The sequence below is a fragment of the Pteronotus mesoamericanus genome, unplaced genomic scaffold, assembly GCF_021234165.1.
Source record: "Pteronotus mesoamericanus isolate MK-2021 breed Mesoamerican mustached bat unplaced genomic scaffold, CSHL_Meso_final contig_164, whole genome shotgun sequence".
Lineage (NCBI taxonomy): Eukaryota > Metazoa > Chordata > Mammalia > Chiroptera > Mormoopidae > Pteronotus > Pteronotus mesoamericanus.
The window spans coordinates 16,048,929-16,193,107 of NW_026555065.1; the positions used below are offsets into that span (position 1 = coordinate 16,048,929).

General features: G+C 39.6%; 3 protein-coding genes and 1 pseudogene across 6 annotated transcripts in view; 3 read left to right on the plus strand and 1 right to left on the minus strand.

Annotated features, from left to right (window-relative positions):
- The first annotated feature begins 859 nt into the window (after positions 1-859).
- Positions 860-62,266, plus strand: GABPB1 (GA binding protein transcription factor subunit beta 1). 3 transcript variants are annotated; one of them, XM_054565439.1, is made up of 9 exons: positions 860-973; positions 32,516-32,623; positions 36,887-37,054; positions 38,663-38,857; positions 39,901-40,012; positions 40,388-40,501; positions 49,528-49,713; positions 52,498-52,613; positions 60,768-62,266. In XM_054565439.1, exons 2-9 carry the CDS (start codon positions 32,516-32,518, stop codon positions 60,918-60,920), a joined length of 1,152 nt encoding a protein of 383 aa, XP_054421414.1. In that variant the 5' UTR covers positions 860-973; the 3' UTR covers positions 60,921-62,266. The 3 variants fall into 3 exon arrangements, with proteins under 3 accessions (XP_054421414.1, XP_054421413.1, XP_054421416.1); XM_054565438.1 differs by lacking the exon at positions 860-973 and adding an exon at positions 994-1,034; XM_054565441.1 differs by lacking the exon at positions 860-973 and adding an exon at positions 1,610-1,903.
- On the plus strand, positions 6,165-21,197 carry LOC129064420 (neutral amino acid transporter 9-like; annotated as a pseudogene).
- A 6,968-nt stretch (positions 62,267-69,234) lies between the features above and the next one.
- Positions 69,235-87,156, plus strand: HDC (histidine decarboxylase). 2 transcript variants are annotated; one of them, XM_054564808.1, is made up of 12 exons: positions 69,235-69,265; positions 71,347-71,519; positions 75,159-75,272; positions 76,203-76,325; positions 79,158-79,292; positions 79,546-79,689; positions 80,160-80,226; positions 81,047-81,209; positions 81,301-81,391; positions 84,430-84,528; positions 85,886-85,987; positions 86,110-87,156. In XM_054564808.1, the coding sequence occupies exons 1-12, from the start codon at positions 69,235-69,237 to the stop codon at positions 86,851-86,853; spliced, it is 1,986 nt and encodes a 661-aa protein (XP_054420783.1). In that variant the 3' UTR covers positions 86,854-87,156. The 2 variants fall into 2 exon arrangements, with proteins under 2 accessions (XP_054420783.1, XP_054420789.1); XM_054564814.1 differs by lacking the exon at positions 84,430-84,528.
- Positions 87,157-92,245: 5,089 nt separating this feature from the next.
- SLC27A2 (solute carrier family 27 member 2) overlaps positions 92,246-144,179 on the minus strand; it is a 61,692-nt gene continuing 9,758 nt past the window's right edge. Inside the window, exons 2-10 of the mRNA XM_054565442.1 lie at positions 139,028-139,237; positions 135,446-135,604; positions 131,202-131,326; positions 119,374-119,568; positions 99,807-99,897; positions 99,040-99,238; positions 97,302-97,399; positions 93,411-93,541; positions 92,246-92,528 (exon numbers count right to left, since the gene is read on the minus strand). Coding sequence (XP_054421417.1) covers positions 92,352-92,528; positions 93,411-93,541; positions 97,302-97,399; positions 99,040-99,238; positions 99,807-99,897; positions 119,374-119,568; positions 131,202-131,326; positions 135,446-135,604; positions 139,028-139,237 — 1,385 coding nt within the window. The 3' untranslated portion in view covers positions 92,246-92,351. The remainder of the gene's footprint in view (positions 92,529-93,410; positions 93,542-97,301; positions 97,400-99,039; positions 99,239-99,806; positions 99,898-119,373; positions 119,569-131,201; positions 131,327-135,445; positions 135,605-139,027; positions 139,238-144,179) is intronic.

Here is a 144,179-nt window from a genome sequence, read left to right on the forward strand (position 1 = left end):
TATTACTTTGTTACTAAAAACAACACAACAAAAACCTTGAAATTTCAGCCACGAAAAGCACATCTCTACCCCGTGTCAGTAGTCCAAGGGAATTCAGAGCGCAGTTACTAGGATCTACGAAATATTAGACAGCATGGAAATGTTTAAAAAGCTACAGGAATATATACGTCGCCATAAACCTGACCATCCCTCGTTCTTCCCCACCTATCTCAACAGCGACTCCTGTCCCAGCCTGCTGAGCTGAATCTAGGGACACTTTTAAGTTAAATCCTGACTGCCCTTCCATCTCCGAGCACTCCGCTAGGTGCCTCAGCTTAATCTCGGACCCCGGATTCCCTGTTTCTCAGCGTTGATGCCAGAGACAGGAACGTTAGCACGGGAATTTTAGTTTCCCAACCCCTTGCCGCCGAAGGAAGAGGCGGGAAAGCTCAGCGGCCGCCCGGACTGCTACCCAGCGCACATGGCCGGCCGCAGCTCCCACCCCTGTGCCGCGCAGGCGCCGGGCGAGCCGGGACTTGCGGTCGCCGAAAGCGGATCATTCCGCCGCTGTCTTTGTGTAGCTAAAGCTGTAGAAATGGCCTATTTCCTTCCCCTCCATTAAATTCAAAAATCAGACCCTCTCGTCCCTTTCTTCCCTCCGGATGGGGTCGGGCGGTGGGTGGGAGTGGGATCTGCTAACTAGGTCCGGGGCGGAAAGGCTCAGGCGCGGGGTTGCCGAGGGCCGGGTCCGGGAGGGATGCTGGGAGCTTTGACTCACTCGCACACCATGTGTCCCTCCGCGCGCAGCACGGGGGACTTTTCGGTGGGGATTTTGGGCGCCGACCAGACGCGGCATTTTCAGAAAATAGCGCCCTGTGCAGCTGAAGCGCTTTGTGTGTAGCGGGGCCGCGTCAGCCCGGCCGGGTACGAAGCGCCTCGGGTCCCCACACCACCTCCTGCTGCTCCCCCGTCGCCGCTCCCGAAGCTTTTCCAGGTCAGTGCGGGTCTGTGTAGGGCCCTGTTACCACCGGATGTGGAAGTTGATCTCTTCGCTGGTAAAAAATAATTCCACTTCCCCCGGAACCCAGATCATCCCCGCGATTTCCTGTTTATTGCATTAAGGCGCCGGGTTTCCGGGGCTCCTGGCCCCGCTTATTCCGCGGGGGTCGGCGGGGTCGGCGGGGTCGGCCTGGGCGCCCTCGCCGCCCGCGCCGCCGACGCGCATTGTCCACTGAGCACCCCGCTTCTGGGAGGGGCGGGCAGACATGGTGGCGACAGCCGCCCCCTCCTCGGCCCCGGAGCGCCGCGGCCTTCCCGCCGATACTTGCCGAGCCTGTCCCGAACGGCGGCCCCGGGGTGGGGATGGTGTCGGGCCGGGGCGGTGGGGCCTTTGCGGGCGTCGGGAGGCGGGAGGGGGAGAGAGGCAGGCGCGGCCCGGCCTTGCCGCCCGCCGCCTCAGGAGCTGCGGATCTCTTTGTCTGGGTGGCGTGACGGCTCCGCCGAGCTCGCTGGAGCGAGAAAAGGGCGGCGGGGACGACTGGCCCCGGGTGCGCTGTGCCGCGGAGTCCCCGAGGGTGGGGGGCGCTCGGGCCGCGGCGGGAGCGGACAGTCCAGACAGGGTTAACCGGAGAGCCGGTCCCGTCCCCGGCGAGGTTGCCGCGGCGACTCTCGGCCTCGGGGACTGGAGTCCTGTGGGGACGAAGCCTGCCAGTCTGGATGCTGAGACCTGCGTTTGGGACTTGGCCACCGGGACCTGCGGGTGCTTGGCTTCGGGAAAGAAGTTGAGAATTTTGCCAGTTCATTTCTGCCTGGCCACTGTTAATCGTGGGTCTTTAAGTGTGTTTCGTTGAAGCTCTCTTATCACATTGAATTGGCATGCCTCCCCTCAGGGATGCAACGTGAAAACTGAAACCAAAGGAATGATGTAGGCCCGCTTTGTGTGTTTTCCCACTTTAAGCTTGTTTGCAGTACACGTACTCTTGCTTTAAACGTGATTGGACTGTGGCAAGCAGACATCTGCTCAAAGGAGAGGCAGAGACCACAGTGCTTCTGAAGGGGCCTTGGTAATGTGGAAATATTTTAAGTGCTCTCTTTGGACACTGATTTGCTTTCTGGATTCAGGCAAGTTACTTGGGAAGTACAGTTTTGATCTGCAAAAGACTTAATGTAGTCAGTAAAGGATCCTTATAATTTGCCATATCTGAATTAAAGATGTACTGTAATTTATTATGTACAAGTTGCTGGTCAAAAATTCTATTTGCAGATTACTTTATCTCACATAGAGACGCACAGGGCTTAATTTAAATTTCTCGGTGACATATAACCATCAGCCTTGACACTTCTACTTCCAGGCTCAGTCTTTGAATTTAAGGAAAGTAAAGATAGCTAGCTATTTTTCTTAATTTTCCTCTTTAAGTATTTAATATAACAAAAATAAATTCATTACATTTAACATAAGTGAGACAGACGTTGGGCAGAGTGACATTGTTTTGCATTTCTACAAGTCTTTTGAAACGTTTTGGTTGGGAGATAGCTAGATTCTTAAACCTTCTGTATTCAGTTTGTTATGTTGTCTCACCATATAACCTCTGGAACAATCCATTGTATACTTGTGTTGCTCCCCCCCTCCCCTTTTTTTAAACTGAGAACTGTCATTTCTAACCTGTTTTCTCCCTAAAAGTCAAATAAGGATATTACACCAGACACATTTATAAAATAGGGATAAAAAAGCTGATTTCTATACTTTATTCTTAGTCTTTAACGTTTTTCAATTTCGGATTTAGATGCATGAAGAACATCATGAACAAAGATTGCATAATCTGCATATGGTCCTGGAGATTTAGGAACATTTAAGGAGATTTTAAGTAATTAAACTATTTTTAATTCCACAAATTATTTTTAATGAACTACACAAATAAAACATGAGTTCCATATTAAATGTATTTGTGAAACCTTGTATGTAAATGTAGTTTTTGAAGATAGGACACTTTTCAAAGCACTGTAGGAGCTCTAGATTTAAAAGGAACCTTGCAGTGAAAGCTTTGAAACAATACTTTTGTAATGCATATATTTACCCTTCAAGTTAACAGTTACTTAAGAGTTCTGTTACAATGTTTGTGTTCTCTATCGCTGAGTCAATTTGGGTTTTCAATGTTGGGGGGCAATTAAACACTAAATATGTGAAAATTTAAGGCCATATTTTGATTTAATGATTTTGAAATGAAGCTAAACTCATTTCCAGTTTTTGTGAACTCTAGTCTGATTCTGTCAGTCTGTAGTTCTCTTCTGTTCCATCAACAGGAAGCATCTGGTCATTCTTCATGTAATTGTTAGAAAGTGCCAGGTATATTTTTGATGTTTGCTGTTCAAATGAAAATAAGTATCAGATTGGATCCTGGTTTGCCCGTACCCTCCTCATCTCTGAGATGTATGCCCTCGAGTATCTCTTGAGTTAGAAATAGTAACAGGTAAAACAAATAGATTATAAGGAATCCAGAAATTATTACATGAGATTCTGAATCACTTCATTTTGAGCATGCAATTTTAGTGGTGCCATGTCCGTTTGCAAGTAGCCTGAGCAGGGATGAACTCACGGATGGATTCCATTGCTTCTCTCTCTCCGCAAACATTAAAAAACAAACCAAACAAAACAGAGTTGAGGGAAACTTAGTTTTCTAATGAGTATCATTTCTTTGGCTCTACAGCTTTCCAACTAGTAATTGTATATTTTTATAACACTAATGTATCTATAGCTAAAATTAGCATTATGCTTAAGTTTTCTGAAGATGTTTGTTCCATCATGCTTTCTAGAAGGTAAATCTATAAAATCTGTTACTATTAGGGCTTGTGTATCCTCACAGTGTTGACAGTAGTACTCTGGACAGAAGATGCTTTGATGTAATCAGCCGCCAGTTCAGTCTTTGGTGGGCCAGTATGCCTTCATTTGAACTAAGTATGCCCATGATATAAGTGCAGAGGCTTAACATAAAGTGATTTTTCCCCTGAAAGTAAATCCGTATTCAGAGCCTTTGATACATACTTAGAGAAATCTAACTCTTAGCTGTAGTTCTCATACCTTTTAATGGGAATAATTGTAAAGGTTAGCAGTTCGGGCCCAAGGTGCTGGTGTACAAATAGAGAATGGAAAAGACTCAATTACTTTAACTGATTGTGGAATCAACATTAGTATATTTTAGGAGGCCAATGCCTTATCCAAAGATTTTATTTTTTGAGAGGGGAAAGGAGGGAGAGAGGGAGAGAAATATCAATGTGTGGTTTGCCTCTGCCCCGCCCCACCCCGGGCACCGCCGACTGGGGACCTGGCCTGCAACCCAGGCATGTGCCCTGACTGGGAATTGAACTGGCAACCCTTTGGTTTGCCTGTCAGTGCTCAATCCACTGAGCCACACCAGCCAGAACATTAGTACAGTATTTTAAAGAAAGTATCTTCAAGTTGGTAGGGCATCATATATAAAGAACATGGTGTTAACTCCAGTTTACTTTGTGCTGGTTGTATTATACTTGGGTATAATTTAGGTAGCATACTATCATAAGTGGGACCTTGTATCAGTTCTCAAACATGATACCAGAATCACCTGGTGAGCTAGTTAAAAAAATCTACACAGGCCCAAGCTTAAGTAGGAAAGAATGTGGGCCACTGTGGTTTTTTCAAGTTCCCCAGGTGGTGGACACTCAAGTTTAAAAAACCAGAGGACATTGATCATGGGGGAAATGAAAAGGAGGAAAAGTTGAAAAACCATGATGTTTGGCCCCAAGGAAGAGAAACTTATCCAAGAAATGATAGCTGTCTATAAATATTTGGAGTTCTGTCACACAGATAAGGTTTGATCTGACCAGCAAACTAGGATCAATATGTAGAAGCTAGAAGAGACAGATTTCAACTCTTTCAAGAAAATATTCTTCAAATCAGTATATATAGCCCTGACAGGTATGGCTCATTGAGTTGGGCGTCATCCCACAAGGTGAAGGGTGGCTGGTTTGATTCCCGATCAGGACATATGTTGGGTTGCAGGGCACATGGTAATTGGGAGGATTAAATGAGTTACTGCATGTAAAGTGATCAGAACAGTGTCTGAGACATAGTTGATAACCCAGTAAGTAGATTTAGCAATTATTACAGGGTCATAGCCCACTAAAACCTGTAGGGTCTAATAGGTTTTGGAATTAAGAATTTTTTTGAATATAGGCAATGTAATAATGTTACATAACTTTTCAACAGAGTCCCTCTTAAACATGTTAATATTTCTGCAGGAAAATATATGAATGTTTACACTAAAGAGGGTAAATAGGACGATAAATAGCCTCATGTCAGTTCAGGTACAGTTTTTACTGCTAAATAAGGTATTTTGGGTTTCAGAGCATTTTTTGATTTTGGAATTGCAGTTAAGGAACCTGTAGACTATTCAATTTTGAGTCCTATTTTAATATTAAAACACATTTTCATGTTACATAATCCATAATTTAAAAATTAAAAAACTAAAACGAATAGCAGAAAATGTTCACTTCCATTTCCCTGATTAAAAAATAATGCTAAGCCTACTGATAACTGTTATTCTATTGCATAGGGTGAATCTTTTCCAGAAGAGAAGTTCCTCTAATCCAGTTAGCTTTTTTTCTGTTTCATTACACGTGAGGGATAAGATTTTTTTTAATTGTTAATTTTTTTAATTGAAATTTATTAGGGTGACATTGGTTAATAAAATTATACAGGTTTTAGGTATACAATTCTGCAATGCATCATCTGCATATTGTATTGTGTGTTTACCACCCGAAGTCAGATCTCCTTCCATCACTATTTATTACCCTCCTTTACTCTCTCCTCCCTTCCCCCTCTTTCTGGAGAAGACATTTCTACTATGGTGGTTTGCTACAGCAGTGATTCTTTAAAGGAGGTGAGTGGAGGCCACCATGGTACCTCTCTTTAATAATACCCTTCTATTCTGTAAATCTGGAAACTGAGGTGGGTATTTATCCTAAGTCATAATGCTACAGAACTAGACATTGGAATTAAGTCACTTCCTCTCAGGATAGAGTTATTGGTGACACATGTTGAACAGGAGCTTCTTAGGAGAGTGGACTGACTTCAGTGCTTAGAGTCTGAGAAAAATGGCAAATATAAATAGTGATTCTAGGCATTTTCTCATCCCTGAGGTAGACCATGAAATACATCTGGACCTATGAATATTCAGTTTGATTCATCAGCTCTAAGTCCAAAAGGCCTTTTTCTATACAGAGCCCACCAACATTGTCAGTGCGAATGATGTCATTCAGAGGGTTAGCGAGACCATGCCTCTGCCATGAACAAGAGGATTCATTACCACAGCTGGCTCGCTGCTCCTGCAGACTTGGCACTGGTTGCCCCAGACCCTGAAGTCCCATCTCAAGAAGAGTGCTATGTGTACAGTCCACTGGGTTCTGAAGGATTCTGCTTGTAGACAGTGTTATACTGAAGGGTATGGGAAAAACACCAGTTTAGTATCCAGTTTTATGATTAGGGATATGGTGGGAACATCTATACAAAGTATTCCTTGGGATGTAAAACAGGCTTGATTTACTAGTGGAATCAAGCTGATGGGACTTTTAACGCTTTTTTGCTACAGAGTAGTGAACTCATTAGTACTCTGTACTATGATCCTGTGATATCATCAGTGGATTCTACTACCTGGGAATATCACAGATACTATTTTGCCTCTTTTGGGGAGTGGCTGAATCTCCTTTTCTCCTTGGTGTCTCTCACTGGAGCCATGATAGTTTACTAAGTGCTTTTGTCTTAATTTTTAGTGCTAGGGAGTTTATTTTTTATTCGTCACATTAATGACACATGCTGGACTGAGTACCAATAATAGCAACTCTGTGACTTGTCTAAGTGCAGGGAGTGGCTGCCCTGACAATGGCCCTGTCATCCTCTACGCCTGTGACTTGGGACTGCAGTAGTTTGAAAAGCGGTGGAATAAGCCTAAGTGCCCTTTTACCTCACAGGACTACTGCCACTGCTTGATGTCAAATTACCCTCCCTTTTTTCAGATTTTAATATCCTAGACACAGTGTCCATTCTGTGTTTGATTTTTCTTGTCACCTTGAAGGCTATTTGCTTGGGATTTCATTTGGAATTTCATTGGCTTCCAGGGGCGTCCAACCTTTTGGCATCTCTGGACCACACTGGAAGAAGAGTTGTGTCTTGGGCCACACATTAAATACATTGAGACGTGTAATCACAAAAATATCTCATAATATTTTAAGTAAATTTATGATTTTGTGTTGGGCTGCATTCATAGCCATCCCGAGCTGCATGGGCCGCAGGTTGGACACCCCTGGTACACCAACAGAATTTTTTGTTCCAGAGATAAGATTTCTGTTTCTACAGTTGACTGGAGTGCTTATCCTTGCATTCTTGATTTGTAATTGTATTATCACAGTCTTAAAGAATAACAAGAACCAAGAAAACAATGTGAGGCACTTGTCTATTGCCTATATGCTGGTGACATGAACTTCTCTCTATACTGGAGTCTTGGTTTCTGTTTCATTTCCTTCACTGCTGTTATCCAAAGTTGTATAGAACAGATGATGACTGTGTGCCCACTCCTAGGCTACTTGGCTCTACTGAGCCACATCTTTGGTGACATTTATCCTAGCATTTTCCATGTGCTAATTCCTAATCTAATTATTGTGGGAGCTGGAGTGATCATGGCCTGTTTATACCCAAACATGGAGGAATCATAAGATCTTTGGGAGAAGCCTGTGGCCTGGCCTTTGTGTTCATGTGTCCATCTCTGATCTATATAATTAACCTCCACCAAGAAGTCTGACATGGCCCAGATTAATCTTTCACATTTTCATCATTTTGGGTGTGAAATGATCACGATCATTCAGTTTTTTATGTGAAATACACTGTCTTCTCAAGATTTTTTCATGGTATTTTGAACTTTGACAACAGTTCCACATAAATTCACTTGTAAATGCTGTTTTTGCTGTAACTTTAAATGTTTTCCTAAGATTTGAAAAAAGGGAAATAGTGATCCACTCATAAGTCATTTTGATTAGAGTGGGGAAAGGGGAAAATAAGAATGACTTTTACCTTTTTCATGTTCACTTAGCCGTTTATTCTCATTTTTTGTTTTGAGTAGAATGTATGCCCTTAGGAAAAATCATGTGGTATTTTGCCTTTATATATAAGGTGGATGGTTATATTTTGGCTACAATAAAGATCCTCAGGATGTCACAAAAATAAAACAATAGCAAAAAACCTGATGCCTGGGCTCCTTTGTGTCTACAACACTTACCATGTAGCTAAATAGGTAGATTTTTAAATTAAAATATAGTTGACATACAATATTATGAGTTTCAGATACAAGACATTCAACACGTTTATATGATGTGATCACCATGATAAATCTAATAACCATCTGCCATCCTACACAGTTATGACACTATTGACTATATTCCCTATGCTGTACATTACATCCCCATGACTTATCTATTTATAAGTTTGTACCTTTTGTTCTTCATTTTTTTTCACTCATCCCCTCAACCCTCTTCCCTATGTCAATCATCAATTTGTTTTTAATAGCTATGAGTCTTTTGTTTTTTCATTTGAAATCATATAGCATTTGCCCTTTTCTGGCTGACATTTCACTTAGCATAATACCCTCTAGGTCCATCCATGTTGCAAATGACAAGATTTTGTTCTTATGGCTGAGTAATATTCCATTGTGTATATATCCATTCACTGATCAACAGTTACTTCAGTTGCTTCCATATATTAGTTATTGTGAATAATACTGTTTTAGTCTGAACTACCAGATACTGAGTGGCTTATAGACAACAGAAATTTATCTCTCACAGTTCTGGAAGCTGTTAGGTCCAAGATCAGAACACCAGCATGGTTGGGTTGTGATGAAAATCCTCTTTCAGGTTTCAGATTTCTCTGTTGTACAGGCTCATAATGGAAGGAGTAAGGGAGCTATTTCAGGTCTCCTTTCATAGGGGCATTAATCTCATTCATGAGCTGTCTGCCTTCATGACCTAATCACTTCCTAAAAAGGCCCTACGTTAGAAGGTATTAGAGTGCCATCACTATGGGTATTTAAGAGTTCAACAAACAAATTTGGGAGATACACAATCAGATCATAGTGAAACATTAGGTGTGTAAGTGAATAATCTAAAATATTTCTCTTATATCCTAACTGGCTTGTGAGAACTCGGACCTTTGCCCACATGATTGTTCCATCTGTGTTCCTTTATCTATTCCATTATTAGGAACCCTCAATTCTCATTCTTAGCTTATCCCTATATGTACTAAATGATAGCCTGAACTTGACATGAGTCACCTCTTTCATGTTTTACTAGGCTGCTGTGGTAAAATCTTGTTACTGTCTGTTTTCTCTGTTTTTCTCATAGATTGCAGGGTATTTGTGGAGGAAGGTGGATAACTTTGAAAATATTTTGGCCATGCTACATATAGGCTTAACAATTCCAATGGGCCCTTGCTACTTCTTGGGAATTATTTTGTAAATCTCTTATTTTTCTGTTGTCTCATGTCTTCTTCCTTTCCCTCAAAGGATGTCATTGACTTCTACTTAATTGAAAAAGAAGACAGAGTACAAATTTGGACATTTTTAAAAATTGTCACTAGGAAAATCTCTATTTTTTCCATCTTACTTTGAAACTAAATGGAAGTATTAATAGAATCTTTTGCTTTTGTAAGAATCTTGCTGTGCCACACCTTTCCTCTCTGGTCATTTTGATCATTATTTGCAATGGTTAGTCCTCTCTGCCTTCAAGTATTAGGAGGAACCCCCCCCCCCAAAAAAAAACCCCGGAATTTATTTATTTAAAAAAGTATATTAATTCTTACATGTTTAAACTTCAGTCACCTTCAAAGTATTAATATTCCCCATTTGATGCAATATACCTATCAAGATGTTTTATCCACTGCTCAAAACAGTTTTTGAATTTGTTGATTTTGATACGTTTTATTTACTTATTTTTTAAATTATATTTTATGGATTATGCTATTACAGTTCTGATATTTCCCCCTTTGCCCCACTCCACCCAGCACCTCCCACTCCCTCAGAAAATCCCCACACCATTGTTCATGTCCATGGGCCTCCTATAAGTTCTTTGGCTACTCCATTTCCTATACTGTACTTTACATCCCCATGGCTCTTTTGTAACTACCTATTTGTATTTCTTAATCCCCTCACCTCTTCACCAATTTCCACACATCTACCTTCCATCAGGCAACCATTAAAATGCTCTCCGTATCTATGATTCTGTCTCTGTTCTTGTTTGCTTAGTTTCTTTTTTAGATTAAAATGTTGATAGATAAGCATTCTTGCCAGTTTATTGTTCATAGTTTTGATCTTTTATTAAATAAGTTCCTTTAATATTTCACATAATAATGGTTTGGTGATGGTGAACTCCTGTAGTTTTTTTTTTTTTGTTGTTGTTTTTTTGTCTGGAATGTTCTTTATTTGCCCTTCGATTGTAAAAGATAGCTTTGCTGGGTAGAGCAATCTTGGCTCTAGGTCCCTGCTTTTCATGACTTTGACTATTTCTTGCCAGTCTCTTCTAGCCTGCAAAGTTTCTTTTAAGAAATCAGCTGACAGCCCTGGCTGGTATGTGGCTCAGTGGATTGAGCACTGGCCTGTGAACCAATAGGTTGTCCATTCTGTTCCTGGTCAGGGTACATGCCTGGGTTGCAGGCCAGGTCCCCGGGTGGGGATGTGCGAGAGGTAACCAATTGATGTTTCTCTCTCACATCAATATTTCTCTCCCTTTCTCTTTCTCCATTCACCTTCCTCGGAAAATAAATAAAATATTTCAAAAAAGGGAAATCAACTGACAGTCTTATGGGAACTCTGCTGGAGGTAACTAATTTCTCTTGGTGCTTTTAAGATTCTCTTTATCTTTAATCTTTGGTATTTTAATTATGATGTGTGTTGGAGTAGGTCTCTTTGCATTCGTCTTACCTGGGACTTTGTGCTTCCTAGACTTGCCCATCTATTTCCTTCACCAAATTAGGGACGTTTTCTTCCACTATTTTGTCAAATAGAGTTCTAAATTCTTGCTCTTTCTCTTCTACTTTTGGCACCCCTATGATGCGAATGTTAGACCTCTTGAAGCTGTCCCAGAGCCTCCTTATACTATCCTCATTTTTTTGGATCCTTTTTTCTTCTTCTTGTTCTAATTGGTTGTTTTTTTTTGCTTCCTTGGGTTCCAAATCATTGATTTGATTCTCAGCTTCATCCACTCCACTATTGTTTCCCTGAAAGTTGTTATTTATTTCAACTAGTGTATCCTATGTTTCTGACTGGATCTTTTTTATGCTGTTGAGGTCTTCACTAAGTTCCTTCAATGTCTTTATAATGAATGTTTTGAATTCTACATCTGATAGATTGCTTTATCTCCATTTCATTTAGCTTTTTTTCTGGAGTTTTGATCTGTTCTTTCATTTGGGCCGTAGTTCTTTGTCTCCTCTTTTTGGCAGCCTCCTTGTGTTTGTTTCTATGTATTGGGTAGAGCTGTTTTGACTCTGTGTCTTGGTAGTGTGGCCTGATGTAGTAGGTATCCTGTAGGGTCCAGTGGCACAGCCTCCCGTGTCACCCAAGCTGGGTGCTTGAGGTGCACCCTTAATGTGGGCTGAGTACACCCTTCTCTTGTAGTTGAGCCTTAGTTGGTGTTGGCAAATCAAGGGGAGGGATTTACCCAGGCCAGTCAGCTACAAAGACTGACTGTGACCTCTGACCACTGCCCCCCGCCCTCTGAGGAGGATCATCTGTGCAGGGGCAGGTTGGTGGTGCCCCGATGTGGTCTATAGCTCTCCACTGGGTGCACTGGCCCTGGGGTTTTCCAGGTAATGCAGGGCAAGGTCAACCCCAACCTGCGTTGTCAGGGTACTCTGCCTGAGTTATAAAGCAATCTGAGGTGGCTGTTGCATGTGCTGGGCTCGGAGATTCCCAGGCGAAGCCAGGTTGTGAATCTAGGCTGGCTGCTGCTAGTGCTGGGCCTGGGGCTCACTGAAGCCAGCTGTTGCTTGAGAGGACTTAGGAAGGTGTGCAGCATGAGCCAAGACCAGCCAATCAGATGTGGCTGTAAGTTGGGTGGGGCAGGGTCTCTGGGTATCTCCATGATGGGTCAAACAGTGTTAGCCAGGTTGATGGAGGCTCAGTTATGGCATCAGCTTCCAGCTTAGTCTGGATGGATGTGGTTTCTTTAATTCTGTAGTTGTCAGACTTCCATTCAGCTCTATTTTGTAGTTATCAGACTTTATTCAACTTGATTCCTGATGGTTCTGAGTGATGGCTGTTCTTTATTTTAGTTGTAATTTGATGTGGTTGTGCGAAGAGGTGAACCATGTTTGCCTACATTGCCATCTTTGATATTTATGCTATTTAGTGCTTCTGCCATTTTTGTTTCACCTCTTCCACGTTGGAAAAGTTTCCCTTTGAAGACTTCTTTTATCAGGCAAAACAAGGAAGAGTTGATGGGGCAAAATTGGGTGAATAGGGAGGGTGGGGCATGGGGGTCTTGTGATTTTTGATCAAAACCAGCTAAGCACTCAGCTCTGCATGGGCAGTTGTGCTTGTAAATAAGCTCATGAAATGGGAAAATGCATTGAAACAGTCTTCAAAAAAAATTCATTGAAGCTGAACGCAGACTCTCATAACAATGCCATCTGGTACACTGATGCATATGGGTTCCTAGAACACTCACCTAGTGGAGGACGCCTGTACTACAAGGGGCCCACCCTCCAGAAGATAATCCCATTTTTTTTGCGGGGGCTGGGGGGGGGGTAGGTCCACCCTCCTATGTATAGACTTACTTATTTGGGGAGGGGAAAAAATCAACTTTGATTAACTGTCACTACTGTCCTCTCCATCTTTCTCCCTTGTTTCTCTTCCAAAAATTTTTTTAATATCCTAAAAAGTTACAGTCGCTACCCTCAGCTTTTTGACTACTTCTTCCCTAACTTGCCGCAATTATGTAATGTCATATCTAGACTATTACTTTAAGAAACACCTTCTTGCCAGTGGTACTGTCTTCATCCTGATTTTACTCAACCAGTCATGTGCCATTTAATGGAGGGGATATGTTCGTTGGGCAATTTTATCATTGTGCAAACATCATATAATGCACTTACATAAACCTAGGGGGTCTAGCCTACTACACACCTACACTATAAGGTACAGCATATTGCCTCTAGGCTACAAGCCTGTACACGCCTCTGTACAAAACAACTTGAGATTGAATCAGTGACAAGAAGAAATGATGCAATCAAGAAATACAGTAAACATGAGATGTATGAGGCTGCTGCGGCATAATACAGTTTGCTGTTTTGTGTGCGTGTGATGAAGAAGGATACTTTATTCTGTGCAAGACAGCTCAATTGTGATACTGCGCGGCTGTGAAAACAGCATGGCTGTAGAATGCCCCGGGGGCCAGGCCCCCTCAGGCCAGACAGTTCTGCTGTGCTCCATGTCAGCCTGCTTTGCGCTGTACTCGCCTGCTCCCCTCTGCATTGGTGAGACATCTTCTGTGTTTCAGCTCAGCCAGGGAGGCACGGGTAGAAAGGGAAAGTGTGCGCCATAAACTTTTTTTTTTAATAAGTAGAAAGAGTGCACTCTAACATAATGCTAAAAAATATATTGTAGTAAGTACATAAACCAGTAACATAGTTGATTACTATTATCAAGTATTATGCACTATACATGATTGTATGTGCTACACCTTTATACGACTGGTAGTGCGGTAGGTTTGTTTATGTCAGCATCGCCACAAACTTGTGACATTAGGACTACTATACCAGCACTAGGTGATAGGAATTTCAGCTCCATTATAATTTTAGGAGACTACTATTGTGTATGCTGCCTGTTGTCGACCGAAATGTCATGACACAGTGCATGAATGAATATATTGATTTTCACCTAGGCTTCTTAACATTCTTTCTTTACTTGCCCGTCATGTTTGTGTGCCATCCTGGTTTTCCCTTTCTGACTACTACTTTCTGCTTTCATTGTTTCATGACCCTCTTACTACTGTCATTATTTCCTTCAGTAATTGGTCCTTTCTTCACCTCTTTGTTTTCTGTCAGGTGGATGTTTTTCATGTTGATGCCTCCGACATGTATATCCTCCAGGTTTGTATCTCCCAGTGGTTTTACTGAATATATCTAATGGGAGGCTCAAGGAATTTCCATCACTTTTAGATTTATTATTGCCCAACTTCCAATCTGTTCCATTTTCTTTGTTAGTTTTATCATCATCATGCTTAAGTCTTAAAGTTTTCTGTGATACATGTTTCTCTTTTATTCCTTATATCCAGCAGTCAGCACAGTTCTTTAGGCTATTATTTACTGGTTTTCAGTTTGTCCTGGGATCCTGCATTGCCTATTATTTGACCTTTACACTTGAGTCTCCTTCCTCCAAATCCATCCTGCATATGTCTGCCAGAATAATTTTCCTAAAACTTTTTTTAAACCGAGTGATACTAAACCTAAGCAGTCTGAGGAGAAAATATGTGGTATTGACCTCTGCACTCAGCATTGTGCCAGAGTGAATTGAACTTGTGCTAAATAAATGTTTGAATGGATTACCATTTGCTCAAAATGTTGAATGCCTCCCAGTGGTCTGCAGGATAAAGTCCAAATTCTACGTGCTGGTTTTCAAACCTTTTCTTACTATATTTTTCTTCAACCTTACTTTTTTACTCCTTAACAGTTTTATCAAGCTAGTAGTTCCTCTGTAATATACCATGTTCAGGCACAGCTCCATAGCTCCATGTGTTCTTCCTTTTCCTTTTCCTTTTCCTTGTCTGTCAAAGCCTGTTCAGAAATGTTTGCCCTGTGCCAGGCACTGTTCTGATCTCTGGTGTTATAGTAATGAACAAAACAGAAGACAAAGTCTCTGTTTTCTTGGAGCTGACTTTGGGGATGGGGTGGGGGAGGGGCACTGTAAACACTTGTCAGGTGGTAATGAGTGCAATGAAAAGGAGTAAAACTGGATAAGGGCATAGAAGGGTGGGAGATGGCTGCTTTTTTAGGTGGTTGGGGCAAGCTGCTCTCTTTGGGTGTCTGGAATGAAGGAGTAAAAGATACATTTATCTAAGTGAAGAGCTTTCTAGTGAAAGGAAACATGTCCATCCAAGACCCTGAGGTGGCAACATGTTTGGTTTGGCTACAGCAGAAAAATAATAGGGAGTTATAGATGAGACTAGAGAGGCAGTGCACACTTCAAATGGGTAAGCCTTTCATTGAAGAAGTCTTCCTTAATTACATCATTTTGCTTGGTAATTTAAAGCTTTTCTGCACTCATAGCAACTATGGAAGTAGCTTTCAAATTATTTTTTATTGTGATCTATAGAAAGAAATGTATTTTACATTGTTAGTGTATATACACATTGTATGCATGTATTGTGTGTGTGCATGTATATGATACAATTTTCTTTTGTATATAGGTTTTTAGTGTTTACTATAGTGCTGAATAGAGAGAACTTGTTTAATTTAGCAGATAACTATTGAGTGGGTGCTAGAGATTGCTAGATATTGGAATATGCATACGACTAAGATAAACCCTGCCTGACTTCTTGAAGCTTAATGGGAGAGGAGAGCTTGTAAACAAATTGTTCATAATATGGTGGGATTTATGTATTAGTGGAAGTATGCTCAGAGCACAAAGAGAGCAGAGAAATGATTTTTGCTGAGAAGGTGAAGGGGAGCTTGTTCAGGAAGTAATGTATGAACTGGATTTTGGAGGAAGAATATGAATATTTGGTCAGGTAAACTGGAATAAGGAAAAGACTTCTCAGGCAGAATAACATATAAAGGAATAGTATCGTGAGAATCCAAGAGGGGAAGCGGTGAGTTCATGAGGCTGCAGTGTGGCATGGGCCAGATCCTTAATGATCTGAAATGCAATGGAGTCATCACTTATTCAATGATTTTGCAATTAGGTGAAAATTATGTATAGTCAAAATTACTTGTAGGAAGTTGCCACATGGGAAATAAAAATATCCTCTCTCAGTAAGTCCAGTGTAGCTAGTTTTTCCTCTAGTGGTGAAATATAGCACTATTTTCTCAGTTGTGCCCTAGAAGAAGTTGGCCTACATTTATGGGCAAAGTTGTACCAAAAAAAAAAAAAAAATCTTTTTTAAACATTAAACTGTCACCCATTATAATGTGAAATTCATTCTAAAGAAACATTGAAACATTTGAGAACTGAGACCTACTTAAGGAATGGGAGATTCACATTTCAGGCTTATTCTGGGACTTATGTTTATGAAGTAGAATGGTAGATGGCCAACTCCTTAATTATTTTTCACTTTAAGTTAAATCCTGCTGTATTCTATGGATGATTGGATTATGTGATTACACATATGTTTTTATACTTATAACTATATAGTTTTATAATTGTATATATAATTTATATGTTTTAGAAACCTATTTTGATAAATTTGACCACAGTTTAAGACTTTGACTATGTTCAAAATATAGAAATTTTAAAGAGACTGAGAGGAATTTTTGCAACATATATAATAAACCAGAAATACACATAATGCATTCCTACAAAGAAAGTGACATAGAAAAATAAAGAATATGAGATGGAAGTTTCAGGAAAGGAAACATGAGTGGCCAACAAACATTTGATAAGATATGCAATCTCATAAGTAATTTGAAAGATACATATTAAAACAGAAAGATAATTTTTTATACCCATAACAGGCAAAACTTTAAAAAGCTTGGTAATACAAAGATTGGCTATGTTGTAAGGTAATAATAAATACTATAAATTATTCTTGGGAATATAAACTATATAGCCAGCTTGGGGGTATAAGTTGGTGTGAGTAGTTTGGTAGTATCTATTAATTTAAAATGCTATTTCCAACAAGTCTGTCCCTCTTCTATACTAAGAAATAATTCCATATGTGCATAAGGAGGTATGTGTAGGTATATTCATTGCAGCATAATAGTAAAAAATGGGGAAAATAAGCAAAACTGGTCATAAGTAGGACAATGAGAAAGTAAATTGGTATATTTATACTATGGAATAATATAACAATTAAAAAATGAGTAATTACATAACATATGGTCTGGTAAGATAAATTCTAAACTGATAATAGTGGCTAACTCACAGGTAGTGTGATACAGGTTTGGGTTTTGGGTGTAGATATAAGGAGGGATGATCAGAGGAACCTTAAGCCTTTCCAGTAATTTTTAACATTCTAAAATTAGGATATTATAGTGTATTTTTAAAACTTAATTAAAAATAATGATCAGTTTGGCAACAGGATGGACAATAGCTGGGGAACTATGGGAGATCACTTAAGGGGTACTTCATTAATACAGGCAGGAGAATGCAGTGCAAAGAGAATGGTGAGAAAAGGACTGACTAATTTAAAAATGACATGAGGGCAGTTTGGCAGTATCTGTCGAAACTATGTTTGTATTTATCTTTGTTCCAATAATTCTGTTTCAGGGGGTTTATCTTACATTTATATGAAGTGAAATGATACATCTATGAAGTTATTAATTGTAGCATTGTTTACAGTAGCAGCGGTATCCATCTATAATAAAATAAGGCTTATGCACACAATAGCATACTAAGCAGCTGCACAAAAACTGAGGAAGCTCTCTATGGGCTAATGGGAAAAAAAGATCTCCAGGTGTGTGAAGTAAAAGTAAGGGCAGAACAGTATGTTGTAATGCTGTCTTTTGGTAGTTACGGAAATATTGGAAGGATGCCCATGAAACTAGTGAAGGTGGTTACTTATTGTGGCTAGAAGGAGGATGGGAAGTAGTATAAATGCTTTCACTGAGACTTTTCAATATATACATTGTTTGGGTTTTTGAGCTTTCCAAAAGTACTCGAATTGTCTATCAAAAAAAGAAATTAAGAGAAAAAAAAGAGATGTGCAGTAGACCCTAAAGGACTTGATGACCAACAAACTGTATGTAGAGACACGAGGGAAAAGAAGGAGTTGAGGATAGCTCCTAGATTTCTGATTTATGGGATGGAGAATGTGGTAGCGTTGTCAGGGAGTACAGAAGAAAGGTTAGGTTTTGGCATATGCATGGAAGTTCTGGACACTAAAGTTGAAAAATTCTTACTCCTTTTTAGTTTAGTAAATAATGTGCTTTAGATATGGAATTTGACCTTATCTTACATGTGAATATTAGTCATCAATAAATATTTCTTATCCTTAGGTTACAGACATATTCTAGGTTTTATGGAGAATAGCTTTGTAATGATGTCCTAATTTTACAGTCAGACAGGGACATTGGTATGCACAGATTGAATGTAGGTAGAGAAATAGAGACTATATGGTAAGTACATAGCTCCTGTGGGATGTAGGGACTTGATATATCAGCATAGTTCCAATTTAATTATATCTTTTGGTAACTGAAATTTGAAGAAATAAGTGAAATTTGAAGAGTGAGGAAGTGATCTTTGGGGTGGATGAGATTTTACTGTAATTTTTAAAATTATATGCCTTTAAAACTGATTCAGGGGAAGTTTACAGTAGAGGATAAAGTATTTTTTACAGTACATTTGGGAGTGACTATGTATGAAAGGTTTACCCTAATGGAGGAAAGGAATCACAACACTGTGGGTGCTACCTAAAAGAAGCTCTTGAAATGGAATTTGGATTTTAAAGTTTATTTGAATGAGGTATATTACAGAGTCTGATTTTTGAGGTTTTGATTTCATACGACTTTTGCCTGATTATATTTGGCTAGAGTCAAAAGAGTAAAAGGAGAACATAAGTAAAACACATGCATGTCAGGACTTGTAAATGAATTTAGTAGTTTTTTCTGAGTTTATGTTAATAAGGATTTGGGTGTGGAATAGCAATAAAAAAGAGTATTAAGTAATTCTTGCTTGAGATTTAAAATTTAACCATTTTATATCTGAAGAGATGTTTTACTGGAAATAGTTTTTTTTTTTAATGCTTTAAAGATTACAAATAATGTTATATATAGAGTCCTGTTATAACAGTTGGAGGTAACCTTGCCTAAGTGTGGGTGAAACTGTTGTGCCACCTCTGACCTGTGCTTACCTCTTTACCCACTGTCTTTCTCAGTACTGCTTTCTTCTGGATCTTTGGGAAACACAGCTTGAGAAATGTTGAATTGGTTTGGACTATAGTTTGGGCTTGGATGGACTTTTACCTCTTAAATATCTTTAATGTGTCTGATTGAGTGAAATGATGGTAATAGCATAGTGGATAGAAGTTAACTTTAATTCAGGTAACATTTAACTAATGGTTCTCAATTAGGGGTAGTTTTGTCCCCCAGGGAACATTCAACAATATCTAGAGACTTTTTTTTTTTAATATTATAAAATGGGTGAGAGGATAGAGTTATCTGCATCTAATGGGTAGAGACCAGGGGTGCTGCTAAGCATCCCATGCTGCTAAATATCTTACAATGCATAGGACAGTCTTCCACAACAAAGAACTATCAGGCCCAAAATGTTAGTAGTGCTGAGATAGAGAAATTCTTGGTTACTTGAATGCCAGCTGTGTGTGCAACACTGTTCTGGAGTACTTAAGGATACAAATGAAACTAGAAAAAGTCTTGTTTCTACCTACAAGAAATTTTTAACCTAGCTAAAAGCATCTCAAACTTTTAACAAGTCAGTGGCCAAATTCTTAACACCTGATCTACCCTATTTTACTTTGCAATCTTTATTTCAGTAAGTAATCCTACTTTTCACCACATTGTGAAAAAAACCTAGATGTCATCATTGACTCCTCTTTTTCTTGTACACTGGCATGTAATACATCAGAAAGTGTTGTTAGCTCTACTTCAAACTGTACCTTGCATCAGGGTAATGGTGGGCTAGATTATTCAGGCCAGTGCTCTTTGAAAACAACTGAAAATGCTGGGTAAAATATGTTACCTTTCAAGCTTTGAAAAACTAAGAAGATAAGGGAGTCTGGTAAGTCAAATCCTGGAAGAAAGCCTAAACCAAGAGAGGCTAGCAGAATACCTGGAGAACTGAAGCCACTTTGGCCCTGAATATGTTTGCCGATATCAAGAAATTTAGGTAATTTAGATTTCTGATCATCAGTTCTGTGGGGTAAGGCAGACTAATACCCAATATATAGACATGTAAGGTCTTAAAAGATATATTTCCTTACAGGGGTTAGACTCCATATGTTTACACCTGAGAGGTAACGATGAACCAGAACTAACCCCTGCTCCTCTTTCATTGCCTACCTCCCAGCCAAATATCAAGGGAATTCAAGGCAGGTTGCCTTGGCACTGAGCAGAGCAGGAGACAAAATGAGAAAGGAAACAAAAATATTCTTTATAAAGTTGTGGCCATAGCCTAGCAAGGTACGAGAACCTTAAGTCATCCCTCCTAGATTGTTCCCTGACTGGTAGTGTCCCTTAGGAGCCTGGCAGAAACAAATGCAAGTGTTCCCTGGAAAATGCTCCTTCCCACAAATAATTTTTTCAAAGACACTGACCACACACAAAGATAACCGAGTATACAAGGAAACAAGGAAACATAGGCAAAAACAAGCAGAAATAACAGTGAAAAATATTTTCATAGGTATTATATATTAGAAGATACACAGTAAAACAACCATGCTTACTGTTTTTACAGAAATAAATGACACACTTGACAGGAACTAGGAAACTACAAAAAATAGGGGCACTGTAGATTTGGAAAAAAAACCCAAATGCAACTGCTGGAAATAAAAAATACAGTGACTGGTCCTGGCTGGTGTGGCTCAGTGGATTGAGTGCCAGCCTATGAAACGTTGCTGGTTCGATTCCAGTCGGGGCACACACCTGGGTTGCAGGCCAGGTCCCCAGTTGGAGGTGTGCGAAAGGCAACCTATCAATGTATGTCTGGCATATCAGTGTTTCTCCCCCTCTCTTTCTCCCTCCCTTCCCCTCTCTCTAAAAATAAATAAATAAAATCTTTAAAAAAAATACAGTAACTGAATTAAAACTTAACGGTGTAGTTTACAGCAGATTGGATACATCAGAAAAATTATTGATCTAGAATATAGACCTAGACAAAATTTCTGGGATGTAGCTGAGAGACAAAAAGATTGAAAATGTAGAAGACAGTAAGAGATATGGAGCATGGAGTAAGAAGGTCTTCATTGGAATTTCAGAAGAAGAGGAGGGAGAAAATGGGGCATTTAAAGAGATGATGGCTGATATTTTCCAGAACCAATGAAAGATACCAAATCAGGATTCAAGATTTCCAACATAGCCTAATCAACATAAAAATAAATCTACATCTAGATATATCATAATGAAATTTCAAATAGCCAGTGACAGAGAAAAAATCTTAAAAGCTGCTGCAGAAAAGAAGATAAAACGATCAAAAGAACAAGAATTAGATTAACAGATGACTTCTCAACACCAATAGTGGAAGTCAGAAAATAGTGAAATGATATGTGCAATATGAAACCAAAACAGTTTGCTGCCCTGACTGGTGTGGCTGAGTCAATTGAGCACTGGCCTGTCAACCAAAAGGTCACTGGTTTGATTACTGGTCAGGGCACATGCCTGTGTTGCAGGCCAGGCTCCCCGGCTAGGGGCACACGAGAGGCATCCAATGGATGTTTCTTTCACTCATCGAGTTTCTTTACCTCTTTCTCCCTCCCTTCCCCTCTCTCTAAAAATGAATAAAATTTTAAAAAAATTTAAAAAAGAAAAAAACTTGCCAACGTAGAATTTTATACTCAGTGAAAATATCTTTATAGAATGATAATGAAATAAAGATAGTTTAGACAAGACCATGTTATCAACCTCTCACTCATTAAAGATAATATAAACCAGCACTGTTCAGTAGAAATTTCTGTGATGATGGAAATATTATTTATCTGTGCTGTCCAGTATTGTAGCCATAAACTACATAGGGCTGGCTATTGAGCACTTGAAATGTAGCAAGTGTGACTGAGGAACTGAATTTTTAATTAAGATTAAATAGCCACATGAGGAATAAAATGTATGAAGGGCTAAAAGGTAAAGAAAATGATACATATTTTGAAAATGAAAGTTGATTACATAAAACTAAAAATATCTAATGGATTAAAAGGCGGTAAAGAAGGGGATAAGTGGAGGTTTTAAGGTCTAAGGTCCTTCTATTATCTAGAAGGAGGATAAATTTTGTAAAAACTCTTTGTATAGATAACTTTAAATATATAAGAGGAAAGAGGAGTATAATGACCCCCTATGTATTTATTACCCAAAAATGATCAACTCGTGACTAATCTAATTTCATATATATCCCCAAATTATTTGAAAATTTCAAGCATTATTTAATCCATAAATGTATTGTTTTTATCTCTAAAAATATAGAAGCTTAAACTATAATACCATTATCATATCTGGAAAAATCAACATAATTCCGTAATCATTACATGTTAAGGCAGTGTACACATTTCCCCAGTTAACTCCAAAATGATGTTTTAAGACAATATTTTTAGGGTAGTTTTAGGTTCACAGCAAAATTGAGGGGAAAGCACAGAGATTTCCCATATACCATCTGCCCCCAAACATGCATAACCTCCCCACGAGCAGTATTTCCCACCAGTGGTACATTTGATTTTTGAATTGTAGAAATATTTTACACATTTAAAAATAACAATTCAAAATAAAAACAATTCCTAAAATTGAGAACATGCTTGAACAAATGAATCTTAAAAAGTTATTTATATACCTGAGAAAAATACAATTTCTAGTGACTTTTGAGCTCAACAATAAATGGCATATATGCTAAGGACAAAAAGAATCCTTAAATTTCCTTAAAACTGTAGGATAAAGCCAGTGTTTTTATGCTTTTATATTAGAAGCCAATAGAGATATAAAATAAAAGAAGTGAAGTAAAAAACCTGATAATATTTAATTTGAATTACATCAGTATGAATTTATGATTTAAAATGTATTTCTTAATTCTATTCAAATATATATATATATGTCTTTCTTAGCTGTGTTTGCTGAAAGTATGTAAAAGCAAATGTTTCACTTTGGTAGATGTGAATACTTCTCTTACCCTAGTGTTGGTCTTTAAATACTTCTACTTAGACTCCAGGGCTTCTCAAAGCAATGTCTGATTTCAGGACTGGGGTAGGGAAAATACACAGTGAGCCTGGAACACGTTGTGCCAGAAGTGGGAAAGCTTTTAAAGACAGAAGAAAGCCAACCTGAAGAGTCTCTGATTGGCCAAAATTGGAACAGTTTGAACATAAGAAAGGAATAAGAGTAATTTATTGAAACAACATTAACAATAAATTTTTTTTAATGGAGGTGATTGTTATACCTATTCTTTCTCTTAAAATTGGTGAATAAGCATTTGAAGTACCTTTTTAGTAGAAACTGTATACAGTTAATGAGGAATGTCAGTTAATAAATATAGGAGGAATCATAGAATTAGAAAGTCACAATTTGTTACAACCTGTTATAAAATAGTTGATTTGGGCCAGAATCATTAATGGATGTTAAAACTGTTAAGCAAAAGGTTCATTGGGAATTGGATATTCACATGGTGCCAAAGCAACACTCCACAGAGTACTATTTGGTCTCAAAGTAAAACAATATAACTTTGCAGTGGAAGGATCAGGCTAATTATTAACTGCCAACCTAGTTATTAATCTTAGTATCACTAAAAAGGAACAAAAAAAATGTGCTTTCTGATATGATTCAATATCAAGTATATAGCATAAACTATGAAATATTTTTGTCCAGAATTTAAAATCTGAATTTAGTCAACTGTAGACTAACTTTCAGTTTTTAAGCTTTTGGGAAATGAAAGAATGGAAAAGAAATGAAACAATCAAAAAAATCCGGAACATGACATACCAATGAACTAGTCATTTAAAGTCATAGGGGATTAAAATAGAGATGACGTAGAAGGGGGGAAGGAAACTTGTCCTAGACTAAAATTGATTTAGGGATATAACATCCACATGCCATGTATTAGCTTTAAAGTACTTTTTATTTTTTGAAAGGAGTAGGATGAAGCAAGATAGCCAACTTTTAAATTAGAATGTGGGTTATGGGTGTAAATTAGAATATGGGAGTGTGTGTATACATACATATATACATACATATACCTATATATACTTTTTTTATTTGGAAAGATAATAACATTTTTTGTTGATGGATACTTAAATTGTTTTGTAGTTTCTTTTTTTTTCTATTACAAATAATGTTTCTGCAAACATTCTTATACATGTTTCCTGTCCTGTGTACAAGTTTTAGAGTACACAAGGAAATAGGTTAGCTTCCCAGCAATGGAATCCCTGGGTCAAAGTGTAGGTGCATCTTTAACTCTATTAACTACTAATCAATTTTTCTTCAAATGGTTGAGCTGATAAGAATTTTAGACAAGAGAATCATGAGAGGTACAGTGTGGGGGCAAAAGTGGGAAAATAATACAATAATTAGTAAACAATAATACAAGAATAAACTCTTGCCCTGGCCAGGTGGCTAGGGTCATTAGAACATCATCTCATGCACTAAAAGATTATAGGTTAGATTTCTGGCAGGGGTGTGTACAGGAGGCAATCTATGATATCTTTCTCTCACATAGATGTTTCCCTCCCTTTGTCCCAAAATCAATAAAGATATCCTCGGGTGAGGACTAAAAAAAGAATAAACATTCACTACTCACAACTGTAAACCTACTTTTGCCCAACCCTGTGTGTCTTTTCTACTAGATGGTGAGTACTTCGAGAGCAGGTATTGTGTAGAGATTAACTGACAGAAATGTTTGAATTGAATGAAATTTTATTTTAAGGGAATTGCCTCACAGCAGGATGAAGAAACTAGATTAGGTCAGCTAAGAGGCTATTGTAATATTTAAGGTATGAGGCAAAGAGGTAGTGGAAGGAAGGAATTGATGGTTTACTGATGTGACTTCTCACATCCTTCAGTTTCTTGGCTTCACTTTATTGTAAGCAGGTAAGTTATGCTTCTCTGATTAATTTGAAACCATCTACTGGTCTGGTTCTAGTAGAGTTGTAGCCTTATTTTCACCCTCTGTTTGTACTCTTTTCAGGCCTCAGTCTCTTTCTTTGCATAAACACGTGTGATTTAAAAAGAGACTGGTAGTTGAATGGTGTAAACGGACAGTGGGTTGCAAAAACGAGAATTTAGTAGAATCTGTGGGTGCCTTTATCACCTAATGAATTTGTGAAGCCGTACAAGGCTAAAGGCCATACATATCTCCTTTAGTTTTTTAAAATTATATTTTATTGATTATGCTATTACAGTTGTCTCAATTTTTTCCCCTTTGCCCCCCTCCACCCAGCACTCCCCAACTCCCTCAGGCACTCCCCACACCAGTGTTCATTCCATGGGTCATGCGTGTAGGTTCTTTGGCTGCTCTATTTCCTGTACTGTACTTTACATCCCCATGGTTGTTCTGTTACTACATATTTGTACTTCTTAATCCCCTCGCCTCGTCACCCATTCCCTGACAGCTCCTCCCATCTCACAACCATCAAAATGCTCTCTGTTTCCATGATTCTGTCTCTGTTCTTCTTGTTTCCTTAGTTTGTCATTTAGATTTAATTGTTGATAGATATATATTTATTGCCATTTTATTGTTCATAGTTTTAATCATCTTCTTTTTCTTAAATAAGTCCCTTTAACATTTCACATAATAATGGTTTGGTGATAATGAACTCCTTTAGTTTTTTCTTGTGTGGGAAAATCTTTATCTGCCCTTCAATTCTAAATTATAGCTTTACTGGATAGAGTAATCTTGGCTGTAGGTCCCTCCTTTTCATGATTTTGAATATTTTTTGCCAATCCCTTCTAGCTAGCAAAATTTCTTTTGAGAAATCAGCTGACAGTCTTATGGTAACTCCACTATAGGTCGCTAATTTCTCTCTTACTGCTTTTAAGATTCTCTCTTTATCTTTAACCTTTGGCATTTTAGTTATGATGTGTTTTGGAGTGTGCCTCTTTGCATTGATCTTATTTCAGACTCTTTATGCTTCCTGGACTTGCATATCTATTTCCTTAACCAAATTAGGGAAATTTTCTTTCATTATTTTTTCAAATAGATTTTCACTCTTTCTCTTCTCCTGGCACTCCTATGATGTGAATGTTGGAACCCTTGAAATTGTCCCAGAGGCCACTTCCATTATTCTCGTTTTTTGGATTCTTTTTTCTTCTTCTTCTGGTTGGTTGTTTTTGCTTCCTTATGTTCCAAATCATTGATTTGATTCTAAGCTTCAGTAGAATTTTGGAATTGTTTCCCTGTAAATTGTTCTTTATTTCGATTAGCGTATCTTTCGTTTCTGACTGGATCTTTTTTATGCTGTTGAGGTCCTCACTAAGTTCCTTGAGCATCCTTATAACCAGTGTTTTGAACTCTGCATCTGATAGATTGCTTATCTCCATTTTGTTTAGCTGTTTTTCTGGAGTTTTGATCTGTTCTTTCATTTGGGCCATGTTTCTTTGTCTCTTCCTTTTGGCAGCCTCCTTGTGTTTGTTTTTGCACATTACATAGAACTGCTTTGACTCTGTGTCTTTGTGATGTGTCCTAATGTAATAGGTGTCCCTTAGGGTCTGGTGGCACAACATCCCCTATCACCCAAGCTGGGTACTTGAGGTGTACCCTTTGTGTTGGGCTGAGTGCACCCTTCTCTTGTAGCTGAGCCGTGATTGCTGTTGGCAGGTCAATGGAGGGATTTACCCAGGCCATTCAGGTGCCACTGATCACCAGCCTCCGCTGACTGTGGAGTATCAGCTGTGCAGGGGCAGGGTGTTGGGGCTCTGATGGGGTCTATAGGTGCCCACTGGGTGCACAGGCTCTGGGGTTTCCCAGGTGGTGCAGGCCATGGTCAGCCCCAACCTGTGTTCTGCCTGGGACCACCCTGCTGGAGTTATAAAGCAGTCTGAGGTGGCTACTGCTTGTGCTGGGCTTGGAGATTTCCAGGTGGAGCCAAGCTGTGCATCTAGCCTGGCTGCTGCTAATGCTGGGCCTGGACCACTTAGCAAGCAGAACTGGGGCTAAGGGCTCACTGGCACTGGCTTTCTTGTTTGATAGGATTTAGGAAGTTGTGAAGCATTAGCCAAGACCAGCCATTCACATGGAAAAATCATGGTTAACAGTTTGGATGGGCCCAAAAGTTGGGTGGGATGGAGTCTCAGGGGATCTCCAGGGAAGGGGAAACAGTGTTAGCCAGCTTGAGGGAGTCTCAGATACGGCACCCACCTATTGAGTCTGTGGCTCTGTTTGGGTAGGGCTCTGTAAGGGACAATGGCCTTGGAACTTCAGTCAAGATGGCGGCATAGGTAAACATGGCTTGCCTGCTCACACAACCACATCAAAATTACAGCTAAAATATAGGACAACCATCACTCAGAGCCATCAGAAATCGAGTTGAATGGAAGTTTGACAACTACAGAATTAAAGAAACCACATCCATCCAGACTGGTAGGAGGGGCTGAGACCTGGAATGGGCTGGTCCCACATCCATATGTGGTGGATAAAAATTTGGGAGGAACACATCAGGAGTGAGGAGTCCCAGCCCCACACCAGGACCCCCAGCCCAGGGTACCAGTGCCAGGAAAATAAGTCCCCAGAACTTCTGGCTGCAAAAACCAGTAGGGAATGAGTCAGTAGAAGATACTTCTGGAATTCCAAGCAGTTCCCCTTAATAAACCCACACATGGACTTACTCAGACTCACTCCCTCTGAGCTTCAGCACAAGTATAGCAGTTTGAAATGTACCAGGAGCATACAGGGAGGAACTGAAATGTTTGGCATCAAGGTGGGAGCTGGAGAACAGCTTTCTCCTATTGTTTTTAGAAGAAAATCTATCCAGTGTTGTAATGGATAATTCATCTAATGCAGTTTTTCTAAAAGAATGCCTTGTATTTCATTTTTTAAATTATATTTTATTGTTTATGACATTACAGTTATCCCCATTTTTTCCCCCTTTGGCCACTTCTACTCAGCGCCCGCCCCCCGCCCCCCCCGCCCCCCCGCCCCTCTTTCAGGCAATCCCCACACCTGAAGATTGCAAAAAAAAAAAAAAAAAAAGTCTCTGTACATGGGTCATGCATATATGTTCTCTGGAATACCGTATATCTTATTTTAAAATGTTGCAAATTTTTGCACTTCAAGTTGGTGCCTTCAAGATATTTCAAGAACAGCTCTGTTCAATAGAAATATAATGCAAGCCACATATTTAATTTAAAGTTTTCTAGTAGCCACATTAAAAAAAAGTCTGAAAGAAATAGGCAAAATTAACTTTTATAATGTGTTTTATTTAACCCCATATATCCAAAATATTACCATTTCAACATGTAAGCAATATAAAAACTATTAATGAGCTTTTCACATTCTTTTTGGTACTAAATCTTTAAAATATGCATTATACTTACACCTCATTTTGGACTAGCTACGTTTCAATAGTCAGTAGATTCTTTTGGCTAAGTGACTACTGTATTGGACAGCTCAATTCTAGGACATACTATTTTGAAACCTTTGAATTCAGTTTTATATCTTTATTTTCTAGAGATAGATACTGAAATACTGACAGATAAAGTGATATTTGCTTCAAAATAATATGTGTGCATGGGTAACGGGTTGGCCATAAATTGATAATATTGAAGCTTGGTGGTACCTCTCTGACAGTTCATTATACCATTACGTCTATTCTTGTATTTGCTCAACATTTTTCATAATAAAAAGTAAAAAACAGAGAGAGACTACAATATTCCATTATGATATATTTTAAATTTTTTTGTTTGCACTAGGGCATTGCAATTTTTCCTGATTTTACAACCTTACTGTTATAATATTTATGTTTCATATAGTTTCTTTGTGATAAATTATATAAGCGAAGTCACTAGGTCAAAGGTTATGAATATCTTAAAGGATTTTGGTTCACACATATGAGGAGGACCCCCAAAAATGAAATTATCTTCTGGAGAGCAGGCCCCTTGTATTCCCCTACTAGGTGAGTGTTCTAGGAACTCCTCGGTTTCGGTGTTAATATGCCAGGTTAGCTGGTGGTGTTGTGAGAGGCTGCCTCGATTTCAGTGAATTTTTTTTGAAGACTCATCATGTTTGTCCATTTCTTGATGGGTGATTTACGAGCCCATCTGCTCACACCACGGAGTGTTCTGCAGTTTTTGATCAAAAACAGCATGACCCGCATGTCCCACCCTTCCTATTCACCGGACCTCTCCCCTCTTCCCAAGCGACACTTTCTTTGTTTCTCTGGATGAAAAAAAGTCTTCAAAGGGAAATGTTTTGCGGATATGGAAGAGGTGAAACAAAAATTACAAAAGCACTTTTCAAAGGCATCAACATTGATGAGTTCAAAAACTGTTTTGAGCAGTGGAAAGAATATCTCAATAGGTGTATTGCATCAAAGGGAGTGTATTTTGAAAATGACTGAAGTTTAAACATGAAAGAATAAGTACCCAATTTTTTATAAATAAATTCCAGGGTTTTTTTGGGTCCCCCCTTGTAGTGCCAAATTGCTTGATGAAGAATTTTAGAAGAATTTTATTGAATTTATAATTGTATACTAGGAGTGATATTCAAAAGTTTCAATGAGACAATCAAGATTTACTATTAAGGATGTTATTATTGGATTACATTTTCTAAGTGTTTTTATCTATATTCATTTTTAAGAGTGTTAGTAGCAGTTCAAATGGAACTAGTTATGCTTTACAGTTTGATAGGGAGTTTTCATGTCCAGGAGATGCTATAACCTCACAACAGGTCTATGAGCTATGAATTACAGAAATTAAAAGCAAAATAGACTTTAAGCTTTAAAAATTTAATTATTTGTAATTCTTATCACCACTAGATGGCCCTCCCAGCATGTAATTTTGAGCAAACAGATTGTAGACATTTTGAAGTTCCACTGTAGCTCTTATTAAAATACATTTTAATTGGAGTTAAAAAATAATGCTTTGTGTCAGAACCCAATAAACTTCTTTAGGAGTAGTAAAGGAATTAAAAATGGAATTTATTACTGTGGATTTTTTGGTTGGTTTTCTCAAGATGAAAGGTAAACTATGTGACACTCAGTGCCATTACACATACTACATTTTCAGTAAGTATTTTTAACATTCATTAAAATGTACCGAATTGAATTATGTTGTTTATATGGTTTTCTTTAAATCTAATATTACTTTATCTATGAGGATTTAATGTGTAAACAGTGAACCAAGTAAATTGAGGGTTCTATCTGGAATGATTGTGCCCTTGGTCAATTTTGTTGTCTTAATGCAATTGAATTCCTCTAAGGGTAAGAGTTATTCTATGATGTATGTGGTTCCCCTCAGATGAGAAGTAGAAGTGAAATTGCTACATTTCGATATTTTCATTATTTTAAATTTTACTAATTACCACAGCAAGAAAATTAGAATACCTTTGATTTTGATCTTACTTGCTCTCATGTGTATTTTATTTTTAAGTAACTTTCAATCTTATTAGATCCATTGCTGCCTTTTTATAATAAATATTTTATATTGTGCCGTTTGCTAACTGCAAGTGAAAATCATAGTTAATATTACCAGTCAGCCTAATTTCAAAAATTATTATAATATCCTAATTTTAGTATACAGGAGAAATAGAAGGAAAGCAACGTATAATCAAGTGTGTATTTTACTGTATAAATATTCAAGTGGACTACACTAGGCCCAAGAGGTAGTCAAGTGGTTGCCACCTATGCATAGAATCATTCTGAATGTAATAGCTGTGAAAGCATGATTGATATGGTGTCTTTTTTTTTTTTTTAATATTGCTGATTCACATACCCAAATAGCATTGAGATTGCTGACATGATTTTCAGATTGGCGAACAACTCTTAGTAAATTTCTGAACAAAACAAACAGATTTATAGTATGGTTGTATTTCAGAAATTTTGAGATACATTAATAACTGTGGAAAATACATTTTATTTACATATTAAATTCCGGTCTTAGATATATTCAGTGGGATGTTTGAAATTTGTACCGAATATGTGGCAATTCTTTGCCTTAGCGGATTCTTCCTTGCATTGCTGGACCTCTGGTGTCCCTGGCACTTGCCCGTTAAAAGCTAGTAGAACTTTCACCCCACTGCTCCCTCCCTCCGTCAATCCCCAGAACACCTCTATATACAAAATGCCCTCTACCATTGAGAGCTACTGATTTAAAAGTATTCAGCTTCCTAATCTATTACACAGCTGTATTGCTCATGGAATTTTAAAACTACAGTAACTTAAGTATCCTAGGTACTTAAATATATGTTTTGAATAATTAAGATTATTGCAGAATTATGGGAGAAATGGATTTGTTCAAATTCATCATTGTTTCCTTGCAGTTCCTATAGGCAGATCAGTACATTTGCTATTTTAAGTCCTCGATATCCTGCATTTTCTTTATTTTTTTCCACTCTTTGTGTTTAGTAAGTCAGTAATATATAATTTTCCTTAATGTCAGCATTTCATTATTTAACTGTCTTACAATATAATTTGTCTCTTAAAAATCCACTTTTTAAATTAAGAAAATAAGATAGTAACATTGCAGAAACTTTGTAAACTGAAGGCAAAATTTCCCAAAACCATACCACCATTGTGCATAATTTGACATTCAAAAAATTAATTTTGTATCTTATCTTTTCACTTAAGAAGACAAAGCTTTTTATTCTTACTATTATAGAACTTCAAAGCAATTATTTTAAATTACTACATCTTATTCTACTAAATTTCACAATTTAACCATTTTCTTATCTTTAGATTGTTCACATTATAAAAATGGTTATATATAATATACAAGGGGGGGGTCCAAAAAAACTGGAATTATCCTCCAGAGGTTGGGCCTCTTGTAGTACAGGCGTTCCCCACTAGGCAAGTGTTCTACGAACCCATCTGTATCCGTGTACCAGCTGGCATTGTTTTGAGAGGCTGCACTCAGCTTCATTGAATTTCTTTTTGAAGACTGTTTCAAAGTGTTTTCCCATTTCATGATGGGTGATTTACCAGCGTACCTGCCCATACTGAGCTGAGTGGTCAGCAGTTTTTGACCAAAAAAACGGCATGACTCCCATGCCCCGCCCTCCCTATACACCCGATCTTGCTCCAAGTGACCCTTTTTTATTTCCCTTGATGAAAAACAGTCCTCAGAGGGAAATGTTTTGCCGTTGTGGAAAGAAGTGAAATAAAAACGGCAGAAGCACTCAAAGGCAGCAAAATTGATGAGTTCAAAAACTGTTTTTGAGCAGTAGAAAAAAATGTCTCTAAGTTTATTGGATCAATTGGAGAGTACTCCGAAGGTGACTGAAGTTTAAACATGGAAGAATAAATACACAATTTTTTATAAATACCAGATTTTTGGGTCCTCCCCCCTCGTGTGTAGATATATTTACATACATATTTACATTTAAAATGTATCGATAGATCTGTTTCTGTATATTTTTCTTTTTCATTCAGGATAGATATCAGAAGTGGGGTCATTTATTGGCTCAGTAGGCTCAGACATTTTTGTAACTTTTGGAGATTTTAAATTCATCTATGTTTTGTTTAGATGTCCCTGGTAGATTTGGGAAAGAAGCTTTTAGAAGCGGCACGAGCAGGTCAAGATGATGAAGTTCGTATTTTGATGGCAAATGGAGCTCCTTTTACTACAGACTGGGTAAAGAATGATTCTAATGTTGTGGGGGGTTTTTTTCCTTCTCATTTTTGAGTTTTTTCCAGATAAAAATTTAGTCAGTATTATGTTTATAAGTGGTAAAAATGTTCTTTTGCAGATTTGTTTGCAGCTTTAGAATTATAGCTGTTCTCTTAATGAAATGGTTTATATCATTTTTTTGATACTTAATAACCCTATCCAGATACTCTGCTCACAAAAGGGTTTTTCTTTTAAACTATGGAGTTCAGTAATGGAGGATGAATGTAAAATGTAGCTGCTTGTGATTTAATTTAAAGGTTTTATAAGTAGCCCAAGTACAATTTATAATTCAGGAAATAACATAAAGATTGGGATTAATGTTATAATTGCTTCTAAGAAGGAAAAAAAATGTTTGCATTTCAATTGATACTTGTAAGACTATTGAAAACATGTCTAAAGAGGAAGAAAGGAATGGGAGGTTCTTAGTAACTATAGAAGACAGTTGGGAGGAAGGCAAAAACTGTATTTAATTCTGGGGTTAAATCAAAAGGAATGATCTTGGGAATTCTAGGGACTAGCCATCTGGATTAACCCTTCTGTTGGTAACAACTAAAAATTCCAGATTTTTAATTTTGTTGGTTTTGGCTTACTTGTCTGGGGTTCTTTTTTACTTATTACCAAAAATTTCAAACATGTATCGACCCCTACATACTCTTTACTCAACTTCAAAAATTATCAAATCATGACGAAAGTTGTTTTTTTCTATGACCCCATTTACTTAATTTTGTTATACAATATTTTAAAGCAAATTCCAGGAATCATTTAATTTTCATCCAGAAATATTTTAACATCTGTCTTTAAAGATAAAGATTTTTTGATGAAACATTTTTAAAAATCTTAAGTATACTCTTGAGTTAGAAAATAGAGTATCAACCTGAAAAACTAAGTGAAAGCCAGAACCCAGAGAAATTTTACCCTAAGAACATTTGTTGGTTTTTCCACCTCACTGGCATGACTTACTGAAGGCAAAGAACTGAGGCTGCTCAGAGAGAGAAGTCTTCTAGGAGAGTCCCTCCCCATAATTCTGGAATCCCAAAGAGATGCACCTTCATTGCAAGGATAAACCAGAAACACCCCCTTCTTCTCTTACCTACTTCTGCCCCTGCCATTGTTGTTAGTTACTGCAAGGGAAATGAACTGACTTGAACCAAGGAACCAAATGGAGAAAGGAAAAACATTGGAGTAACAAGCTATTCCTTGCATACATTTGTGTCCTGAACTCATACTTGTGCATTCTGCAAAACCATAATCTGAAAAATGAATTTGAGGTGATATTTGGACTAGAGATTACCCTAGATTACTGGCAGAAGCAAATGAATATTTTTTTCTGAAGGAACCTACTCTCTATCCAGGCTTTATATTCACAAATGAAATTCTGAGGAAAATGAACAGTCAAAAGTAATTAAAGGGAACAAGGTGTTTTGAGCAGTAACCCACTGAACAACTGACAACAGAAGCAGACTTATAAGGTTTTGAGATAAGATTTTAATGAATTCGGAACAGCTGAAGACAAAATTAGGAAGCTGAAAGATATGAAAGAAACCCCATCCAGAATGCAACACAGAAAGCTGTCAGGAGTCATGAAAACTGGTGTGAGAAAGTCTAACATATATCTAATCATAAGTCCACAAGGAGAGTGAGAATAGGGATAAAATAATTTTAAGACCTGATGTCTTAAGATTTTTCCAGGACTGATGAAAGATGGCAGCTCATAGATTGTAGTGGCCCATCAAATCTTCACAAGATCAATAAAAAATCCAGATCTAGATACATCATAGTGGTAGCATATAGTACATCAAGACAGTAACATATAAGGAATTCCCATGGCAGTAACAAAAAGACAAGACAAAGAAGAATGGGCAAATGATTTGAGGTACTGCTTTACCAAAGAGAAAGTTCAAATTGCCAATAAACATGAAGAGATGCTCAACTATATTAGTAATTGGGTAAATGCAAAGTAAAATCATGAAATACCATTGTATGTCCACCAGATTAGCCAGTAAAAAAAAGTCTAGCAGTATCAAGCAGTGGTGAAGAGATGCGTGAAATGATATAAACATTTTGGAGGATAGTTTGGTAGTATCTAGTAAATTGGAACACGTGCATACCTATGATGTTGAACTTCTAAAAATATTCCCAAGAGAAACTCTTGTTCATGTACTTGAGACATGTATAAGATTGTTTTTAGCAGCCGCATTATTCATAGTAACAAAAAAATGGAAACAATCCAAATGTTCATCAGTAGATTGGTTAAATTAATTATGGCTTATTCATTCAGTAGAATATTAGAGAGCAAGGAAAATTAGTGAACCGCACATAAATTCACCCGTGTTGGTGAATCTCATGAACATACTGTTAAGCAAAAGAAGGTAAGTCAGAGAAATACATGCAGTATGATTCTATTTAAACAATGTTCAAAATAGGCTAAACCAAAGTTGTTATTTAGGGCTATATAAGTGATTTTTTAAAAAAACAAAGCAATGTTTATTACAAAATTCAAAATAGTAATTACCTCTGGGGAGGGGAGTGGCACATGGGAAGATTTTTGAATTGCTGGCAATGTTTTATTTCTGGACTATGATGGTTGTTTCACGAGATCTGTTGTTTGTTTTTTTTTAATTTCTTTAAACTACGTTATTGTGTGTGTGTGTTTGTGTGTGTGTGTGTGTGTGTGTGTGTGTGTGTATTCTTTATAATATTAACCAAAAAGATAAGTTCTCAAGAAGAAAAATATGCAAAGTAAACCCTATTAGATTGAGCAGAATCCATGGTTGGTAAATGAGCCATTGAGATACCTGATTAAAGATTAGAATTTATGAGTATAGAAAGAGCCAGTTATAAAAAATTATGCTAATGTATGGAGAGAGAAAGACTGTTAAAGAATCTTTTTTTTTTATCTTTTAGATCTTCTGTGAAAAATACAAGGCTTTTATTGATAACAAAATAATTATTCTCATGGTAAATGACTTGCATTTTTACCATATACTGAGAGCACATGCCTATCTTTGTATTATGACTTTTACTTGTAGTGTGACTTGAGGCAAATTGGTAACCTCTTTGTGCCTTAAGTTCTTTTTTCTTTTTCTTTTTAAGATTTTACTTATTTCTAGAGAGAGAGGAAGGGAGGGAGAGAAATATCAATGTGTGGTTGCCTCTCACATACCCCCAGCTGGAGACCAGGCCCATGACGCAGGCAGGTGCCCTGACTGGGAATTGAACTGGCAACCTTTTGGTTCGCAGGCCGGCAGTCAATCCACTCAGCCACATCAGCCAGGGCTAAGTTCTTTTACTGCCAAATGAGGATAGTAATAGTGCCTGTGTTATCAGATTAAATGATAATATGTATAAAGTTCTTAGAATAGTGCTTGCCATGGAAAGTGCTTAAACAAAGGCCTTAGCAGGTATTACTACCATAGAGGTCTCAGCAAATTTCATGTTCTAGTGAACTATCTTTGTTCTTTGGGACATCAGTGCCTTGGTAATTAGACTTTCTATGCCTCTAGATGCAGGTGATATAATAATTCTAGTTTTCATTTATTAAAGATTATGCCTCTGATAAGGCTCTTCTTCACTCACATTTTAGTGCTTCCTCTATATTTTGGGTTTAGTGTTAATCTAGTGGTTAGACCACATGGAATCAATTTTAGGAGAACTGAGCTCTGTTTTGTTTCTATCCTCTCGACACCTCAGATCAGATTTTTCTCTTGAAAAATGATTATGCGAACCCCTTTAAAAATATTGCTGAGGTATTTAATTAACCTATTTTTAAGTCCCTATTTTTAAGTTAACAGTTTAATATAAAAATGTACATGATTACATTTACTTGATAAATGAACTATATAGATGGAAAGAAGTTTTATGTGGTTGATAATGAGGAAAAGATTTCAATATATACTTTGAAAATTTTCTCAAACCCTAATTATCTCTAATTCCTGATGAAATTAATTTTGTTTAGGCTATTTTATCTAATTAAAAAATTGGTGAAGAAAGCAAGTTTGAGGTGAATGAATGACTGACTCTTCCTCTTCACTGAGAAATGTGTGGGAATTCTTGAAGGCCTCTATGAAGAGAGTGTCATTAAGCATAAATTATTTCTTTTGAGTTTTCAGTTACTGTGTAAACAGATAATATCTGTTTGCTGTATAAACAGAAAATATAAAACAGAAGGTAGTAATAGAGGTATGTTAAATGTGACTATAAATGTGGATTTCTTTTCTTGTGGTGTAGCTGGGAACTTCTCCACTTCACCTGGCAGCACAGTACGGGCATTACTCCACCACAGAAGTGCTACTTCGAGCTGGCGTAAGTAGGGATGCCAGGACCAAAGTGGATCGAACGCCCTTGCACATGGCAGCTTCTGAGGGCCATGCCAGCATAGTAGAGGTTTTGCTTAAGGTATGTGTTCTCTATTTTTGTACTCCTCTTTTGAAAGTAAATCCCCAGAGCCTTTATGGTTTTATAAGAGGTAGAAGGAAACTAGTTTTATTGAATGTCTACTTTTATTCCCTCCTGTTATCTTGTTTTTTGTGTGTAAGAATATCAAATGGAAATTACCTTAAAGTTTTCCTTTGCTGAGATAAAAACACTTGTTCTTGGTATATTCTTAGTTAAGCCAAACAGTTGATTTCTTTCTGCCATGGTGAGGAACTAGTTTTGTCTTACTTAAGAAACAGTTAAAATGCTCATGGGAAGGGATTATTAGGCTTGGATAATTAACAAATAAATAATGCAAATGGGAATTTTTCTTTAATTATTTAAATGCCAAAGAGAAAATTCTGAAACTGAGAATAATAAATTTAGATATTCTTAATCCTTTTTATTCCATCTTTTAGATCAGTGATTTCATCCAGCTGCAAGAATTTTTAAAACATGCAATACCTGACTATGTAGTCAGGAGCACTGACCTCTTTTCCCTTAGGTTGTCAAATTTAAAAATGAAAACAGCCAACACAACAATAGCCATCTGGTGTGAATGCCCTGTCTTGAACCATAGATATATAGGTCATATAATTGAGTTTTATCTTATTGGTCATGTTGTATAATAAGATTGCATCTGATTGGTTAGTTCTTGGTACCAAAATCCTTATATACAAACATTGGCACCTGATTTTTTAAAAAGTCATGTTGGTGTAAAAAGGGTAGATAATTACTGCTTTTTGTAAATCAATCAAAATTATACCATTTTTTTGTCAGATTGGCAAAAAATATATGTTATTTGGTGTGCCACAGAATTTTAGTAAAGTATGCCATAAGATGAAAAAGGTTGAAAATTTTTACTCTATATTAACCTGTCCAAAAGAAATATGATGTAAGCCACAAATGTGAATCACATGTAATTCTAGATTTTCTATTTGCTATCTTAAAAAAAGTAAAAAGTAATTTTAATAATATATTTTATTTAACCCAATAATACAAAAATATTATTCCACATGAAATTAATATAAAAATTACTAATGAGACATTTTGCATCCTTATTTTGGTGTTAAGTCTTCGAATTCCAGTGTGTTTTTAATCTAGAGCACATCTCTATTTGGACTAGCTGTATTTCAGGTGGTTAGCCACATGTGTCTAGTGGCTACCATATTGGACACTGTACCTCTAGATGGCTCCCTTTACATTCTTTATATTGCACTGGTTTTGAAAGCAAAGGATATTTTTGTGTAAATAAGGAACTAAAATTCAGAAGGATTTGGAAGGAATGCTCATAGTTTTCCTTCACTTCTTAATCTGTTCTAGCCCTTCATGCTCATAGCTGCGTGATTGTAAAAGTAACTGCTACACTCCTAAGAAATTAGAAGGAAAGCATTTGGGAAAGTCATCATGATAGAAAATTGGTTAAGTGACAGATGTGTGGTGATCCTGGAGCATATAGATTATTCAACGCGCAAAAAATTGTCAATTATGTTAGTAGCAAATTTCAAAAAGTGTAATGTTTAGTATTTTCATTTCAGGAATTTTTAATATTTCATATTTTTGAGATCTTATTTTGAAATATTTTTGTAGCATGGTGCTGATGTCAATGCAAAGGACATGTTAAAGATGACAGCTCTACATTGGGCCACAGAACACAATCATCAAGAGGTGGTGGAGCTTTTAATCAAATATGGTGCTGATGTACACACGCAAAGTAAATTTTGTAAAACTGCATTTGATATTTCAATAGACAATGGGAATGAAGATTTAGCAGAGATATTACAGGTAACTTTTGCTTTTAATTTAAGAACATAAATGAAAGGATCTCTGTCTAGTGGATGATTTGAACTATTTAGTTTGTAGCCTTTGTTATTTTGGACAGGCCATTTCCTCTTTTAGTTTATTCATCACTGTTCATTTTCCTGATTGTAAGATTATAGTGTTAGCATGTAACATTAGAATAAATAAGGTGATTACTTTCTTTGTTAGGTTCCTGAATTCTCCCTGTAGACATTTTATTCAATTAATTATTTTTGTTGCATACCATATGGTTTGGGATACCATATGGTGTTTCAAAGTCTGTTATACTTTTACCAGAAAACATGTTTTAGCAACCATAATAATGTCCCCTGAGTAATACAGTCTTTCTTATTCTGATCGTTTTTTTTTATTTCTCACCATCCTCAGAAAAATCTGTTTGTGAGCATGGTTTTATTTATGGCTTTGGGGCAAATTTTTCTAATAGCCAACATTACTTCTCTTTTTCTCCAGCTAGTCAACATTCATGGAAATTATCTTCTTTACTTACTACCTCTTCTCGCACATCTTATTCTTCCCAATAAAACTCTTCTCTAAGACCATCTGACTCCATTGAATTTCAGCTAGTTACTTAAAAGATACATTCAGAAAAATGAATTTTTCCAGGCCTCTTCTAACTCTTTTATTCTTAAGAGTACAGTTTGGAGGTTAGGGTGCAGATGTAGAACAATTAAATGGGAAAGGCAAGCTTTATATATGTAGTGTTATAGATGATTGAATATAGTAGAGGAAATAACTTGATTTAACTAATTTAATTTGTAGTCACAAGGCAGCAGCATATCTTTCAGCTGTGTGCTATAAGAGCCTTTGAGACCCGTTTCTCCTCTCTTGGGATTTTGCTGGAACTTAGGATATAAATTTATACCTCTGGTTTACCCCTCTGCTCTCAGTAGACCATAAATAAAGATATCCATTTATACTATATGATTCTTCTTAAATTACAGAATGTTATTTTATACATTGAAAGCCTGTGCTATATGTTCCTGAAAACGTGGTGATTTGTCCCCCAGATTGCTATGCAGAACCAAATCAACACAAACCCAGAGAGCCCTGACACTGTGACGATACATGCCGCCACACCGCAGTTCATCATCGGACCTGGCGGGGTGGTGAACCTAACAGGTCTGGTATCTTCAGAAAATTCATCCAAGTCAGCAGGTATTGAGATGCACATAGGATAGCTGTTGGGATTTTAAGCTTTAGTACATATTCATCCTTTTAAGAAAGGACAGTTGAAGAATGAGGGTAAGAATATTTCAGCTACCTTGGTTTCCTTTGGTATAATTGGCAAGAAACACAGATTTTTATGAGAAAATAATCTAAAGAGAGGTGATATTGCAAAACACTGCAATATTATCTTTCAAAACCGACTGCTATCCAAACTTGTTTTTCGCAAAACTGCTATTATCCAGGCTTCACTCAAGAGTCGAATAAAGCAAAACCGGGTATCAGATGAAGCTTTTTAAAAATTCACGTCTATTTTCTCTTTTCTCGTAGATGAAACAGGTGTGTCTGCTGTTCAGTTTGGAAACTCCTCCACATCAGTATTGGCTACATTAGCTGCCTTAGCTGAAGCATCTGCTCCCTTGTCCAATTCTTCAGAAACTCCAGGTGAGAAAAACAAGTCAAATGTATACATTAAGGAGATTTGGGAGGTAATATAAACGGCTGCAGTGGGCAGGGCTGAGATTATGGCCTTCTGAGGAGAATGCCACAGTGCAGCAAGGCATCAACTGCTCAGCTCTAACTGAGTAGAGTCATATGCTCAGCGTTACCAGATTCTGCTTTTTCATGGGAAGCTGAAAATTCAGATAAAAAGAATATTAAATCTTACCAATTAATTAAAATTTAATTAAAATTTAAAAACAAACTTGTGTGGTTCACAGAAAACATGTCTGTGTACCTGGTTGGCCTTTGTTTTACTAGTCTGTGACTTTTTGTATAAATAAAGTATGTAGGTAAAATACACAATATATGAATTTGTCTTTCTTACCTTTTTATTCTTGTCAATTTTATTAGAATGACATAAAATCTTAACGACTGACAGAACCAGGAATTAGCATTCTAAACCCACTATTAGGGGATGACAAATAGTATTAATAGCTGGTTTAGATAAAGTTTCCTTTTATACTTAACCAAAATAATTATTGCTATAATTATTGTGTAAATATTTTTTTGACTGGGAAATTAAAAATGAACTCCACAAAATTATTCTTATTACTGTACTTTAAACTGTTATGTTTGGACCAATGTTTATAAAATTAAAAATAGTTTGATGTCATTCATTATTTAAATTAGTGATTTTTCAAAGTGTGATGAACAATAAGAACAGCATGAACAACAAGAACAATTCATTGAATCCTATCTGTGTGTGCTATGCACTCTTGTAAATTTTTTACCTAATGATCTCATTTAATCCTCACTAAAAAGCTTGAAGGTAGATATTACTGGATATGATTCTTTAAGGTGCTGTTGTATTTTTTTCAGGGGGAGAAAACTTAACCTATCTCCTTCTTTATCTTTCTTTCACCCTTTTTCTACAAGCTAGTGATAATAAACGTTTATCCATTCTGCAGCTTCTTTAGCATCATGATGCTTGAATGTAAGCCTTTTATATTTGTCTTCAAATTTTCTGGATCACATTTGTCAGTTAGCAATTATGTGTGTCATCATATTGACATCCTGCTTTTATAACCTATGCCTAGATCTCTTTAGCATCTTTGGAATTACATAAGGATATCAAAGAAAATTAATTTCATTGGTGGTTTCTCTTTGGTTAAACTTGCAAATTTCTTGTCTTTATTTAAAGTATATATATATCTGAAAATTAAGTAACTTTTCCTGAAAGTCAGCTGAAAGTTTTGACATTTAGATCTTTGGTCCATGTATCATTCAGATCAACTTCTCTAATTTCTGCCTTTGAAAATGTTATGTGTGATCTAGTCTGAGAGAATTAGTAATTTCACTAGACTTTTACTGCATGTGGCTTACAATAATCAATGAGCACAGTAATTTTTTGTTTCAATGCTATATCATAGTGGAATCTTTTTGAAGATAACTTTAAGAACTTGAATTCAAGTTCAGGTGAGTACATTGCCACCAGTGTAAACACCTCAGCCAAGGTGCATAGTCAAATAACTTTGCATGTGCTCAGGCAAATTATTTATCTGCCTCTTGCTTCTCCAGTTTTTTTTTTAACATCAGTTGCCAGATTCATTCTCATTTTAGCAATATTTATATATTTTTTTCCAAGGACATCATAAGATAAGGAAATTAAAGTAGTACTCCCACTTTATATATGATGAAACTGAGGATTGTGAAGGTTAAATAATTTTGCCCAAAGTACCGTAGCTATTGAGAGGTAAAAAAGAGGTTTGTGCTCAACATCTGATTCCCAAGTTGTGTATCTGTGACCACTATGATATGCTGTCTTCTCTATGCAGTTTACCTTCTGGTGATCAGTGGACTGGTCTCTTCTGGAATATTTATAGATTAGTTTGTGATAGAAATATATACTTGTGTAATTACCATGTTGCCTTATATCACTGTTTTAACTTTTAGTTCTGAGGTGTGTTTGTTGAGGCAGTCTGTTGAAATAAATGTTCTCCTCTTTTGTCCTTTTTATTTTTTAAAAAGATTTTATTCAAGGAAGGGAGGGATAAAGGGAGAGAAACATCAATGTGTGGTTGCATCTCGCGTGTCCCCTACTGGGGACCTGGCCTGCAACCTAGGCATGTGCCCGGACTGGGAATTGAACCAGCAACTCTTTGGTTCACAAGCTGGTGCTCAGTCCACTGAGCCATCCCATCTAGGGCTGTCCTTTTTATTTTTTATTTTTATTTAAAAAATTTTTATTATATTTTGTTTTATTACCATTTAGCCCCCTTATATCTCCCTCCCCACTGCAATCACCGCACTGTGGTCCATGTCCATGAGTCCTCTTTTGCCCTTTTTCAGCAATCGAAGACCAAAATATAAGAACTATCAGTACACTAATTGGTACTGCTCATATTCTTTACTTTTACCAGCTAAGTAGTACACTAAACACATCTTCTGGATACCAAATAGCCAGAATGTAGCAGCAGATAGACAGCATTTGAAATGGAGGCTGGCTGGCTGACTGACTTGCCCTACCTATATAGAGAGGGAAGGTACTTGTAATAGTCTAGGATACCACCCACTTCACTTGGGGACTATAGCTTTAAATATCACCTTCATGATTACATTAGGGCCATCTTTCACATATAAAACAAATATTTTTTGTTTTGTTTGGCCTAGTCCCATTTTATTTTTATTTTTTTAATTTAATCTTTATTGTATTTTTTTTCAATTACCATGTTAGTCTGATGGGGACCTCATAAAGGACAGCAGTCTGTTACAATGCTTTCATTGTGAAACCAAATGATATCGCTGTCTTTTCTTGATACTACAAGCGAATGTAACTGCAGATTACTAAATACTTGATGATTAGAGAGTAGCATTGAATTGCATTTTTACTAGTGATTTTTTATGTAAATATTTTCAGTTTTATTCTTTCCTCATAAACCTTTATTTTCAAGTATTTAACTTATTTGATTAAATTTTTGTCTCCATGCATAGTTCTTTCATGATTCTTTATATAAGTATAGAAAAATAACTTGGTAAATCTCAATATACTCTAAAGAATTTGTTGCTAATGTTCATTTTTAATAAATGGTTTTGTTGGGAATTATATATTTCAGTTTCTGAGCCCCATAGGCCAATGCTAATGTGCATAGTTGTATTAAATAATCATTCACTCTACCTGTCTCTCGGCCAAGCCAAAAAAAGGTGATGAAATGATTTATAATAGCCATAAATTTAATTTGACATGCAATATAGAAAAATAATGATTAATACTTATTGGGTTCTTGCTATATGCTTGTTGCTGTGCCAAGTGCTTTACATGCATTATCTCATTTTGTTCTCCCAATAGTCATCTGAATTAAAATACTATCATTAATCTTGGACCAAGGTTTAATTTTCAGCTTTTAAGTTTCAGAAGTATTTTATTAGTATATCCTGAGGGACTGACTCACAAGCAGCAAACTTATATGAAGGTGATACATAAATCAGAATGCTGTTATTTATTTTTAAGGGAAGATACAACTGTTTTTTGATACATTAAAGTAACTTACTCATTTTGGAAATAAATCAGTGAAAAATATTTTAGCATTTAAAGGTATAAACACATAAGTTTTAAAAACCTTGTTTAAACCATCCTTCAGAATTTTGGAGTGGAGTAATTCAACAGAAATATCAGGCAGCTCATCATTAATAAAATAATTGTTACTCTCTTTTACATTATTAAAACAAACCAGAAGAATTTCTTCTTGGGACTAGTTGGGAATTAGCTTGTTAATTTATGTACCCAGTGATTAGAAGCCTGTATTCCTTTAGATGTTCTCTAATTCAGGTTTTCTCCTAATTTGAACTCCTTTCAGTTAATTTGAATTACTATGATAATGGCAACAAGAGCAGGGTTCTTAAGTTTTGTGTGTATTAAAATCATCTTAACAATACATTTGCACCAGTTTTACCACAGTAGGTTCTAATTGAGTAGATCTGGGATGGGACTTTCATGTCTGTATTTTTAACAGGTGATTGTGATGGCACACCAAAGTTTAAGAATTTGACCTAAATTTTTTCACTTTTGTATAGCACTTAGTATTTATTCAGTTATTTCTGAGTTGCATGGCTGAATCTCTTATAAGGAAAAGATATGGGAAAGAGGAATGGCTTTCTTAATAGCTTTAGTAGTTAAATATATCTAGGTGCTTGCTACCTAATGTTTTCAGGAGTGGAATAATTAAGGAGCAGATTTCAGGTAATTAGGATATAATTAAAACAAAAATGTGATGCTGATTATCAAGACCAAATTTCTCATTTTGAGATGAGAAGGATGTTATGCTCAGCACTTTAAAAATAAAACAGGGAAGTTATTCACTGCCAGCAATCTATAGACATACTAAGGGTTTGCCTATCTTTAAATTTGCCCTTATTATATATACTATTATCTAACACGCTGATTTCTGTTCAAAAAGATTAGAAAAATGTTTTAAATATATTTTTAAATATTTATTTGCTTTTAGAGAGAGGAGAAGGGAGAGAGAAAAAGAGAGGAACATCAATGTGTGAGAGATACATGGATCTGTTGCCTCTTGTCTGCCCCCTACTGGGGACCTCACTGGCAACTCAGGTTGAACCAGCGACCTTTTGGTATACAGGCCGGCACTCAGTCCACTGAGCCACACCAGCCAGGACTAGAAAAATGTTTTAGATTATGGGAATTCCTATGAAATTGTGTATCTAACTGATGCTGATCAGTGAGCATTGATAAAATTGTATTAAAGAAAATTAATACTACCTCTTTATTAAAAAAAATGAATTCTTTCAGAGTACTAAGTGTAGTTACCTACTTAAACTAAGGGAATGTATGTCTTTTAGTTACCTCTAAGTTAAATAGTTATCTACTATATTTGCTGGAAGCTCCCATTGTTAAGCTTGATAATTTTAGAAATTATACTTACTTTTGACTGATACTTCATCTTCTTGTACCATATTAGCAGTCTAATTTGCAGTCTAGTTTTGGCTCCTTTTTTTTCTTTAGTATTTTGATTCTTTTGCTTTATTTGATTTGTTGTGGTAGGTACCTAGCCAGTTAAGAGAGTTAGCATCTGAAAATAATGCTCTATGTGTTTAGGCGCAATTGAAAATTTCTTCTGATTGGCAAGATTTGCTGTGGTTCTGTTATACTTTTTTCCCCCCATTATGCTTTCATTTCACTAATTTTGGAAAAAACAAGTGATTCCTGAAACATTTGAAGTGTTCTCGTAGCATATTTTCCTGTATATGAAATTAAAGGAATTAAATTTCTGATTTCCCGATTTCTTTATTTTTGGCCAGCTCATATTTTAAGGTGCCTGAGCATGTATTCTTTGCGAAGTTCTAAGCCTGCCACTTGCAGAAACACAGTTTTGACCTACTTGTGATTCACTGCTGTTCTCTGCCTTATCTTACTGTATTTCTTCCAGAGCCATCAGAACTTATAAATGCCTACAAGTACTATACATCAAGGAGGTTTTTATTTTCTTACAAGGTTTTATGCTTGGAACTCAGATGTCTCTGCCTCAGAAATGGATAGAGTGACCAGGCACCTCTTTTGGAGCCAGGTCTTAGCTACTATTTTTCCAAAGAATTGTCAACAAATTTAAAGTTCAACATATTCTAATCTAGGAATGTGGGAACGATACTGAAGCTAGGGAAAAGGTGAAGGGAGAGTTATCATTAGCAGGAACGAATAATCTTGTTGGAGTAATGAGAAAAAATGTGAAACGTCAAAGACTAGGTTAAAATGGTTAAACACTGTTGTATAAGAGATTGTAAATAAATCATTTAGACAATTACTGTTGTTGTTTTTCAGAGCAAACAGATTACTTTTAGCTGGAGTTGGGGGCCCAGAGTGGGTGGAGTGGGGTGATGTCCTATAAGAATGGATGGGATTCCATTTTGGAAGTTATTCCAAAGTGAAGATAACAGAAAAGTAGAAGTTTTCTTTCCAGTGTTACAAGAGGAAACCATCACCATGTAGTACACTATTTATTAATAAGCAGAAGCAATCCTGTCTTTCTACCAAAGCTAACAGGCCAGTCTGTTAAAGGTATTTCATATTTGAAAAATCAAAATGCCAGGAAACTCACAACCTTACTCCCTCTTTTCTGCCTCAAAGCAAAAGTTTTTAAAACAAAAAATTTTTAAAGTTTTAAAAGTTTTTTACATAGCACAACAAAGAAAGCCTTTTAGATGAAAGGCAAGAACTTTATCATTTTAATGACTGTCATTGCAAATAGTGCAAAGATGAAAGTTCTTGAGTGCCTTGATTGTGTGTGATCTCAGAAATTTCTTACATAGGATTATGCTTTAAAATATCCACTACTTGTAGTTAGCATTCAATCAGAGTGAACATTCCTTTTTCATATGGATATTTTTTAAAAAATCAAAGCAATAGTTCGTGTGTTTGAAAACCTTAGTAGTTGTTCTATTGAATATATTCCTGTTTTATGCCTTACATGTTATTTTATAATTATCTTCCTGAAATTTTCTTAAGTGCTTGGTGATAAAGCCTAATTATAGTTTAAGACAAACAAAAATGAGAGAGCTGAAAACATAAAGGTTGTTTGCATTTTGAGTATTATCTTCTGCTGTTTGTATTGTGATCCATGATTATCAAATAAAACAGTAACAGAGTTGTAGCCAGGCCTGTTGCTGTGAATGCATCCTTGGAAACTAGGGTCCCAGTGCTCACCTTGCTTTTAAGAAAAAAAAAAAAAAGGTGATAATATATAGGGCCTCTCTCAGCCTTTAGTAAATCCTGTGGTCATTGATATCCGTGATGTTCTGCTGGAAGTTGGTAGCAACTTAGCATGTTTCAGAGCAATTGTGTATCTGAATAGCAGCACCTGAGAGAATGATTTTTAAAAAAATTATACTTTTGGTAAAGAACTGCCTCATATAACACTTTAAAAAACATATTTAGAAATAGCTTTTATGTCTTTTTTCAGAACTAATTATATTAAAACATTTTTTGTTGACAGTTTTCACACTCATAGGAAAATTGGAGGATGAATTTTATACCCCTCACCTGTATTCACCAGCTGTTAACATCTTGCCTCACTTGTATGTTCACACATACTTTTATTTTGCCAAATTATCTGAAAGTAGGCTGCAGACCTCCTGACACCTCATCCTTTAATATTTCAGCATGTATCTCTCAAGAATAAGGACAGCCTTTTACATACTCACATCTCCATTATATTTCCTAAAAGCATCAACATTAATTTAGTAACATTATTGACATACGGTCCATAGTTCAGGTTTACCCAGTTAACCCCAATGTGTCCTCTAAACTGTTCTCTTTTTTGAAATTCAGGATCCAATCAAAGTTCACACAGTGTATTTGGTTATTGTGTTTCTTTAGTCTCCCCCAATCTAGGACAGTCCTGTTGCCTCCGTTGTTCTTTATGACATTGAAATCTTTGTATAGGCTAAGCCAGTAGTCTGCAGGATCACCCACATTCTGGATTGATTTGTTTTTTTAATAATTAGATGCAAGCCAACATTTCCAGGAAGAACTCAGTGATACTTTGTAACCTCTCATTGCATCACATCAGCAGGCACATAATGTCAGGCTACCTTGTAATGACTCCTTAGGGACAGTGGGGCTGCCAAGTCTCTAGGGGCACTTTTCCCCCTTTTTAACCAGTGCTAATTTTCAGTGTGATACTTTGAGAACATTTAAATATCTTGTTTCTTCAAAAGATTTCACCAATGGTTTTAACATCCACTAGAATGATAAATGATGATTTTGGGGGGTTACAATAATAATTGTTCTTATTTTGTTAATTAGATGTTATTCTTCTATCAAGAAGATCTTTCCTTTTCCCCTTCCTCTCCTTTTTCATTGGGTATTATCATAGATAAATGGATTTTTAAAACTCAGGGTGTTGTTATTGATTACTGTCTTTCCTTTGATGCTGTTTTATTGAAGTGTAACATGTATACAGAAAAGGCATAGACCACTGGGCGTACAGTGTAATTAATTATCACAAGGTAATCACCCCTGTGTGTATAATCATTGTTCAGTTCACAAGTGGAAAGTGCATGGTATGTATTTTGTGTGTACGATTTACATGGCTCAGCCTGGTTTTTTCAGATCTATCCATGTTTTATATTTGGTCACATAAATTGCTGTGTCATATTCCAGTGTATGACTCTACCACAGCTTATTTGTTCATTGTACTTTTGATGGATATCTGGTTTGTTTCAAGTTTTTTACTGTTTTAAGTAAAGCTGCAATGAATGCTCCTGTGTCTGTCCTTTGGGATCAGTAGTTGGTCATAGGATTGCTTGTAGGAAAGGATTTTGGCAGACAAATCCAGGGGGACTGTTTTCAGGTGATAGAATACTCTTTGAGTCTCTCATAAAATATTAAAAGCATCACTTTGGATTTTACTAATGTAAATGTTAATATACTATATCATATTATATTACTATAACATCATAGTACATTATATATTACATAAGTATTATGTTATTCGTGTGATACCAGATCCGCATGCCACTTATTATCAATGCAACACTTGCTCACATAATCCAAAAAGGGAATACTGTTTGTTGTGGCTACTTGAAAAATGCAAAATTTCATGATTCATTGGGTATAGAAATGCTGATCAACCCATATGTAAATGTAAATGGAGTATAACCACATATAAAATTATCTTTAGGACTGTGGAATTTTATTTAAGCACATATAACCTTTGTCATATTTGTGACCTTAGGAGATCTTACACATTTTATACCTCATATAACTAAATTAAGAGAAATTGTTTATTTAAACATGCACATGCATACTTAGTTGGAACTCACTGTAAATTGTGGGACTTGTAGTCAATAATGTTTACACAGGTATGTACAGTACTGCTGGAGTCTAAAGTTTAAAACCCGGTAAAAGCTTTTCTGTGAAGGAAAGTAGCAGGAAAAGCAAAAGTACTAAAACAATAAAATTCTGTTAATACTTTAATTTATACTCACTGATTTTCACATATATATTTTTTTTCCAGTAGTGGCTACGGAGGAAGTAGTTACTGCAGAATCTGTGGATGGTGCAATTCAACAAGTAGTTAGTTCAGGGGGTCAGCAAGTCATCACAATAGTTACAGATGGAATTCAGCTTGGGAATTTGCACTCCATTCCAACCAGTGGAATAGGTCAGCCCATCATTGTGACCATGCCAGATGGACAACAAGGTTGGTAGTAGGCACTTACATAAAGTTTGTATTTATTCTCAATTTGTAGGATATTGTGATATGTTTTTCAGAGCATTTATTTTTGTCTTAAATTATATTTTTGTAACTGTTTGCAACAGACAATTAAAATTAGCTTGTTTTCTCTGCATATATACCAGGTGGAAAGAAGAATTGACCCCAAAACATTCTGGTTGGAAAATGAGCTGAAATAAATAATTCAAAGTCAGCATTGGACAATGATTTCCTAGGCCATTTAATGCAATGCAGATATGATGTGAGCTTTTCAAAATACCATGGAAGAAAAGGCTACTTTTAAAAAATTGGACTTAAGACTTGTAGTAGGAATGTGGTGGCAACTTTTAGCAGCTTTGTTGATAATTTTCCTGTATTTCCCCCTCTTGGAAACCACAAAGAGCAACATGATGGATGAAACAGAAGCCCCAACTACATTTTAAACAAATCTAAAAGGCTGAGAAAAACCACAAAATTTCATATTTAAGTGCTGCCAAAGACATCTAAGACCATTATAACCAGAGCAAGAGAACTTTCACAAAAACCCACAATGGTGTATCAAGAAAAGAAAAAAGTTGAGCTCAGAAATCAGCAGTAAATATACGTTCCCAGCAAGACAGGGCCCACGCTGAATAGAAAGCGTGGCAAACAGGGCGAAGACAGAATGGGGCAGCATTTGTGGAGGGAGCAGAAAGAGAAGGTGCGGAAAGTTCCTAGCTGAGCAAGCATCACCCTGCATCCAGTCCCTGAAAATAAAAGTATGTGCACACATACAATCTTTTAGAAAATGACTAGAATAGCAGAGGCTATGCGTCTTCATGGCCAGTGAAGGAATTACCGAAAGGAAGGGCTGGAGGTAGAAGATCTTTTAAAGTATGTTTGGTTGAGTGACAGAGGAAGTATGACATGATAGGAAAGGGTTTGTCCATGTAGCAGGAGAGGAGGAAGTCCTTGCCTTGTGAAGCTGGAGAGGCCTTTCTCCTGTTCTGCAGAAATCATCTGCTGATAACTGGTCTAAGATTTGGATCAGACCCAAATCCTTCCTATGCAAAGCTTTGAAGAACTAATTAAAATTATACAGAAAAGAAAATTTTCAAAGTATTTATATCAGGCAGATGTAACATTACCCAAAACCTGACATTTATACAAATGAACCTCACTGATGAACAAATGGAAAGAAACTCACAGTTTTCGATGGGAAGACTATCCTAAAGCTCTCAGTTCTTCCTGAGTTAATGTATAAGTCTAATGTGATATTTTTAAAAGACCATATTAATTTGCCAGGGTTGTCAGAACAAAGTACCACAGACTGGGTGACTTGAGCAACAGAAATTTATCTTCTCAAGATCAGGGTGTTGACAGTTTTGGTTTCTTCTGAGACCTCTCTGTGGCTTGAGGATGGCTGCCTTCTTGTTGTGTCTTTACATGGTTGTCCATTGTCTGTGTCCTGGTCATCTCTTCATATAAGAACACCAGTCCTATTGGATTAGGGCCTACCTAAATGACCCCATTACCCTATTCATTTCTTTAAAGTTCCTATCTCCAAATACAGTCACATTCTGAAGTACTGGGGGTAAAGACTTAAACATTTGAACTTTGAGGGGACAAAGTTCAGCCCATAACAAAGACTAGTAGGTCTTTTTCTGGAAGCCAAACAGATTCTAAGTTTATATTGATGGGGGAGGAGGGAAGGTGAAAAAGAAAGAAAACTCTGGAAAAGAAGAGCAATAAGAGGAACCTTCTGAATATTAAACTTTTAAAGACTTCATAATTTAAAAATGTATAATTAACATATGAACATACACACTATGTAGACAGTTAAATGAAACAGGTTCAACGTTTTCAAATTCTTGAGTTAATTTATAAGTGTAACATAATATAAGTTAAAAGAAATAAAACACTTTTATTCTCATTTCTAATGTTTTAAATTACACTATGTAAATATTAGTTTTTTTTCATTTATGTTCACATTTATAAATTATATTTGTTAATGTTTTGACAAAAACCATTAAAGGCTATGGAACAATTGTAATTCTCTCCATTGTTTATTAAGATTGTTTTGCATGGTTTCAGTTTGCACAGTCATTTATATGGTCCCATACTGCTCTGTAAAGCAAGGACAGCCTCTCTCTATATAATTTACATTTATATAAAAAGATACTAAAAATTGAGACAAAGTCAAACAACCCAGTAGAGAAACAAGCAAAATTTATAAACAGACAGCATTCATAATGGGGCACCCACACCACCACAGCTAAATCAAAGAAAGCTCTCTATGTACTGATGAAAGATGCCTTAGGTATATGGAGAAAAAAAAAAGGCAATTGCAGGATGATGTATCATTTGAATGTATGTTTTATATGTATGCTGCATTTTGTGTAAGAGAAAAATGAGAATGTATGTTCATATTTATTTTTACATAGATTAACAAAAGAACGTACACAAGAATCCAATACAAGCGATTATTTGTGTTAGCAGGAGTGGAGTGAGATGTCTCAAAATATGCTTGTTAAATATTGTTTTGATTTTGTGCTATGTGAATGAATATATTAGATATAAATTTTTAAAAAATAAGTAGGTATTTAAACAGCAACTAGTTTGTAGTGAAAAAGGAAGGTGAAGACAAATATGGACATCCTCAAAAAACAAATCAATGTTTTGAAATTATTGTTTTGGAATCTATTTTAGATGAGTTGCATCAACAATGTCAACTAGTTTTATTTCTACTAAACCTTTCTGAAAATGAAATAATGTATACATTTTTCATTTTAGTACTAACAGTACCAGCGACGGACATTGCTGAAGAAACTGTTATAAGTGAAGAGCCACCACCTAAGAGACAATGTATCGAAATAATTGAAAACCGGGTGGAATCTGCAGAAATAGAAGTAAGGAGTCTTTTACCCGGTGTGTTTTGCTGCAGTCATCCAAAATAAATTCAATTTTCTTTATTTTTTTTTTGTCTTTTATATTTATTACTAACAGTGTTGTTTTGATACAGAAAGTACATAGTACTATTTTGTTTAATTTTTGCCTTATACATATAGCAAGCCCTCAATAAATAAATATTGAATGAATGAATGAGTGAGTGAAGAATTTGTTTGTCACAAACTCTGCCATCCTGGTAACATTGGAATGTCTTTGGTTCTTGCATCCGAGCCTTTATTTTCTATAAGTTTACACACATCATCCTCACAAGTCACTAAAGGAAGTATCACTAAGTACTGACTAAAAGTTTTTTTCTTTCAAAATAAAAATGCAAGTGCCTATTTGGTCTGGAGGAACCTCTTAAACAAGTTTGATATTTGTCAACTGGGTTATTTATTATAAAGCTATAGATATCTGAGTATTACTAAGTGTTTTGAGGAATTAAACTTAGATTAGTTTGATAAGATTCACCTTTTTTCTCTCTCCCAAACTAGATTATAACTGTAAATCAGTATGTAAGTATAACCAAACTGTAGTTACCTCACAAGTTTTTTTCCTCACGTGACTAAATTATGTCCCCCAAAATTTGATAGAAGCTTATATTGAATGAAAATAAAGTTATTCAAAAAGTTATTTTGGAGTTTTTATGAGAACTGAAAAATTTACATACTCATACACAAATTCATAAGATCTGGTATGTGAACAGTAAATGTTGAATACGTTAAGGTTCTTGTTATAGAAAAGGGAGGAATTAAAGAATTATTTTTTTAAGTATATTTTATTGATTATGCTATTACAATTGTCCCATTTTTTTCCCTCCCCTTTATCCCTGTCCACCTGCAACCTCTGTCCCTCCAACATTGCCCCACCCCCTTAGTTCATGTCCATGGGTTGTGCTTACAAGTTCTTTGGCTTCTCCATTTCCTATATTATTCTTAAACTCCCCCTGTCTCTTTTGTTCCTACCATTTATGCTGCTTCTTCCCTGACCGTTTTCCCCCCATTCTTCCCTCCTCACACATTGATAACCCTACATGTGATCTCCATTTCTGTGATCCTGTTCTGTTCTAGTTGTTTTTCTTCTTTTTATTTTTAATTATTTAGCTTCAGTTGTTGATAGTTATGGGATTGCTGTCATTTTATTGTTCATAGTTTTGATTTTCTTTTTCTTAGATAAGTCTTAGATAACATTTCGTATAATAAGGGTGTGGTGATGATGAACTCCTTTAATTTGACCTTATCTCGGAAGCGCTAATCCGCCCTTCCATTCTAAATGATAGCTTTGCTGGATAGAGTAATCTAGGTTGTAGGTCCTTGCTCTTCATGACTTTGAATATTTATTTCTAGCCCCATCATGCCTGTAAGATTTCTTTTGAGAAATAAGCTGTGAGTCCTTTGTAGACAACTCTCTCCTCTTCTCATGCTGCTTTTAAGATTCTCTCCTTATCTTTATCTTGGGTACTTTAATTATAATGTGTCTCGATGTGGTCCTCTTTGGGTCCAACTTCTTTGCGACTCTGGGAGCCTCCTCGACTTGCATGTCTAGTTCCTTCGCCAGACTGAGCAAGTTTTCCTTCATTATTTTTTCAAATAAGTTTTCAATTTCTTGATCTTCCTCTTCTCCTTCCTGTACCCCTGTGATTCAGATGTTGGAACGTTTCAAAGTTGTCCCGGAGGTTTCTAAGCCTCTCCTCATTTTTTGAATCCTTGTTTCTTCATTCTGTTCCAGTTGATTATTTCTTCCTCTGCTCCACATCGTTGATTTGAATCCCAGTTCCTTCCCCTCACTGTTGGTTCCCTGTATATTTTTCTTTATTTCACTTTGTATAGCCTTCACTTCTTTTATATTGCAACGTACGTCATCATTTCTCTGAACATCTTGATTGCCAGCGTCTTGAACTCTGCATCTGATAGGTTGGCTATCTCCTTGTTGCTCAGTTCTTTTTCTGGAATTCTGATCTGTTCTTTCATTTGGGCCGTATCTCTTTGTCTCCGCATACCTGTTTGTTGTAAGGGGTGGAGCCCTACCTACTCGCCAGGGTGGGACAACCTGCTCCACTACTTCTTGGCTCTGTGTGGTGAGAGGGGTGAGAGAGGGAACAATGCAGCTTGCTTGCTCGGCTCTCACCCGCTTTCAGTCACTTCCCACACGCGGATTGGGCCTTTTCAGGTGCTGATTCCCGGTGGGTGGGCTTGTATACGTTCTGGGATCCTGTGGGCCCCTCCAATGGACTGTCCTGTGAGACTGGGAGTTTCTTCCGCCACGGCAATCCCCACAAGATTTTACAGCCACAGGTTTTGAGGCTTTAGTTTCCCCGCGCTGGAACCCTGGGTTGTGTGGTCTGTCTCGCTCCCCAGTAGTTCCTCACCGTTTATATCTGCACGTAAATGTGGGACCAGCTGGTCCGCCAGCCAGCCGCAGCCTCACCAGGCATCTTCTCCGCCCCCACTGTGCATCCCGACCCCTCCTACCAGTCTGGATGAATGTCTCTTCTTTAACTCCTTGGTTATGTTACATACAGTTTGATATTCTGGAGGTTCTGGTTGTTTTTTGTTTTTAAATTGGTGGTTGTCCTCCTTTTGGTTGTGCAAGGAAGGGAAGTGTATCTACCTACCCTCCATCTTGGCTGGACAGGATAATTTTTTTAAAGTCACTAAAAGACCACATAATTCTGACTGAGGACTAATAGAAAATATCCTAGCCCAAATTCATTTAACTGAAAGACTAGTATATGTTTGGGCACAATCACAAAGAATTTTTGAGTTGAAAAGGTGACCTGTTTCATGGTATAACCACAATATTTGGTAAAATTATCACTTTAATTTTTAAGTGTGGGTTGTTTCATGTTTTCAGATTTTAAAGTGATATTTTAGTACATTGAAGTTCTTTTAAAAAAAATTTTTTTTTGTTGATTTGAGGGGGAGAGGGAGAAAGTCATGGACTCTTTACTCCACCCATTCATACACCCCTTGGTTGACTCTTTATGTGCCCTGACTGGCGATTGAACCTCAGTCTTGGAGAGGCTATTGGGATGATGCTCTAACTGAGACACCCAGCCAGGGCAGTACTTTGCAGATCCTGCTCACAAACTAACAATTTATTTCATCAAACAGTATTATATACTTATTATTCAATCATTTTTAAAATATCTTTTTCCTGATATGTCAGATGATATTTCTGGCATATCTGGTGAAAAGTAGTTTGTCATGTACTTTGCTTTAACTATTTAATAAGGCATTTTAAAGTTACTGGAATTTTTAGTAAACATAAACTTGCTAAATTTTATCAGTTATATTTTTAAAACATTGAATATGCATCCTGTACCTTAATTTACCTAACGTGAGAGTTACTGTTTTCTTCAAAGTTCCACCTGATTCCTCTCTTACAGTCTTTTCAGAAACCAGAGAAAATAGTTGCAAATAACAGGAAAATATAGATTGAGGTATATAAATTAACTAGAACCATGGAAATAAAATTTTAGGGGGACAGAGTTTTAACTCAGTATAAAGAAGAATGTTTTTGGTTCGTTTTGTTTTTAGTAATTGGAGTTTTCTGGTGATGGAAATTTTAGTCTCCATCAGCAGAAATGTTCAGGCTAGGGTTGCACAACCTCTTAGAGCTATTAGATCTTTAAGCACACAGTGAGTGAGTGGTTACAGGTGGGCTGGGGTTATAGAATAAGGAGAGACCTCTGATGTTTTCATCAAATCAGGTGATCATTTCCTTACAACATGAAGTGGTTCTTTCGAATTTATTTTCTTGAGGGCAGATTTTTATACTTCTCTCTGGAAGTGACAGTTTGGCCATTCACCTAAAAAAGTCTCTCTCAGACAGTGGTTCTCAACTGGGATAATTTTGACCCTAGGAGACATTGGCAATGTCTGGGGATATTTTGGGTTACCACAGCCAAGGGCATGCCGCTGACATTTGGGCAGAGATCAGGGAAGCTGCTAAATAAACGTCCTCAATGATGCACAAGACAGCCCCCCACAATAAGGAATTATCTGCTCCAAAAATACCAGTACCGAGATTAAGAAACTGCTTTAAAGGAAGTAAAAAAGGACTTATTATATAGAATCTAATATGTTTCAGTTTCTCTGAGTGTATCTGCAACTGCCAGAGTGACTGTCCATAAAGAGAGTGTTAAGAATATATATTTACAGTTTCCCAGCTAACATTGGATCTCTTGAAAAATTAGTTTAAATTGTAGAAAAGTTATTGTCCATGTGGCTTTTATGTCTGCATTGTAGCAATATAGGAAATGAAATTGGCTTGTTATTTCAGAGGGGAGGTATGAGTAAGACCAGATTGCAATAATGTATGTCATTTTATCACCCCTTGATATTACTCTCCTATGTATGTATTTCGAAGAGCTGTATTTTTTATGATTTTTTTATTTGAGAGAGAGAAAGGAAGCGAAAGGGAGGGAAGGTGAGGGAGGGTGAGAAAGATGAAGAAAAATTTATTTGTTGTTCCACATATTTATGCATTCATTGGTTGATTCTTGTAGGTGCCCTGACCAATGATCTGGGGATTGAACCCACAACCTTGGCGTATTGGGATGATTCTTTAGCCAGCTGATATACCCGGCCAGGGCTGTACAATATATTTTTGGAAGAAGTGTGCTGTTTTTGGATTTCTTCCACAAATAAACAGTAGCCTAGTAAATTGAAGTTAAAACTGTTCTTTGTACATGTGGGAGAGGGAAAAATGTAATTGGTACATTAGAAATAACATTTTTTCTATTATTGTGTGAATTCAGGAAATACTTTTACCTTTTCTTTATCATGGAGATTAAAGATGAATATGTTCATTAGCAAATTGTTTACTTTTAATGAACAATTTGTGTCTTTTAATCTAATAGATTTTGATCCTTAGTGTTCTTCTAAAAATTAATTTCTATAAACTTTATATAATGTTTAATTTGATAAAAAGTTTTTTCAACCTGCTTTCCTTTTATTAATGAATAACCTTTTGATGTATCAAAGTTTAAAAATTTTTTATAGTCACCTCTTTTTGATAATTTTTTTTCTCTAGGGCTAGAGTAGACAAAGTTTTTCTGTAAAGGGCCAGATAACTAGTATTTTTGGCCTTATGGGCTATATAATCTGTTTTGCTACTCAGTTCTGCCATTGCGGCAGGTAAGCAACCATAGACAATCTGGAAATGAGTAGGTATGGCTGTATTTTGATAAAACTTTATTTATAAAAACAGCATCTTATTTGGCCTATGGCAGTTAGGAAGTTGATGCTTTTACACAGCAAATGGACCACTCACACACCCTGCCCAGTTTCTGTCTGTAAAAAAAAAAAAGAAAGTTTAATAGTTAAGAATATGGGTCTGGAATCAGATTCAGATTTGAATTATATTTTATAATTTTCTGATTGTGTGATTTTGGTCAAGTTAATTTAACCCTTCAAGACGTGGTTTCCCCATCAGTAAAAAGGGCGAAGTAACAGTACCTACATTATTAGATTGTTGTAAGGTTTAAAGAATAGATGTGAAGGACTAGTACAATGGTAAGCATATAGTAAGTGCTCAGTAAAAGTTGCCATAATTATTATCTTCTAAAATTTATATTGAGATAGGGTAGAAGATAAATCACTATCATGATTTTTTGCTTTATTATAGCTGAAATAAAATAAATTTGAATGTTGGAAAATTATATAATAAAAATGATAAAACTGTTGAGATAATTGCTACTAGCTGAAGCAGAATTCAAGAATCTTGTTTGAAAATGAAAAACTGAACTCAAGCTTTTCCTTGCCCCATTATTCCATTGCCTAAAGTAATAGTAATATATTTCTTGGATTTGGAGTTGTTGTGTAAGACAAATGTTTTCCTTTATTGCTACCAAATCTTCAGAATCTGTTTTTGTTGAAATTCTTCAGTGTTAGACTATTAAAGGAAAAATACCTTAGTATTACATATTAGTAGGCTTAAGTATGTTTATTTAAAAATGTCAAAATTTTATTGTGGTTTTATTGCGAAAGGTCAAAGCCATCAGATTGGCATTGCTACTTACCTGTAAATACAAACGTCAAGTGTCAGTCTGTTGTACTCTTTATCTATGAAACAACCAAATTACTGTTTTCATTAAGGAAGTGTCTTGCTTGTAACACATTTTCAGTAAATATTTGACAAAAGAATTTGGAAACAGGATCTTTTAAGAAGTTAATTAAGAAGTAATCTTTTCCACTGTTTAGAGATTTTTATTTGGTTTGAAAAAGTGATATGCCAAAAAGATTCCCCAGATACCTATATATTTGAGAAATAAAAAATGAGAACATGGACTTTAACAATGTTAACTATGCTTTCAATTTATATTGATATATTCTAATTGACATAAAAATATACAGTAAGCAAAATAGGATTGGACTGTGTTCACGGTATACTATTTACCTCACTCAGTTTGTTCTTTTGAAATAATTGTGAATCCCTTGCTCTTTCTAAATCTTAGTAAATAGGTGATACTAGAAGGTATCTTAAGATTATCCATTCCAATATTTCCTATCAAATCAGGGCAAGGTTTTTTTTTTTTTTTAATCTATATTCAAAACTTCAGCTACCAAAGGATCTTAGTTCTTAACATGTACGAATTTGAAACATTTATGAATGGCTATAAGTACTCTTGTTAGTGGGGATCTAGCTTCTGGGAAGCAGCACCCATTTCCCACCCTACCCATTGGGTGCTCAAAGTCCTCCATAGTTCCCTGCCAGGGGACTGGCATTGGTTGCTTACATGAGGCTCACCTTTTGGGTGTCTTTCCTGACTTGTTTTTACTCTTTCACCTTGCCTGGGATGTAAGGGCAAGAAGTAGGTAGGGAAAATGTAGCAGGAGAATGGGCATTTCTTAAATTGCAGATGAAAGACACACCTTTCTTGTACATTTTGTGTAATTGGAAGATGTGAAGACTACTTGTATAATCAATCTCTCCCACATTTGATGAACCCCAGGGAAAAACAAATGTTAGATGTAGCTTTATCCCCAGTGTAGGGAAGGGAATGGGATTACAGGAAGGCAGGAGTATTAGATGTGCTCCCCCTTGTAGACCATATAAGTAGTGAAGAGGGAATTTTTGGTGTTCACAGTGGACAAGGATCAAGGGGTCAGTGAAGAGACTCTCATACTGTCCACTTCCCTGGCAAGACGCTGACCTCTGGTCAAGTGTCTTGTCCAGTGTGAGCCTGGCCTTTCTTGTAATTAGTAGTCTTACCCTCAGCTCCCACCACACTAATTGGTCCTGGCCTCTGTAATTTCAGCTTGTGTGTGTGCAGGTTCATCTTTTGTCCATACGCTTACTAGAGGTATGGGAAAAGAACCTTTGCAATGTTTTTCCTTAGGCAACTGAATAGACGCAGAATGCGGATGAAGACCAGATTTGTATCAGCTCTCAATTTATTGAGGAATTTAATACATACATTTTATACCTGTATAATGAGTCACGATATAGACATTAGTATTTTATTGATTTGTAAAATGGTATCATTTAGGAAACACTAATTTAGACCAGCAGTTGGCATTTTAAAGATGAGGAATCTTGCTATCAGAGAAAGATAGTTTTAAAAGCAGTAATATTAGAATCTCATAAATATGATTCTTTCCTCTGTTACCATGGGAAAGCTACATCATCTCTGAGCATCATTTTCCTCATCTGTAAAATGGGCATAATATCTATCTTAGAGGCTTGTCATTGGAAATCACCTTGCTTTGTCATATAATGCATGCATAATAAATATTGTTTGTAAGTATTACCTTCAGATAAAAATGCAGATAAAGATGTGAACAGATATGATTGTATATATTTCCTTCTTAAAGTTCTTCACTAGTTTTTGTTGTACATATAAAAGTACAAGGTACCCAATTTGTGTTTATTATCTTAGTCTTATTTTTAATTATGAAATGTTTTCTTTGGGATCAGAAACTAATCCATATCTCACAGTGTGGAACACAAAATTGGGTTCTTTAATTAGTGAATTGGTTGAAAAGGCAAGATGTCTAGGAAATATCAGTAAGTGACTACTTTGAGCTACAAATTTTTTGTGAAAGGATGCATGCTTGTAGATGTTAATAATTGTGCAAAAACTGAAAACAACTTTTTTTCTTAATTAGGAGAGAGAAGCTCTTCAGAAACAGCTGGATGAAGCAAATCGAGAAGCACAAAAATATCGACAGCAGCTTCTAAAGAAAGAACAGGAAGCAGAGGCCTACAGACAGAAATTAGAAGCTATGACTCGTCTTCAGACTAATAAAGAAGCTGTTTAATTGAAATGAACGTATGGTGTGAGTTTACTCCTGGTCAAGAAAGAATACAATCTTGAACTGTACACAATAAGGTGCAGTCGCGGGAAGACGGGATGATTGAAGAGACTACAGATTGATAACTGGACTTAAGCCATGCTGTCTGAATTCTTGTAACATAAAACTTTAGAAGTTGTCAGATGTATTTAAACTGAATTCTGTAAATAGTTTTTGTTTTTTCTTTTTTTACCGTTCTAAATGAGTTGGTAAAGATTGTTGAAGAGATCCAAAAACACAATAAGCCACTGTTTTTGTGAGTTCTTTTTGATTTTAGTATGAACCTTAATTTCTCAGAAACAGAACAGTTTTAAGGGTGATCGGTGTTGATTAGACCAAATGTTGTGTAATTATGTGGTGGACTGATGCTGGAATTACTCCTGTAGGTATAAACTTCTATATGAAGAGAAGATTTCTCCCAGGAAATCTTTGTACAGCTTTAAGTTGTCTCAGATTCTCTGAAAACATTTTTTAGAAAATAAATTTTTATATTTGTTCAACTTCGGCTATACCCAAGTAGATTTACATGTATATGAAGCAAATATTTTTAAAACTTTGTGTTTGTACATATTCTGCATGTTTTATAATTTCAGATTGCATCACTTGCATAGGTATTTTTCCCACGAAGATTATAAAAGTTGGTAGGGAGGGAAAACCCTTTTATTCTGTAGGGTCATCTTAACTAAGTAAGCTAGCAGCTGGTTTTATTGGAATGATAGTGTACTTGGAAGGAGCAGCTTACAAGATAACTTGAATTAGCAAACTACAAAATCTATGCTTTTTTGAAAATTTAGTAGTGGGGACGTGAAACTGTATTCTGTGCCTTCCATCATGATTTCCACGTGAAAGCACTTTAAGGCAGTACATTTTAAGATAATGTTTTTGGAAAACTCAAAGCATATGGGTTTCTGAAATATTTCATGGATTCATTCCCCTCCCTTCTCCAGGAAATTATTCTTATGGAAAAAAAATGATTTTGTATGTAGGACAAGAACTTTTTATACTATAGTGATGCTATAGATATGTCTACCATAACTTTTATTTTTCCCTCTAAAAGCTGTTTGTGCTGTGACTTGCTGTCATCACAATATTGTTGAATTCCACAATGTATGAACATTAAGCTCTGACACTGTTCATTCTTTTGTGTAAAATGTAACTTCAAACTTCTTCATGCTTCATTTCTTGCATTAATGTTTTATTGCTTTATGAAAATGTTTAACCCTAAGGCCCTTCTAGATTACCTATACTGTATAAAAAAGCAATTACCCTTAAAACTGTACTCTGGCCTACTTTTCTATTTTACAATTAAATATCTTTTCCACATATATTCAGTGTAGACTTATGTTTAACCACATTTTTTCACAAATTAAAAATTTTATTCTGTGTATTAAAGCCATATTCCTCCATATGAAAATATATATGCTCCACATGGTGTCTTGTAGGTCCTTGAGGTAACTCCTTGGGAATTAATTCTTTCATTGCAGTTATCAGTCCAGTTAATAGTGAAAAGATCTGTGAACTATCAGCCTGATGGTTGCTATTTGGAAACTTCTAGAAAAGCTTTAAGGAATATTTAAGAACTCTATAAGGAAACGGGCGGAAAGTCGTTTTCAGTTTTCTGCAAAATTTGACATAAATTACATCATCTAAAACTGGACTTTGGCCAAGATGGAGGCCTAGGTAGATAGATTTTCCCTCCTTGCACAACTAAAAGGAGGACAACCACCAATTTAAAAACAAAAAACAACCAGAACCTCCAGAATATCAAACTGTATGTAACATAACCAAGGAGTTAAAGAAGAGACATTCATCCAGACTGGTAGGAGTCTGTGTGGCCAGGACACACAGTGGGGGCGGAGAAGATGCCTGGTGAGGCTGCGGCTGGCTGGCGGACCAGCTGGTCCCACATTTACGTGCAGATATAAACGGTGAGGAACTACTGGGGAGCGAGACAGACCACACAACCCAGGGTTCCAGCGCGGGGAAACTAAAGCCTCAAAACCTGTGGCTGTAAAATCTTGTGGGGATTGCCGTGGCGGAAGAAACTCCCAGTCTCACAGGACAGTCCATTGGAGGGGCCCACAGGATCCCAGAACGTATACAAGCCCACCCACCGGGAATCAGCACCTGAAAAGGCCCAATCCGCGTGTGGGAAGTGACTGAAAGCGGGTGAGAGCCGAGCAAGCAAGCTGCATTGTTCCCTCTCTGACCCCTCTCACCACACAGAGCCAAGAAGTAGTGGAGCGGGTTGTCCCACCCTGGCGAGTAGGTAGGGCTCCACCCCTTACAACAAACAGGTATGCGGAGACAAAGAGATACGGCCCAAATGAAAGAACAGATCAGAATTCCAGAAAAAGAACTGAGCAACAAGGAGATAGCCAACCTATCAGATGCAGAGTTCAAGACGCTGGCAATCAAGATGTTCAGAGAAATGATGACGTACGTTGCAATATAAAAGAAGTGAAGGCTATACAAAGTGAAATAAAGAAAAATATACAGGGAACCAACAATGAGGGGAAGGAACTGGGATTCAAATCAACGATGTGGAGCAGAGGAAGAAATAATCAACTGGAACAGAATGAAGAAACAAGGATTCAAAAAATGAGGAGAGGCTTAGAAACCTCCGGGACAACTTTGAAACGTTCCAACATCTGAATCACAGGGGTACAGGAAGGAGAAGAGGAAGATCAAGAAATTGAAAACTTATTTGAAAAAATAATGAAGGAAAACTTGCTCAGTCTGGCGAAGGAACTAGACATGCAAGTCGAGGAGGCTCCCAGAGTCGCAAAGAAGTTGGACCCAAAGAGGACCACATCGAGACACATTATAATTAAAATACCCAAGATAAGGAGGGAATCTTTTTTAAAGAAATATTTATTTTAGAGGGGAAGGGAAGGAGAAAGGGAGAGAAACGTCAATGTGTGGTTGCCTCTCATGTGCCCCCTATTGGAGACCTGGCCTGCAACTTTGGCACGTGCCCTGACTGGGAATTGAACTGGTGATTCTTTGGTTCACAGGCCAGCATTCAATTCACTGATCCAATCCAGTCAGGGCTGGAGAGAATCTTAAAGCAGCAAGAGAAAAGGAGACAGTTACCTACAAAGAAGTTCCCATAAGACCATCAGCTGACTTCTCAAAAGAAACCTACAGGTAAGAAGGGGCTGGAAATAAATATTCGAAGCCATGAAGATCAAGGACCCACAACCTAGATCACTCTATCCAGCAAAGCTATCATTTAGAATGGAAGGACAGATAAAGTGTTTCCCAGATAAGGTCAAGTTAAAGGAGTTCATCATCACCAAGCCATTATTATATGAAATGTTAAAGGGACTTATCTAAGAAAATGAAGATCAAAGCTATGAACAGTAAAATGACAATGAACCCACAACTCTCAACAACTGAACTTACAAAAAAAACCCCAGAAAACAAAAACATAGTAAGCAAACAACTAGAACAGGAACAGATTCACAGAAATGGAGATCACAGGGAGGGTTATCAGTGGGGAGGGGGAAGGGGAAGAGTAGGAGAAAAATGTACAGGGAATCAGAAGCATAATTGGTAGGTACAAGATAGGGGGAAGATAAGAATAGTGCAGGAAATGGAGAAGCCAAACAACTTGTGTGTATGGCTCATCGACAGGAACTATGGGGGTGGGGAATACTGGAGGAAGGTGAGATGCATGGCGGAAGGGAATAAAGGGGAGAAAAAAACGGGACAACTGTAGTAACATAATCAATAAAATATACTTAAAAATCATCTAAAACTGTATATTTTACAAATGCTAGGTCATATTTTCAGTAGCATGAAACCTACTTTTTCTGTCTGTTATTCATTACTTTAGTGCATTTATGGGCTTACATTAGGCAGGTGCCCAGACCTGCAGTCTCGAAGTGTTGAGGTGGAGAAAGGCCAACGTGCCCATCCCACAGGCAGCAGTCTTACCTCCAGACTAGCATGGCCCTGAAGAGCCTTGAGACAGTGCTGGAAACAAGCTTCTGAAAAGCAATGTAATGTCTTTGATTTCTAGTTTCTCGTTCTTCTAGGGAAAGAATTTAGATCCATAATGTGGCATAGATGGCAGAAAATAACGGATACTTAAATGGAGTAAGTCTATGATTGTATCAGATGGATATTCACTTTTATGAGACCTTATTTTTGTTATTTTGGCCTGTGTAAATCACCTTCTACCTGATTCACTGTCCGATGAAATTATTGTTTATAACTAAAGCAATGAGTTGCCTTTTTCTGTTTTTGTTTTTTAAGCTTCTGTTTTCAGTTGGGCTAGAAAAGCTTTACATTCTAATCAGTCTCTAGTGTTCTGAGCAAAGGATTAAAAGGCCTCACAGAATAAAATAATATAAGTTTTCAGAAATCTACACTTAATGTGTTTCCATTATGTCGTGATGGATTTGCCACATTGATGGTTGATTATGTCCTTTTATGTGTGAACAATACTTCCCAGAGCAGCCTTTCTCAATGAGGGTCTGTGAGAGAATCAAAACCTAATGCCCTGTGTGTTAGGGCCTAATGAATTTATTTCTTGTAATGAGTTAGTCTCTCTTTTTTTTTTAAGATTTTATTTATTTTCAGAGAGAGGGGAACGGAGGGAGAAAGGGGGAGAAACATCATGTGTGAGAGAGACATTGATCAGTTGTTTCTTGCACGCCCCCATCTGGGGACGCAGCCTGCAACCCAGGCATGTGCCCCTATTGGGAACCAAACAGGTGACCCCTCGGTTTGCAGGCCAGCACCCAATCCACTAAGCCACACCAGCCAGGCTTAGTTTCTTTTCTATATATCTAGAATAGTATTGATTATGTAGTGTCTTAGACACAGAGCTCAGTAGATGTCTTGATTGTTTAATTTCTTGGTTCAGATTTAACACTTCCCTAATGTATAGTCGCTGGAACTCTAGGATTACAAATTCTAAGTTGAATCTGTGATGCTTTGGGAACGCCCCATCTGATGAATTGTATCTGTAGGGACTGTGTTTCTCCAAAGGTCTTGTGATGCCATTTTCTTCATTGGCTTCTAGGAATGATTTTCTTATGGTGTAAATGTCAAAGAGTATTCTATTCTTTTACTCTGCCACTGGATTGCTCTCTTTGTTCATGGTAGTGGAGTGCTGGCAGTTGGAGAGCTGTCTTCTGTGATGTTCAAAAAAGCAAAGTTAAAGAGATAGGGAATAAATGTAAAATCCCATATAATTTGGACTATGCTTGTTTATAACAAAAATATTTGTGTACAGATATATTTATCCAAAACATTGCTTGTGAAGATGTATGCCAGCCTGTATTTCTTGAACATGATCATTCATGACATTATTTATTAAAAATTAGAAGAAGTCTTTGCCCATAACAGGAGTTGATTAGTTGATAGACATACTCATGGATGCTTTATGCTGATGTGACTGATTTTTTTCTGCATTATTCTATACAAAGTTTCTTCCAGATAAAATCTATAGTTTCTTTATGCTTTAATACCAGGAAGACTTTGAGAACTGACTCAAAATACATCAAGAAGAAAAATCTTTTCAGGTAAAAGCAACCTGATTGTTGGAACCTTTATTTCCATACGGATGGGTTCCCAAGCCATTAGCACTCAGGCTTATATAGCAAACAGGAAAAAAAAATCCGTTCCATTCATCTTGTTTCTGTTGAATAAATAACTCTTTCCATCATGTCAGATCAACTTAGGAATGAACAAATTAAATATCTGTTAAGTAATATTTACTGTACTTGGATTTCATTATGGATAACTCGTCTCTTGTAGTTTTAAATGATGTTTGCTATTTGCTTTCTCTATGTTATGAGAACATCTCAATGCACATGGATTTAGTTTGACGTAAGCTCTCTGATTCATTATCAGATTACTCTGTGTAACCTGATAGAAAACACAGTATCATCACTGGAAATATACTTCTGGTTCCAAGTCAAAATTTTGGTATCAATATTTTTGTGACTTACTCATAGTATTTTTCAAATATGTAGGTATACAGATAGTCTTACAATTTTTGATCATTTGATAGCCTGAGCTCCTTCAAAAATATTTTGCTTCATGATGCAGTTTCTGGGGCTCTTCGTTTTTAGATATACACTGTAAGTCCCCAAAAACTACCTTATGCTTCCTGAAAAAATTTTGACCTGATCTCTACGATTTTGTCCACTACACTTTATTAATTGCTTACTTGGTTTTTCATTTGAATAGCTTATATCTCATGTACACATTTGGCATGTAATATGTTTCTGCCACATATAAAAACATACTACTATATACTACAGTGACTTTCAATCTTTCTCATCTCATGGCACACATAAACTAATTACTAAAATTCTGTGGCACACCAAAATATATATTTTCTGCCAATCTGACAAAAAAAAATAGGTGTATGTACAATTTTGATTGATTGATTGATTTTTTAAAATTTTATTTTAATTTATTTTTTCAAATACATTTGTCTCTGCCTCCCCCTGATTGATTTATAAAAAAATAATAGTAATTACCTACCCATTTTGTTCCAAAGTGACTTAAAAAAATCAGGTGCCTATACTTGTAAATAAGGATGTTTGGTACCAAGAATTAACCAATCAGACAGCTGTATTCTGAGACATGACCAACAAGATGCAACTGTATTATATGACCTATATATTTATGGTTCAAGATAGGGCATTCACACCAGGCCACTATTATGTTGGCTGTTGTCATTTTTTGATTGACAACCTAAGGGACAAGATGTCAGTGCCCCTGACTAAATAGTCAGGTATTTCATATTTTAAAAACTCTTGCAGGACAGTGGATGAAAATCCCTGATATCATCAATTCCAGTCTTACTAGTGATTGATTATATGAATTATAACTTTGAATTTTATGGGTTATTTTAATGTTTTCTTGATTTTTTGTAGGAACTTTTTTAATATGCCAGGTAACAGTGCTTAGTACTTTCTTTGGGCTCAATAAATGTCAGCTATTATCACTGTCAACCTTATTTTTCCCACTCCCACTTTTATGAACGATTTATACTATTGGCAGTGTTACTCGAGTCCGCATCCACCAGGCCATTTTTTCACCAAAGGTCTTATGTTTCTAGGGCATTTTTTTCTTTTTCTTTAGCTTTCTTTTTCTTCTTCTTTTCCTTTGTAAATTAAAGTTTTATTGACATATAATTCTAAATTATAAAATCCCCCAATTTAAAGTGTACGATTCAGTACTTTTAGGATATTCACAGTTATACAACCATCACAATAATCAATTTGAAAACACTTCCAGAAAGTCCCTACAAACTGCCTCCCAAACCCTGTTCCCTGAGGCGTCAACCTCTTACTCCCCACCCTCCAAGCCCCTAGTAATGAGCAATCTACTTTCTGTCTCTACAGATTTGACTCTTCTGGACATTTCAAATAAATGGAGTCATATAATATGTGATCCTTTGTGACTGGTTCTTTTCACTTAGCATAATGTTTTCAAGGTTCATCCATATTATAGCATGTGTCGGTACTTCCTTTTTACTGTGGAATGATATTCTGTTGTATGGATATATCATATTTTATTTATCCATTTATCTGTTGATGGACATTTAGGCTGTTTCCACTTTTTGGCTATTATGAATAACGCCTTTATGAGCATTTGTGTTTCTGTGTGTGTATTTATACATATACTAACAAACACACCCCCTTAGGTGCTTAAAGCAATTAGGCTTGGTGATTGTTATTCTTTTTCCTTCTCTGTGTTTTCTCATCTCTTTACAATAAGTATTATGTAGTAATAAAAACATTCATTGTGCAAGATGGTAACATCTACCTCTCCCTGAGCCCAGCGCGTCAGCATCATTCTAAGTGCCTGCTCCTTCCTCCCTGCCGCTGATCAGAAAGCAGTAGCAGGAATAATACTAATAATTTGTGCTACTTATGCTGCGTACCCTTGACTTTGTTCTGGGCTACGGAGCTGTGAGCTATGTCTGAGGCTGGGGCTTGTCTGAAACCAGGAGCAGAAATTACTGAGCGCTCTTCACCTTGTTTACCTGGAGGCTGCCTGCAGGCTTGGGTTTCTAAGTGCATGGTTTTATCCTCCATTTCTTGACCAAAGTGGTGGTCACTGTTTCTCACGAGGGCTGGGGGAAGGAGGAGTGGATTCATTCAGCCCAGGGGAAGGGCTTTTGAAGGGTGGAGCTAAGGTTGAAGAAAAGAGAACCCTTTAAATACAGGGGCCCCTCTGGCTGCCCAGCAGTGCCCCTCCGACCTTGACCTCGAACGTGTCTGTGAGAAGGAGCCGGAGACTGAGGGAGATGATGGAGCCAGAGGAGTACAGGGAGAGAGGTGAGCGATGGGCATCCTTCCCTCTTCCTCGCCGCCAGCTGCAGGAACTGCTGTGTGTTGTGGGTCCTGAGATTCTGTGGTGTCATTTGACTGGGAGTTAGAATTATCTTCTGAGAGTTGGCTGCTTCAAATTTTTTCCTGAGAAAGGAATGTGGGATCAGAGTTTAAAACTTGCCTCCCCCTCTCTTTCGTTTCCCTCTCATATACTCACTCTCATATATGTCTGCTCTACCATGTCGTGCTTTTTCTTTCTACTTTCCCACAAAATAGAGGATTTGAATTCCTGATCAAATGGCAACAGTGGGATTAATTATTCATATACTGAAATAGAAAAAAAATCTAAGTATTCTGTGGTTACTGCAAAATTTTTTTCTTAACATTCATTTTTCTAAGTGTGATCTTATCAGTAGTATTTTTTCTTTTTAGTTATATATCCCATAACTATTTAGTGAGCATTTGCTATGTATCCAGCCTTGTGTTCTGAGCAAAACCAAATGGTTATCCTGTGTTCAGGCAGAGCTCTCCTAAGAGGGAAAGTAGGTAGTTGCTTATAGTTTCTCTCCCTCTAAAGTTTTTATATCCTCCTCCACTACCACGTTATAGTGCCTGAAATTCCTTTGCTGTAAGGTGTTGTCCTGTGTTAAAAATCCAAGTTTCTCTCTCTCCCCCACCCAGGCATAACTCACTAAGTGTCTGTCAGCCTTTAAACTGCAGTATGCATTGGCTGCTATCATTGCTTTCCGAAGACACTGTTAGCTCAGAACAGGTTCCTGCAGATATTTATCCTGTGAGTGGAACACAATTACATTTCATACTGTCCCTTAAAAGTGGAGGGCTAGGTCCAGGGTCTCAGACACCTGGTGTGGTCCAGCTTAGGCATGAGAAGCACCGGGCTGTGGGAAGGTTGAAGGAGAGCAAAGTGAGAGAAGGGCGTGAAATCTTCTCTCATTCACATTTTTGTCTGAGGCTGGTCCTGCTCCTAAGAATATTGCATGAGGTGGTACAGAGGAAAGAGTCAGCTTCCCTCCCCTCTTCTCTATTTTCTTTCTTTTGCATGGGGAAAAGGACGCTAAGGAGCACCGAGGAGGAGTTACAGATATTGGGAGAGATGGAGAGGTGAACACAGACAGAGATAGGGAGATGAGAGCTAGAGAGAGAGAAGAGGCCCAGACACAGGCCTGGGAGACTGATAACTCTCTCATGGAGGAAAGAAAGGAAAGAGATAATAAATGGTTGGCAGTGGCCTCAGAGTGTTTGATTTGGCTACCTTTCTTCCTTATTCATTTGTTCATTCATTTGGCAAAAATTTTTTTAAGCCTCCGAAAAGTGTTCTGAACACTGGTATTGGTGGAGGCATAGGGAGGGAGAGGAAGTGACTGAGCCAAGGTTTCAGGCTGTCACGGGGTGCTTAGTTGAGGCCAATGGTCATGCTTTAGGGATTCTGTGAACCTCATAAATTATAGGAAAAAATTTGTGTGTGTGTCTCAGCCTATAGTTTTAATCCTATTCCTAAAGAAATTTATGTGTCTAAAAAACGTGAGGAATTACTGGTCCAATGGGAATGGTGAACAAATAGATTTTTCACCTTTAATCAGAACCTCCCATGGGAACTTGCCACCTGTGCTAACAAAGAGTATAGTGTGTGTGCATGAGTGCATGTGTGAGTGTGTATATGTAACAATTTTTGGATAGAAAAAGCCACAGAATTTCTACTGAACCTATAAGGTAATGAGTTAACAGATGTTCTGTTTTTTGAGAAGAAAAAGAAAGTGCAAGAGATGATCAAGGCTGATATGGATAAGGGAAGGAGATGAAAAAGAAATGTTTTATGCTTTGGAGATTTTCCCTCTTGTTCATTTGTTCACTCATACATTCCCTCTATCATTCATTCACTCCTTCACTCTTTTTTGTTTTTTTTTTAAATTCTGAAGATAAGGCCTATGCTGGGGGTCAGACCCCCACCCACCCATGATCCCATCTTCTTCTTCAGCAAGTTTCTTAGCTCAGACGCGAGAGGGACAGGCACACATGGCCAGGCCCAGTCAGGGGACATGAGGCTGGTTTCTTTGCCTCCCTTGTAGGAAAAGAGATGGTCGATTACATCTGCCAGTACCTGAGCACTGTGCGGGAGCGACGGGTGACTCCAGCTGTGCAGCCTGGCTACCTGCGGGCCCAGCTGCCCGAGAGTGCTCCTGAGGAACCTGAAAGCTGGGACAACATCTTTGGGGACATTGAGCGAATCATCATGCCTGGGGTGAGATGCAGTCACCACAAGAGTGGCTCTGGATTTCGGGGTGTAGGGGGTGGGCGGTAGGCAAGAAGAAAGGCCTGGGATGACCCTTCAGCCACTTGGCCAACAGCCAAGCCCAACTTCTCGGCCTGTGGAGGGCCAGGGCATTGACTGAAATTAGGTTTCTGATGCCAGGTGAGCTGTAATGTTGGGTGGGGAGCCAGAGAGAATAAGGACTGCATTCCAGGGCCTAGCTGGACAGAAGTGTGGAAATCTAATGGGATGAGGCAAGAAGCGAAAATTGGGTCTGAAGAGAAAGGACATCTGCGGAGAGCAGGATGGAGAGAGGAGGCTGGAGACGGCCCAGAAGCACCAGTTGGCAGAAGCAGGGGCTCTCTTGTAGAATTCTGGGACGTGCCAAAGAGAAAGCAGGGAGCTGAGAGCAGAGCCCCCCAAGGGCACCCTGATGGTCAGGTTGGGCACCTGGGAAGCTGAATGAGTCCCGTCAGCCCCGTCCTTTGCCCCCTGTGAGGTGGGAACCACATCCTTCCTTATCAAGCAGACACCTTGAGTTGAGCTGCTTTCAGGGGTATGAAGGAGCTTTTCCTGAATCAACCACACTCCCTGTGACACAGGGTACAACCTGGAGATAGCCAGGAGCCAGGGGACAGACAGAAGCTGGATGATGCACAGGGCTGGAGCTGAGGCCCGCGGCCACAGGCTGTGACGGCGTCCCTGCCACCAGGAGTGAGGAGCTGTGTCAGGGCATCCATGCTAAAAGTGCACAAGACTTCCTCCCATGGAAGGGTTGCCTTTCACTGAGCCCCATGCCATGTGCCAGGCGCTGTGCCAGCCGCATTCCAGGCCAGCTGGTTTTGTCCTATAGCGACCCTGCCATCCCTGTTTTACATGGGAGTAAATTGAGGCTCCGAGAAGTTCATTGTCTTCCCAAAGCCAGAGAGTTTGTGCCTGGCAAATCCAAGAGTTTAACCAAGGCCAGTCTTATTCCAAAGGCTCTGCTGTTTCTCCAACACCAGTGTCTCTGCCAGTGAGTGACTGAGTGCCTGAGACTGAGCCCGCGCTGCCAGACGCCGCTCCTGCAGCTGTGCCCCAACATGCAGGCTGTTCCCGCCACTCCCCCTGCTTGGGGCACCGGGGTTCTGAACAGCATGTCCAGCAGCTCTTCCCGAGGCTGACTTGAGATCTGCTTCCATTGTCCCTGGAGAGCTTTGCACTTAGACATGACAGAAAGGCTCCTGGAGTCAGGGGTGAGAAATTATTCAGACTCGGAAAGTGATAGCAAGTTTGTACCAAGCCAAATCATTCAGATTATTTTACAAGGACCTTTGAAAAATTTTATATCGGTAAAGCTTTACCAAGGAGGCTAGTACTCCGATAAGGTTATCTCATGGGTTTCATTTTGTAAAATGTAATCTGCCTACGGGCCAACTGTAATTTGGTAGTGACATGAAAGTAACGGTCAGAAGAAGCGGAAATGGGCTGTCCATTTGATTGAAAGAAATTCTAGCAGTTGCTCGGAATGTGGTCAGAGAGACTCATTTCTGGACAGAGAGGGTCTGTTTGTATTGATAAGGGTTATTCTGGCTTATCTTATTGTGTTTAACTTACAAGAACACACAATTGCTCTTTGATAGAATCAGGAGATAGAAACCCTTCTCTGGGTTTCCAAAATAATGTCACTAAGCACATTGATAATGAGGCCCAATCTTTCATCTCATCTCACAGGCTGCACCAGCCTCTCTGAGTTGGCCTAAAAGCAGTTGGTCTTTTGCTTTCTCATTTGGGCATCACCCCACTGACAACTGGGTTCATTTTTCCCTCCTGGCCACCTCCCAGACACAAAGAGAAGAAAAAGTACCCTTTTGCTCTAATTCCAGTCATGGTTAGAAAGGCCTTGTCCATGCTCGATGAGGGGAGAGCAGCCATGGCGGGGAGAAGGCAGAACGCCATCCTGCTTGGGAATTTGGGCTCTGGAGTCGGTCAGCACCGAGCGTTTGCCTGGGCGCTGTCATCTGTCCCTGTAAGGTGGTATGTGATCACAGGACCACCACCTCTCTCTGCCAGTGCCAATTCTCATCTGTAAAACAGGGATAATGGTAGGACCTACCTCACTGGGGTGCTGTGACAATTAAATAAGATAAATCCTGGAGAGCGGAAGAGATTGTTATTACCTATGATGTCTTCTGCCTGGTGAAACTTGGAGGAAGTTGTCTGATTGTTGAAGAGTCAAGTCAGGATATGTGATGTGTTTATCACCATGCGATTACCGTTAACATTCATGCCTTATAGTTTACAGATTTCCTCCCAGGCCAATTTATACAGCAACCCCAAGAGACAGGATTTAGTTTTTGATAAGAAACTGAGGTTGAGAGAGGTGCAGGGGAAGATCCTGCTCTTATGAGGTCTGAATCCTATACAAATTTTAAGATCCTTTTTATGAAAATATAGTTAAGGATGAATCTCAAAAAAGACCCACACAAACATGGGACCTTGAAGCTTAAGTCCATTAGCTTCCCAGTAAGTAGGCAAGGTCACACCGCTAATTAGGGGCAGAGGTGGGACTGGATACTGTGTCTCTGAGTTTAAATCTTAGGCTCTTTCCACCATACGCCCTGTTTAGGACACTGTCCTTGCTCTTGAGGGATAAAAGGAATTTGTGTACCCTAAATAACGCGAGGTTACGTTAAGATTTTACTTAATGAGATCTTAGTAGGGTGAAACTGCTAGAATGAAAGTGTTCTATGGACTCAGGGAAGGGATCAAAGGGGCTGGCGAGCTGGGAAAGGCTTTGCAGAGGAAACGAATATTTAGTAGCTTTTGAAGAATTAACAGGTTTTGGAGGTTCCTGTCTGGAAGTCAGGAAGTGCCTTCCTGTCAGGGGACACAGCATTGCTCAAAGACAGGAATGCAGAAATGAACAGGTGTGTTTGCAGAGAAGTGAGACGAAGTCAGATTAGATAATCAATGAAGCCCATGAGCCAGCAAAGATACCTCAGAGACCTGCAGAGACCTGTTATAGGGGCCTTCTCTGCCCACCTGCCTCCTCCTTATATGGGGTTCAATCTGATTGTGGCCTCAGCAGTTACCTCGGAGGCAGGGGTCCCATGCTTTCTTCTCTCCTCTCTTCATCTCCACTGGGAAGCTAAGGACAGCTTTGAATCCATTCATAGTGACCTACAGCAGGAGCTGCACACCCAAAAAGCCTAGAGATCTATAAAACAAAGAATGCTTTTTTGCAAGAAACTAGATGAGACAAGCAACCTGCTGTCCCCAGTAACCTCCCCTTCTTTTTATTACTGGGTAGGGGTGGCGTGGGAGATAAGCATTGGAGATTAACGTGAACATTACCCAGAATCCCCAACTCTAATTACTGTAACAATTTTCATTTCACATACTCTTTTCTGGTCTTTGCATATGTGCGAATGCTCCCCTGCAGAACTAGCTTAGAATATGAGCAATGTGGGTGGCAAGAACACTGTGAATATGTCTCATTTTTATGGAATTATGTCACTTATTTGGATGTTTTAAAAATTCAGCCCATCTCTAGACTGGGTGCTTCCCCTTGCCAGGGAGGGTCTCTGGAGAAGGAAAGCCTCCCACTTATGCCTCCTGATGTCGCCTGTGTACATGCTCTGCCTTCAGGTGGTACATTGGCAGAGCCCCCATATGCACGCCTACTACCCAGCCCTCACCTCTTGGCCGTCACTGCTGGGAGACATGCTGGCTGATGCCATCAACTGCTTGGGATTCACCTGGGTGAGTAGCCATGGCTGTAGCTATAACCAGTGGTAATGGGGAACACAGCTGGGAGTGACATCCTGAGGCACACATACTTTGTCCTGGTCTCTGAACAGGGTTCCAAGGTAAATATTAACAATGGCTACATTCTTTGAACTTAAACTTTACACAAATTATCTTATTCTTTAACCCTTGTGGAATCGTGAGTATTGGCTCCATTGCGAAAGTGAAGAAATTCAGGCTTAAGCAACTTATCTCCCCATGATCACAGAGCTTAAAGAGACAGAGATGAGATTTGAGATTTGGACTGAGATATGGTTATTGCCACAATTCGTGACCTTAGCTAAGCACTTTGGTGCCTGTGGGTACAACTTCCTTTGCACTCTTATCTTTGAGGGATTAGGGATATACCCTAAAACTTCCCTTAATAACTCCTTAAGCACCAATCAGCTATAAAGTACACCAGAAGCCTCCTAAAACAGCTTAATATTTTAAGCCTGAACTGTTACAAGATGCGTGTATGTGGGAGGGAGTGGTGAGGGGGGAAGAGAGTTGCTATCTTTGCCAGGAAGGAGTGCTTGCTTTCTTAGTCCTAACACGTCTCCCTGGCCTTCAGGATGCATCTCAGCTGGGTATTTAAGGGACTTGGGGGGCCGAATGAAAACAATCATTTCTAGAGCTTGGAGTCCTAGGAGAACCCACCTCATCAAGCGTGGCATGAATCCAAAGCCCTGCATTCTTTTCCCTCTTTGGTTTGTCAGGAGATGGGGCGGGGCTGGAGCACAGGGCCTAGCATCGACCCTCTTCTCCAGGAATAAAATAGGCCAGGTTCCCATTGATACCGTCCCAGGCAGGGGAACACAAGGGCAGAGACAGATGTATTCTGGGACTTGTGGGGGCATCTTGGTGCCCTGGGGCTGGCCAGATGAAGTTGCTTTCCTCTTTCAGGCTTCCAGCCCCGCGTGCACGGAGCTGGAGATGAACGTCATGGACTGGCTGGCAAAAATGCTGGGACTCCCGGAGCACTTCCTGCACCACCACCCTGGCAGCCACGGGGGAGGCGTCTTGCAGGTGCCACCATTGTCAAAGCTCCCCCTAGCACGGGGGATAAGCAGTGGCAGATAAGCCCAACCCTTGCCTGGGGACTTCTCCCGCTCCCCAGAAAGTCTCTCCGTGTCACTCACACCACCACCGCCATTACCTTCACCACTGTCATGGTTGACGCCACCCTCCAGCAACGCCTTCACCGGCAGAGCTGCCACCCCTGCCGCGGCCACCACCCCGACCATGGCTGCCACCCCCGTCTCAGCCTCCACTTTGTTTATGCTACTGCTACCGCAGTCTCCACCCTTTCTTTCTCTTCTTGAAAAAGATGAAAAAGTCAACGCACCATCACATTTCCGGTGTCACTGGATTCAGGTTTCTTAGTTTATAGCCTGACGGCTCCCCTCCCTGGTCCCATTTTATACCTATGGTAGCAGAAAAGAGAAGCAAGTAGAGTCTTCTTCCCGTCCCTTGGCAGCGGGAGGAATTAACAGCATAAATCAGTTTATCTTATCTTTTGTATATCTATCAAATGATGATTCTTCAATTATTCCTCTCTTTCTCTTTTTTATCAAGAGTAATATAGCATCGTGGAACTTTCTGGGTGCCTACCATAGACCATACACATTGCCAGGTGTTTTTGCATCTATAAACCCTTGACATTCATGAGGGCTTTGTTCTGAGAACTTTGAGAACACCCAAATTCTTGAATTCTATCATAATGTGTAATTTTTTGGGTTTTGTAATCTATTAATAGGATAATTCCCTCACACCTCACACTCACGGAGGGGATATGAGGATTAAGTGCATTCTTCTATTAAATAAAAATCTCCACGCTGCCCTGAGAACTGGAAAGTTCAGAGGGTCCCCTTGTTGGCTAAGTGACTTCCTCTCTCACATCAACCTTTCTGTGAACCTCACAAAAAACCCAAATTATCGTATCTCGTGGATGTTCTGGGTTCTTAGCGAGTAGTTAAAACTTTGGATGTTATATATGCATTAACATACATTATTTGCATTTTAAAAACTTTTTTATATCTTTTTAAATTATTATTATTTTTTATTGTTCAAATACATTTGTCTCCATTTTCCTGCCAGCACCGTCCCCTGCCCCCCCCACCCCCAACCCTTCCCCACTTTGGCTTTGTCCATGGGTCCCTTTTACATGTTCCTTGACTTGACCCTTCCCTTTCCTTTCCCCTCCACCCTCCTCCCTCCTTCTCTCTTGACTCTGTTGGTGTTTCTTTTTTCTTTCAATGTTGCTGGTTACATTTTCCTTGCTTGTTTGTTTTGTTGATTACGTTCCACTTATAGGTGAGATCATATGGTATTTGTCTTTCACTGCCTGGCTTATTTCACTGATCATAATGCTCTCTAGTTTCATCCATGCTGTCGCGAAGGGTAGTAGCTCTTTCTTTGTTTCTTCTATGTAGTATTCCACTGTGTAAATGTACCATAGTTTTTTGATCCACTTATTTATTGATGGGCACTTAGGTTGCTTCCAGCACTTGGCTATTATAAAGTGTGCAGCTATGAACATTGGGGTGCATAGGTTCTTTTGAATTGGTGTTTTGGGATTCTTAGGGTATAATTCCAGCAGTGGAATTGCTGGATCAAAACGCAGTTCCATTTTTAGCTTTTTGAGGAAATTCCAAACCATGTTCCACAATGGCTACACACCAGTCTGCATTCCTACCAACAGTGTACTAGGGTTCCCTTTTCTCCACAGCCTCGCTAGCACTTGTTGTTTGTTGATTTGTTTAAAATGGCCATTCTGACCGGTGTGAAGTGGTACCTCATTGTGGTTTTAATTTGCATTTCTCTGATGACTAGTGATGCCGAGCATCCTTTCATATGTCTCTGGGCCCTCTGTATCTCTTCCTTGGAGAAGTGTCTGTTCAGGTCCTTTGCCCATTTTTTAATTGGATTGTTTATCTTCTTGGAGTGGAGTTGTGTGAGTTCTTTATATATCTTGGAGATCAAACCCCTATCTGATGTATCATTGGCCAATATATTTTCTCATACGGTTGGTTCTCTTTTCATTTTGCTGATGCTTTCTTTAGCCATGCAAAAGCTTCTTATTTTGATGAAGTCCCACTTGTTAATTCTTTCCTTTATGTCCCTTGCTTTGGAGACATATCGGTGAAAATATTGCTATGCGGAATATCTGAGAATTTCCTGCCTACGCTCTCCTCCAGGACTTTCATGGTGTCGCGGCTTATATTTAAGCCTTTTATTCATCTTGAGTTTATTTTTGTGTACGGTGTCAGTTGGTAGTTAAATTTCAATTTTTTTGCATGTAGCTGCCCAGGTCTCCCAACACCATTTGTTGAAGAGGCTATTTTTACTCCAATTTATGCTTCTGCCCACTTTGTAAAATATTAATTGACCATAGAGATATGGGTTTATTTCTGGGCTTTCTATTCTGTTCCACTGATCTATGTGTCTGTTCTTAGGCCAGTATCAGACTGTTTTGATTACAGTGGCCTTGTCATATAGTTTTATGTCACGTATTGTGATCACCCCTGCTTTGTTTTTCTTTCTTAAAATTGATGTGGCTATTTGGGGTTGTTTATGGTTCCATATAAATTTTTGAAATGTCTGTTCTATGTCTGTGAAATATGTCATTGATATTTTAATAGGGATTGTGTTGACTCTATAAATTACTTTGGGTAGTATGGACATTTTAATGATGTTAATTCTTCCAATCCACGAAGCTGCTTGCTTTTTAAGAAATAGCTATTACACGTACACACCCACACACACACCCACACACCCTCCCCCCGATGAAGAACCTGGGGGTGTTTGGCAAGGGAACACGGGCAGAGGCTGCCACTGGTAATGTTTCTTCCACCACAGAGCACAGTCAGTGAGTCCACTTTGATCGCCTTGCTGGCGGCGAGGAAGAACAGAATCCTGGAAATGAAGGCATCGGAGCCCGGTGCGGACGAGTCCTCCCTGAACGCCCGGCTCATTGCCTATGCCTCTGACCAGGTGAGTTGCCCACCACAGGCCATACCTTCAGGCTATTGCTTGGCTTCTGGAGTCTTGGCCCTGGGGTCTTTTCTCCTCCACCTGAGTATGCTGGGGTTCGGGGAAGCTCAGACCCGGAAGATTGTCTCCAGGAACTGAAGGGACAGACAAGTGTCGGATGTTATACACTGACTCCCTTAGTCTGGCTTCTGCAGTTTCTGGGGAGTGCTTATCCCAGGATGACTCTGCTAACAGGTTTCCATTGTCCTGCTAGGCTCACTCCTCAGTGGAAAAGGCTGGTTTGATTTCTCTTGTGAAGATGAAGTTTCTACCTGTGGACGACAACTTCTCACTCCGAGGGGAAGCTCTTCAGAAAGCCATCGAGGAGGACAAGGAGAGGGGCCTAGTGCCTGTCTTTGTAAGTTAGAATGTGTTCTGAGTTTAGGATGATAGAACTTGGAGGTGAGGAAGGAATTTTGGCAGAATTCAGGTAAGTAACATGCTGCAAATAAAAGCAGAAAGGCCCTCGAATGTTACAATGTTTACAATTTATGAGCAGCTATTCATTGGTGTGTTAGGGAATAAATTCTGGAGGTCAAAACCAGAATTAGAAAAAAGAAATGGAATAGAAAACCTCAGAGTGCATTTCTGTAGCCAGAGGATGTATTGTTTGGTAGAACTTTTTATTTCAAATACATATGTATATATGTACTAGGTTACCATATACCATGCATTTCTTACTGTGGGTCCTGGTAAAATACAGTGTGAGATACCCACTGTTTTGTTAGGATGTTTGGGGCAGATAATATCTGTGATTCAATTTTCTTCCCGGCCAAATGTGTCACCAAAAAACACCTTCCCATGTTAACTTCCTCTATTTTCCTCCAGGTCTGTGCAACCCTGGGGACCACTGGAGTCTGTGCCTTTGACTGCCTGTCAGAGCTGGGCCCCATATGTAAGTCTGCCCTGTCTGGCTGGGAAGACAAGTAATGAATTCTAGAATGTTCCCAGAGCAAGAACCTGAAACCAGCTCTGTGGAATTACCTTGCCCCTCCATAGGTCACGAAGATCTTCTCCTAGGTAGCCAAGCCACTGCTTTCCTCAGAGATGTGACCAAGGGTTAGAGATGCTCTCCCTGGCACCCTGTCCTCGGAGGCAGCAGCGGGAGAGCCTCGGGTTTCTCGCCCCTTCACTTGTATGTTGAGATCTGCTTAAAGCAGGCTGCACCCATAAGCCCGGGGAGAATGAGGCATAGTGAAAAATTTTCTAGTCTAGGCTAAGAAAATAGAAAGGGTAGGGTAGGGGAAACTATGGGAGGAGATCAAGCCAGAAAAAATCCAAGCGTGATGGTTTAAAATCTCTGAGCAAGAAACCAGCTAGGAAAGAGGGACATACCCTCTTTAATATTTGTATTAGATGCATTAACAGCGTTCTCTGGGCAAGTGGCAAGGTGGTTTGTATGTCAGAAAGCTCTAGGATGAGGCGAAGAGAGTGTTGACCTCCGGCCAGGAAGGGAAAAGGCCAGGGAGGGGCTCCGTAGGCTTTCCCTTTAGGCGATGGGAGGGCCTTATCCCCCCCACTCCTCACACTGACACTCCCGTCTCCACACGCCTCGAGGTCCTCCGCAGCCGGAGCTGGCCCGCTTTCCCCAGCTCTGCTCTTGTGGCCCTGCAGCCAGCTGGGCCAGGCAAGAGACGCTGTTTGTCTGGCTGGTGGCAACTCCCGCAACCCACTCCCAGCCCCACCTCTCAGCTGGGTGACATTTGCCTCTTCAGGTGCCAGGGAAGGGCTGTGGCTCCACATTGATGCTGCCTACGCGGGCACCGCCTTCCTGTGCCCCGAGTTCCGAGGGTTCCTGAAGGGTATCGAGTATGCCGATTCCTTCGCCTTTAATCCTTCCAAGTGGATGATGGTGCACTTTGACTGTACTGCGTTCTGGTGAGTGCAGCAGCCAAGCTCCCAACTCTCGGGAAAGCCTTGCTTCCTCTGGAGAGGGCTTGGCCGCTGATGCCCATTTGGAAACCCACAGGGTCAAGGACAAATACAAGCTGCAGCAGACCTTCAGCGTGAACCCCATCTACCTCAGGCATGACAATTCGGGCGCAGCCACCGACTTCATGGTGAGTGGCCAGGAGCGAGCAGCCTGGTGGCCTCTGAAATGGAAGCTGGCTGCGTGTGGGCCCCCAGGGGTCTCCTGTATGTCGGCTCTGGTTAGAAAGCGGCACATTGTGGGCCCATCCCAGAATATTACTACTGAATACCTTGGATTTCATTCTGTGCCCCGCATGAAACCTGGAACACTTTAAAAACCCTAAAAATGAGACCAGCCTTTGAGGCAGTCTGCACATTTCCTGAATATTTGTGGCATTTTTAATTCCCAGAAATGTCTCCTTAACAATAGACTGATTCTCCTCTTCCTCTGTCCTGAATAATCTCTTCTCCTTGCTACTCAGCAGCTGGTAGGGTGGGGAATTTCCTTAGGTCGGGAAAAGGGCTCCTTGTTTAAATCACTTTTATGTTTTTGACCCCACCGAGGCACTGTGGGAGGCTCCCACGTGGGGCGGGGTCCTGGGCATCCCTCCTGAGCTTCGGGATGCTTCTGAACACCCCTGGTGTTTCCACTAGCTACATCGCAGTCTCTCAAACCTGCTTACGCCCTCAGCCTGTATTATGTCTTGGGGAAACAGGTTCTTCATATTTTCTGCTCAGTTTGAAGATGAGACCTTCTGTAATTGTACGGCTGACAGAGATGTAAAAAAAATGCGTTGCATATCATGGCCAAGGGGAGGCAGCAGTGGGCTTTTGGGAAACTTAGTGGACCTTGACTTCCTTATCTGTTTGTATTCAATATTATTTGTATTAGTTTTAAGTGTGTAGCACAGTGGTTGGACATCATATGCTTTACAAAGTAATCGCCCCAATGTTTCAAGTACCCATCTGGCACTATATATAGTTATCACGATACTATTGATTGTATTTCCTACCCTGTACCTCACATCCCCACGATTATTCTGTAACTACCAATTTGTACTTCTTAAGCCCTTTACCTTTCTCACCTGGGCCCCCACCCCCCTCCCCTCTGGCAACCATCAGTCTGTTCTCTGTGTCTGTGAGTCTGGAACCTTACTATTAATATTTCTACATCTAGAAAGTGTTGCTTTCTGCCTTTTTCCCACATTTACCTCTAATCCAATGGATTTAATTTTCAAGTCTACAAAGAAACTCCTAGAAAACTAAAGCTGCTATTTGCTGTGTCTGTGGGGGTCTTCAATACTGCTCTTACCTGTAGCCCCAGCTGCACCGGTGGCTGCAGCTTTAAATAGAAGGCCCTGAGAAAAAGACTTCGGGACATTATTCCTGGGGCCCTGGAGCCACCTAAAATCAGGGCTAGGTTCCCTCACACCAGGGATGGGCCCGCTCCTTCCCCCGTAGTGAGTGAGGTACCATCTTGCCCTTGGTGGAGGAGACCTGCAAAGTATTGAAAGTACGCAAGGAGGTTTGGGCACATCCTGAGTTACAGAACAGCCACGTCACCCTTTGTAAGCCCCACTGTACTGTTCCAAGAGGAAGTGTCAGCTAGAATCACCCAGCTGGGTCAGCATGGTTTGGTTTTGGAATGGTAACAAGAGGAATGACTGGGGATATGAACAGAGTGTGAAGAAAATCAAAATTAAAATAATCCCTGCCTCTCCTTTAATTTGCTAGTGAAATAAAGTAGCTAATTTACAACCATCTGGCAAACAGACTTTTTTTTTTTTCCTTTTTAAATAGAAAGCCTCTGTCCATCCATTATTTTCCCACAGTGTCCATCCAACAAGGGTGGAATTGACACCTTTCTTGTTAACCGGGATTTTGTTCCATGTCTGGGTTTTGATGCCCTCTGCTGGTACATAACAGTTTTCAGGCTGGTCCTCAGAGCGAGAGTGTTGCTAGGAAAACAAAGGCTTAGTACTTCATGTGGGAGAAACAGTGTCTATCAATAAAGGGGTAATGTCCCAACTGTCACTGCGTCAGGATGAAGGTGAGCGTGTTTTTGAGAATTTCACAATTCTGTGGATGACTAGATAAATATTCAATGGAATAAATATTCTTAGTCAACAGAAATTGTGATAGAAGCTTCCTGACGTTTGAGGAAGAGGTCATTAGAAACCACATTACTTACCAGAATAACTGAAAATGTTTTCCACACCCTTTGCTCTGTTCTCAGATCTGGGAAATTGCTTTGAAATTTTTCAGATCTATGGTGCCTATGACCTTAACCTTTAAGCTCTGTTGAATTTAGTCACCAGGAAGAAAGGTCAATTTTAGTTTAACAGAGGCTGGAATGCAGATGTTCATTGGAGATCTGAAATTGGAGTGATGCCTCTCAAGGACACAGGACTGGCACAGGAAAACATTAGGACGAGAGAGTGAGATTAAATAGTGATCATCTTGGTGCTAGGCAGAAATACTACTGGGATTTGCAGCTCCCATTGTAATTGTGTAAATAGCCAACGTTGATGGCTTCCTGTGAAGTTCTTTGCATCCATTCCCCTTGAACCACCTCTCTAGGGGGTGCTGTTCATGTTCCGTCTCACAAGGAACCAGGGAGGTGGCACCGCCCAAGATCACAGCACGGATGTGGCAGAGCTGGAGGAGAAACCCACGTCTGCAGGGCTCCTGCCTCTGAGCTCTTGACCACTCTCCTTTGCAGTTTGGGGGATATCATGGGGAATAGAACTAGAACTGTATTTTCTGCTATTCAAGGAACTTAGGTTCTTTTTGGCAAAAGAAGAAGGAGGAGGAGGAGGAGGAGGAAGAGAAGGAAAAGAAGAAGTATTGCCCTTACCTTGAGTCTTAACTTGAGTTTCAGTCTGGGATGAGATGGTTAAACCTGCACTTAGAGTGTCTTCTCCTTCGTTCAGGCTCATGGACTTGGTTTCCACTTGTCCTGCTCTTGGACAAAGGCTTACCGGTCACCTTCACCGGTGATTTTTGTCTCATGTCAAGGCAGCCTTTGGGTAACTGGTCTTGGCTGCTTCTTAGCAACTGCTTCAGAGTTCTGGTGACACCGACCATCCCTGGAGGGCTGGGCAGGAAATGGGTGACAAAGCCCAGGCGTGTGTGAGGGAGCAGGTGCCCTTGTCTCTAACCCCAGCGCCCTGGTCCTCTCTTTTAGCACTGGCAGATCCCCCTGAGCCGGCGGTTTCGCTCTATTAAGCTCTGGTTTGTGATTCGGTCCTTTGGGGTGAAGAATCTTCAAGCGCACGTCAGACATGTATGTACTACTAGTTCATGTGCAAGCTGTGGGCTGAGCCCGGGCTTGCTTTGTGTCCCAGTGGGGAGAAAGGCAGGTTTCTGCCTTGCAGACCTGCCCAGGGAATCTGTGGTGTATGACTCAGGTGTCTGGGGCTGTTTGCGGGCTCCTGAAAATTGATAATTTAGGGCGGCCGCCTCTTTGTGAGCCAGAGGAACACTGCGCAGAACATGACACAAAGCAGCTAGGAAATACTTAGCAGGATGCTTTCCCTGAGAGATCCTCAGGACTTGCAAATAAAAAGTTCTTGGGGCAGTGACTGAGGCCTTTTAAAGAGACCATGCAGTGGGGAGAGAGAGAGGCTCTAGATGAGATTTGGAGCAACTTGTTTCATCATAGTCAAAGACGTGATTAGCTAGCTAAATCCCTTGCCTTCTCCTGAAATGGAGGAGCAGGTGTGAGAACCAGGTGAGAGCAATTACTTAGCAAATATTTTATTGAGATCCTTTTGGATGCTTGGAGAAATTTTAAGAAATGGAAGCAGCAGCAAATTCTTTTATTTAGTTAATATTCCTAGGTAAAAATAACATAGGAAAATATTGAAAATGACTAAATTTCAGTGAAAGATTAATATGATACAAGACTTAATTTTTTTTATTGTGGTCACATATGCATAATAAAATTTACAATTTTAACCAATTTTAAGTTTATAATTAAGTGGCATTAAGTGAACTAACAATGTGTACAACCATTATTACTATCAATTTCCAGAACTTTTTCCTTATCCCATGCAGAAACTCTGTATCCATTAAACAGGTGCAAAACCTTTCCACAGCACACATGGAGATGATATGTAAAATATAGTCTTTGTGGAATGTGGGAGAAAGGGGGCGCCAGGGCATGTGAGGTGGGGAGGTTTGAGAGGCAAGGGAAAGATGCAGGCTTAGGATGGGACAGAGCTGTTGACAGCCCACACGGTGCCCCTCGCGCAGGCCCCTGGCGTGGAACACAGAGCCTGGGCTGGTTTTGGCCCTCACTTGCCCCCTTGGCTGGTCAAGAAACTGTGAATCCAGGATAAGAGGCCAGATTGCCTCAACTGCAAAATACAGGCCTTCTGGTTCTGGGGAAGAGTTGAAAGGGGGCCCTGAGACATGAGTTTCCGAGGTGGATCTGAAATGGTAAGAAGTAGGGAGCCACTGGAGGTTTCCTAGATTGGAATATGATCAAAATCAAACAGAAGAATATTTCGCAGAAGCCATTTGGACCTCCATGGTTCAAAGGTGTCCTGGCTTACACCCTTTTAGCAGTGTGAAAGTTTACGCATGGTTGTTCCTTGCCTGACTATTAATCTCAGTTCTTTCTATATTTACCATTCTAGGGGACTGAAATGGCTAAATATTTTGAATCTCTGGTCAGAAATGACCCTTTCTTTGAAATTCCTGCCAAGAGGCACCTTGGCCTGGTGGTTTTTCGTCTAAAGGTAATGTCATCTTCCGTGGCTGTGAATGATGTTATTCGGCGATCCCTAAGCATCTTGGAAACATAAATGCTGGGCTTCTGGGGATGCGGTACAGACTTCACTTCTCTTTATCCTTCAAACAGGGTCCTAATTGTCTCACGGAAAGCGTGTTAAAGGAAATAGCTAAAGCTGGCCATCTCTTCCTCATCCCAGCCACCATCCAGGACAAGTTGATCATCCGCTTCACTGTGACATCCCAGTTCACCACCAGGGATGACATCCTGAGAGACTGGAACCTCATTCAGGATGCTGCCACTCTTATCCTGAGTCAGCATTGTACTTCCCAACCTAGCCCTCAGGTCAGGAGCCTCTTCCCCCAAACCAGGGGCCCGAGAACCCTGACCAGTGGAATGTCCCTTCAGGCTATCAGTGGGGCAGAAGATGACCTAGCCCAGGCTGGAAGGATCATCAAGCAGCCTCGAAGTGTGGGAGCCAGTCCTGGGAGAAGGGAAGATGGCTGCCATCTTGAAACTCTGCTGGACCCCCTGGATGACTGCTTTTCAGAAGAGGCCCCGGATGTCACGAAGCAGAAGCTGTCATCCTTCCTGTTCAATTATCTGTCCATGCGGAATAAGAAGAAGGCAGTGCGTTCCCTCAGTTGCAACAGCGTGCCTGTGAGTGCTCAGAAGCCACAGCCCACAGATGGCTCTGCGAAGAATGGGGGCTCCTTCAGGGTTAAAATCTCTAGGTTTCCAGAAGAGATGATGATGCTGAAGAAAAGTGCCTTCAAAAAACTAATCAAGTTCTACAGCGTCCCCAGCTTTCCTGAATGCAGCGCTCAGTGTGGGCTCCAGCTGCCCTGCTGCCCTCTGCAGGCAATGGTCTAGACCAGGGGTTTCAGCCAGAGTTCACGGATGTGTTTTGGAGAGTCTCTGCACCCCTCAGAATTGTGTGCTGAATCTGTGTGCTTATGTGTATGTGCATTTTTCTCGGGGGAGAGCCCATAATTTTTATGATTCTCATAGGAGTTTATGACCCATAAGAAGATGCAAATAGAGAGTTTAAGCCAGCATGGTCCAAAAGGTGCTAGCAGTCTGGTCAGAGAAAAAGAGCCCAGGGTAACATACTGACAGTCCGCTTCTGTGGTTCAGCTTGTGATATGAAATATAATGCAGAAATAAATTGTGCTTGTCTGTGAAAAAAGCATATCCTGTGTGACTTCATTGACCACTGAAACATTGATTAATTAACCAGAGAATATCCTGGAGCCTAAATGCATGCACTTATGGTTTTGCTTTTTAGGATACTGAAGGTTTGAATTTGACTGTGAAAAAGTAAGTTTGGCCCTGGCCAGAGTGGCTCAGTTGGTTGGAATGCCATGTCATCTTGTGTACTGAAAGTTCACGGTTTCAATTGTCAGTCACCGCACCATACCTAGGCTGTGGGTTCAATCCCGAGTTGGAGTGCAAGTGAGAGGTGGCCAATTGATGTTTCTCTCTCACACAGATGTTTCTCTCTCTCTCTCTCTCTCTTCCCCTCTCTCTAGAAATCAGTGAACATATCCTCAGGTGAAGGAAAACAAAGTGCGTTTGGAGAAGCCCTTGGTATGAAGAAGGCAGGCAGCTTGAGTCAGGCACTATGGCTTTCTTACAGTTTATAAATGAGGAAACTGAGGCTCTAGGTCACATGGGTTATAAATGGCCAAATCCAGGTCTTCTTGTCTTTAGTAAAGTCCATGTTACTTCCACTGCCCTGTACTGTTCAAGGTTGTACTTGATCAGAAGCTCTCAGTCTAGTAGGCCCCTCTGGTCCTTTAGTACATTTAAATTTTTTCTCTCTAGGGATTTTCCTGTTTTTCTGGATCCTGTAGTCACTGTACTCACTGGCAGCTTGCCCACAGTTAGTTTATAGGCCAAACAAATTATTTTCTTCCCAATTCAGATGGCACTTTTAAGGGGAGTGGCTCTGAAATTGATTCATTACAATGTTAAAGGTAAACAAAGATGGACACTAAAGTGGTAAGAACAGATTTTAATCAGTAAGTTTATTCAGTAATAAATACCATTGCAATAGAGAAAGAGTCTAGCATAAACTGGACTCGACTTTGATTTGTATATAGGTCACTGGGCACTTTAAAGGGAGAGAGAAGGAGTGGGGAGTGGCTAGTGGGGACTCAGTAGAATCAGGGAAGCGAAAAACTGCAAAAATCAAGAAGAGGGAAGAGGGGGCCGGCCCACGTGAAATCCATCGGAGTTGGCTCCCTGGTGCTTATCGAAGTCAGGCTCCCGCCTCCTGCAGAGGCTGGGAACCAGGGGCCCATCTTCAGGTGTTAGAGAGAAGGACCAGTCAATTCTCTTGGCATTCTGTAGTTTTTGCACACAGGTATTTTAGGGGGTCTCAGATCATCCTAGGAGTTTGGCCTTGAGCTGTTAGAAACTATGTTAGAGTTTGTTCAAGTCTTTATAGGACAAGGGTGAGGCCGGGTCAACAAGCGGGCTTTGAGGAGCCTGACATTGAATTTGGTCAAGGAGTGAATCTTTGTCAAGAGCATAATGTTTCATGTTCATCCTCGTTCTCTATCAGTGGTCCCTAAACTTTGCTACATACTGGCATCACCCTGAGGTCTTTTTTTATTTTTTAAAAATATTTTGTTATTTTTAAAGGGGAAGGGATGGAGAGAGAGAGAGAGAGGGAGAGAAACATCAATGTGTGGTTGCCTCTCACATACCCCCTACTGGGGATCTGGCCCACAACCCAGGCATATGCCCCAACTGGGAATTGAACCAGTGACTCTTTGGTTCGCAGGCCGGCACTCAATCCACTGAGCCACACCAGCCGGGGCTCGAAGTCTTTTAAAAAATTATGATGGCTGCCTGGCCTTGGCCAGTGTGGCTCAGTTGATTGGAGTGTCATCCTGTAAACCAAAAGACTGTGGGTTCGATTCCCAGTCAGTGCACATGCCTTGATTGCTGGCTTGGTCCCCAGTCGAGATGCGTGAGAGGCAACCTATCACAGTTTCTCTCTCAAATCAATGTTTTTCTCCCTCCCTCTTCCTCTTCTGAAAATCAATAAGACTGTCCTCAAGTGAGGATTAAAAAAATTAAAAAAATATCAAACTGATGTCTGGCTCTCACTCTTACAAAAACTTATCTAATTGGTATGGGGTGGGCCTGGGCTTTGGATTTTTGATAGCTCCTCGAATAATTCTAATGTTCAGCAGTGTTTGGGAACCACTGAGTTAGGGTCCCTTGCTAGTCAAAGAGGGGTGTGTGGACCGTGAGCTTTGGCATCTGCAGTTGCTTCTTCTGCACATTTAAAGCTTGAGAAGCTCTGCTCTAAGCCGGGGGTTCTCAGATTAAGCCTGCATCAGAATCACTGGGCGGGGGCGGCGGGGGGGGCGGTGGTTGTTAAAATACAGGTTGCTGGGCCAGTCCTCAGTGGGTCTGGGGCATGGCTTGATAATTTGCATGCGTAACAATTTTCCAGGTGGTGCTGCCACTGGTCCGGGACCACACACTGAGAACCACTAGTCTGTGAAGATACATTTCTTCCTTAAGCGTTAGGTGAAAGCTTAGTGATGCCAGTGAGCCGTGTGACTTTTGGCATGTACTGAAATTGTCAGGTGTCAGTTTTTATCCTTTATCAAATAAAGAGGTTTGTCTAGACTCTGACTTCCTAGATAGAGGCTTGGAAAACATCATCACACTACTGCTGAGCTCATCTCTTGCTCTGTAACAGGCACCCACTAAATGCTTGTAGAGTGGATGTAGGATCACTCCTTGGCATTTTGGCTAAGATCAAGTATAGAGTGGATATACAAACCAGCAACACATCAACAAATCATCTCTTGGGGTGGGCCACTGCACTTCATTAATCTTACCCATTTTATACTGATTCTCATTAGCTTCCATTTCATATGCTGACATTTCCTAGTTTTATCCTCAAATTATTTTGGTGCCTGTAACATCCTATCTATGCCCTGATTACATGTTTCCAAACAATACATTTGAATCCAGAGACCTGTTGAATGACTTACATGGATATCAGCTTATGTTTTAAAAATATCCATTTTTGTACTTTTATTTTATTTTATTTTTTAATTCTCACCTGAAGATATGTTTATTGAGTTTAGAGAGGGGAGTGGGAAGGAATGGGGGGGAGAGAGGGGAAGAGAGAGAGAAAGCATGTGAGAGAAAGAAAGATCGATGTGAGAGAGAAACATCAATTGGTTGCCTCTCATATGCACCCCAACCGGGGAATGAACCCGCAGCCTAGGCATGTGCCCTGACTAGACATCGAGCCTGCAACCTTTTGGTGTATGGGACAACGCTCTAACCAACTGAGCCACCTGCCAGGGCCATTTGTACTTTTAAATTGTGCAGATATTTCTATGGGCACAATTTCTAACCCCTTTAAAAGAGAAAAATCAGTCTTTACAGTTGATTTTCTGAAACAGGGAATGACTGAATTTTGTGTACACACATGCATACTGAGGTATTGAGGATATTGTGCTGGCGCCTCTATCTGTCACAATACCTGGCCAGCATTACCAAGGTTTGCGGAAGTGGGAGGCTGAGGGAGCCATGGGGCTGGGGAGGGGAGTGTCTGCCTGGAAAGTCTAAAAGTGTCAAAGATGGTCAGGCCCCAGCAGGCTCTGGACACTGGAACACTATGTTCTGTCCAAAAGGTGTAAGTGCTGCGACCTTTCATTCAAAATGATGCCCTTTGTGACAAAGAATGATGATAACCTCTTACAGCTGGGTTTACTTTAGCAGGATTCCAAGTATAATAGTACAATTACACAATGTGATACTGTCCAAAACAAAGGTCATGCTGTTTCCCATCATTTGGGTTCAAATTCTCACTGGTGGATCAACAAAGCAAAGGCAGAGATACTTAGAATCTTTCAAAAATTCCCAAGTGCTGACTCACAAGCAACCATTGGTCTAAATTGTTCACAAAGACCCAGCGATATCCAGCCTCTTAGGCCGTCCTCAAGTTCCTTATGCATTTTAAGTGCTCAGGAAGTGTTTATTGTTGGGCACAATGAGCAAGGGCAGAGATTCTGGTCACGAGTCTTCTTAGGAGCCACCTAAGAGAGTAGACCGAATTTAAAAAATATTTCTAGTACTGTGTTGGGGGCAAGGGGTGGCCACCTCTCTTGTCCCCAGAAGATCCCTAGATGTGTTTGCTTGGGCTCTTATGGGGACTAAATTGGTGGTGAAATGGGGCTCCTTGTCAGCTCCCACTCACATGAGAATGTCTTCTAGGGAAGGAAACCTCACTTCTTTTAGGGGGGCTGGGATGAACTTGAATTACACTTCCTGGATGTGGATTTAGTGACCATGATGCGTCAGTGATCGAGGACAAGCTCTAGTGAAAGAACATGTTTTCTTGCCTTGACTGGTGTGGGCCAGTGAGTTGGGCATCATTCTGAAAAGCCAAAGGTCATTGGCTCAATTCCTAGTCAGGGCACAAACCTGGGTTTCGGGCCAGGTCCCTGGTTGAGGGCATGTGAGAGGCAACCAATTGATGTTTCTCTCACACATCGATGTTACTCTCTCTCTCTTTCTATCTCCTTTGCTTTCTAAAAATTAAAAAAAAAAAAAATATCCCAGAAGTGCCTGACTTATATTCCCACATGGTGGTAATCAGCCAACTGAATAGGGGCTGTCCTCCAGTTGCTTCCATGCTGTCCATGGCTTGCTTCTTTCAACCTCATTACCAGTGTGAATCCTGAAGACACTTGAGTGTGCCACCCTTGATGTAACTAAACAATATCTACTGAACACCTTTTGTGCGTAGAATACTGATGATACTGCTTAGTCTTCTTTTAGAACTGTAGGTGACATTCTCATCTGGATAATGTTGTTTTAGACAGTGGCCAGGATGCTGTTTGGTGGCGAGAGCTGGTCTTATACTGGAGCTCAATTCCCACTGGGCCTGTTCTTGGTGATACTTCCCCTTCCCTTCCAACTCCTTGCCATTAATTCCCTAGAGTGCCATTATCACTATGAGTGAGGCACCTGTGAAAAGTTACCAATGAGACTGCCAGGCTTAGGGTTTGCATTTAGAATAAAGGACAGAGAGTGCCATTTCATATGCTGGAATTCATCTATTTTATTACATATTGAACAAAACAATGCCCTCCTTCTACCAAACTTAGTTTGCAAATTCAAACAGCAGGTGCACAATAAAGAATAATCATCTCTAAATCTTTTCACTTGCAAAGGTTCAGGTGTAATTTAGAAAAGTCTCCTCTTATTGGTATGCATAAAAATGCACCTCACAATCTTCAATTGAATTATAGTTGGATTCTATCAGGTGGCTGTACTGGATCCACTCAGTTTCTTTCGGGAAATATGAGTTATCATCCAGAGAACATTCAGAGTTTCAGAGTTTCAGCCTTTATGGCATTGTAAATGTCCTCAGTTATAGGCACATACATCTGTGCTTTGTCATCCAAGAAATACAAAGCATCTTTGACGACTGCAGGGTTAAAGCCCTCCTCCACGAGCTTTGCTTTGAGGTGTTTAAAAGTTCCCGTGACTTCAATGGTGTCCTGAAAAAACATCAAACAATTCACATTGCTGCAGTGTTTTGCAAACAGATTAGGGTGCAGGGGAAGGGGTGGAGGTGGGGCAATGGGGTTGACATCTCTGGCTCTTGAGAGCTGTGAATGCAAGTTTTCTGATATGGATACATCCTGTTTTCCAAAGCTCCACTAGGGGGCCATGACCATGAGGTATTTTCCAGTCCCTTAAAGCCTGAAGATCAGCTTTACAATTTCTATTTTCTTCAATTAATAGGTGATGATCTGTGGATATTTCAATTTGCATGTCTCTCAACAATTTCATTGTAAAGCAAATGCCACTGCTTTATGAACATCAACATAATTTTATAGCTGCAGCAATGTCTGGTAATCTAACACTTCTCAACTTCTCAGCATCATAGAGCTCCAAGTCAAAAGTGAGTGTTAAACTAACCAAGGGGTTAATGTTTGAGAAAGAGAAAAAAATCCCTCCAGTGTTGCTAGCTAAACCTTTGGTAGTGCCAACTGGCTAATGATGCCCAATTAAACTTCACACTATAGAAAGGTGCAGGGCTTCAGACTTTTTTTTTCATTCTTTAAAACTGAAAACAACAAATAGGAGGGTTGAGCATTTCTAAGCGTCTGTCGCATATCCTCAAACAAAAACTCTGTGAGTTATTTGCTAATACTGTTGCTGAATGAATTGGCCTGTCAATTTTAGGGAGAAATGGATTAGGGTTTGGTTTCTGCTAGTTGTATTTTTCTGATGTTTCTGCTTTCTTACTGAGTTTCCTGGAAAGGGTGAGAATTTAGCCAATGTGGTCACCATGATCACCAAAAAGGGAGTTGTTGCCTAAGAGACAGGGGTCTCCATAAGAGAAGATAATTGAACTTGATAACAAGAGGCTTCACCTGTATCCTTAGAAACCGGGGTCTTGCATAACTGGGCAGGTAATTGGTAATGTGCTTAAAGATTTTTTGTCCATCAAATTCATAGCCTTTCTTCATCTTGATTGAAGCCATGCCAATTCGACCCTCGTGACCTAGAAATACAGTGAAAAAAATATTAGCTGTGTTGTAGCTATTTTATTTACAATGCTTTTCTGTTTCAAAGAGCAGTGGACTGAGGCAACATGGCATAAGTTTCTTTTGGATTGTTGGAATTTTTATTTCAAACTTATGTTAAAGTTATTCTGAAGTGAAAGTACTACTACTACTACTACTACTACTACTAGAAGCTATACATTGATTAACTCTTTATTATATGCCAGGCCTTATGGACTATCTCATTTAACCCACGCGACAACTATAAAAAAGTTCAAATGTTATCTCCATTTATAGACAAAGAAACAGAGGCATAAAGACATTGAGAGGCTTGTTCAAGTTCACAGCAAATACTAGGCAGGGTCAGAAACTGAACTGAGGCAGTATGGCTCTAGATGCCGTGCTTATAATCATCATCCTTCTTAGCAGCCTAGCTGGACACTTGAGTGGGAAAAGGGTCAAACTGGTGGCTAAAGGGATTTTTGTTTTGACTCCAGTGAGAATTCCTTCTTCACTCAGGAATCACTGAGCTCAGGGTGTTCTTTAGATTGCAGTGTCAGCTCTCTAGTGCTTCTAGGCACGAACACCACCTCTGAGACTTCCGTGTTCAATCAATTTTTCTACTAGCTTTGCCGTTCTGCATTTTAGAGAAGCTGTGAACAGGAGGTGACGGCAAGGCGCAGGGACGAGCTGTTTGGTGCCCTTCCACTGATGCCAGAGGTTGAGTTGTCCACAGAGAAAACAGATCCTAACAGCTCTTTCTTTCCTATCAGGCAGGGCAGTAAATGGAGAAGTGTTTAGAACAATTACCATTGTTTTCTTGTGAGGACAGTGGTAATTACGTACTAATCTATCTTCTCCCCGACCCAGAAGCCCTAGTGGGAGCCCAGGTCCGTTTCCCTGAACTACTTAGATGTAATCAGAGAGGAGGAAGAAGCTGCCCTTCTCACCTGGGCCCCAGCCTTCAAAATCTCTCCCATGGTGATTGTGTGTTTACCTACAGCTCCGAAGAAGGCAGAAAAAACAAGAGGAAAAATGAAAAGACGGGAAAATGCATCCTCATTTTACCCTCCTCTTATCTGAGGGAGGCAGGGCACTGGACCCTCTTTCTCTAGGGGTCCCTGGTAGCTCTCTCGCAGGCACGTATCTCAGGAATCTCAAATGTCTCCAATAATTTCCTTTTAGAATTAAGGTAGAAGCTGAGGCAATAGAGGTCTCCAGTGTCGACTGGCTCCCTGTCTCTTGCTCCGGCATTCACCAGGAAGTGAACGAGCCTGTTGGGTTTCAGGCCCCTGCCCCGACTCACGGAGGTTGGTTTTGGGCTAGTTCAGTTCCAGGAGGAAGGTTTCAGTCTGCAGCAGTTCTAGGCAGGCCTTCCTTAGTACTGCACTGTCTACTCTGGTAGCCACGGGTCACATGTGGCTGTTAAAATTAATTATAATCGAAATGAAAAATTCAATTTCTTAGTTGCATTAGCCACGTTTCAGTTGCTCACATGGTGGCTCTGGATACTATGTTAGACAGTGCGGATATAGAACACTTCCATTGCTGCAGAAAGTTCTATTGATAATAACAGTTCCGGAGAATAGTTGGACAGTTCTGACACTTAGAAAAGGTTAACTCCATTCGAAGGCCCAACCTATTAGTTCTCTCCTGGTCCAAAGTTGAGATCTGTGAAGGCCTATGTGAAGAGCACAAAACTGGAAAGTTGGGGGAGACTTCAGAGTCTGTGATCCCTAAAGTTCATCTCTAATTTTTCACTGCTGGAAGAATTCCCATAGGATCCCTGGTGGCCATCCTGCCTCTTTACACACTCCAGCTGGTGGAACATTCCCTACCCCAGGCCGTTCTATTGTTGGTTCCTCTGGTTACAGTAGAGTTCTCAGGTTAAAATCTGCTTCTTGGTCATTTCAGCCCACTGGTGTTCATTCTGCACGTTGGAGCAACATGAACACACCGGCTCCTTGTTTTAACTGACTGTCTCCAGTTTTTTGAAACCACCAGCTCCCTCTTCTTTGTCCTTTATCAGCGGCTCCCAAATCTTACTGGTTATTAGACTGACTTGGGAATTTAGAAAAAACATGAAGATTCTGAATCCCAAATCCTAGAGATTCTGATCCATTAGATATGGGCTTTAAAAAGTTTCCCAGATGATTCTAAGTATTGCCAAGATTTTTGAAACCAATAGGCCTCAGTGCTTCTCAAGGCTTTAGTGTTGTTGTTGTTGTTGTTGTTTTTTAACTGTGGTGAAACATACACTTAATTATTTTAACGATTTTAAAGCGTACAATTTGGTGGCAGTTACTGAGTTCACAATGTTGTTCCACTATCACTAGTATCTAGTTCTAGAATATTTTCATCACCCCCTAATCTGACTTCAGTTTTTTAAGAATTACTTAAAGGACTTGTTAAAACACAGCCCCCTGGGCCCCACGCCAGAAAGTCGGATTCAGTAGGTCTGGGGTGGGCCTGAGAAGTCGCGTTTTTGACAAGCTCCCAGGTGAGGATGATGATATTGCTGGTTCGTGGATCCATTCTGAAGTGCACTGGGTTAGGTCTTTTCAGGTTATATCCCAGATCCTCTCACCTTCTCCTACACATTTTTTTGTGTTGTTAGCATTTTAAAATCCAGCATTTAAAAGTGTGTGCAACACTCCGGGTAGGGCCCGTGAGAGCCCAGCGTGGGTGGGGGATGGCTGACAAGCATGCTTGTGTCGATGCAGCCTGAGGCGCCCCACGAGACGCATGCGCAGCCCTCACACTCTGCCACCCCAGCGGGGCTACACTTCCCATCGTGTCACTCCCACGAGGTTGGAGAGGAACAGGTAAGAGAAAGAACTGAATGTTCTTTGGGAAAAAAAAAAGAAAAAAAAGGACAGCACAAGGTGATGTGAAACCATCACAGCTCAGGAAAGAAGGACTTTGGGACTTCCCGTTTTGAATAGAGGTGGGAATACCAAATACTGAGTTCTGGGGGAATACCAACACCCCTAGGATCTTATATTTGGACAGTGCTTTGGAGGTTTCAATCCTTCCTAATAACTATAATTAAAGTGATTTCCTCTTATGACAACCCCCGGTCCATACGTATCTGGTAAATATGTTTTTACTATTTATGTAATTGAAGTGAATTACTTCTCGTGATAATCTTAACTATAGGACTGGTATTACCCCTAATTTTAGTGATCTGCCCGAAGTCGAACAGCCAGCAGGTACTGGGGCCAGGACCCAGAACCAGACCTGGGCCCTCCCAGGTCTGGCAGAAGCGGACCTGCAGGAGGAGGCTTGGCAACACCACTCTGTGTTGTGGTTCTGCAACTCAGCCAGGTGCGCTCGGGAGGGACTTGCTTTAAAAGAAGAGTCTGGACAAAATCAGCTCCTTCCCAATTCTTTCTCTTAGCAACTGCACTTGCTCTTATTTGTGTCTCGCGTACTATTTCCCAGCTACCCAGCATGACGCATCTTTTCCTGGGGAGTGCCAAACGCAGCATGGGACCTCGTGCCCTGGAGAGACTTGGCCTCCCTGAGAGCCCAGCTGCGGGGCTGAACCACAGAGGGAGGCCAGATTCAGGTGTATTGACTTGGCTCATTTATAAAAGGACATACACCAGATATAAGCCCCTTATTCCCAAGTGGCTGGAAGAGTTGTTTGATTCTCCAGCTGTCAGGAGAAAGCTATGACATACTCTGCCCTGGAGTTAAAATTATATTTGGTTACAGTATGGATTTAGGCATAGATTTTTAGTATTTTGTGCATACCTGGCACAGACACTCCGTAAACATTCACTTCTTGGATGAAATCAATCAGTCCTAGTACGTCAGCGACTTCAGTGGTGGCCACGTTTTCCCCTTTCCACCTGGGAGAAAAGGCAAGGTTAGCAGAGGTCACTGGTGGCCTCCGGTCCAGGACTGCCATGACAGGGAACAGGCGGCTCCCTCTAGACCTCTGTGGGGTGGCTGACCTCTATATTGGCCCCCACATTGGCCCCCAGGCTCCCTGACTTCGTCAAGGGAAAGGCATCCTACTTGGGGAACAGAAGGCAAAGGCATAGACCTCAATAATAAGATGTGAAGTTTCAGTCCAGTCACATGAAACACAGTGCACAGAATGATGCTCTTCTAATGTTAAAATACAAACTTGGTCTAAGAAAGACACAGGAAATCAAAAATAAACCCTCAATGACTTTTTGCTGTATTTAAGTCTCTCACTTACCTCATTCACTAACTGGTTGCTATTTAACTCAGTTAGTGAATTTCCATTTAATAAAATTTCATACTTGTATTTCAGGGTCTCATGGCAATGAGAAACTTTTAATAAGAAAAAATAAACTTTATTTGCAGGGAGGCTGCAATGTTAGTGCCCAAGCATGTGTTATTTTTCACTTCATGAAGTTATGTTTTACATTTAAAAAATTCTTTAGATCTCTCAGAACTATTTTTTCAGTAACATGAGTGTGGCATAAGATAATACGAGGGGTCCTGAGTCATGGAATAATAAAGATGGAAGGAACCCTGAGGATCACGGAAACCCGCATTTCATGGGTGAAGAAACTGAGGTCAAGAAAGGTTGCCTGCCTTGCTAACACAGAAGGTCAGGGGCAGAGGTGAGCCTGGGAGCTCAGTTCTCCTCATTCCTATCCCACCCTTCCTCCTACAGCCAGATAACTTTTCTCTCTTCCTCATTAATTCATGCAAAAAATAATTATGTGTTTCAGGCACTGTGTTAGGAGCTGGGGCCTGGCCTCGGGGAGTTCATGCAGGAAGGAAGCTGATGAAACAGAAGTGTTATGAGGCTGCAAGACTGTGCTGCTCTTGCGAATTAGTCTCACGGTTTATTACCATGACTTTCCAATGGCTGGGCTGACCTGTGTGTACAGAGGGAAACAACCTGGTTGGGGATGGAGAGTGTGAGGGAGGGAGCAGGTGGGGTTTGGAACCCCATATCTTCTCTTCAGCTAAGTCAGCTCCACCTTAATTCGCATTCGATCTTTATCTGAAGAAAAGCCCCATAATTGAAAACTGAAAATCCCCGGCTCTCCTAAGAGTGGCCAGTCATAATGGAAGAATCAGACAGACTAAGCTATTTAGGCTCTCATTTTCTTTTTCTTTTCTTTTCTTTTTAAAAAAGATTTTGTTTATTTTATTCTTAGAGAGAGGGGAAGGGAGAGAGAAACATCAATGTGTGGTTGCCTCTCACACACCCCCTACTGGGGACCTGGTTCACAACCCAGGTGTGTGCCCCGACTGGGAATCGAATAAGTGACCTCTTGGTTCACAGGCTGGCACTCAATCCACCGAGTCACACCAGCCAGGGCTAGGCTCTCATTTTCATCTGCGTATTGTAGATCACTCCCTCCTGTATTTTGCTCCTTTTTTTGTAGGAATACCGGAGGTCGAATTGACACACTAAGAGAGAACCATAACCAAAGTGGAATGTGGTTCCAATTTAAGAGTAAGCCAAATTGTGCATGTTTCTCAATGATTCAGAGAAACCAACCGGAATGTATCTCCAACTCTGTCGTGAAAGTAGATGAAATCATCATTGTCGATCATCAAGAGATCTCCACTGTTAAAATAGACGTCTCCTTTCTTAAAGACATCTCTCAGTTTTTTCTTCTCCGTTTGAGTCTTTCCTCCAGCATAGCCAACAAATGGTGTAAATTGTGTGATTTTGCAAACCAGGAGTCCAGCTTCACCTAAGACAGAAGAAAAATTGTTATTTCATGTGCTAGCTGTCAGTGAATTTTATTTTTAACCTTTTCCTTATAAGTTGATGCCGTGCACCTAATTAGCAGCAAGCTGGCTGCACATGTAAATGTGTATTCATATACATGATATACACCATACACACAGTACATTATTCTATACGGCCACATGTTTGTAATTTTTAACATGCTAACCTCGTACTGAATAATGATTTACACACAAAATTAGACAAATGAACAGCAGTTTAAGCTTAAAGGTAGAGACTCCCTAAAACTATAGTTTTGCAACCAGAATTACATATCCCTTCCCACAAAATGCTTACCTCACAATCAAGAAGTTGTTAAGCTAGGTTTCAAACAATAATTATGTTACATGTAGTGGTTAAATTAGTATCTTTTGGAGTTTCTGTAACTATTTCTGAGAGTACAAAAATAAGTCCTTTCCCCCACTCTGATGAAGTTTACCAGGTGTTCATTTTGGCAGCGATAGGCTAGTTCTTACTAGTCACTTAGTCAAGGTAAGAAAATGACAGGCTAATTGAACAAAAATTCACCGTACCTTTAGGAACTTTTATGCAATATCCATTTTCATCTCGGGCAGGTTCATCTTTCTCCACATCATATTTAATCAGATCATAAGATAAAATTTTCTAGCAAGATTAAAAGAGATCATTTTGAGCACATATTTTCACACTTTTCTTTTTATTGAGGTAGAGCATACATAAAGTATATAAAGAACACGTATCTTAAGTGTACAGCTTGGTGAATTTTATATATGCAAAGACCCATGCAACTACCACCCAGATCAAGATATTAAATATTTTTATGACCTGAGAAATTTTCTTCCTGCCCCTTTCTGTCAAATTAACCACTATTCTGATTTTTATCACCATCAAGTAGTCTTAAACTCTCAATGAGCAAAACAAATATTTGCCTTTGTATCTGCTTCTTTCACTCAACATAAGGTGTGTGATACTCATCTATCCAGGTTGGTGTTTGTTTCAGAGGTTTATTTTTTTATTGCCTTATGATTTTCCTTGTATGATTATACAACAATTTATTTATCTATTCTCTTATTAATGGGAATTTGGATTGTTTCCAGTTTTGGACTATTAAAAATAAAGCTGTTATGGACATTCTCAGAGGCGGGTTTTTAAAATCTTGTATAACCTTAATATGCCACTGTTATATGTTTTGCATTTCCAGAGACATGTTCTCCAACATATATAAGGTTCAGTGGTATAATTACTTCATGTCCATGGCTATAAAGTGATTAAAACTCCATTGTATTTCATATATACTATAATTAAATGGCATAAAATTTTAATTTGTACAGTTAAATAAGGGCAATAAGTATATTATTCTCCCTATTAATAGATAGGTACAAATATGACAGTATTTAGATATAATTATTAGCCATGATTACTGATTCAAATTTAAATTCAATTTTATAATGATAAATTAACCAATTATGTACTTTGATAGTAGTAGACAATCATTATAAAACAAGTAGCATTCATAGTCAACAAACATAGATAATTATTTGCAAGAATTAAAAAAAAAAATCGAGATGGTTAACTAATGCTTCTTTCCACATCAATTACAGGGCCATCTTCCCCCACCTCCCCTTTTAGTTTTAAAATAAAGATTTGTTTAAACTAGAAAAGCTGACAATAACACATGACAATCAATGGAGGCGAAACAAAGAGCTAGTAACATACAGCACCAACTTTTAAGGTCCTCAGGTTTGGTTTGAAACAAAAATTTTCTTGCAACTCATCATGACAACACAGATGCTTATCCCGTGCCTCAATTCAGCTTTGTGCCCTCTCTTGTTTTGAACTGCATTTAGCCTAGGTCTTCAAGGTTTGGGCTAGTACAGGTTGGACTGAAACTAGAGAAGACAGACCATCTCTACAGTGGTTCCATTGGGGAGTAGGAAACCGATTCTCAGTCTCTAGTGGTGCTGCCCAGTAGAATTTTCTGTGATGATGGAAATATTTTATATCTGTACCGCTCAACATGGTAAAATATGTTACTGAGCACTTGAAATGTGGCTATGGTGAATAAAGAACAAAAATAAAATTTTATTTATGCAATTTAAACGTAAATAGCCACACTGAGCTAGTGGCTACCACAGTGGATGGTACAGGTGGGGAGGACAGTGGAGGGACCTGTGTAGTGCAGGTTTGGCTGTCATTGTCAGGGAGGTTCCTGGACGAGGCATCAGGGGGTGCCTAGAGACCAGGCCAGAATATAAGGAATGGAATGACAATAATTGTTACAGCTAACAATTCAAGGCTATCATTCAAAGCTATTATGCGACAGGCAATGGCTATATCCTCTAATAACTTTTTAATAAATTATTTCATTGAATCCTTTCAGCAACCCTTTCCTTTTATCAACATAAAAGGAAAAGGAGTTTGGGCTAGGCATGGGGCTCTGTATTTTTTTCTTTTTAATCTCTGTTTTACAGATGATAAAACTGAGATTTAGGAAACATAAAGTGATTTGCCCTAGGTCATTTAAATAGTATATGAATATGCTGGAATTTGATCTCCACACTTGATCTTAGCCAAAAGGCTGAGAAGCAATGAAATTTGATCTCTAGAGCCAGCTCTCTTATGCATATGGATCATTATCCTCTGTACTCTGCCAGGCAGTCCCTGGAGACACAGGTTGCTTGGGAGCTCAGGGGTGTCTGTTTTGTGGCCAGGCAGGAGGGGTTACCAGAAACATAAAGACATCAGTGGCTGTTCAAGCCAGTGGAGGCTCAGCATTTGCTGAATAGTCCTGAAATTTTGAAGACAAATGGTCATCTGGAAGACTGACTGCTTGAGCACAAAAAAGGCAAAGTGACTGTTCAGAGATCCCAGGAAATAAAAAGTATCAATCATATATCTCATAAGAGGTTAATATCCAAAATACATAAAGAACTCATACAGCTCAATAGCAAAAAGACTCCAAACAATCCAATTAAAAAATAGGCAAACGATCTGAATAGCCATTTTCCAAAGAAGATATGCAGATGGCCAACAGGTACATAAAGAGATATTCAACATCACTAATTATAAGGGAAATGCATATCAAAACCACAGCGAGATAACACCTCATATCTGTTTGAATGATTACCACCAAAAAGGCAAGAGATAACAAGTGCTGGAGAGGATGTGTAGAAAAGGAAACATATGCACACAATTGGTGGGAATGGAGACTGGTGCAGCCATTATAGAAAACAGCATGGAGATGCCTCAAAAAATTAAAAATGGAACTACCATATGATCCAGCGATTCCACTTCTGGGTATTTATCCAAAGGAAATGAAAACATTGATTTGAAAAGATGTCTGCACCCCCATGTTCATTGCAGCATTATTTACAATGGTGAAAACATGGAAACAACCTAGGTGTCCAATGATGGATGACTGGATAAATATACAACAGAATATTATTCACCCATAAAAAGGAAATCTAGCCATTTGTGACAACATGGATAGAACTTGAAGGCACTATGCTAAGTGAAATAAGTCAGACAGAGAAAGACAAATACCACATGATCTCACCTATCTGTGGAATCTGAAAAAAAATGAACTCATTGATTTAGAGAACAGACTGATAGTAGCCAGACATGGAGAGTGAAGAGTGGTTAAAAATGGGTGAAAATGGTTAAAAGATAGAAACTTACACTTATAAAATAAGTAATTCTGGGTATGGAATGTACAGTATGAGGATAATAGTTAATCATAGTGAATTGCATATTTGAAAGTTACTAAAGGAGACCTTAATAGTTCTTATCACGGGAAAAAAATTGTAACTATGTGAGGTGATGGATGTTAACTAGACTTACTATGGTGATCATTTTGCAATATATATAAATATTGATTCATTATGCCGTACACCTGAAACAGATATAATGGTATATGTCAATTATATCTTAATTAAAGAATAAGAAATATCTTTTCAATGCAGTTATTACATGAACACAAGTGTTCACAGGATAATGTTTCTTTACCCTGGCTACAGGGCTTTCAAAAAAAGAAGAACTTTGATGTCTGGGCCCTAACTTAAGACACCTGCATTCAAAGCTTAGGGGTTGGGGCCCTGCACCTGTATATGTAAAAGTTTCCTGGGTGGTTGTAACCCATAACATAATGAAAAAGAAATACCACATTTCACACAAGACAAACACAATTTCTCTTTGTATTTCTCTCTCTCTATTAGAGACCCAACTTCCTGGAACTTGTTTAAGGTGTATTAATCGGCCTCCTGAATGATACTATGTTGACTCATATTATAACTCCCAGTCCTCTATCTGGAGCATTTATTACACCGATTATGACAACTTCACTCTTGTCATGTCACATCTTCTGTCATCGAGTTTCTCTTTCCCATTTAAACAACTCTTTGGGATGTTACATATGTAACCCCTTGAATTGGGGCTTAGATTTTCTTTTCCACTGCTCATTCCTAGCCCTTAAAACTTTCACTGAGGGTCTCACCAAGCCTTCTTGCTGAGTACTTAGGACCTTCCCTAGTCTTCTTGAAAGCTGTCCAGAGCAAATGAAAAAATACCTTGTGCCGTCTCTACCAAATGTCATGATTGAAAGATATGCCTAGACTCTGATTGTCACCATAAAGCTTTAAGGAATTAAGGTTGACTTTGGAAGCTGATAAAAGCTCTTTGAAGAAACAGCCTGGTGCCTTGCTTATTAAAATAATTTATAACAATCTTTCCAGGTAAGAAGCACAGGTTGCTTTCCTGGGAGGTGGCATTTTTGGGGATTTCAAGAACCTGAGTAATTCATCCAAACCTATAGGTATTGCAGGCAAAGCATTATGACAACTACGTGGCTTGGCTTCTTTGCCCTGAGAGACTAATTAAAAGTTCAGCATGGAGATTACCTATTAGATTCCAGCAAAGAAGACTTAAGAAAGCCTATATGGTTAATTAATATTCTTGTTGTGTTTATGCAAATAATCAGGTCAAAATGCAGCTAGATTTAATGCAGCAAATAAATTGGTTCTAATTTGGGCCTTTGATAAAAAAAAAAGGATGGATGGACTAAGGTGGCAATGGAGTAGTTGGAAGCTACACCCATCTCCTCCCATGACAAAACTGGAAGTACAACTAAAATATAGAGCAATCAACCTGAATAACAAACTGAAGACTACCTGATGAGAAGTCTTGTAATCAAGGATTTACAGAAGATGCCTCATGGAGACTGGTATGAAGTGCAGAAATGAAAAAAAGGCTGGCCTCACTTCCACAGCAGTGACTGAGGTTCCAGAGGGATATCTTAGCTGTGGTGCCTCTCCCTCACTGTAGATCTGCTACGCCCACTCTCAAAGCTCCTGGTAGCTCCACCCTCTTGTCCCTTAGTGGATCCACCCTGCTGAGGTCTAGGAAGAATCTGGGACAGTCTGAGTTGTGTGGCTGTGCAACTGGGGCCACACCCCGCAAATTCCCCCAACCTGACTGGCACCTCCCCCACTCTCTACTCCCAGTGGCCCCTTCCTGCTGAGATTGGGCTCCTGGCAGAATCTAAGAAAGGCTGAGTTGCATGGCTCTAGGACAGGGGCAGTTTTTCCCTTACAAGCCTGGCTGTTGAAAATCCTTCCCTTCACTGGTTGGTCTGTTTAGGCCTGATAAACTGCTGGCCTCATTATGATGACTCCCTGACACCCTACGCTACCACAAAGGTGTATGATCACCAAGCGGGTGTCAGCTAGATTTGCTATACCCCGGGACATTTACTGAGTGGCCTCAGACTGAATATTGGCACCACGACTGAACCCACATAGATCTTCAGAACATCTCTCACCCTTACCTGGTAACTCACTGAGAACCTATTGCATGTAACTCTAGTACTGACAGAGGCTCTTTCAATGACTGAGCCTAATAGGCAGCCAGCAGGTGGAGACAGGAGGATGTGACCTCAGAGTTCCTAGGAATTTTTGCTAACCTGTTCCATGGTCCAGTGCTGGTAAAAGCAAGCCTTGGTGTATAGCTTAATCCCCACAGCACGCAGCCAGGCCCAGCAGAGACAGCTATAGCTGTGGGTCAATTTGTAGCTACAAACAGGTTGCACAGGGCCAGTCACAGGCAGCGTGTGACATTGATCTGTACCAGGGTCCTTCCCAAGAGGCCCCGGAACCAGCACTACCAGTAGCCAGCTTCGGACAATGTGAGAGTAGGGTCCGATTAGCTTCATAGGTGGCATATGTGCAGAGAGATATTAGCAGGTACCAGACCCTGCTGAGGCAAATCCCACTCTGAGTGGTAAGCACACATACTGTGGTCGGGTTGATTATTACAATTAGCCAGCCCGAGGGTTAACGCCGCACACAAATGGGCCAATAGCAATTAAGTCTCAATTACAGCAGGAGGGCCCACATATTCCACACAAGGGACATTCCTGGAGCACCAGCGCAGATGATCAAGGAGATTGTGCCATGGGGTCCCACAGAATATCTACTATATAAAACCATCCTACCAAGACTTGGAGCCACAGCAGGTTTACCTAACACATAGAAACAAACACAAAGAGGAAACCAAAAATGGTGAAACAAATAAACATATTCCAAATGAAAGAACATGAGAAATGTCCAGCTCAATGGAATGGAGGCAAGCAATTTATCAGATATAGAGTTCAAAACAATGGTTATAAGAATGACCAAGGAACTTAGGGGAAGAATGGATAAAATCAATGTGAACTTAACCAAAGAGACAGCAAACATAAAAAAGGACATAGAAACTATAACAAAGAACCAGTCAGAAATAAAGACCACAATGTCTGAGATGAGCAATACACTACAAGGAAAAAACAGTAGTTTAAATGAAGCAAAAGCTTGAATCAGTGATTTGGAAGACAAGGTAGAAGAAAACACATAATCAGAAGAGCAAAAAATAAAAAAGAATTGCTTTGGCTGGGTGACTCTGTTGGAGCGTTGTTCTGTACACCAAAAGGTTGTAGGTTCAATTCCTGGTCAGGGTACACACCTAGGTTTCAAGTTCAATCCTCTGTTGGGATGCAAACAATGGGAGGCAAGTGATTGAAGTTTCTCACATTGATGTTTCTCTCACTCACTCCCTAACTCTCCCTTCCTCTCTCTCTAAAATCAATAAAAACATATCTTCAGGTGAGGATTAAAAAAACAGCAAAAAACAAAAAACAAAAAAAAAAAGAATAAAAAAGAACCTCCCTGGCTAGGTGGCTCAGTTGATTGGAGTACAGTTTCATGAACCGAAAGGTTGTGGGTTTGATCCCTTTTCAGGGCACATACCTAAGTTGTAGGTTCCATCCCAGTTGGGGTGGAAACCAATTGATATTTACCTCATGTCTCTCTCTCTCTCTCTCTCTCTCTCTCAAATAAAACAAACAAACAAACATACCCTTGGGTGAAGATAAAACAAACCCCTGTAGATACAGAGAATGTTTTAATGGCTGTCAGATGCTAGGGGGGTTAGGGGATGGGCAGAAAAATGAAGGGATTAAGAAGTACAAATTGGTAGTTACAGAATAGTCATGGGGATGTAAAGTACAACACAGGGAATAGTGTAGCCAAAGAATATATATGCATGACCCATGGATATGGACAATGGTGCGGGGAATGCCTGAGGGAGTGTGGGGTGGCTGGAGGAAAGAGGGAAAACTTGGGACAACTGTAATAGCATAAACAATAAAATGTAATTAAAAATTTTTTTTAAAGAATAAAAAATTAAGATAGCTTAAGGGACTTTTGTGACCATATGAAGCATAACAACATCTGCATCAAAGGGGTACCAGAAAAAGAAAGAAAAGAACATGGGGCTAAGAACCTATTTGAAGAAACAATGGATGAAAACCTTTCTAACCTGGTAAAGGAAAAAGACACACAAGTCTAGGAAGCTCAGAGAGTTACAAAGAAGATGAGTCCAAAGAGGCACACACCAAGACATATCAAAATTAAAACGACAAAGGTTAAAAACAAAAAGAGAATTTTAATGCAGCAAGAGAAAGATAGTTACAAAGGGGCATCCATTAGACTATCAACTGATTTCTCAAAAGAAACCTTTCAGGCCAGATGGGATTGGCATGAAATATACAAAGTGATGAAAAGCAAGGATGCACAACTAAAACTATTTTACCCAGCAAAGCTATCATTTAAATTTGAAGGAGAAACAAAGAGTTTTCCAGGCAAGAAAAAACTAATGGAGCTTGTTACCACCAAACAAGCATTATAAAAAAGGTTAAACAGTTTTGAATAAGAATAAGAAGAAGAAGAAGGAGAAGTAGTAGCAGTAGTGGAGAAGAAGGAGGAGGAGGAGGAGGAGGAAGAAGAAGAAAATAAGAATGAAGAGGGGGTAGGGGAGAAAAAGAAGAAAAGAGGAACATAGTTATAAAGAATAAAATGGCAATAAATACATATCAATAAATAATCACTTTAAATATAAATGGCTTAATGTTCAAATCAAAAGGCATAGGGTGGCTGATAGGATAAGAAAATAAGACCTATATATATGCTATTTACAAGAGACCCACCTCAGAAGGAAAGATGCACAAAGACTAAAAGGAAAGGGATGAAAAAAGATATTTCATGCAAATAGAAAGGAAAAAAAGCTGGAGTAGAAATACTTATATCTGACAAAAAAAAAAAGGCTTTAAAACAAAGGCTATAACAAAAGACAAAGAACACTACATAATGTTATAGGGAACTATCCAACAAGAGGATATAACCCTTAGAAGCATTTATGCACCCAACATAGGAGCACCTAAATATACAAAGCAAATCTAGTTGGACATAATGGAAGAGAATGACAGTAATACAGCCACAGTGGGGGATTTTAACACCCTGTTGACATCAATGGAGAGATCTTCCAGACAGAAAAACAACAAGGAAACAGTGGCCTTAATTTACACACTAGATAAGATGGGTTTAATTGGTATCTTCAGAGTATTTCACCTCAAAGTAGCAGAATTTAATGCTTTTCAAGTGCACATGTAATATTTTTCTAGTATAGACCACATGTGACACAAAACAAGCCTCAATATTGAAATCATATCAAGCATTTTCTCTGACAGTAATGGTGTGAAAACTAGAAGTCAATCATAAGAAAAAAAGAGAAGAACACACAAAGAGGGTGGCTAAATAACATGTTACTAAACAATTAATGGGTTTAACAATGAGATCAAGGAGGAAATTAAAAGATACCTTGAAATAAATGAACATGAGTACAAAACAACTTGAAATCTATGGGACACAGCAAAAGCAGTCCTAAGAGGAAAATTCATAGCATACAAGCTTACCTCAACAAACAAGAAAATTGCAGTTAAACAATCTAACTTTACACTTAAAGAATCTTAAAAAGGAGCAACAAATAAAGCCCAAAGTGAGTAGAAAAAAGGAAATAATAAATATCAAAGAAATAAAAAGAAGTCTAAAAAAGCAATATAATGTCAAAGAAACCAAGAGCTGGTTTTTTGAAAAGATAATCAAGATTGACAAATCTTTAACCAGACTCATCAAGAAAAAAAAGAGAGAGGAACCAAATAAGTAAAATGAGAAAAGAAAGAGGAGTAGTAACAACTGCTACCACAGAAATAGAAGGGAGTGTAAGAAAATATTACAAACAACTATATGCCAACAAATTGAATAATATGGTCAAAATAGGTAAATTTCTAGAAATTTATAATCTTCCAACATGAAATCAGGAAAAATTAGAGAATCTGAATAGACAGATTACAACTAGAGAAATTGAAGCAGTAATTAAAAAAAAAACGAACTCCCAACAAACAAAAGTCCCAGGCTGGATGGCTTTACAAGGGCATATTACCAGACATTCAAATAAGAACTAACGCCTATCCTTCTGAAACTATTCTAAAAATTCAAAGGAGGAAAGACTCCCAGCTTATTGTAGGAAGCCAAAATTATTTTAATTCCGAAATCAGATAAAGACACTACAAAGGAAGAAAATTATAGGCCAATATCCCTGATGAACATAGGTGCTAAAATCCTTAACAAAATATTAGCAACCTGGATCCAGCAATACCTTAAAAAGATCATACGCCACGGTCAGGTGGGATTTAATCTGGGGATGCAAGAATATTGGTACAATATCCACAAATCAATAAGAGTGATTCACAAAATAAACCAAATGAAGGGTAAAAATCCAATGATCATATCAATAGATGCAGAAAAATCATTTGATAAAATCCAGCACTCATTTATGATAAGAACTCTCAGTGAAGTGGGAATAGAATGAAAACACCTTGCTATAATAAAAGCCATATGTGTCAAACCCACAGCCAACATCATACTCAAGGGCAAAAATTAAAGCATTCCCTTAAGATCAGGATCAAGATAGGGATTTTCACTTTCCCTACTTTCATTAAACATAATATTGGAAGCCCTGACCACAGCAATCAAACAAAAGAAGAAATAAAAGGCATCCAAATTGGAAAGGAAGAAGTACAACTGTCATTAATTGCAGATGACATGGTGCTATAAAAAGAGAGCCCTAAAGATTCCACCCAGAAACTACTAGAACTGATAAATAAATTCAGGAAAGCAGCAGAATATAAAATGAATACCCATCAATCAGTTGCATTTCTATACACCAATAATTTACTATTGAATGGAAACCAAGAAAACAATCCCATTTATAATTGCATAAAAAAAACACCTAGGAATAAACTTAACCAAGGTTTAAAAAAGACCTGTGCTCAGAAATTATAAGACACTGAAGAAAGAAATTAAAAAGATACAAATAAGTGAAAGCATATACCATTTTCATGGATAGGAAGAATTAACATCATTAAAATGTCCACACTAACCAAAGCAATCTAGACTTAACACAATTCCTATGAAGATTATCAATGGTGTATTTTAAAGAACTAGGAGAATACTTCAAAAATTTATATGGAACCACAAAATACCCTGAATAGCCCCAGGAATCTTGAGGAAGAAAAACAATGTTGGAAGAATCATGCTATCTCATATTAAAATATATTACAAGTAATCAAAACTGCAATCAAAAACTGGCATAAAACAGGCATACAGACCATGGAACAGAATAGAGAGCCTAGAAATAAAACCACATCTTTATGGTTGATTAGTATGGGACAAAGGAGGCAAGAACATACAGTGGAGTGAAGATAGTCTATTCCATAAATGGTGTTGGGAAAACTGGACAGATACGTACAAAAAAATGAAACTAGGCCACATTCACACACTTAACATGGATTAAAGACTTAAATGTTAGACTTGAAACCATAAAAATCCTAGAAGAAAACATAGGCAGTCTCAAACATTTCTTGTATCAATATTTTTTCCTGATAAAGTGTCTTATACAAGGAAAACAAAGAAGACTGCATCAAACTAAAAATGTTTTGCACAGCAAAGGAAACCATCAAGAAAACGAAAACACAACCCACTGAATAGGATAACATGTTTGTCAATGATAGCTGCTAAGGGGTTAATATCCAAAATTTACAAAGAATTTATACAACACCAACCCCCCCAAACAGTTCAATTAAAAAAAGGGCAGGACCTGAATAGACACTTCTCTAAAGAGGACATACAGATGGCCAATAGACATATGAAAAGATGCTCAACATCATTAATCATCAGAGAAATGCAAATTAAAACTATAATGAGATATCACCTCATACCTGTCAGAATGGCTATCATCAATAAATCAATAAACAACAAGTTTTGGTGAAGATGTGGAAAAAAGGGAACCCGTGTGCATTTTTTGGTTATAATACAGATTTGTGAGCCACTGTGTGTAACAGTATGATATGGAGCTACCTCAAAAAATTACAAATGGAACTGCCTTATGACCTAGTAATTCCACTACTGGGAATATATCTGAAGAAACTTGAAACACTAATTCAAAAGAATATATACATTCTTATGCTAATTGCAGTGTTATTTACAATAGCCCAGATTTGGAAGCAGCCCAAGTGACCATCAGTAGGTAAGTGGATAAAAAAGATGTGATATGTTTACAAAATGGAATACTACTCAGCCATAAAAAAGAAGGAAATCTTAATTTTGTGACAGCATGGATGGACCTGGAGAACATTATGCTAAGTGAATAAGCCAGTCTGAGAAAGACCAGTACCATATATTTCCCTTACATATGGAATCTAATGAACAAAATGCCCTAACAAACAAAATAGAAACAAACTCATAGCTGTCAGAGCGGAGGCGATCCAGGGGCTGGGTAAAAAAAAGCTGAAGGGATTAAGCAAAAGAAAAAAACCCCAAACAAACCTAAAAACCTCATAGATGGACAACAGTATGGTCATTATCAGAGGGAAATGGGGGTGAGAGGAGGCAGGAGATGGTAAAGGGGGGATAAATAGTGATAGAGACATAATTTGGGGTGGTGAACACATATACAATATGATGGGGAACTCAAGAGTTATAGATTTTTGCTGTAGTTATAGTTGATAGGCTTAAGTGATGAATGCATGTGGAAAGCATGATTCCAAGAACTGGAATGCAAGACTATGTGACTACAGAAGGTGGATATGCAATTAAACCTTTGTGCCCTAGGTGATCTGCAAGCTATTGATCTTTTCAATTGATAGGTTTACATATTCAGAAACTGGTTTGTAATTTGCTCTGGTCATTAACCTTTGTCTTTTTCCTTCTGCTTTCATAGGCATATCTCTTATAAAATACCTAGTTGCTTATTGATATAATATAGGTTTCACTCTGGGAGCCCATTGGCATCAACACTTCCTGAAATGAGACTCAACAATTTGACTGAACTTGTAATGGGGCGCAGTCAGGACCCCCCAGGGGGTATTTGTGATGGGGGTACAGAGATTGGGGTGTCCAAGAAAAATATATTCTCCCCACCCAAGGGCTGGCCACAATGGGGGATGGGAGCCTCAAGCGGGGCCATTCAGAGTCATTTTGCTTGTCAATAACAGGATAGCTTCATTCCTCCTATGCAGAGGGTTATTTTGCATATCACCAAGGCTAATCAGGAAGGTTTGAAAGAATGCAGGGTGTAACTGGGTGAGGAAGGAGGAGAGACAGGGGCCTGTGGGAGAGACAAAGGACAAAGACTCTGGGGAACGATGTGAAGACCACGTGGGAAGAAAGAGGGGAGAAAGGACTCTTGCTAAGTGGGCCATGAGAAGGTGCCACATGGTTATGGATTAAGAACTGGAGATCGTGGAGACGCAGTGGATGGTGCTGAGAACTGTAAGGGAGGCCTGTCTAGCCGAGCCCCGGACTTCTGTTCTGTTTTTTCTGAAGGACGGTACCCCTGACAGGCCTGACTGGCCTAACTGGGCAAAGGTGCGAAGGCAGGACTGTGTGTGTGCTAGCGGTTGTTTTAGAGGGATTGTGAGATTTAAGGGCGACATTTAGCCGTTAATCAAACCTGTATAACTTTTGAATACATAGTTCCTTTTCTTTTCACCGAACTCTGCCATTCAGAGCCATAATTATAAGGGCGGTGGGCAAAGGACCTACAACTGAGGGACCCCAGGGAAGGGGGAGGGTCGTTGTTTTGGTAATAGCATCTGGGCACCCCCCTACCCCTCACGGGTCTGTTTGTTTGGTAACAGTTTTTGGCGCTCAACGTGAGGTTGAGAATTGTCCGCGGCAGACCGACCCCCTCAGGTGCAGGAACGTGAGATTGCGGGATTTCCCAGTCTCCGAGAATGACCCTGCTCCCCTCATACGGGCATCAGTAGCCTAATCACGCCCAGAAAGGTGAAAAGGACAAAGAATGGGGAGGGGATCAGAGAGGTAGAATTGGTTGAAAATTCGTTTCTGAGCACTGTTTTGGAATAATGGAAATGGAGTTGTGGGCAATAACTTGGGTTATACATGGTTTTTACGTGGTCTGTATTCTCCTCGTTATGGGTCTTTGCATGTTCTGTTGGCACAGTAGGGGCAGTTCTGAGCTGGCCCCTGAGGGGAACCCACTGGGTAGAATTCTAGAGGACTGGGAGACTTACAGCTGTAATTCCATGACTAAGGATCCCTGTCTAAGCAGACATTGATTTATTATTGTAACACAGTTTGGCCTACGTACCTTATGAGTGGTGAGAAAAGGTGGCCTGTGAATGGTTCCCTGAGATACTGCATCTCTAAGCAACTGAAACTGTATTGCAGACAGTGGGAAAACTGGGAGGAACTCCACTATCTTAATGTGTTTATATCACTGCATAATAACATTTTACCAGCGACAGAGAATCGTGTGATGGTGCAAAAAAAAAAAAAAAAAAAAAGGTGGTTTCAAAATCCCTTCCTGATAGAACACAGGAAGAGAGGGATGAGGAGATGAACCTCATTAATGCTCTCAACCCAGGGGATAGAGCCTCCCAGGTGGGAAGAGTTTCTATGGCCCCACCACTACCATAGGAGGAGGGAGTCTCTAAGGGCCCACCATCCCCTCAGGTGGGGGAGACTGCTGTGGCACCATTCACTTTGCAGAAGGGAGGGGCCTCTACAGCACCACTCCCTCCTCAGGTAGCAGGGGCCGCCACAGATCCACCGCCTGTGCAGGTAGGAGGGGTCTCTACGGTACTTCTCCTTGTGCAGGCAGGGGGGAGGGGCCTCCTCAGCATCACCTCCTCTAGGAGCTACCCCTGAAGTGGATACTGCAAAGCCAACTGCTCCACCTCTACCTGCAGAGGAATGTGTCTCAACAACCACCCCCACCCCCGCCCCAAACTCACCTGGGCACTGCCTATAACCAGGGGGCCACCAAAGTTGTAGCAAGCCAATGCACCTTGAGGCAGTGTCCTATAGGCGGAGTAAATGAAGAAGGCCAGCCCGCTGGCTACTATTGGGCCCGTACTCGCTTCTCCATTTCGAACTCACTGAATTGGAGAAGTTCCAACCCCTCCTACAGGGATGATCCTCAGAAAATGGCAGATCTCGTCACCTCCATATTTGCCACTCACCACCCAAACTGGGCAGATGTACAGGCTCTTCTAGGCATTTTGCTAACTGCAGATGAGAGACAGCTGGTTCTAAGTAGGGCTGAACAAGAGGCCCAGCGCCTCCACAAGGAGGATTGCCAGGGTACCCTTGACCCGCCAGGGCAATTCCTCGGGTGGAGCCTAACTGGGACCCGAATAACAGCGGGGGCCTAGCCTCTTTGAAACATTACAGAAGGTGCATATTGGAAGGGCTTAGAAAAGGAGTACTCAAGCAGAGGAGCCTGAATTTGATACAGACTTCAGCAGAAGCCGGATGAAGATCCTTCTGAATTTTTAGAGAGGATCTATCAGGCTTAGAGGAAATACACTGATGCTGACCCAGAGGCACCAGAAAATGTGAGAATGATAAACATGGCTTTTATTGGGCAGAGTGCCCCAGGTATCAGAAGCAAACTCCAGCGTGCAGATGGGGTACTGCGAATGAATCCCTCCCAGCTGGTGGACATAGCATTTAAAGTATACAATGCCTGAGAAACTGGGAGGGCAAAACAGGCCACAATGTTTTTAGAAACAGCCCTGGGAGACCAAAAGAGGAGGCAGGACTAGGAGACTCATTAGCTGGACCTGCACCTCGGAGGAGGGTTTGAAATTTCCAGAGAAAGACAGTGAACCCCAATAATGGGTGACAATGTTTCTTTTACTTTATGCAAGTGTTTGTAAAACTAGGGACTTTTAGCTGCCAGGTACTGAGTTTAAGTATAGTCCTTCTTCCCATTGTGGAAAGGAACAGGAGTTAAAAGTGAATTATGGTCAAATCTGAATGGGTAAAGATAGGTATGAAGGTGGTGAAAGTTTTAAACCTGAAGGAAAGGACATCTCAACTAATTTTCTGAGTTTTATGGGAATATGGCCTGAATTTTGCTTCTGATCGGAAATCTTCTGTATCTGAAGACCTAGGAAAGGTCACCTGTAACCAGATGGGGAGAATGCCTTTGCCACCCAGGACCCAGGAAGGGTCATTCAGGGCTGATGAGTATTTCAGCCTGAGGCAAAGGAGCCTGTCTCTGCCAAGAGACCGGGCCTGAAAGGGCATGTGCCTGAAGACCAGTGATGCACTGGTGTAAGAGAATGCCTCTACCTGTATGTTGTTCTTCTGGAACTCTGTGTTTTGAATTTTGCTCTGTACCTGCTCTGAAAAGGAAATGGAGGTTTCTCAGGGAAAGTTAAAACTTCACACTATCTAGGATATTAAGCAAGGGAAAAATATAAGGCATGGAAACAAAATCTTAGTGAATATCCAAAGAACGAGGGTTTTCCTTCACACTTTGTATTTTCCTCCCTACCTGATCCCTCCAGAATTGGGCATTCTGAAGGAGAGAGTGATGATGTAAGGCTCCTTTGCATACAACCAATAAGACCAGTCATTAATGGTGGTTTTATTAAGCCAAGTTTTGACTGGAATGTCACGCCTGAAGGAGGCATGTCTGGGTTCTGGATGTCACCAGAAAGCCCTAGGGAACTGGAATTGACTTGACAAGCCTACGAGAAAAGAAAAGGCCTGGTACCTTGGTCGGTTGTGTGGTTTGTGGCAGTCTTTCCAGGAAGGAATGAAGGTTGCTTTCCTGAAAGATGACTAAAAGGAACCTGCAGGCACAATGGAGGCCTCGAGGACTTGAGTGAAACAACTGGTACAGGCGAAACCAGATGGCAGGTGTGTGGCTCAGCTTCTGTGCCCTGAAGGGCAGACTGAAAGGTCAACCTAAAGCTTCCTGTGTGAGTTCCAGCAAAGCGGACTTAAAGATCCTGGATGATCCATGGCTGCTCTTGGTGTGTTAATGCAAATGAACAGGCAAAATTTAAAAACTGGACTCAATGTAGTCCCTTTAATGAAAATGAAGGTGATCTTAAGGAGAAAAATCATGGTTCAAGGAAAATCACAATGCTCAGTATTGGACATTGGAATGGCGTAGCTAACTGTCTTGAAAATACGTTTTCACTTGGAAGTTGAAACTGGGTTTGTAATATCATCAAAGATGTTTAATTTATAGGCACAAAGGACCTGTCAAATTGCCACTGTTAAATGTCATTTCAGCAAAGGCCTTGCAACTGGATGTTTCCCCCAAAAAGTCTCACAGAGTCTGGCTTGTGGGTTTCTGTGTGAATTAGCATGTGTGTCCTTCCTCGTGTTTTCATAGGGTGTATGCCTATGACCTCATTACCTGAGGGACTGTTTGCAATGTAGATGTGTTGCAAGGAGCCCATTTTCCTCATCGCTCCCTGAGGCCCAACGGTTCGGCTGAACTAAGTGGTTGAGTTGGTGAAGGGTTGGGGCGGTCTGTGGGCTTCACTTTAAAACTGATTTCCCTTTTCTGCCCTAATGGTTTGGACAGAGAGGGCCCAGAAATCTGAAAGGGGGTAAATCCTAAAGTAGTTCCCTCAGTCCGAGTTAAGTATAGTGGGAAAAAGGGTTTGGGGCAGGTGTAGCATGCCTGGCACCCTTTCTTCCAGATAAACTGTTCTTTTCCCTAATGTGGGACACTGAAGAATTGGTCCCTACCTTTGTCATTTAGTTGTTATGGTTTAATTGTGCCTTTTAACCATCTTGCCAAATCTGTCACCTCCAGAATACGACAAGGATGCCAACTGTCCAATGTCAGCCTTTGGACATCAAGCCTGCCACTTCCCGGTAACAGCCAACTGACCTGGACTCTGCAAGGTCCTTCCCCTCACAGGAAGGCCACCCTCCATGCCACCCCTTCCTCTTTCAGAGACCCCGAGACCCAGGAGTGGGTAGGACAGCAGCCATGTCCAGGAGGAAGGAAGCAGCTACAAGAAGATAATGATGATAAGGGCAAGATGACTTAAGAGGAGCAGCCTAGCCAGAGACCCCCTCCCAGGTTAACTGTTAATCATTGCTTATCTGCTTCTGTAGCCCGTTTCACATCCCTTCCCCCGCCTGGGTAGCACATCAATCTCCCACCGGAATGCTAATCCCTTCCCCCACCTGGGAAGCCCATCCGTTTCCCGTCGGAATGCTAGGGCTTATAAACCCCTATCTAACCCCGATTCGCGGCTCAGAATTTGGAGACTGCCTCCTCTGAGCCCGCGCGTGTGAATAAAGGCTTACTCCATTCCCTGAATCGTGTCTTGAGTCTGGCTTTCCGTAACAATGAGACCTTTGCTCATTGTCCTTTATAAGATTATAAAGTGGGGTGTCTGAAAGGGGGGATTTGTAATGGGGCACAGCCAGGACCCCCCCAGGGGGTATTGTGATGGGGTACAGAGATTGGGGTGTCCAAGAAAAATATATTCTCTCCACCCAAGGGCTGGCCGCCTTGGGGGATAGGAGCCTCCAGCAGGGCCATTCAAAGTCATTTTGCACGTCAATAACAGGATAGCTTCATTCCTCCTATGCAGAGGGTTATTTTGCACATCACCAAGGCTGATCAGGAAGGTTTGAAAGACTTAATGCAGAATGTAACTGGGAGAGGAAGGAGGAGAGACAGGGGCCTGTGGGAGAGACAAAGGACAAAGACTCTGGGGAACAATGTGAAGACCACGTGGGAAGAAAGGACTCTTGCTAGTGGGCCATGAGAAGGTGCCACATGGTTATGGATTAAGAACTGGAGATCGTGGAAACGCAGTGGATAGTGCTGAGAACTGCAAGGGAGGCCTGTCTAGCCGAGCCCCGGACTTCTGTTCTGTTTTTTCTGAAGGACGGTACCCCTGACAGGCCTGACTGGCCTAACTGGGCAAAGGTGCGAAGGCAGGACTGTGTGTGTGCACTAGCGGTTATTTTAAAGGGATTGTGAGATTTAAGGGCGACATTTAGCTGTTGATCAAACCTGTATAACTTTTGAATAAATAGTTCCTTTTCTTTTCACCGAACTCTGCCATTCAGAGCCATAATTCTAAGGGCGGTGGGCAAAGGACCTACAACTGAGGGACCTCAGGGAAGGGGGAGGGTCGTTGTTTCGGTAATAGCATCTGGGCACCCCCCTACCCCTCACGGGTCTGTTTGTTTGGTAACAAACTGACTTATTTTCAGGGCTACACAATTAAGTCAATAAAATATGGAGCAATCTACAATTCCTTATCAAGATGCTGCTGCTTCAGGGATTCCTCCCCATCCCTAGTTAAGAAGAATCAGCTAACAGCCTCTCCCAGTTTTGGATCCCATTCCCTTGTCTCCCTTAGCTCAGGCAGGGAGAGCCTTCCATACCCTAAATAGGCAGGAACCATGTCCCTTGTCAGGGAGAAGCAGTTATTGAAGATCAGCTGTCCTCCCTCATTATCGCTAAAAGATTTCAGGAATGGAAGTCTCTGAGCAGAGAATGAGACAAGCTAGTAAACTTGGACAGGTGGAACAGGGAGACAGACAGTTAAATGGCCAAGCAGTTTGCAGCAATCTAGTAAATAGCAAAACCCTAGCTTCCCTAACCAAGGACACTTAAGAGTAAATAGTTTACACTTCTCCCAATTAGAGGGTAAATAGCCTAAATCACCCTCCTCAGGGAGACAGATAACAGAAATACAATTAGTGCCAACCACACCCAAGGATGGAAGTCAGAGGAATAAATCTCATTTTAACACATCAGCGTAAAAGCTGATGTATACTGTATTGAAACCCTCCCCTAAACTTCCAGCCTTTAAAGCCCTCGAGACAAAGGACTCAGTGTGGGCCCTTCCTCTTGGAGCACACCAGTGCCTTTCCACTCCCGCGCTTCTTGCCTTCAGACCCGCTACCTTTGCCTTTCTCGTGAGCTCCGAGGGCCCTTCTGCCTCTGTCGCTTGTTTCCTGAGCCTACACAGCCCAGCTGTTTCACTTCTACTGCCTCTGTAACTTTCTAAATAAACTTTCTCTTGTCATTTGAAAAAAGAAAAGTAAATACCGCATTTCACAGAATAGGATAAATTTATGAAACTGGTAACCTTCAGGTGTTTTATTATATACAAGTATAAATGACATCATGGATACTTTACCTGAATTGCAGATGGTAAAGGCACAACTGGTTACTATTCACAGAAATTAGGATTTTTTAATTAGAGCAACCTGTTTTACTGAGGTCCTTGTTACAGAGACTAAGCAAAACCTCTCTTGGTGATATGGATGGACCCACAGCTCTGATGCTTTATGAAATTCTGATAATAACATCATGAGACAAAGCTTTTAAGAAATCTCTGTATTCTGAAAACTGGCAATATAAGTTCTCATTTTTCAATGTACTTACTCTTTGTAGGTAGTTTACTCTTCCAACAGCACCAATTTTTCTTGTATAATTCATAAAACTGACATTGCCTTCAGTGGCAGCATAGAACTCGTAAATGTGAATGTCCCCAAATCTCTTGATGAATTCTTTCCACACGTCTCCTCGCAAGCCATTTCCTATCGCCATTCTCACTTTGTGATCCCGATCGTTTGGTTTCTGTTGGAGGAGGAGGAGGAGGAGGAGGAGACAAAATGGAAGCATCTCTGGAGACAGTACTTACATATTAATAATTGCCTTTATGTTTCTACATATTTAGGTTGGTTATGAATTCATCTTACTGCACACCTTTTCTGTTAGCCACACACATAACTCCTTTGTCCCCCAATACACACAGTATAGGCCAACGGGTAAGTGATGCCAACATTTAATCCATACCCAATCTGAAGTTGGAACAGTGTATACATTGTTTTGTTGATGGAACTGCTGAATCTCACTGAATAGCCAGAAAGGAAGAGCCACATGGCAAAGATCTGTCAGAGACTAAAACAATCTGAAGCAATGATTTTCTTTTGAGAAGGAAGAAGAAAACCGGGGACACAGTCCAAAGAGAAAGACAGAATCATTTTCCAGAGAGTCATGAAGAGCGATAATAATGTTAGGGCCTGAGGGACTGGAGAGAAGCATCTTGGTCATCTCATTGAACAGAGAACCTAGAGGTCACAAGACTCAGGCGATGAAACTGTCTCTCTGGGGTGGGAAGGGGAAGAGTGGGAGGACACTGGCTCCCACTTGCCTCAGGAGGCCTGGGAGGAGTATACTTTGCTGTAAACAAAAGTCACAAAGGAAAAGCTCTTTTGAGTGTGAGAGCTAAAGCAGAGCTTGTGTCAGCGAGAGAGGTGGGGTTAAGACTCAGTTGCATTCCATTCAACTGTATCATTTATGAGGCCTCTGCACATATGTCTAAATCTATGATCATTTTAACGATCTTTTATTCTAATAAGGCAATCGATGTCCTCAAGGAGATCACAGCCTGGCAGGGAGAAGCAGGTAAATAAGCATAATTTTAACTTGCAAGTTTTGTAACTCTATGATATTTAACAGAAAACCGAATGGAATGGGGTAAAAGTACAAGATAATTAGGACTCCTCAAACAACAAGGTTAAGTTTCGTTGACTCAACAGCTTTTTGCTTAAAGGAACAAATGCTCTAAAGAGTATTATTTCCTACTTTGAGAAACCATGGTGCTGTGATTTAGGAATGAGTCCCTCTTTGAAGAGAACTGTTCAAAGAGAGAGGTTGGCAGTTCTCCCATAAAGGGGAAGGCATTTGATGAGGCAGTTAGAAACCAAAGCAAAACAAACCATGGATTGGTTTCCATGTGGGAGGAGCCAAGGGACCAGGGGAGCAGCACATATGCACTTAATTTTTAAGTAGCTTCTTGGTCAAAACTCAAGTGGCGAAGCTCTTTCAGGAATCCTAACCAGAGAGGTGGACAGATACTAGTCACTGGTAAAAAGTGGGCCTCTTGAGCAATGTTACTGAGGAAAAACAATGTATAGAGAGCAATGCCAGGTACTGTGGATAATAAGGGAAGTATATTTGGCCTCAAAGGCATTTTCAATCTAATGGGAGAGTGTTGAAGAGTTACCTGAAAAGCCTTTTGGACTTGCATGAAGCCTACCTAGGTCCATGGGTCACTGAATCTATTCCCTTTTATAATTACTAAGTACCTATAAGCAGGGAGACCATATGTCTGGTTTGCCATGGCCTGTCTCAAACGGCTTTTGTCTTGATGTGCTTATTACACTCTTTTTACTCTCAGGTGTCTCTGTTTGGATAATGAATTTTATGGTCACCTTTTCTGTCCATAAGTCACTGTTCTTGGTAAGAACTGTCATCTTTTCAGACAGCACCCTCGCCTACTCCCCCTCCCCCGCGCTGTCCCTCACTGACACTCCAGGAATAAAACATTACAAATATCTGAAGAATACTTAATTTTGCTTAAAAGTAACTAACTGATCTGGGGTTTACCTGCTCCCAGGCCTCTGTGAGAAGCTCCAAAGTAACATTCCCATGTGTAAACTCAAGACCTCCTTATTCCGTATCATCCTGTTAGTCCACAATCATCCTGTTAGTTCATTTCCTTGTTTAATGGGTGCTGACCATCTATCTCCCCTGCTAGATAGTAAACACCTTTGAGGCCAAGTATATGTATCTATATTGTAGGGAAAATGGAGTCAGTCAGGCTTCCTCACCCGGATGTCCTGGCAAACAAACTTAGCAGTGTTCATATAACCTTGAGGAGGGGTATGCATAAGCTCTGTTATACAACTAGAAGGTCAATATTGACACCTTGCAAGCTTTGTGTGCACTGAAGGTCAGTAATAGCACCTTGCCAGCTTTATGTGTACATAGTATATAAGGGAGCCAGCACTCGCTGTGGTGTGGCTTGCAGTGCATGTGGACTGCCCCACCCTGGAATGACGGCACATGAGACATCCCAAGGGCTCCATGTATATTTTTCCATCTGCCTGAGTCTCATGTGAACCTGCCTGGCTTCGAATGTTTGCAGGACATATATCATCCACAGTACTTGGGCCTGTGCCTTGTATATAGTGCAATCCCTGCAGCAAAAGAAGAAATAACCTCCACGAGGAAACCCTCGACTTCCCTGTTCAACAGCACAAGGGCAGGGAAGGGGGTGCAGGAGGCTGCAGGTGCCCTGGGTGTGTGGGAAGTGGGCCAGCCTCACAGGTGTAGCTGTCACCTGTGGTTGGCAGGTAGCTGGGTCATAGTCACAATACCATGGGCTCAGTTTTCATCATAAACGGAGGGATCTTATTACATCAGCAGAAGGGATTAAGGCTCTAGGCTGGAAATGTTTGTGGACACAAACTGCTCCCGGAGCCTTCTGAAGTGGCTGGTTCTCAAGCCAGCTTTTGCTCACCCAGGGCTGAGAGTATGGACTGTGACTTGAGTTTCCTTTCCCAGAGGAGAAATGGTGTTTTCACATCACCAAAGCCCCTCCTCAAAAGAACTAACTGTATTTCAGCTTAAGAGTCACCTGGCTCAGTTTTTAAAATAAGGATCAAACCTTTTATACCACATTAGAGGTAAGCTGCGCCATGCAAACACACCTGGGGGGACTTAAGTCCAGGCTGGGATTAAATGACCAACGGAGATTTAATGAAGTCAGGGTATCCAGAAAGGAATATAGGGCACCAGGTAATTAGAGTAAGCAAAAAGCTTTCATTTAGGGTTTTACTATGTGTCAGTACATTTGACCTGTACTGTCTTGTCACCCCAGTAAATTTAATAAAAAATTTTAAAAATGTGAATGGTAATAAAGCATTCACTTTACGTTACAGTTGAGAAAAACAAAGCCTGAGAGGATTAAAATAATTTGCCAAAGTCACACAGGTAGCACCATGTTGCTCCAAGATTCAAATCCAAATCTATGTGACTTCAGAGAGTGCTCTTTTCCTTAATTAAAAAAAAATAATGACACACACATAGTTTAAGAATCGAATAGTACTGAAAGGCTCTTAAACGAAGGAAGCTATTCATCCTTTGCCCCTGCTTACCACCGAGAGGCACTTTTAACTCTTGTAGCTGCCTTATCCTCTTATCTCTAAATTAAATGCTTATACTGCTATCTTTTGATTAGTCAAATTTAGACATTATTTATTGATTTACTATTGTGCTAGATGAGACTTAAGCTGTCTTCCACTTTCCCAATATTGTAATTTTTGGTTAAATCAATACTCAGTGCTCATATCACTTTGCTCATAATATACTATTGATGAGCCAAGTAATATTCTATGATCAAATTCTTGAATAAATTTTTGTTTTTCTTGAAGTTAACGGCCTCCTTGCTCCTTTGCCTGGTTTTCTTAGTTTCTCTTTGTAGGTCTTTTCTCACCATCCAACAGCTGCTAAGTAAAATTTTCCTTATGGTGAAATCAATGAGATGATGTAATTTGCATTACGTTCCTTTCAGCCGCCAGCTCCGGTCTGGACCAGCTGCTCTCCAGGCCTGGGGATCCCCATCGCCGCTCCTTCCTGGACTCTGTGTCTTCACCTCCCTGTTTTCACTCTCTTGTTTTGATGGAGGACTTTCTCTAGTAATTTCCCAAAGGAGGGTCTTTAGGAGGCAAATAATTTTGAGACTTTGAATGTCTGAAACTATTCTTATTGTACACTTGATCAATAATTTGATTGGATAGGCAACCATTTTTACTTCGTATTTTGAAGGCATCGCTCCTTTGTCTTCCGACCTGCAATGTTGTTTGCAAGTGAAATGTTATTCTTACAGAATCTTTTCTTTCTTTTTTTGTGGTAGACTTAAATTTCATCATGGCATAGTTTTTATTGGGTACTCTATTGGCCTTCCCAATCTGTCTCTCTGTCCTTGGGAGTTTTTGGATTATTCCTTTGATAATTTCCTCCTCTACATTTTCTCTATTTTTTTCCTGATTTCCTATTATCAGTTATTGGATGGTTTGGGTTGATATTCTAATTTTCTTACCTTGTCTCCCCTCATGTCCATCACTTGATTTTTTCTCCAACTTTCTGTAAGATTTAACTTTATCTTCCAAACTTTCTCTGAATTAAAAAAATTTTAAATCATATTTTTATTTTTCAGGAGATATTCTTTTCTTTGGTAGCATACTATTTTTGTTTTATGGATATAATATCTTCTTTAATATCTCTGAGGATATTAATTACAGATTTTGGTAAGGTTTTTTGGGGCTGTTTGAATTGATGCTGCTTCTTTTCTTCTTTAAATTATCTTTCCTGTTGGAGGCTTTCCTCAGGTGTCTGCTGATCCTTGATGTCTGTTTATATTTGAAAATAAGGCAACAAAAAGATGTCTGAGTAGCTTTGTGTGGTGGGGAGGGGCTATTATCAGGTGGACTGCACTGCCTGGTGAGGGGTCAGTGAGCCAAAATCCAACTTCTTTTCTGGGAAAGTTAAGTTCTTCCTAAGAATTACCCTCCTCCATCTCTTGCCTATAAGCATAAACTGGCTACTGGAGGTCTAAAAACTGTATAAGGAACTGGGGTTCCCCTGGTCAGTAAGTAAATACTGACTCAATCTCTGTTTTCAGTGCCTCACCTCTTTCCTGCTTTACTCTTGGGGTCCTTGAGTTCAAAGCTTTTCTAGGTCTTTGTCGGAGAATGAACCTCCTATGTCCTCTAAGAGTGGGAGAGAATAGCAGCTGGTCTAGCTGTTTCCTGCAGACTTTCATTTTCAAAAGTCCTCTAGTTTTGAAGCCTGATACCTCACCCCACCTTCAGTTGTGTTTGGTGTCTCCAATTTCCTTCCTGTTGGCACCTGCAGCTTACGTTTCATCTTCCTCAATCCTGCGACGTCAGTGACCTCCATATTCAGCTTTGTATTATGTAGCTCCCTGTGGCAACGTCTTTCAGTTTCTAAGACAATGGAGCTTGTGTGTCTTTTTTTTTTTTGTCCTCTTGGATTTGGGGAGATTTCCAAAAGGTGAAAGGGTAGAAGGTATTCACCATCTTAGAAAAAATTCCTGAGTCTATCTTCTTAACAGTGAACATGCTAGACTTCAGCATGGCTCCCGGAGGAGAGAAGGAAGCATCCACAAGAGGAATAAAAGGGTGAGGCTCCACTTCTCTGCTTAATGGAAGAGGCCTTTCTTCCCTCGAGTGTATCTTCCAACTGCAGCGAAAGAACGATCCAAAACCACCATCTTCCATATTACTCTTCCACGAAAGGCCCTTTGGTGGTGCTTTGTCACATTCATATTTAGTTCTCAGTCCCTTGTCACCTGGCCCAGTCAATCAGCCTCCCCTTCTGTCACACTGCATGCAGTTGCCAGCATGCCAGCTCCTTCGTTCCGGTGCTCAGCCCATGCGTTCCAGCTACCCGGAAGCCCTTCTCTCCCTGCATGGCCAGAAAACTTCTCTGTATCCTTCAAAACTCACTTTCTGTGGCAAACCTTCCCTGCTGCTGCTCTTCCCCTCTTTTCTCTGGCCTGTCCCTGTCCTGGTCCCTGCAGGTCAAACTGGCCACTCTCCGCTCTGTGCTTTTACATACCTCTCTATTCTGTTTTTTGTCAGAATGGAGGCAATACAGAGACCGAAATTTGGGGCTAAGGAAGGCCCACAGAGGTTACCTAATTTTAGACGATGGCAGACAACACTAGGAGGTAAGCTGGGTTTATTCGGCTGTTTCAGATTTCTGGTCTCATTTCCCCTTCCTACTATGGTGCCTTAAATGCATGGCCCCTGGAACCCTTTTCTGGTTCCCTCTTCTTCCTCCTTCTCCTCCTACATGGGTTGCACTCTCAGCAGGCAGGACAAAACTTTACCAGACCCCTTCCTGTAGCTTCAGTCCCTAATTGGAGTAGAGAGATGCTTGGCTTTAGATGTATCTTGCTCCAATAAGTAACTGGAACACTGAATGATATTGTCTTTTTAGGCAACGACACAAGAAAGGTGGGAGTAGACAACTGCCCATGGCAGGAAATGACCCTTTCATTATAAGCAGGTGCTCTGAACACTTAGCCCTCAGATATAACAATCGAAGACAGGTAAATAGATAAAGACTCTTCAACAATAATACTGTAAAAATCACTTAAGTCAATAGCTCTGCTATCCAACCCCCTCAACAGTACACGAGAGTGACTTACTTGAATGCCTTCTCTTATTTCTTCCTTTGTGCATGTGCGGCAGAATTTTCTTTGATTCATTCAGAATATGTATGGAACACCTACTACGAGCTATATACACTTAAGCACTGAAAATAATGATAATAATGGCTACTACCATCTGTTGATTATTTATTAAGTGTCAGGTACTTTTCTACATGCTTTATGTACATCATCTCCTTTGCCTTCACAGCCCCCTGTAAAGTAGGTACTATTATTTCCCCTGTGTGCTGATGGGAAACAGATCCAAAGAGATTAACTATCTGGCTAGAGTCAGATAGGGTAGAAAGGGCAGAGTCATGAGTTAGGCCTGCTAACTCCAGAGTCCTTGGTCTTAAGCACTACACTGAATCCCTTGAGACAAATCTGAACTCCCCTCAGGGTGGTTGGTAGCATTCCTCCCTGGTGCTCTGCTCTACCCAAGGAGCTACTGAATATGGTTAAGAAGAGGGAGGGAAAGCATTGCCTCCGATTCTCCTGAGGAGTCATGCCATGTCTGTGGAAGGTTGTCATTTCGTTCACATGCTCAGCTAAGGCAGGAGTTGCCTCCCTGATATCCACTGCTTGGGGGCTAGTGGTGTTAGCCCCAAGGATGGTCTGTTTTAGGCAGCAATAAGGGTGAGAAAGATCCTGATTACATCGATCCTGGGTCTTCCACCATTAGTTCTAGTTTTTATCTACTTTCGTTTGAGAAGTCCATTTAATACAATCATTCTTTAAGTTCCATTTAAATCTACAGATGTCTGGGCTTCCTAGGATAACCTCTTTTCCTTTTAAATTATGGTAAAACACACGACAAAATTTACCATCTTAACCACTGTTAAATATACAACTGGGTGGTATTAATACATTCACAATATTGTGCAACCATCACCACCATCCATGATGAAACTCTGTACCCATTAAGCAATAACTCCCATTACCTCCCTTCCCCAGCCCTTGGCAACCACCATTCTATTTTCCTGTCTTTATGATATTACTTACTCTAAGTACCCCATGTAAGTGGAATCATACTGTATTTGTTGTTTGGTGACTGGCTATTTCACTTAGCATAGTGTCCTCAAGGTTCATCCATGTTGTAGCATATTGCAGAATTTCCTTCCTTTTTAAGACTGAATAATATTCCATTGCATGACACACTACTTTTTTTATCCACTCATCCATCAATGGACACTTGGGTTGCTTCCATGTTTTAGCTATTGTGAACATGGTGTACAAATAGCTCTTTGAAACCCTGCTTTAAATTCTTTTGGGTATGTACCCAGTAGTAGAATTGCTGGATCATATGGTAATTTTATTTTTAATTTTTTTGAGGAACTGCCATATTGTTTTGCACAGTAACAGTACCATTTGAAATTCCCAAGTACATGAGGAATGTAAAATATTGTTTCTTTCTTTCTTTCCTTTTTTTTTTTTTTTGGTAGTAGCCATCCAAATGGGTGTGAAGTGGTATATTATTAGAGTTTTGATTTGTGTTTCTCTAATAATTAGTGACATTGAATATCTTTAAATGTTTTTATTGGCCATTTGTATATCTTCTTCAGAAAAATGTCTATTCAGGTCCTTTGCCTATTTTTGAATCAGGTTATATTTTTATTGTTGAGATTTAGGAGTTCTTTATATATCCTGGATAATCCCTATCAGATAAATGATTTGCAAATATTTTCTCCTATTCTGTGGGTTGACTTTTTACTCTGTTGATAGTGTCTTTGAGGCAAAGAATTTAAAAATGTTTATGAGGTCCACTTTGTTTAATGTTTCTTTTGTTGCCTTTGTCTTTATTGTCATATTCAAGAAATCATTGTCAAATTCAATGTTGTGAAGTTTTGTCCTATGTTTTCTTCTAAGAGATTTAATGTCTTAAATTTATTTCTTTAAAGGCACACCCGGTTAGCTCAGTTGGTAGAGCATGAGACTCTTAAATTTAGTTCTTTGATCCATTTTCAGTTAATTACTGTATAAACATATAGTGTTAGATAAGGGCCCAGCTTCAGTCTTTTTTTATGTGGATATTCAGTTTTCCCAGCACCATTTGTTGAAAAGACTGTCCTTTGGTCATTGAATGATCTTGGCACCCTTGTCAAAAATCATTTGACCATATACGCAAGAGTTTGTTTCTGGGCCCTCTATGCTATTTCATTAGTCTATATGTCTTTATGTTAGTAACATACTGTTTTGATTAGTGTAACTTTCAGTAAGTTTTGAAATCAGAAGGTGTGACTCCCCTAGTTTTGTTTGTCTTTTTTAAGATTGTTTTGGTTATTTAGGGTCCATTGAGAATCCATATGAATATTAGGATTTTTAAAAAATTTTTGCAAAAATCATCACTGGGATTTTGATAGGGATTGAATTGAATCCATAGATTGCTTTGGGTAGTATGACATTTTAGCAATGTTAAGCCTTTCAATTTATGAACATGGGATGTATTTACATTTATTTTTATGTCTTCTTTAATTTCAGCAAGTGATTTGTAGATTTCATTATGCAAGTCTTTTACCTTTTTGGTTAATTCCTAGGTATTTTATTCTTTCTGATGCTATTGTAAATGGAATTGTTTTTGTAATTTCCTTTTCAGATTGTTCTTTGTTAGTGTGTAGAAATGCAGCTGAGGTTTGTGTGTTCACTTTGAATCTTGCTCCCTTGCTGAATTGATTGATCCCCTTCACTGAGTTGACTTATTAGTTCTAACAGGTTTTTTTTGTGTCTTTTTAAAAAAGATTTTATTTATTTATTTTTAGAGAGAGGAGAAGAGAGGAGGAAAGAGAGGGAGAGAAACATTAATGTGCAAGAGAAATATTGATCAGTTGCCTCTTGCATGCCCCCAACTGAGGACCTGGCCCACAACTCGAGCATGTGCCCTGACCAGGAATCAAACCAATAGCTCTTCTGTTTACAGGGTGACACCCAATCCACTGAACCACACCAGTCAGGGCTCCTTTTTTGTCTTTAGAGTTTTCTATATGTAAGATCATATCTTTAAAAAAAATCTTTAAATGAAAGTTTTTTTGGTGGTATTGTAACTGATCATTTTTATAATTCTTTTAAGTATTTTCCAGACAAATCAGAATTCAGGGGTGGGAAGATGGGAAGCAAGGGCAAACAGAATGCCAAATCTACTTCTAGATTTCAGGTCATCCGTGAATTATATACCAAACCATAACATAATTTGAAGATGTAAAACTCTAAACTGTCTCAGCTTCTGAGACATTAAAAGGAAAGAGAAAGGTGGAAGTGTATGCCTGTGTGTGAGAGCCTGAAAGACCAACACATAAACATGTTTCTTTTCCTCAAGTTCAAAGGTAGCTCCCATTAGAAATAATAGAAATAACATAGAAATAATATAGGAACTCTCACTTAGGAGAGTTCTGTGTGTGAGCCTGATAGAGCTACACACAAATGTATTTCTTTTCCTCCAGTCCAAAGGCAGCTCCCATTAGGAATAACAGAAATAATAGAAGAACTCACACTCAGGAGAGTTCTATCTAGCAAGGAAGTGTCTTTAAGGCTGAAAAGAAAAGCCCAACAGAAGGGCCCTACATGAATTTCTGTGTTTTAATAGAATGCTATCTTGAGGACCAGATAGAATACTAATGTGGAAAAAATTCAGTAATGACATCAAAAGAAATTGCTGTAGAAAAGGTCCTAGCCCCCCACTCATTCTAATTATGACCTCTATGAGTCATTTGAATCTTCCCCCAAAATCTAAATAAGTGCAAAGCCCAAACATTTTGGGGGAACATATTACCTCCTTTAACTTAATTATATATCTTTCAGTGGTAAGACTTTAGAGCTTCATTCAGCAAAATTTGTGGATGCCTAGGATGTGCCAGGTACCGATCTTAGTCCTGGGTATCTGGCAGCAAACAAAGCCCGTAGTGCATGGAGCTTTCATTTAATTGGGGGAGACGGACAACAGTCATATAAACCTGCAGTATGTCAGAGGTGGCAGTGGTGAGAGAGCAGTAACTCATGGGATGAGCAGTATGAGGCAGGGTGATACATTTGATAGTAGGAGGGGCCTCTGATCAGGTGACACATGGGCAGGGACTGACTGAGAGAACTGGGGCAAGAGCTTCTTATACTCCTTTCTATGTCACACAGCAGCTGTTCTATAACTTGAATGTAACAGATGTTTCTTTATAAATAGCAATTTATCAACTTAGTGATGATTTGGTTTTGTTTCCTATGATGAGTGAAAGGATTAAGTAGAATCTGGTGAATTTACAGTATTATCTAGTCTAGTGTTTCTCAACTGAGGATGACTTTGCCTGCCAGGGGACATCTGGCAGTGTTTGAAGACACTGATTATCATGATGTGGCAGAGGAGGGGAGGGTACTACTGGCATGTCCTGGGTAAAAGCCAAAGATGCTACGAAACATTCCATCGTGCATTGAATCAGTCCATATGGCAAAGAGTGAAGGGGCCTAAAATGTCAGCAATGCCACTGTTGAAAAGAGGTGATTTGGTCACCAGGGAGGCTGCTACATATCTCTGGTGAGAGAACCGAGAGACTGGGCAGGAGCTGCTCTTCCAAACAACTCCATCAAGATATCTGGACATCTGCAAACAGGGTAGATCTAAGGCCCTTGGGGTTACCTTCGGGCATCTGTTCCAAAGCACCGGACTTAGTCGGATGGTTTAAAAAACCATATGGGGATTTATTCATTAAGCAGCATTAAATAAGTTTCCTGAATACCTTTAGTATAAGAGAGGGTCAGGAGACAAGATGTGGTCCAAGCCATCAAAAATTTTACATCCTAGGGAGAATGGGAGACATGAAGACAAACACCTGCAATGTGACAAAGGCCGTAACAGGGTAGAAATCAAACGGTGTAGGGTAGGGAGTAATGACTTTTGTTGGAGTGACCCACGTAGGTTTAATATCTAAGGCAGCATTTGAGCTGAGCTTGGAAAGTGCGTAGGCTTTAAATAGACAGAGAGGACAATAGAGGGTAAGAGGTAAAAACACAGAGAAAGGTAGGGAATAATAATATTAGTAGCAACTGTCATGAAGCAGAGGTGCCAAGAACTTTGTTGTGACAAACAATTGTAGTCCAAAATAAAAACTGATATATAAAAATCAGCTGAAGCCTGGCATGACCCAAAGTGACTTGAATTCTCATTTTATACATTTCAAAAAGATAACGCAACATGGGGGGCGGTTACCTGGGGTGAGTTGCATAAATACCGAAGCAGTTCGCCGATATACTGAATGACAGTGACATTGTATTTTCTGCAGTCATCCCAAAACTGGCTGGCTGAAAATTTGCTCCGCAGAACAAGAGTAGCACCTGCAAGAGAGGGCATAGAAAGTGTTGACAAAAAAGTGCTATGAAAACCCTCCCCAATTATATTTGCCACTTTGAAAGGTAGAAACTTAAATATTATATTTGTAAGTGCTGAGTACCAATCATATTCAATGCCAAAAAACCCCAAATGAGATCTTGTTTTGTCTTATAGGAGCTTCTAATTTATTCTGAAAAAGACACATAAAACTTCTTTCTAATAAAAGTCAGTGTGCAATAAATAAGAGGGTCAAATTAGCCTCTAAGGGAATATGAGTGTTTGTGTATACATTGATTATGCTTGGGCAAGGGATGAGAAAGACATTTTTTGAAAGAGGAAGGATTTGAATTAGGTCTTGAGAAATGAACATGGGGAAAGATGGGAGAATTCCAGGCAGAGGAAAAAGCATGAACATGAAGACAGAATAGGCCAGAGGGTATTGGAGGGTGGCCTAGACTCAGCTGGCCTGTAACAGCGGTGGTGAAGGGTGGGTGGCTCATGAAAGATGACCCTGGAGAAGCAGCTGGGGTGCAATCATGGAGGCACCAGACCTGATTTTGTGGGCAATGGAGAGCCAGGTTCTTGAGCAAGCAGGAGAATTCTTCTTTGTTGGGGGAGCTAGAGATAAAAATGGTTGCTAAATATATCCACATCTTAACCCTTAGAGGCTGTGAATATGCTACCCTACATGGCAAAAGGGTCTGTATATGTATGATTAAGTTAAGGACTCTGAGATGGGAAGATTATCCTGTGTTATCTGAGTGGGCCCAATGTAATCACAACAGTCCTTATCAGAGGAAGGCAAGAAGAAGGTCAAGGGCAACTTCTGGCCAAGACGGAGGCATAGGTGGACACACTTTGCCTCCTTGCACAACCAAAAGAAGGACAACAAGTTTCAAAACAAAAAACAATCAGAACTGCCAGAAAATCGAACTGTATGGAAGCCCAACAACCAAGGAGTTAAAGAAGAAATGTTCACTGAGACTGGTAGGAGGGGCGGAGACAGGCAGCTGGGATGAAGAGGATGCCTGGCAAGGTTGGCAGCTGGAGGACCAGAAGGGCTAGGCAGTGGCTGGCAGACCGGGCGATTTCACACATGCATGCAGATAAACAGGGAGAAACAACTGGGGAGTGAGACAGCCCACCCAACCCAGGGCTCCAGTGCGGGAAGAGAAAGCCTCAAAATCCCTGGCTGTGAGACCCTGTGGGGGTTGTGGTGGTGGGATAAATTCCCAGCCTCACAGGAGAGTTGTTGGAGAGACCCACGGGATCCTAGAATGTACACAAACCCGCCACCCCAGGAATCAGCACCAGAAGGGCCCAATTTGCTTGTGGGTAGCTAGGGAAGTGACTGAAAGCCATCCCAGAGCCAAGCAAGTGGCATTGTTCCCTCTTGGACCCCTCCCCCACATATAGCATCACAACCCAGCAAAGAGGGTTGCCCTGCCCTGGTGAATACCTAAGGCTCCACCCCTGACAATGTAACAGGCATGCTGAGGCAAAGAAATATGGCCCAAATGAAAGAACAGATCAAAACTCCAGAAAAAATACAACCAAGCGGTGAAGAGATAGCCAACCTATCAGATGTACAGTTCAAAACAGGTAATCAGGATGCTCACAGAAATGGTTCAGTATGGTTGCAAAATAGAGGAAAAAGTGATGGCTATACAATGTGAAATAAAGAAAAATACACAGGGACTCAACAATGAAGGGAAGGGAACTGGGACTCAGATCAACAATTTGGAGCAAAAGGAATAAATAAACATTTAACTGGAACAGGATGAAGAAACAAGAATTCAAAAAAAAAATGAGGAGAGGCATAGAAACCTCTGGGACAACTTTATATGTTCCAACATCCAAATCCTAGGGGTGCCAGAAGGAGAAGAGGAAGACCAAGAAACTGAAAACTTATTTGAAAAAATAATGGAGAATTTCCCTAATCTGGTGAAAGAAATAGACTTTCAGGAGATTGAGGAAGCTCTTGAGTCCCAAAGAAGTTGGACCCAAGGAAGCACACACCAAGCCACATCATAGTTACATTACCCAAGATTGAAGATAAGGAGAGAACCTTAAAAGCAGCAAGGAGAAAAGAGAGAATTACCTACAAAGGAGTTCCCATAGGACCATCAGCTGATTTCTCAAAAGAAACCTTACAGGCAAGAAGGGGCTGGAAAGAAGTTTTCAAAGTCAAGAAAGACAAGGACGTACATCCAAGATGACTCTATCCAGCAAAGCTATCATTTAGAATGGAAGGGCAGATAAAGTGCTTCCCAGATAAGGGCAAGTTAAAGGAGTTCATTATCACCAAGCCATTATATGAAATGTTAGAGGGACTTATCTAAGAAAAAGAAGATCAAAACTATGAAGAGTAAAATGACAACAAACTCAAAACTATCAACAACTGAACCTAAAAATAACAACAAAAACAAACTAAGCAAACAACAAGAAGAAGAACAGAATCACAGAAATGGAGGTCACAGGGAGGATTATCGGTACAGAGGGGGAGGGAGAAGGATGGAGGGAAAGGTACAGGAATTGGAAGCATAAATGGTAGGTACAAAATAGATAGCGGGAGGCTAGGAATAGTGTAGGAAATGGAGAAGCCAAAGAACTTATATATATGACACAGGGACATGAACTAAACTGGGGGGTGGAGATGCTGTTGGGTGCGAGGGGTATCAGGGCAGAGGGAAGCAAAGGGGAGAAAACATTTGGGACAACTGTAATAGTACAATCAATAAAATATATTTAAAAAAAAAGAAGGTCAAGGGCAGAAAGAGATGGGATGATGGAAACAAAAGGTTGGAGTGATATGCTTTGAAGATGAAAGAAGGGGCCATGAGCCAACGTAAGCAGGCAGCCTTTAGAAGCTAGAAAAGGCAAGGAAATAGGTTCTTGCCTGGAGCTTCTAGAAGGAATGCAGTTCTGTTGATACCTTGATTTTAGGAATCCTCACCTTCAAAACAGTAAAAGGAAAAATCTATATTCTTTTAAACCACCAAGTTCGTGGTAACTTGTTATAGTAGCAGCAGGAGACTAACACAATGGGTAAAAATAATGTATCTATTATATTCAACCTAATTAAAAACATGAACTGTAGCAAAGTGAAATAAACTCACAGATATTTTTTATGTTATTAGTTTATTTATACTCTTACATCTACAAAAGTCCAATGTTTTCAAAGAGGAGACATTTTTAAAAATACCATTTTTAATTCTGTAGCATGCATTTTTGCTGCTTGAGCAAATGTGTAAGCAATTGAATTGTCCCTTTGGAAGCCTCAGAGTCACCCTGCTCTTTAAAGGCCCATCAATATGATCAGGCCCAATGATTTCTTGTTGATTTGGAGGTTGGTGTGGGGCTAGGTGTTTTATGGCTGCTCAGTAAGTTGATCAGAGAAAGAAGCAGAGGTTTTTGCAATTGTATATGTATATGTATATGTATATGTATATGTATGTATACTCCTATGTCTATACATACATACTTTATTTATAATAAAATACTACAGGAGAGGAAAAAGTAAATTTTTTTGGCTTAGAGCATTAGAGATGATTTCCTGGAAGAGGTGGATATTAGACTGAGCCTTATATATAAAGGTGGCATCAATCCTGCTGAAGGAAGACAGGATGGCAACTGTAATTTGAATGGGAAAGTTTAAGAAGGAAAGAAAAGAGGTGACAAACCAGGTATTCTGACCAGAGCTGAGGAGCTGTGGGAATAAGGAAGAATAAAGTCCTAGGGAGACAACAGAAGAAGTTTGCGTCAGATGCTGATGGAGGTCAACATGCGGATTTCTGAAGATGGAAATGATGTCAGAGAATTATTTATGGAATATAAGAATCAAATATCTTAACCTGGATAAAAACCTCAAATATTTTTCAAAGGTTTTCTCCTTGACATACTGAACAACTATAGCACTATAGTACTAGACAAGCAGGCATGAAAAAATAGAAACTATTTTAGATATCTGCTTGCTATGTGTGAGCCAAGTGGCCTTGCTATTAACATAGAAGTAAACAACTTCCTAGCACACAGGAGAGTAGCCAAATTTTGAATTACTTTTTCTTACCAGTAGGTGTGAATATGTACTGACCTCAAACGCTTTGTCGAGAGAAAAAGCTTACCAGTCAAAAAACATCCGTGAACGCCAATCAGAAGCGCAGCACTGTGGTACAGGGGCAGAGTGGTATAGATGACATCATCTTTATTAATCCTGCTTATAACACAGAGGCTGATTGCATACCATATGCGCTGATGATTGACCACTGCAGCTTTTGGGAGACCTTGGCAAAGATACAAGAGAAGGTATGCGTGAGTCAAGATTGACCATTCACAGACATGTGGTCTGGGAGAGAGATCTGGCTTAAGAGGAGTTATCATCCAGGGATTACAGAATTGCAGAGGTGAAGGCCACGATCCATTAGACCAGGAATCAGCAATTTTTTCTATAACTGACCAGACAGTAAATGTTTTAGGTTTTGTGTGGTCATAAAGTAGTCTCTGTTGCAACTACTCAACTCTGTTATTATATTGTAGCCAATAGCAGCCAAACATATAAAGCAACAACTATTAATCTTTTTTATCTTTAATTTTTATTCATTCACACTAGACAGCTATTGTGTGGGCTGTTGTCATTTTTTTAAAAGATTTTATTTATTTATTTTTAGAGAGGGGGAAAGGAGTGAGAAAGAGAGGGAGAGAAAGATCAATGTGTGGTTGCTTTTCGTGCGCGCCCCACTGGGGATGTGACCTGCAACCCAGGCATGTGCCCTGACTGGGAATTGAACTGGGTGACCCTTTGCTTTGCGGTCTGGCACTCAATCCACAGAGCCACACCAGCCGGGGCTGTTGTAATTTTTTTATTTGACAGTTTAAGGGAAAAGAGGTCAGCATCCCTGACTAAATAGTTAGGTACTGTGTTATTTTAAAAATTCTTGTGGCACACCAGTTGAAAATTGCTGACATAAATGAATGAATGTGACTCTGAGCTGATAAAAGTATTTACAAAAACAGGTGTGTGGGGGTGGGGTGGGGGAGTTGCTGTCCTTGGCCCGCAGCCCAGAGTTCGCTGACCTCTGGGTTACATGATTGTTACAGTGGTGATTTTAAGAGAAAGGAACAAATGGTTATTGAATTTCTGCTCTGTGCTTACCAATTTGCAAGATATTTTCAAAATTCCACTTAATTCTCATAGTTAATGAGATAAGTAGAATTATATTCTCTAACTTCCAGATAAGAAGGCTGAGTTTCAGAGAGTAAATTGCCCACCCACCCCGTCACCTTCCTTCCTAACCACTTTTATGGATTTCTTAAGTACTATATATGCATATATATGTATACATATATTCATATGGATAAAGGAACTCATACATGTATATGCAATGATGAACATTTGATCATATGTTCTTGCCCTTTTCCCCATTTAAAAAATAAAAACATTCTTGAGCACTTTTTCCCCTCTGCTTAACAGTGTGTCTTAGAGATGGGTCCATATTTGTACATAGAAATTTCCCTTTTTTATTCATTCATTTATTCTCTCTCGCTGGCTCTCTCTCTCTCTCTCTCTCTCTGTTGCACCAAGTCCTTTGTATGTGTATATTATAATTTATTTACACTATTTTGCTATTTCAAATGATGTTCCAGTACATAACCTGGTCCACATGGTAGTTCACACTACGAATGATACCATATCTGCAGGATACATTTGCTGAAAGGAGATTGTGAGGCCAAAAGCTATGTCTTTGTAATTTTGATAGATAGCGCCACGTTGCCAGTTGCAAAGTCTGATTCTATTTTTCCTCCCATCAAGCAATATATGAATGCACATGCTTCCTCACAGCCTTGCCAAGGTGTGCTCTCATATAGTAGACTTTTTGCAAATCTGAAAGGTGAAAATTGGCGTCTCAGTGTTAGTACACAACCTAATACATGTGTACTTTCTTAACTACGATTTGTGTAAGTTTTTTTGTAAGACTTTATTGAAAGGGTATTCCTATATTGTTTCCCATGGAAGGTCAATTTAAAAGATGGCATGAAGTCATTACTAAGGGGCTGGATACAGTTTCAGATCTGAGTGGGTAAATTGGCTTTGTGAAGAGAAATGCAGTTCTCTGTATACTCAGCCCCTTCAACAGCTGATGGTACCTTAGTCAGGTTTTACCTAAAGAACAGCAATGCGTAATAAGGCAAAGCAATGTGGTTAGCAAACTAGCATCATTGTAAACATAATTCAAAATTCATTTTCTCTGACAGTGGGACCGTGGCACTGTACTAGTATTTAATGCCCTATCTATACTAATATTAAAAAATAGAAGAAAGCATCAAGAAACCAATTGTAGTCACCATAAGAAAAGAATCTTCCAGATAGTAAAAGCCCTGATTATATTTAAAAAAAAAAAGACATGCACAGACTTTGCTGTTTTGATGTACTTTCAGAAACTTTCCTAATTTAAGATTTTGTATTAATGAAGAAATAAGAATGTTTGGTAACTGTTATATAATTTTGTGCTAACGACTGCCTTTGAGGGACAGGGAAAACGTTTGGTTTTCCAGTTGCTTAAATAAGTTATTTTAATTAATGTTTACAAGAGTAACTGAGCAAAATTTTATTTAGAAGCAGCAAGAAAATAAAATAAACATTAACCCAATCTTCCAAGTGAATACAAAGTCTCAATTATGGGACCAATGAAGGAATGCTGATTTTCTTCCTCCCTGGAATGGGCTTTATTTTGACGGCCCATGCCTGCACTGTGAAGACGTTCCACACCTGTCCATATAGCATTAAGACTACAACTCCCTGTCAGTAACCAAGGGCTCATTTTACCTCCATTATTTCCCAAATCAAAGTTTGCAATTTAATTTGATCTTTCTCTTAAGAAATGAGGACAAAGTCTCATATATTAATAAGTCTGTGTATAGTGGAAGCATTTGGTTAACTATGTCATACTACCATTTTGTTGACAATGCAGTATAAATGATAACTTTGGGGAATAAGATGATTACACATCTTCAGAGTGATGGGAGAACTGTATGGACAAATGCCATAACCTAAGAGAGCACCTGGTACATCCTACTCTTAATATTTATTGCCAGTTCCATAGAGCAGTGTTCCAATAACGCTGTTAATTGGCAGTGTTTTTTCTTAGCAGCTCACAAAAACAATGGTGCAGCTTACAGGTGAAGGCGTCCCAGTTTGACAAAATGCAGTATTTTAGCGCAGAGCCATCCCACTCCCAGTGCAATGACCAGCTCCACCTCCAGGGTTCATGAGAAGAGAGTAGTCATAACATTGATATAAATAGAACCCCATTATTGTCCCATAGTCTTCTCTGGTGTTCCATTTATCATTGATTATACATTACATATGGACTCTGAATATAATCAAAATAGAAGAGTCATTTAAAAAACCCAAGAACCTAATCAAGGTCGAATTTCATCCATCATCACAATTATTCTGGTAATTTTTGGGTAGCCTTTTTCTCTCTCCTACATACCAATGTGGGGGAGATATGCATAGCTTGGAGAAACCCAAATGGGATCATATGCTATGAAATAAGATCATTTCCCACAAGCAAAGAGTTAAATCCCCTGAAGTATTAGTTATCTGATACGTTTTGTCAAAGAAAGAGTACATCTGAGAACCTAACCCAATATTTAACTTCTTCAGGATAGGTTTATTTCTTTTAGAATCCTGTCTTTATTTTTACCTGTAGTTCCAGAAGTATAAATGTATATGGCAGCAGTGGAAAGAGTGACTTCAGACCTCCATGACTCTGGGATAGGTTCAGTTGAGACCTCATCCACTTTGTCTAGCAAAGAGTCAATCCCGTCTGTGCTGGACGTTCTGCTCACGTAATAGATGGACACATTATCTTTCTTCAGGTTTGGCAGCACCTCCTCAACAGATGCTTGTAGTTCTTAATTTAATAAGAAAAAAAAACCAAACAAATTAAATTAGTGCATCAAAGTTCTATTAGTGTAAAAAGCTTCATGGTAATTTTATTTTCAGCATAATTTTTGCTAAAATGTATAGACATGACAAGTGAGGCTTAGAGTTATTCATTTTTTAAAAAATATTTTATTTATTTATTTTAGAGAGGATAAGGGAGGGAGAAAGAGAGGGAAACAAACATCAATGTGTGTTTGCCTCTCACATGCCCCCCATTGGGGGACCTGGCTCGCAACCCAGGCATGTGCCCTAGACTGGGAATTGAACCAGTGGCCCTTTGGTTTTCAGGCCGGCACTCAATCCACTGAGCCACACCAGCCAGGGCCTAGAGTTATACATTTTTTTAACATGGAATTTGCCACATTTGGAAATATTACAAGATTCCAATATTTGAGGGAAGAATAGGTTTTGATGGTTTTTCATAATCAGCAAATGGTTGTTTAAAAATCTGTACAAACAAATGGACAAACCAAGATATATACATGCGTAAGTTATATGTATATTTGGTATACATCTCAAAATATTCCAGAAATGAATTTAGCTATTCCCAATAATGTGTTCCCCTGGATCAATGATGAGAAAAAAATTTTTTAAGAAGGAGAAAAGAAATGAAAATAAGGGAGCATGCTAAGTAACAAAGATGATGCAAGTTGGCTTTTTTTTTTTTTAAAACACATCAGCAGCAAGTAGTTCCATTAGGAAGTTTTAACTGATCTGAGAAATAAGCTCCAGATTTCATAAGCACATTCTCTGATTTGAGAAAAAAAGAAACACACTGATTAGCATGTTTTCACCATGGGTCACAATACAGTAGTGGATTGTTAAAATCATTTAAAGTGACCAGTATTTTTAAAAATTAAAATATAATGAAATAGAAATTTCCAGAGCACATTGCACTTAGTAAAAGGTACTTATTGTTTTTAAAAAGTTTTGCTTCAGTTATGTTGGCATGTGGGCACTGGGTCATGCACAAATGTATTTTTCACTATAGGTCAAGGTCAAATATTTTAAAGACACCAATTTAATATGCAAACCACATTTCATGTATGCTACTTGGATTTCTTTGCCCTTCAAACTGTAAGATGAAATGGCCTTTAAGCTTACTTGTCTTCAACTGTGATATCTGATGTGAATACATTTTTATTCTTAATGGGAAGATGACTCAATATCCCAGGGAATTACCCTGGGGAGACTATAGCTAAGTCATCTTATATGCTTTGTTTTTCAGATGTTTGTGTATAATGTCTCCATCAAGACAAGAAATGTCATTTATATGGATGCGTTTAAATTTTTTTAAAAAATATTTTAGCCCTGGCCAAATAACTCAGTTGGTTACAGCATCATCCTGATACACCAAAGTTGCATAAATAAGTGGAACAACAAATTGATGTCTCTCCCTCCTTTCTCTCTAAAAAATCAATCAATAAAAAAACTTTTTAAAAAACCATAAAATTTTTAAAAAACATTTTAACTGAAGACTCATGGGCTTGATAAAAATAAGTCAACTAGTAAAAAAGGGTTTATGATGAAAATCAGCCCTAGCTGGTTTGGCTCAGTGGATAGAGCCCTGGCCTGCGAACAAAAGGGCTTGCTGGTTTGATTCCCAGTCTAGGGCACATGTCTGGGTTGCAGGCCAGGTCCCCAACAGAGGGCGTGCAAAATGCAACCATACATTGATGTTTCTCTCCCTCTGTTTCTCCTTCTCTTCCCTTCTCTAAAAATAAATAAATAAAATCTTAAAAAAAAGAAGTCAACAGGCCTTTATCCTGTCTCTCCTCGAAACTAAGCCTGTTGCCTAGGTGCAATCACTTTCAACTTTTTAAGCTGTTTCTTCTGGCAATTACCTCTTCATCACCAAACAGTGTACTTTTCCTGTTACCTCTTGACCTATTAATTTTTATCCCCACCTCCGTTTTATCTGTGCCCACTCCCAACAGTTATTATGTTCTCTTTATGTTGTCTGGGTTGATGGTATTTATTTCTATTCTGAGACTGTAATTCTGTTTTCCCAGTTTTGTCTATGGGTTGGCTCTAGAAGCTGAAAACCAATAATCAGAACTGATAAGATTATGACTATGTAAATATTATTCATACTATAGTCACATTTCCTTTCTTGAACAGTTTTCTCCTGCAGTTTCTAATGGCTATCATTTTTTTAATATACTATTTGCCTCAATTCTTTGTTCAGCCTCCATCAAGTCAGCTTCTCTTTTTTTTTACCCTCTTCTATTCTTTATTTTGACTGGTTGTTCCCTAGTCCTTTAGCACATTGGGAAGGGTACCAAAAATATTATCGTTATAAAAACCAGAGTGGTAATAACACTCCATCCTTTGGCACTGCCTTGGCTCAGATGATCATTATTTCCTACCTATGACTGCACCAGCCTCCTGACCAACCTCTGTGCCCCTAACCTCTCCCTACCAATTTATCAGTACCCTACTGCCCAACTTCTTGTTACTTCCCTGTTGAAAATCCTTCAGTGTCTGCTCACCCCAATGAAAGAATCCACTCTTCTTATGCTACATGTGAGGTCCTGATTCACAGTCTATTCTGCTGTTTTTCTGATGTCACCTCCTATCTACCTCTGGTCCCCTTTCCTCTAACCAAACTGACCTATGTAAACTAAATGTACCCATCCTCTCACATCTCATTTCCTTTGTCTGTGTGATTTCATCTGCCTGGAGTGACCTCCCAGCCCCTGGACACCTGGCAAACTCCCGCTCACCCTTCAAGACTCAGACTCACTCCTCTCTGTTGCCTTCCCACAGAGCCAAGCTGGTGCTCCCACAGGAGTCTGTGGATTTGTAACAGAGTATTGAGTACGTAGTGTGACATGCTTCAGTTCTTTTTCTCCTCTACAGTGAAAACTTTGAGATTAAGGGATTAAGACTTAATCATCTTGGCACCACCCCACTAACATTAGAAAATTTATAATTGAAAGAATCTGCACAACGTATTGTATTAGTCAGTGTGGAAGAGATGGAGGAATAACCCAAAGCTGTTGATTTTAAAGGAAGCAGGTCTTATAACACCGTGAGTTGATAAACCTCTAATAAAATAGAGTGCAAAATAATTTCCATGACACATGTGTGCATGACACATGTGTGCCTTGTATGCAGGTAAGGGCCCAGAGAAGTAAATTAAAAAACAGCTACTATTGCTACTTAAAAAATTAAGAAACCACCCTCCCTCCTTCCTTTATGCCTGGGACTGAAACTATATAGTCAAATAGTGTGTTCATGAATTACCTGGATTACTTCTCAGTTTCTCTCAACATTTATTCAAAATTTATTTATTTATTTTAATGTGTGTTTTAAAAGTTAATTTTAGAGAGAGGGAATGGGAGGGAGAGAGAGATGGAGAGAAATGGCGATCAGTTGCCCCTTGCATCTGCTCTGACTGGGAAATGAACCCTCAATCCAGGCATGTGCCCTGGCTAAGAATCAAACCTGCAACCTTTTAGTTTGCAGGAAGATGCTCCAACCAACTGAGCCACATTGGCCAGGGCTATTCAACATCTAATTAAAGAGTGCTCCCCATGTGCCCGACATGGTCCTGAGAACTGGATACAACAGTAAGCAAACCAGAAACTGTCCCTATGTCAGAGAGCCGGGGTTGAATCTGGGAGGAAACAAAGAAATAACCTATTGAAATAAGCAGTCCCAGGTGCCACAATCAGGGAAAAAGACACTGTTTTTGGAATCACGTGGGAGGAGCACAAAGACATCCCAGAGGCAATGGTATCTAAACTGAGCTCTGAAAGACAAACAGGAGTTTGTAAGATAAAGATCCACTAGGCCAGTTTCCAGCAAAGGACTCAGTTTATGCAAAGGCCCAGAGGCAAACTACAGGGTGCCTTAGGTAAAACAGGCTGAAGCTGACTGGAATGGAGAATGGGAAGGGAAGAAGATAGGCAGAAGAGGCTGGGATGTACTAGGAACCAGGTTCCTGGCTTAAGACAGATAAATGAGTTGGAGGGACAAGACCAGAGGGAGGGAGACTATTGTAGATCAAGCTTTGTTGTATTAAGGTAGCACTGGAAGGTGGAGAGAAGTAGATGTATTAAAGAGATGCTTGGGAGGTAGAATAGACAGGACTCAGTGACAGTCTTGATGAGAGCAAAATTCAAAAGAAACTTGAATTATTTCAGTAATTTTTAAAAGAAAGATATACTCAGGCATTAATGATATAAAAATTAATTATAGTAATAATAAAAAATGGAAGGAAATGTAACTAAGCAGATGTTACCCTTGATCACAATCCAAGCAATTTAGCAACATGCATCTTCTACTTCCTTCATGTTCCCACTTGGCCCTGTAGGCATTTAGTTTGTGATCTCTGACCATTCACAGAAGTCATCCCATCTAAAGGGAAGACCATTGCTCCTGTCCACCACAATTTCCCTACCCAGCCTCTGGGATGTTGATGCGGAATTTGCATTATGGCATTGACTTGAATTCCCAGTAACTAGCCAACATATCAGGACATACCTAGTAGTACATCCTATGGTAGTAGACTTTCTTCCTTCAAAGATGCTGATATAAAAACTGAAATTTGAAAGGAAATTCTGGATGTAAACAGCACTTATTAATTATGTATTTGATAGTACACTTTCTTAAGTCTTTTATAAATATGATTAGGCCTAGATGTTTTCTTCCTCACACATGAATCTTTGTTGTTGCTGTAATTCTTACTGTAAAGTCTGCTTACTTAGAGTAAACGTGGTAATCCACCAGGACACATAAGCTCAAATAATTCTGCTTGCCACAGGCTGAGTTCCCTGGGCCTCTGAGATTCTGAGATTTGTATGCTGAAGTGCTTTTGGGAATGACACTTGAGGATGCAAGGGAAGTAGGTCGGAGAGAGGGAGAATTCGAACTGCAATGCAATGACACAGCGGCCTCCCTCA

Excerpts from the sequence above, each read along its gene's own strand:
- GABPB1 (XM_054565438.1), top strand. The coding sequence starts at position 1,011 with ATGTGGAAGTTGATCTCTTCGCTG. Across the intron at positions 32,624-36,886 it reads CTCCTTTTACTACAGACTGG|CTGGGAACTTCTCCACTTCA; the intron begins GTAAAGAATGAT and ends CTTGTGGTGTAG. Across the intron at positions 40,013-40,387 it reads CGGGGTGGTGAACCTAACAG|ATGAAACAGGTGTGTCTGCT; the intron begins GTCTGGTATCTT and ends CTTTTCTCGTAG.
- HDC (XM_054564808.1), top strand. The coding sequence starts at position 69,235 with ATGATGGAGCCAGAGGAGTACAGGGAGAGAG. Across the intron at positions 79,293-79,545 it reads TTGCCTATGCCTCTGACCAG|GCTCACTCCTCAGTGGAAAA; the intron begins GTGAGTTGCCCA and ends TTGTCCTGCTAG. Across the intron at positions 79,690-80,159 it reads GGGGCCTAGTGCCTGTCTTT|GTCTGTGCAACCCTGGGGAC; the intron begins GTAAGTTAGAAT and ends ATTTTCCTCCAG.